Source organism: Stenella coeruleoalba, assembly GCF_951394435.1.
Source record: "Stenella coeruleoalba genome assembly, chromosome: X".
NCBI lineage: Eukaryota > Metazoa > Chordata > Mammalia > Artiodactyla > Delphinidae > Stenella > Stenella coeruleoalba.
This window is the reverse complement of record NC_137152.1, coordinates 122,971,039-123,115,217: the sequence shown is the minus strand read 5'-3', so window position 1 is coordinate 123,115,217 and position 144,179 is coordinate 122,971,039. Positions and strand designations below refer to the sequence as shown.

Sequence of the window (144,179 nt, the reverse complement as noted above, 5' to 3'; positions counted from 1 at the left end):
GACCCTGGGGACTAGAGAGAAGGTAGGGGGTTGGAGGACTGGGGAGAGGGGCGGGGCAGAGGAACGTGGGCAGGACTTTGAATTGGACTGAGTGGCGAAGGACTGGCTCCGACGAAGGGTTTAGAGGACTGGAAAGAGGGCTGGACTAGAGGAAGGGGAGGGGTGGGAGCTGTAGAACTGTTGAAGGGGGCAGGGCTAGAGGACTGGGGAGAGGGGAGGGGTTGGAGCGGTGCGGAGATGGCTGGTGCCGGAGGAATGGAGAAATTGGGCAGGGCAGTAGGACCAGAGGGTGCCAGGGCTGAGGCCTTGGAATACGGGCGGTGGATGACAGTGGGAGCCTCTGTATAGTAGTAACAAAAACTTAGAACATGAAATTAAACAATACCATTACGTTAGAATTAAAAAACATGAAATAGTTGGTAGTTATATAACGAAAAGTGCTAGATACTGTTAAAAATCCCAAATCGACAGAGAGAAATTAATGCCTGAAGAAATTGAGTGTTATACTGTGTTCATGATTTGGAATTACTGATTTTGTTAGGATGTCTTATGTCTATTTTCTCCAAATTTAACTATAGATTCAATGTAGTCCTAATCAGCATAGAAATTGATCAGTTGACTGTAATATTTTATGTAACTCAAAGAAAATGTGAATACCTGAAACAATCTTGAAAAATATGAATAAACATGGAAGACTAATACTACCTGATTTTGAGACCTACAGAAAACTATGATAATCAAGACAGTGTGTTATTGGACTAAGGATAGACCTTTGGATCAACAGAACAAAAAAGAAAAAATAGACCCACAAATATGCTGTCAGTTGGTTTTTGAGAAAAGTACCAAGACAATCCAAGGGAAAAGGAATTTGTTTATCCCAAATGTTGCAAGAACAGCTGGATAACTATATAGAAAAAGTAAACCTCTACCCCTACCTGTCACCAAACACAAAAATGTATGGGGCATGGGTTCAATCCCTGGTGGGACAACTAAGATCCCACATGCCACGTGGCGTGGCCAATATATATATATATATATATATATATATCAAAACCAAAGAAAAACATCAAAATGGGCAAAATAGTTGGACGCTTCACACACTAAAAGAGATGTTGGAATGGCCAATAAGTGTATGAAAAGTTGCTTAGTCATCAGGGAGAGGTAAATTAAACCACTATGTCATATTACTTACAAACCCACTAGAATGGCCAAAATTTAAAATACAGATTTTGGGCAAGAATTTGGAGCAGCAGAATTCTCATACACTGCTCGTGGAATAAAGTGGTACAGTAATTTTTGGACAACTTTTGGAAGTCTTAATTTTAGATAAACACCTACTCTGTGACCCAGCCATTCTACTCCTAGGTATCTACCCAAGAGATAGATCCATATTTATCCACAAAAAGATTCAAACAAGAATGTTTATTTGCTGTACAGTAGAAACTAACACAATATTATAAAGCAATTATACTCCAATAAAAATTTTAAAAAATAAAATCAAAGTTAGATTGTAAATCAACTATATTCCAATAGAAATTTTTTAAAAAATAAAAATTGAATTAAAAAAATAAAATAAAATCAAAGTTAGGAGTAATGTAAATAAAATGAATTTTAAAAGTTAAAAAAGAATGTTTATAGAGTTTGTATGTGTACATAAATTTAAATTTTAGTTTAAAAATAATGAGCATGAAGAAATATGTCTTCAGATAAAAACTGAGTTTACCACCAGCATAACTACATTAAATAAACTTCTAAAAGATGTACCTGAAGAAGAGGGGAATGATTCCGATGCAAGAAGAAATGGTGAACACAGAATTTGTGAACACATTGCTAAGTGTAAGCAAAATCGTTTCTCTCTAACACTTTTAATTTGGGGGGCTAACAAAATGGGACAGGACTAAAACATTGGGTCACTATAGTCCATAAGTTGGGAGGGAATGCCCTTGTAGTTTAAAAGTGTTCTGAGGTCCTTGTGTTATCTGAGAGAGGAGATTAAGATATTTTTTAACATCTTTATTGGAGTATAATTGCTTTACAATGGTGTGTTAGTTTCTGCTTTATAACAAAGTGCATCAGCTATACATATACATATATCCCCATATCCCCTCCCTCTTGCGTCTCCCTCCCACCCTCCCTATCCCACCCCTCTAGGTGGTCACAAAGCACCGAGCTGATCTCCCTGTGCTATGTGGCTGCTTCCCACTAGCTATCTATTTTACGTTTGGTAGTGTATATATGTCCATGCCACTCTCTCACTTCGTCCCAGCTTACACTTCCCCCTCCCTGTGTCCTCAAGTCCATTCTCTACATCTGTGTCTTTATTCCCGTCCTGCCCCTAGGTTCTTCAGAACCAATTCTTTTTTTTTAGATTCTATATATATGTGTTAGCAAACGGTATTTGTTTTTCTTTTTCTGACTGACTTCACTCTGTATGACAGACTCTAGGTCCATCCACCTCTCTACAAATAACTCAATTTCATTTCTTTTTATGGCTCAGTAATATTCCATTGTGTATATGTGCCACATCTTCTTTATCCCTTCATCTGTCTATGGACACTCAGGTTGCTTCCATGTCCTGGCTATTGTAAATAGTGCTGCAATGAACAATGTGGTACATGTCTCTTTTTGAATTATGGTTTTCTCAGGGTATATGCCCACTAGTGGGGTTGCTGGGTCATATGGTAGCTCTATTTTTAGTTTTTTAAGGAACCTCCATACTGTTCTCCATAGTGACTTTATCAATTTACATTCCCACCAACAGTGCAGGAGTGTTCCCTTTTCTCCACACCCTCTCCAGCATTTATTGTTTCTAGATTTTTTGATAATGGCCATTCTGACCCGTGTGAGGTGATACTTCATTGTAGTTTTGATTTGCATTTCTCTAATGATTAGTGATGTTGATCAGGAGATTAAGATATTAAGTTTAGTTTTTGATAATTTTGCAGGATAAAGTTTCAAGGCTAACTATTAAAACAAGAGAAAGAGTGCATCACCTCAAAAACACTAAATGAAGAATCTCAAGAGTACTGAATGCGAAAATGGATGTTTATTTTACTTGGAAGAAGTGGATGATTCAATCAGCCTGTAGAGAGATCGTCATTTGTTTTCACCTCTGATTTGGAATCTTTTCGCTTTGGTACCTCATGGATTCTGTCTGTGTGAAAGAAAGACACATGTGTATATCTTTCATTATTTCCACATATTTTTCCTTGTGGTTATGAAATAAATTACAAATAGTTTTACACAAGACTTTGGTCAGTCTTCTCATTATCTAATACTCGAAGCTTTGTCAGGCCTCCTAAAACAAACATTCAGGAACCAGGGGGCCCCAAGTGCATGGACTGAAGGCAGAAACCTTGTAAAGACTCTTCTAGAAAACAACACTCTGAGCAATGAACACCTGGATCATGACACTTCCCCACACGCTTCAGCTACACCTCATCCATGTTGCCACTGCTTGCTTCCACTTCTGTGCTCAAGCTGTTTCCTCTGCCTCTAATGTCAAACTTCTATCATCTACACACCCACTAGTTGAAATTCTCCCTATCATTTGATACACAATGCCCTGAAACCTTTTATCCCTGAATTAATTGTTCCCTCCTTTGACCTCCCATAGTGCTTTGGCTTTCCTATCTGTTTATATGCTTGTCTGTAAAATCATTTCCCCTCTGGGTTGACTGGCTATCCATTTTTAAATATTAGCATTCAACTTAGGTATCACTTCCTTAGGAAAGCTGTGCCTGCAACCTCCAGACTGAGCTACCCACCTCTCCAGCACTGATCTCAGTTGCGTTTGCTGAATGAATGAATAAAAGGCTTGCTGACTAGGTATCAGAACCCAGTTGATGTTTAACAGCACAGGTTTGTAGAGGATTGGCTTTATACAGTTCTGTGTCTCTTTACAATGCTGAAAATGTTAGAATTCTTTTTTCTTCTATGAGACACCAACAATGCACAAAAGATTATAAAACTCTGTTCTAACATGTGACTGCACATGCCTACCAAGTACCTAAGTAACAACAGGTCAAACATACGTTATTTCTTGTGGATGGAGCAGCAGGCTTGCTGTCCTTAAGCCTGGTTGGGTATAAATCCTGGGTTGAGGTGCCATTAGGGAAGGAGCTCCAATTGGAGTTGGAACCTATGAATTCAAATGCAAAAGAAAACAAAATAAAAACTTAGTATTTTATTGCTCCCCTAAAACAATAGTACCAAGAAGACAAGTAACCACTCTAGAGCAAATATTACATTTAAAGAATGTCAACTGAAAAGATGCCAGCTGAGTAGTGGCAGACCCTGGAGATAAACGTGAATGACAAACTAGAATTTGAAGTATCAATATTTCACTCAGATGCTGCTGGAATATTCTGCATTCAGAGAAAATGAAATATCACTAGTTTACAAACCAACTGCTTTGCAGTTTATGAAGAAGTAACAGCAACTGGCACTGAAGAAGCTGTTGAAAAACCTCCAAAGAAGAAAACAAAAAAGATGACCCAGAGCCATATGAAGTGGAAGGGATATGGTAATATGGGGGTTACTCGTGACTGAGATAAGAACAACGGTGAGCAGGCAGAATCCTTACTGGAAGAGTTTCAAGAGAGAATGAGAGGAAAAAATACAACAAACTAGTGAATATAACAAAAAAGAAGCAAACTCACAGATATAGAGAACAAACTAGTGGTTACCAGTGGGGAGAGGGAAGGGGGAGGGGCAAGAGAGGGGTAGGGGAATAAGAGATACAAACTACTATGTATAAAATAAATTAGCTACAGGGATGTATTGAACAGCACAGGGAATATGCTGTGTATTCACAGCATATTCACAGAATATCCAATATTTTATAATAACTTTAAATAGAGTATAGTCTTTAAAAATTGTGACTCACTATATTGTACACCTGTAACTTGTATAATATTGTACATCAACTGTACTTCAATTTTAAAAAAAACTTCAAAAATCATTCAAAGACAAATATCATATGATATCACTTATATGTGGAATCTTAAAAAAATGATACAAATGAAGTTACCTACAAAACAGAAATAGACTCACAGACATCGAAAACAAACTTATAGTTACCGAAGGGTAAAGGCCAGGAGGAGGGATAAATTGGGAGATTGGGATTGACATATACACACTACTATATATAAAATAGATAACTAATAAGAGCCTACTGTATAGCACAGGGAACTCTACTCAGTACTCCATAATGGCCTATACAGGAGAAGAATCTAAAAAAGAGTGGTTATATGTATATGTATGACTGATTCACTTTGCTGTACATCTGAAACTAACACAACATTGTAAATCAACTATACTACAGTAAAAAAAATTTTTTTAAACTTCAAAAAAAACAGGGAATGAGAGGAACAGAAGTAGTTACATAGCCTATAGAGAACTATTTTAAGGAATTTTTCAGTAAAGGGATAAAATATACTACTAAATGGTAGTATATTCATATGTGAAATACCACTGAGCCATTCTAATTAATGTATTAATTATGTACCAATCTAGACAGATCTCAAAAACATAAATATAAAATAATACCAATTATAATCAATTTTTAAAAATCATTTAGAAGAGTACTATGTACTTTTCCTTAGTAAAAGTATGAAAATGTTCTAGAAGGCCAGACATAAAATTCACAGTCATTGTCTCTGGAGTGGCAGAGAGTGACTGGGACTAGGGATGACCCAAGGAGACTTTGGTCTTATTTGTAAAATTTCATTAAAAAATTATCTGGAAAAATTATGAAAAAATGTTAACATTTAGTAATTCAGAATGTTGAAGCAAGGACGTTTGTTATCCTCTATACTTTCCCATATTTTAAACGTTTTTCCAAATTGACACCAACAGCAAAAGCATGAGTGAATTGGTGGTGAGGCTAAAGGACTTCAGAGTTTCCATTACTCATATTACATCACGTGAAATTTATACGACGCACTGAGGCTATAAAAACGAGAACTGGTGATTGCAAACAATTTTTAACTAAGTAAAGAAAATTTATAAATCATGAAAACATTGCCAAATAGGCAGAACAGAAATAACAGACTTAACTAAAATGAGTTAGAAAAAGGTTGGATAAAAAGCCAGAAAAATTCCAGAGAGTATTCTACCTGTATTAAAATTTCCTCCCATTGGAAGCCTTGAACAATGAGAACAAATTCAGTCTTATAAAAGTCCACTTCTTTTTTTACATCCTTAAAGCAGAGTGGAAGTGATCCCAAACAGCAGAATGGCAAACAAAACAAAACAAAATGAAACAGCAAAATCCTTGCAGAAAGGGAAGAAAAACAGAAGCAAACAGTAGCTCATTACTCTTGGAATAAACCAATAATGTAAACTAAACTAAATTATAATTGAATTTCTATTATGTGTATATTGATTATTCCTATTTTGGATCATCTATTAATTCTGGAACAGCTTTCCCTTAACTATTCCACTTTCACAATCCCTTCTCCTCCCCATTTCTAGGGTTCCTTTCTCTATTCCTCACAAAGCCTTCGCTATATTATTTCTCAGAGGGCTACTGTTTCTTTTTCCAATGCAAGAAAAGGATGTGGGTGGATTACCTTCCATTTAAAATGATCCCTATCATGTTTTATTCTATTAGTGCAAACCATGGGGAGTTCTACGTATATCTCCCACCCTTGAGATCTTAAAACTGTTTTTTTGTTGCCATTCTATACATAGGCACTTGCTGTGAAGTCACTGGATAGGCCACTGGTGTGGAACCTTGAAGAAAAGTGTCACTTACTATATAGCACATTTTCTACTACTATTTAATAAGAAACGTTATAAGATACAGAATACTTTCTGCTATATATTAAATATTGAGAATTAATATAGTGAACCATTTACAGCTGGGACAATGATCTTTCCTTGAACATGACAGATACAGGAGGTTTCAGGACTTCCAACCGAAGAGAAATATGAACTTAGCTAAGCAAGAAAGAGTTATGACTTTGTTTTTATGCTACATAAATAAAATAATAACATTAATAGACAAAATGAAAAAAAGAAAAATTTCAACCACAATCTCACTACCTCCAACAAATAAAACTTTAATTTTTCAATTTTCATTCCCAGTCTTTGGTTATGGTATTTTCCACGTGTGGGATAATGTGAAAAATGAAGATAATTTGGCTTCATCGCAATAGATGAACAGAAGAGTAATACATTTAGTGCTGTAGGTGTAACATCAAATTATGTCTGGCTCTCAACCCTGATTTAGTCTCTTTGCCTATATAGGTCAGAACGTTAATCCTTGTCTTAGTCTCTTTATTTACTACTAGGTAATATAACATGAGAGACAAGTGGCCTTTGACTTTAGACATTTGATGCCAGAGTGTTTAGTGACTGCCCAGAAGGACTTGAAAAAAGAGGCAGAAATACATCTTTAATATCAATGTTTCTGATATTTTCCAAAGTTTTCTTATATCCTAGCTCCCAATTCTGCTATTTAAAAATTCTTCTTTTTTTTTTTTTTTTTTTTTTTTGTGGTATGCGGGCCTCTCACTGTTGTGGCCTCTCCCGTTGCGGAGCACAGGCTCCGACGCGCAGGCTCAGCGGCCAAGGCTCACGGGCCCAGCCGCTCCACGGCATGTGGGATCTTCCCGGACCGGGGCATGAACCCGTGTCCCCTGCATCGGCAGGCGGACTCTCAACCACTGCGCCACCAGGGAAGCCCCTAAAAATTCTTCATTCTTGTTATATATCATTTGAGCCAAAATTGATAACTAGCTCATGAATAATTTCTATTCTTGATGATTGTGCCCTATTACCAGGCACTTACCATTAAGCCTTGATATTCAAAGTCTGGTCCTTGGACCGAATTATCAACATCAGCTGGGAGCTTTCCGGAAATGCAAAATCTCAATCTCCATCCCAGACCTGTTTCATTTTAACAACACCCCAAGGGGAGACATATGCAGGTTAAAGCTCAAGAATAAGAAAGTGTAGCAAGGGTTTAAAAAGTTCTATCAAGAGAGAAGTATGCCCAGCATGTTCACAATTCCCCCAGCGCATCTTCATTGTTGTTAGGGGGGATGCTTATTCTCCTTGCCTTCCTATTTTCATATCCTTCTCTGAGCACGGAGGGGATTTAATTTAATGGTCTATGTTTCACATACTAGTGGGTGGGAGTACTGTGACACAAAATCACTGGCATCATTACCATCATCACCATCATCATATTTCTAACTAATATTTATTGAGTACTTACTGTGACCTAGGCAGTATTCTAAGCAGTTTACCTCATAAATCCATAAGAAAAAGACAAATAACCAAACCAAAAATAGGTGAAAGCTTGAACAGACATTTCACAAAAAAAGAAAACTTACTGGTTAATAAATATATCAAAAGATACTCAACCAGGTTATGAATTAGACAGATACCAAAAGGAAAACATACCATGATACCATTAAACACCAGCAAGAATGGCACATTTTACATTATACTATTTATATTTTAATTTTAGGTAGGTATTCATATTTATATATTAATGGAAAATATACATTACTATTATTTTATATTAATAATAAATAATTTAAATTAATACAATAATGTCAAGTGTTGATGACATTGATAACACTCTTATTCCACTGGTGGGCATATACACTGTTACAGCCATTTTTGAAAACAGCTTAAAATTACCCAGTAAACCTAAACCCTATGGCCAAGCAGTTACACTCCTAGGCAGATCCCCTGGAGAAACTCTTGCACATATGTACCAAGAGATAGTCAAAAGAATATACATAGCAACCTTGTTAATAATAGCAAACACCTTGAAACAACATACATGTACATGTCCAACATAAATGTCCATACAATGAAATATTATACAATGGTAAGGATGAATGAATTATACCTGCACACACTAACACAAATGAATCTTACCAACATAATACTGATTGAAAGAAGCAGGTCACAAAAGAATATGCACAGTATAATTCCATTTATAAAGTTCAAAATTGGAAAAACCAACAACACAAAAGAGGACTGAGGTGACTATATAAAAGTGAATAGAAATAAGCAAAAAGAGAAATCTCAGTGAACAGAAGAGAACATTAAATATCTAATTATTAGTCTCAGAGTGATATAAAACCATACTATATTTATGAAAATGGACAGGAAGTTACAGAAAAAGCAGATAATGAGAATGTATTCTTAGATATTAAAAGCATAACTCATTAAATAAAATGTTTAACCGAAGGGTTGAATAATAGGAGTAGCTGCTTGATATGTTCAGTTGGATATGTTCACTTCATGAAAATTCAATAAAATTTACCAAAGCAGAAACAAGCAAACAAACAAACAAAAACACCACACACTCTCAATGGATGGGATAAATGGCAAATTACACAGAGATGGAGAGAATCTGTAAATTAGAATACAAATTTGGAGAAAGTAGCCAGAATGAAGCACATAGAGATAAGGAGATGGGAAATGTGAGAGAGGTGTTAAGAGACAGACCTAGAAACATCAAGGTAAAAGTAGTTAGAAAAAGACAAAATTTTAAATGCAATAAAACAATTCAGATTAACCGCTCTTTTAGTTTTCTACTGAGGTGTCAGCAGGGCTGCATTCCTTCTGGAGGCTCCAGGAGAAAATCAGTTTAATTGCACTTTCCTTGACTTCTGACCCCCTCACTCTATCTTTAAAGGCAGCAACATGGCATTGCTCTGACCTTACTTCCATCATCACGTCTTTCCCTGACTCTTTTGCCTCCATTTTCTACTTTTATGAACACCTGTGATTATATTGGGTCCACTTGGATAATTCACACTAATCTCCCACTTTTAAGGTAATCTGATTAACAACACTAATTCCATCTACAAACTTAATTCCCCTTTGCCATGTAACCAAACATAATCACAGGTTCTGTGGATTAGGATATGGAAATCTTTGGGGGGGACATTATTCTGTCTACCATACCTATAAAGGTACAGTAAAATAATTAGACTGAAAGCTGACTTGTCAGTGGTGGTGGTAGAAGCCTGAAGAAAGTAGAGTGATATCTTTAGAATACTAAAAGAAAATAACTGTCAAACTAGAAGGGAATACCCAGACAAACAAAACTGAGCTGGCCACCAATTCAGTCTTATTAAAGGAAATGTTAAAGATGTACTTCAGGTGGTCGCCTACAGAAGGTCTAACATGTAATAAGAAATTATGAGAAAGAAAGTGGCAAATAATGTAGTTAAATCTAAACAAACACTGACTCTGTAAAACAGTAAAACTTCTGATTATTTTGTGGTAATTAAAAAAACAAGATATTGACTCATGAAGAAATAGAAAATCTGAATAATAAATCTATAACTAGTAAGGAGATTGAATCACTAATCAAAAACCTCCCAACAAAGAAAAGCCTCAGACCAGATGCCTTCACTGGTGAATTCTACTGAACATTAAAAGAAGAATTAACACTAATTCTTCTCAAACTCTTCCAAAATTTGAAAAGGAGGGAACATTACCGAACTCATTCTATGAGGCCAGCATTACCCTGATACCAAAGCCAAAGACAATACAAAAAATAAAACTATAGACCAATATCCCTTATGAATACTGAGGCAAAAATCCTCAACAAAATACTAGCAAAACAAATTCAGCAGCACATGAAAAGGATTATATACCATGAACAAGTGGGATTTATTCCTGGAATGCTAGGGTAGTTCAACATATGAAAATCAGTGTATCAATAATATGCACCATAAATAGAATGAAGGGAAAAAATAAAATATCAATTGATGCAGAAAAGCATTTAATAAAACTCAACACCGTTCCATGATAAAAGCACTCAATAAACTAGGAATAGAAGGGAACTTCCTCAACATAATAAAGATTATATATGAAAAGACCACAGCTAACATCATGCTCAAGGGTGAAAGCCTGAAAGCTTTCCCCCTAAGATCAGGAACATAACAAGAATGCCCACTTCCACCAATTCTATTCAAAGTATAGCTAGAGCTAAAAAAGAAATCAAAGGCATCAAATTGGAAAGGAATAAGTAAAATTATCTATTTTTGCAGATGACATGATCTTATATTTAGAAACCCGAAAGATTCCACAAAAAAACTGTTAGCACTCATGAATGAATTCAGCAAAGTTACAGGATACAATATCAACACAAAAAAAATCAATCACATTTCTATACACCAGCAATGAACAATCCAAAGAGAAATTAAGAAAACAATTCCACTTACAATGGCAACAAAAGAAATAAAATACTTGGAATAAATTTAGCCAAGGAGGCAAAAGACTTATACACTGACAACTACAACATATTGCTGAAAATAAATTAAAGAAGAAGACCTAAGCAAGTGGAGAGATAGCCCATGTCCATGGATTGGAAGACTTAGTATTGTTAATTTGACCATACTACCCAAAGTGATCTACAGATTCAATCATATCAAAATCCCAATGAATTTGTTTTTAGAAATAGAAAAACCCATCCTAAAATTCATACAGAATCTCAAGGGGCCCTAACTAGCCAAAATAATCTTGAAAAATAAGAACAAAGTTGGAAGACTCATACTTCCTGAATTCAAAAGTTATTACAAAGCTACAGTAATCAAAACAGTGTGGTACTGGCATAAGGACAGACATATAGATCAATGAAATAGAAGAGAGAGCCCAGAAAAAAACCCTTCACATACATAGTCAATTGATTTTTTACAAGGGTGCCAAGATCATTCAATGGGGAAAGAACAGTCTTTTCAACAAATGATGCTGGATATTAATGATGCTGGGACAACTGGATATCCACATGCAAAAGTATGAAGTTGAACCCTTACCTCACAATATATACAAAAATTCAGTCAAAATTGATCAAAGACCTAAACTCAAGAGCTAAAGCTGTAAAAATAGAAGAAAACATAGGGGAAAATCTTCATGACATTGCATTTGGTAATGAATTCTTGGATATGATACCCAAAGTATGGACAACAAAAGAAAAAATAGATATATTGGACTTCAGCGAAATTTTAAAAATTTTGTGCATCAAAGGACACTATCAATGGAGTAAAAAGACAACCCAGAGAATGGGAGAAAATATTTGCTAAGCATGTATCTGATAAGGGATTAATATCCAAAACATATAAAGAGCTTGTACAACTCAACAACAAAACAAACAACCCCATTCAAAAATGGCCAAAGGTTTTGAATAGACATTTCTTCAAAGATGATATACAAATGCAAATAAGCACATGAAAAGATGCTCAACATCACTAATCATTAGAATAAGACTCTACTTCATACCCATCAGGATGGCTATTATAAGTAAAAAAGAAATCCAGAAAATAATAAGTGTTGGTGAGGTTGTTGGGAAGTTGGAACCCTCATGCATTTCTGGTGGGACTATAAAATGGTTTAGCCACTGTGGTAAACAGTATTGTGATTCCTCAAAGAAATAAATATAGAATTACCATATGATGCAGCGATTCTACCTCTGGGTATATGCCCAAAGAATTGAAAGCAGAGGAGACTCAAACAGATATTTGTACTCCAATGTTCATAGAAGCATTATTCACATCAGCCAAAAGCTGGAAACAATCCAAATGTCCATCAATGGATGAATGGATAAACAAAACATGGTAAATATGTATGATGGAATATCATTCAGCCTTAAAAAGTAATGAAATTCTGGGGGCTTCCCTGGTGGCGCAGTGGTTGAGAATCTGCCTGCTAGTGCAGGGGACGCGGGTTCGAGCCCTGGCCTGGGAGGATCCCACATGCCGCGGAACAACTAGGCCCGTGAGTCGCAACTACTGAGCCTGCACAGACGTCTGGAGCCTGTGCTCCACAACAAGAGAGGCCGCAATAGTGAGAGGCCTGCGCACCGCGATGAAGAGTGGCCCCCGCTTGCCACAACTAGAGAAAGCCCTCGCACAGAAACGAAGACCCAACACAGCAAAAATAAATTAATTAATTAATAAACAACTTTGAAAAAAAAAGTAATGAAATTCTGATAAATGCTACAACATGGATGAATCCTGAAGACACTATGCTAAGTGAAATAAGCTAGACACAAAAGGACAGATGATGTATGATTCCACTTGTATGAGGCAAATTCATAGAGACAGAAAATAGAAAAGTGGTAACCAGGGTGGGATGAATGGAAAGTTATTTTTTAATGGGTAGAGTTTCTGTTTGAGATGATGAAAAGGCTCTGAACCTACAAAATGCTGATGGATACACAACATTTTGAACGCATTTAATGTCACTGAATTGTACACTTCCAACAGGATGATAACTTTTCTGTTATGAATATTTTACCACAATAGCATATGAACTCAGCAGGGAGTATGATCAGGGTTAAAGTCTTCTGAAGTCCTTTTGTTGTTTCAGAGGAAAATATTGATTAACTTTAGACCTTGGTAATTTAACTATGTATGTTGTAGTCTCTAGAGTATAACTTCAAAGGGAAAAGGGAAAAAATGAAAGGAGGAAAAAAAAGAATTTAATCATGGCAAAAGAAGGCAAAAAATAAGAGAGAAAAAAGAAAAATAAGAGAAAAACAGCTTATATTAGAAACATCCAAATATATCCATAATCACATAAAAACACATTAACTAAACTCAGGTTAAAAGACAAGGATTGGATTCTACTTCCAGTTAAAACTGAGTAAGAACAGAAAATCTTCCTCTCTCACTGAACACCTAACTCTAAAACCTGGATAGGATGCACGGTCGGCTATCCGAAAACTCTGAAAAGTAAGTATCAGCAGGTAGATCAGGAAAGAACACCAGAATTCAAAGTACCAGTGAATCTGTAATTTTTCCCTTCCAGCATCATGCACACTGGACTCAAATCAGCCTGAAACCTGGAAGAGATCACTGTTGTGCAGATGAGAAAAAACTCCAGAAGTTCTCTAGCTCTGGCTTGAGTAGCTATAAAGAGAACTCCTAAAGCTCAGACAAAGTCAGAAAAAGCCCTCAGTGGTTTTTCTTTTTCTCCTTTTCCTGCAGCAGTGGCTATGGTGGCAGCAAGGGAAAACTGCAAGAGCCAAATATATGAGGGAGAGGAACTTTCTTCTCCATTAGGTGGAGCTGTGGCTTCATGAAGGGAGGGACAAAAAATGTGTTTTAATTCTCTCTGTCCTACCACTACTTGGAAGCTTGACTTGTTTCAATCACAGAAATGTATGGCGTTTTTGGCCAGATGAAAGAGAATGGGAGCCCCAAGAAACTGGAAAATACTGGAGAGACAGCAGAGATACAGAGGCTCGGGGAAGCTGGTTGTGGACCTCTGGGTTCATCCGCCCCCTCCCCCCACCTGTACACGGGTAGATGGGATCTTAATGAGCATATACCAAAGACTTTGATTACTAAGCCCCTGGAGAGACCACAGCCCAGGTCCCATGATGACCACTAAGAGCAGAGCAAAGACTGTAGAAACTGAGCTGATACTGGGACCACGGGCCAGAGAAGCGGGCTTGAAGTTGTAGCTTAAACTTAACCAGGTCAAGTGTCTGCTACAGCACAGATATCAACATGCTCCATAATTTAACAAGACCTGGCGTCTTTTAAATTAACGGTCAAAATGTCCAAATGGCACATGAAGAACCATGAAAATCTCAACTTCCATGGAAAAAAGCCATCAACAGACACCAATGATGAGATGACACAGATGTGGGAATTATCTGACAAAGACTTTAAAGTGGTTATTAGACAGATGCCTGAATGAGTCATCACGAACACTCTTGAAACAAGAGTTAAAATAGAAAGCTTCAGCCAAGAAATAGAAGATACAGACTCCATATCAGAAGGTAGATGACAAAGGAAAGATTCAGTGAACCTTAAGATAGACTAATACATCCCTCCAAACCCTTTCTAGGTTCTTAGTCAGCTATGTCCTCAAATCTACTGCAGCAACATAGCCGCACGTCTCCTCAGTACATTTCAAAATTATTTCTTCCCAAATCCTATCAGAATTCTCATTCCTAAATGCACCTCTGCTGCATATCAGGAAAGCAAAGTCACTACGTACTCAAGAGTTAATGTGCAGTTTGTTATATCATTGGACCAATGAAGTTTCGAAGCAAAATCATACAAAAAATAGCAGAAGTGCACATCGTTTAAGTCCTTGGGGCCAGATGTGCTTTGGAATTCGGAATGATTTGTATTTTAGAAAGCTAATTTAGAATTTACACATAGAAGATACTAGCGAACACCCCAGGGGGACTGAAATAGCACCCTGTAATGAAACACACTAATATTTCTGCAGCAAAATGCAAATGCAACATTCGTGTATGAATAGTTACACTTAGTAGGATAAATAATGACTATAGCCTCATTATAGTTCAAGTAAAGTTCTGCAGCCAAAAGAGTTTGTTGCAAACTTAACAAAAAAACTTGCTTTCCAGAGCTTTTTGAATTTTATGTTTGCAGATAATTTATTGGGGACCCATATTTCAACTTTCAACCTGTCAGCAACTCTTATCAACTCTATCTGCAGATCTCTCTCTCGAAACTCTTGCTTTAGATCTACTGTCAACATTCTAGCATTCTAGACCAGAGCAGTCTAGATCTCTTGCCTGGATGACTTGAAGAGACTTCTAATTGACTTCCCCAATTTGTGTCTTATTTCCTTACTAACCATCTTCCACACTCCTCCCGGACTAATCTTTCAAAAACGTAAAAGTGATCGTGTTATAGGTTTGGCTCCCCGCTGCTTATAAGACAAAGCCGAAACTCCTATACAAGTTCCTACAGGATCTGACCTCTCTTTAAGCTCGAGATTTCTCTCTTGCTGCACCCATCATACATTACACGATAGCCATGTTAAACTACTTCGAGTTCCCTGAATAACCCACCAAGTTTCCATCTGCCAACCAGTTCTTGTCAATTCACCTCATCTCCTTTTTTACCTCATGTTCAGCTTCTTTATAAAAGTAACCAACACACCCTCTAAAGTATTCATTCCACTTGGAATATTCAGTTCCTCTATTTGATGACATGTCTGTCTACCGTTGATCTGTCAGCCCAGTGCCTAAATACCTAATAGGTGTTCAATAAATGTGGAGCAAAATGGTGGAACTCTGTAGTTCTCTCCCCACCACAGGATCGACCCTTGCACAAATAGGGGAACAGTTAGTTAGCTTAACATGTCTACAACAAATGTTAGCACAATATATTAAAAGTGATTAAAAGAGAACATTTCTTGGTCTACCTACTTCTCTAATACAAATGTATATGTTATATGTATATATCAAAAAGGAAAACACGTAATAATACATCACAAACGTTACCATGTGGGAAACTGGAGGAATAGAAATTGGGCTCCAGATGGTTGATACGCAGGTACAGCTATTCAACTGCCAGTTCATTCCACCAGTCATTTCCATCTCTGAGGATTGACACCCCTTCACGTCCGATCTAAAATGAGATGTATAAACCAGCCCATTTGGGGAAATGACAAATCTACCATTTAAACATCTCGTCAGGATATAGCCTTTGAGACAATGTTTATGGCTATCAACAGGTAAAATATAATAGGAAGGAATCACAAGAAAAGATTATAAAAAGACCACTGGCTATTTTCTATATTAAGTTATCATTACAAAACTAAATATTTCAGCTTACTTTTTATAGATAATGCCAAATTTAAATTTCCCACTAACAAAGTTTGAGAGTTCATAGAAGGAATTCAATAGTAGCAGTTGCCCATTTAAAAAAGTGACTTGAACAAATACGTTTAATTCTAAACTATTTTAATAGTTTATATATAGAAAGGAAAAAAACCTAGTATTCCCCATGGTGGTGGGTCAAAGGGCACTAGAGTAAGAAACAGAAGTATTGCATTCTGAGGTTCACCAGGCTATTAGCTAGCTGTGTAACCTTGACTAAATAACTTAACCTCTTTCCTTATTTGTAAAATTGGGATAAACTATGCTTCATAGAATTAGAGTTATTAAGAGAATAAATAATACAAGATGCGTAATATTTTGTATAAATAAGAAAACAACTAGAAACAAAAGGAAACAGACTCTCATTGAACATTTATTCTTACTAGGCTCTGTTAGGCGCTTTCACAATCTTAAATATCATTTAACTTTCATAACAACTATGTGAAGTAGGCATTATAAATTCTCATTTTATGGATGAGGAAACAGACTCAGAGACGGGAAGTATCTTGCTCAAGGTCTTACAGTTAATTAGTGGCAGGACTAGGAGTCTATATTCTATGCCAGTGGTTAAGATTATTATCCCTGTTTTCTACATCTGTTTCAACTCCTCTACCAAATTATGTAATAATCTATTCCACATACACTTTAGTTTTAATTCTAAGAAATGGTTCTTGTATCTAAAAGCTCATATTTATTCTGTATTCATCATTTGACTTATTGAAATTTAGTTTTTATCCACGTGATGCACAGTTTAAAAAGTCAACCAGTGCTAAAAGATCTAAAACCCAAAATACCAGTCACCGCTTCCCCTTCGCAAAAGTAGCCACACTTTTCCTTATGGTATTTAATTCCATAATCCCAAAGAATCTCTGTATCTCAATTTTCACATATGTGAAATGTGGATTCATTGCATTCATTCAACAAACATCCATTCAATATCTACTAGATGCCAGGCACCATCCTTGGTGCTTGGAATATATAAAACAGATGAAACTATTTGCTTTCATGGAGCGTGTGATCTAGTGGAAATAATAACTTTCTCAAGTAGAAAGACTGAGTTATTATGTGTAAAATACTTAGAATGAACAGTATGTCTCAGAGTGAACAATAAATGTTAGCACCAAATAACATGTCATTTTGAGTTTTTCCAGGAAACATCTCCCCTGGAGCTCTACATCCTTCGGTTCCATTCTAACTGGCTGCTGTACAAGTAAATATAACTTCCATTGTTCTTACACTGCAAATTCCCTCCACCTCTCACTTAAGTGGAGTACTCTGTTTCCCTGAATCCCATGTGCTCCTCTTTCTTAGTTTACTTCTCTGTTTTGTTGGAGCACACCTTGTAGGATCTTCCTAAGCAAAGGTGCATGGCAGGTAATTTTTTTTAAGATTTTGGGTGTCTGGAAACTCTATCCCTTGTATTTCCTCGAGAGCTTGTCTCAGTACAGAATTCCATCCATGTAGCAGCTCAGGCCAAAAACCTAAGCACCATCCCTTGGTCCCGCTTTTCTCCTCACCTCTGACAGCAACTGCTATCAACTCTGCCCCAGAACATGTGCCAGGTGCATCCACTTCCATTATGCCCAACCTCTACTACTACCATGCCAGACGGGGCGTTTCAGATGGCACACTCAAAAAGAAAAGGAACACTCTGTACAGGTAGTGGAATTTTCTAATATATTCCTGGATTTTATTTGTGAATATTTTATTTAGAATTCTGACATCTATAATGAATATATGAGCCTAGTCAGCACTTTCTTCTATCTTTACTGGGCTTTCATATTAAGGTCATGTCACTTCATACACTGAATTGGAGATCTTCCTTTTTTTCTACATAGCCTGGAATTGAAATTTCCTATTCTTTAAGGATAGATAAAGCTCTACTCTATGTGGCAATTGGTCTATGCATGTTTCTGTTTCTTCTTGGATGAATTTTGTCATTATATTTTGCTTGGAAATCATCAATTTCCTTTAGATTTTCAAATATGTTGTTACCAAACAGCTGCACAAAGTATTCACTTATAGTTACTTTAATCTCTCCTACATCTGTGGTTACGTCAGCTCTCTTATTCCTCATGTTGTATACTTTTACATTCTTTTTCGGTTGAATCAGAGGACCTCATTTTATTGGACTTTAAAGAAATAAGTTCCAAATTTATTTTTCTTTGCAATTTTATTAATTTAAGCTTTTATCTTCATAAATTTTATCTTCCTAATATATTTTTATTAACTTATATCTATCTTCTTAAGACAAAACTAAATTCTTGTTAATTTATCTTTTTTAACAATGATGAAACTTTTTCTGTTCAGCTTTCACAGTGCCCCATTAGCTTTGGTATGAAGTTCTCTTTTTCATTACCTTTAGATAGTTAACTTTCCTTTTGATTTCCTCTTTGGCAAAAGGATGATATTTTTGAATTTATAAGTAGTTAAGATTTTCATGGTCAACTTTTCATTAAGTAGTTATAATTTTATTGGATTATGAGAGAATGTAGCCCATAAAATTGTTTAGGAGTTTTTACAGGTTTTCTTTGTGATTGCTTTGAAGAAAATGAACATTCTGTGTGTGTGTGTGTACACTTAGGTTTATTATTTATTTATTATGTATTATTTAAATTCCTCTGTGTCCTTTCTTGTTTTGTCTACTAAATTTGTCCAACGATGAAAGAGGTGGTTTGAAACTGCCCATTTTAACTGTACTTTTCTCAAGTTCTCCATGCATTTCTAATAGTTTTCACTTTATGTATTCACCTTTGTGCATAAACTGTTAAGACTGTTGTATCTCCCCCTAAATAGTGTCTTATTCTGTTCACTGCTTTTAACCTTACATTCTACATTATTTGTCGTTAATATTGCTTCGGCCTTCCTTTGGTTTCCACTTGCCTGGGTTTTTTTTGTTTGTTTTGGGTTTTTTTTGGCTGAAAATGTAGGGAAGCACTCACTGAAGTAACATTGATTACCTTACGATGCTGAGGCACTCCAACTGGTAGTTTCATTGTCTTTGTTTAATAAAATAAAAAATTATTACTCATTTAATACAGTTTATATCATAAAGTAAGAAAAGAACCAAGAATACAAAGAACTATGAGGAATGCCAACATTTAAGATGTGCTTAGAAAAACATCCTTCAGATGAACCATGAAGGGTTAAACCTACGTTAAAAATAACTCTTTTCAGGTATGAGTCTCATCCGTCCCTTCCTCTAACATGTATTTATTGGCTGTCTTTTTTAAATAATAAAAAACTTACCTGTTGACTGGGCTTTCTCCAAAGTCAAGATCTGTTTTGTAAAACAAACACAAATTTTACATTATTTTTATATAAATACTTTTTCTTAAAATGCATTTAAAAAATATATATCTCAAATATTAAATTAAAAATAGATGCTTACTTCTTACAGGGCTAACCAGCGAGCCATCCAGGTTGTTTGCTATAACACTTCCATTTTGCTGTCTGGCTGCAATACACTTGGGGACTTGTGAAGGCAATGCCAGTTGTAACATATCACATAGAGGAAACAATCTGAAAATAAGAGACAGAATCAGATGAAAACCTAAACCAAATTTCTATCAATACAGTAATTATATATATATATATATATATATATATATATATATATATATATATATACACACACACACATATGTACCTTCCCATTACAAAGCAACAGGACTTCAATTTATTAGGTTAATTGGTATAAATAAGGTCGTTTAAAATGATTAATTAAATAAATTTTAATTGAGCACTTGTGTGCTAGACACTGTACTAGGTGCTAAAGATACAGTTGTGAACAAAGAAGATAAAAATCTCTGCCTTCATTTAGCTTACGTTCTATTGGAGACAGAAGATAAGCAAGACAAATAAAGTACATAATATGTTAGATCGTGATACGTGCTAAGGAAAAAATATCAGGGAAAGGATTATGATATGCTGGTGGGAGAGTGGGCACTTAAATGCTAGACAGGAAAGGCTCACTGAGAAGGGAACTTTTAAGTAAAGAGCTGAAGCATGTAAAGGACTGAACTGTGTGGATCCAGCAGAAGGAACAGCATGCACAAAGGTCCTGAGGAAAGAGTGTGCTTGGTGTGTTTGAAGAACACGGAGGAGGCCATGGAGGGGTTCGTAAGGAATTGTAAAGACCTTGGTCCGCCCAACTGTTTTACTCTTCCAGCTCCAGCCTTTTCTCTAGTACTCTCCTCTCCTGGCACCCGTCCTCTAGCTCAGTCCTCTGTCCCACCCACCTTCCTCATTCCTTCACATTGGTCCTAGTCACATTCTTCCTAGAAGAAATGAGTTGCTATTTGCCATTAACTGAGGTGGGGAAAACCATGGATAAAGCAGGTCTGGGGTCAAGTATCAAAAGCTTAGTTTTGGACACACTGAGTTTTGGAACCCTACTAGACATTCAAGTGCTACCACGGAATAGACACTTGGATATACGACCCTTGAGTTCAGGAGGTATGGCTGGAGCTGGAGATAATAATTTGGGAGTTCTTATCATGTAAATGGTATTTCAGGCCATGAGCTTGGATGAGGTCATCTAGGAAATGCGTGCATATAGATAAAGAAGAGAAATGAGGACGAATCCGTGGGAAACAGTCTAAAAAGTAGCCAAGAGTTAGATAAGAAGAAAACCAAGATGCAAACTGAAGAAAGCATGTCAAAGAAGAGGGAGTGATGAACCATGTCCAGTAAGATGAAGACTGATGAAATTATCGTCGGATTTGCAACCTAGAGGTCACTGGTGACTTTGACTAAAGCAAACGGGAAATGTTAGCACACCTTTCTTAGTAACTGTAAGAACAAGCAGAGAAAATAATCAATGAAGATATAGAGGATTTGAGCAACAGAATTAAAAACCTCAAAAGGATACAGTTTTCAATGGCACATGAAACTTCTACCAAAAAAAAAAAAAAGGTTATATGCTAGGCCATGAAGCAAGTATCAACAAATTCCAAAGGACTGAAATACAGAGAAGGTTCTCTGACACAGTGCAAGTAAGCACTATGTCAACAACAAAATTCAATAACAAAAGAAAAAGATAATTAGAAGGCCCCCATATACATGAAATTTTAAAAATACACTTCTAAGCAATACATGGGTCAGGTCCTGTTCTAAGCACTCTACATTTCTATTGACTCATTTATCCTGACAGCAACCTTCTGAGGATAAGCAAGCGGAGGCACAGAGAGGTTAAGTGATCTACCCAAAGTCACACAGTCCATGAATGGTAGAGTGAAAATTAAAGTCAAGTATTCTGGTTCCATGGCCAGTATTTTTAAATCACAGTGATTGAAGATAAAAAGTGGTTTCAGCTGCCCACAGGATTCTTCAACACAACTGGCTCAAGCAGTGACTGTTAGGCAACCTAGGCTAAGTCCTCAGGACAGCATGTGCAGACATCACCAGAAGCCAGTTTTGGGCTGTTGGGAACCAAGCCCAGAGGCCTTTATAACACCATAATAGTACTTCCCCTCCTCCCCCTCTACCCTACTTGGGATTCACATTCACATCAGACTGAATCCACAGCATGTCAACCACTACATTTAACCTTATAATGATTCCCAAACCATAGGGCCTCAGAAAAACAGTCCTTTTGGAAATGAAGCAAATGTACAGTTTTTGCTATACATACTGTTTTAAACAAAGGACTTATGTTCATCATAGTTTTGGTCAAACTCACCCATCGAAAATGCAGAAAGTGTGTCCATTGAGAAAATATGCACAAAAGAAAAAAACATTTTTTTTTTTTTTTTTTTGCGGTACGCGGGCCTCTCACTGTTGTGGCCTCTCCCGTTGCGGAGCACAGGCTCCGGACGCGCAGGCTCCGCGGCCATGGCTCACGGGCCCGGCCGCTCCACGGCATGTGGGATCTTCCCGGACCGGGGCACGAACCCACATCCCCTGCATCGGCAGGCGGACTCTCAACCACTGCGCCACCAGGGAAGCCCCAGAAAAAAACATTTAAAATAGATAAAGTTTAAGTCTTCAAGTTAAATTAAGAGCAAACAAATTCTAAGACATATAACCCTATGATAGTATAGCTCATTATTACAGGGATTTTCGTCTAGCATAGAGGGTCAAGTAACATCACTGAAGCAAAATCAACCATTAAAAAACAGAATATGGCTGATTTTGAGCAGTTGCACGCCAGGAAATGTATAACAGCCAGCTCCCCAGGAAAAGGCCTGTTTTATACTGTTTGTCCATTTTTGTGGTATACAGACTTCCATCATAGCCAATTTCAAGTTGCCAATGTGTCATCAACCAGCTTTCAAATTTCCTGACTAAGAGGCAAACTAACCTTAGGAGCTTACCAAGGACTTCCCTGGTAAGCACGACAAGGTCTGTACACAGACATTACTCCGGATTTATGTATGTCTTATTTTTTTTTTGTAAAATTTATCTTTTAAGTAGTAATTATTTGCACATTTTATTCATTTCTCAGATATCCTTCCAGAAGTATTCTTTAAGAAATGACATAAACATATATATTCTTTCTTTTTGTTTTGAAAAAGAAACAGTGGTAGCATAGTATGCACTGTCTCCCACCATCTAACAACACACGCTGGAGACCATTCCATTCTGCTACATTAAAACAAGACTCTCATGAAGAGTCATTTTGTTATTACAATGTTGTAATGTTCAATATGTCATTTCACAACTATGAATACATATATGGGATAAATTCCTAGAAATGAAGTTGCTGGGTCAAAGACTGCTTTAGGAAGAGGCAGCAGACATAGTAGGTGGTTAGGAAATGTAAGAATTAAAGGTTCTAATCCTGCCCTCAATTAGCACATACAATAGTGTTATATTAGCTTCAAGCCAAGCTCTGCTTGCTGAAGCTTTCACAACTGGACAATTTGGGATGGAGGGAATCAATGCATGCTGCACACTGAAGAGATCACAAGAAAGATGAATAGAGTCACATATATCCTACCCAGCTGAGCCTGCATTTCTTTCATTCCCTCATCTATCCATCCACCTATCAATCTATCCATCTATATACTATATACTATATACTATATACTAACTACACATCCATCTATGATAAAGAGATAATTAAGAAATAGTCAACAGGGCTTCCCTGGTGGTACAGTGGTTAAGAATCCGCCTGCCAATGCAGGGGACACGGGTTCAAGCCCTGGTCCGGGAAGATCCCACATGCTGCAGAGCAACTAAGTCCGTGCGCCACAGCTACTGAGCCTGCGCTCTGGAGCCCGTGTGCCACAACTACTGAAGCCCATGTGCCACAACTACTGAGCCCACGTGCCACAACTACTGAAGCCCACGCACCTAGAGCCCATACAGCCCAACAAGAGAAGCCACCACAATGAGAAGCCCGGGCACCGCAACGAAGGCCCAACGCAGCCAAAAATAAATAAAATAAATAAATTTATTTAAAAAAAGAAATAGTTAACAGACTTGGCTAGTAGAGATTGATCATATAACTCAATTACAATCAACATAACCGTAAAAAGTGGAGTGAACGAATAATACATGACCCTTATAGAAATTTCCACAATACTGAAAAGTACAAACAGAAAACTGAAATCAACCATAATTCTTCCACTCAGAAATAGCTAATGTGAACATTTAGTTTATATTATTCAATTTGTGTACGTGTGCACATATAGAGGAGTACGTGTATGTGGGTATGTGTATATGGATGCATACACACACATTCATCTTGAATGTTACCACGCACGACAGTTATCCTCACTAGGGCAGTCCCTAAGGGAAGAAATCAAATTCTTCAAAGAGGGGTTATTCAAGTGCCAACTTCTGACTTTGAGAATCACTCAGTATAACAAAAGATGTTCCTTTGGGAAGCAGACCATGCTGTGAAGCGTATGGAATCCCACAAAAGACTGAAATACTCTATCCCATATTATCATTTAAAATGGCTGTATAGGCTTCCCTGGTGGCGCAGTGGTTGAGAGTCCGCCTGCCGATGCAGGGGACACGGGTTTGTGCCCCGGTCCGGGAAGATCCCACATGCCGCGGAGCGGCTGGGCCCGTGGGCCATGGCCGCTGGGCCTGCGCGTCCGGAGCCTGTGCTCCGCAGTGGGAGAGGCCATAGCAGTGACAGGCCCGCGTACCGCAAAAAAAAAAAACAAAAAATGGTTGTATAGCATTCCACCATATTCAAAGCCCGTAATTTATTCAGTCACTGTGATGTTGCTAAAATGAGAGAAATTATTTAGATGAAAGCAGAATTAACCTATATTAAGACATTTATCAACTTACCTATAAGCGGGTAAAACGTCAATTTTCTCTTCCAAAGAAGCTAAATGCTGTTTTAGTGCTTCAAGTAAACTGCAGGGTACCTAAAAATAAAGTTATTAGGAAAAAAGTTGTTTTTTGATGATAGATAGTTCTTAGCAAATTCATACTCTCCTATATCATAAAAAGACTTTGAAAAATATTAAGACACCTGTATAGCAAATGATTAAGGCTAAATAATTGCTAGAAGTAAATTCATTATTAAAAGTAGCATCTTGGTATCAAATCACATTTTCAAACTATACTTTTACATACATTTTTAAAAAAACAATAAAAGAGCATCTTAAAATGATCAATGGGCTGCTAAAATATGTATTTCCTTTGGAGAAGACATGGGGCTTAAAATCATTCATTACTTACGGTTCCTTCATGAGTCACCAGATTACTGAATAAATTTAAGTAAAACATTAAGCCTACTGGGGAAGAGGGAGAGAGAATCTCACTCACGGTCTCTGATCTCTCCTGAAATGTCACCTCCTCAACTGGGATTTCCTTGGCTATCCTAGATAAAATAGTACCTACCAACAGTCTCTTTACCCTCACTAAGTTTTCTTTTTCTTCATGGCAATTATCTTCCCTGAGATTATAGGTTTCTTTCCGTGTATGTTTATTATCCGTCTCCTTGCAATAAAATATAAAACTCCACGAAGACAGAGATTTTGTCTGTTTTGTTCACTGTAGACTGGAGCTTCCCAGGTCATGAAGCCTGCAACTAGGTTGTTTGTTTTTGCTTGTGGCTCCAGTCTACAGGTCTGGCAGAGGAGAGGTATCAAATAATCAAACAGATAAATGTAAAATGAAAGTTGTGAAAAGTACTGTGAAAGAGAGGTGCATGATAGGTAGTGTTTAAGTAAGTGAATGTGACCAAGTCAGGGACGTCAGAGAAGTAAGCACTCCTGAACAAAGTAACAACTGAGCTGAGAGCTGAAGGATATCCAGGAGAAAAGTAGGATACTAGGAGAGGAATGAGCATGGCAGGAGGGCATATGGCACAGGCCACGAGTAAAGGTGAACCATGTTGCTAAGGGGAGCGTGGAGGAGATGAAGCTGGGAGGGATTCGACGATGCAAGACCTTAAAATCAACGCAATGTTGTGGAGTTTGGACTTTAACTTGAGAATACCGGATGACTTTGAAGTGAGGAGTGATCTGTATTTTGGCAGTTCTCAGATCAGCATTCTGGTTGCATTGCGTAAAAGAAACAGCAGGGGGCAGATATATGGGGAAGCGAAAGGATCCGAGTTGAAGCTAGGATGATGGTGTGGTGGCAAAGACGGACACAGATGCTGCTGAGCTAGCAGCTGGAGAAGGGTTTAATGAAGGAACTGTTCACAGAGGTGTGGACAGGGCTGAGGGACCATTCTGAGAGGAAAAGGGAGCGCTATGAATGACAATAATGGCACAAGAGGCATACACACTCAGAGGAGCCTGGATACCACTCAGTGCAGACGGGCTGCCGGGCTGAGGCATCCAAGCAGACATCTGCTCAGAGGGATTTCCTGCTGGACCACATATGAGGACCAGGAGAAGATCTCCCTAGGGACGCCTCTTGACCATGTGGGCACCCTGAACACAGAGGAATTGGAGAATCTGTTCCTTGCCAGAGCTCACAGGCCCCTCAGCAGCAGGGAGACCAGGAAGTCTGGAGTCCAGAGTGAGCTTCAAAGGTTCAAACATACTAGACGGGAAAGAGGGGTGGAGGGACCCCAAGATGATCAGGGGACTCCCAGCATCACCAGGGCAAACACACAGAGCATTTTTCGTTCATTCATTCAGTCACTCAATAAATATATAACAAAATAATAAATGAATAGAAGTTGTCACTACTTGCACAATGCTGGTTGGCAACATTCTCTTTCATCCCATGTGCTTTCAGCTAATTCACCGACAGCTATAAATCTGTGGCAATGCTGTCGCCCGTGATTAGCAGAACCCCGCTCAGAACGACCGAAAACTTAAAAGGCCCCCAAACGGTGCTTCCCAGCGAAAGGGCAGGCGTGAGGCTGTCAGAGCTCTTTCGTGAGGCACACAGTGGCCCTCCGCCCACCCAAACTGCGGCTATGCTAAGGCGAAGCTGGTACCCAGCAGGGTGGAACCATCTGGTAGGTCCCCGAGTTTGTGCCCCTGGAGCTCTGATGAGGGGTGTGGCCCAGAGACGTAGGTTTGAACGGCTCTGGTGAAAAATAAACGTGCATCGAATGGCAGACAGAGCAGACGCTGCTATGCGAGTTTCTGGGAGTCGCGCTCAACACGAACGGCAGGCGACGGTGGAAAGAAGAGGCATAGACACAGGCAGACACACCAGACAGCCACTTGCAGAAGGAAGCCCTGTGAGCCCTAGACAGTGTTGAAACTAAGGAGGAAGGACAAGCCCAGGAAAGGAGGGAGACGCCCCTTCAGAAGACACAAGGGTTTGGCCGAGCCTGAAAATGGTGAGCCGGCACCTAACAGTTTAGCAGCTCTTGCTTCACATAAAGATTGTTGCAAGCGCGAGAGAAACTGGCCAAGCGACAGTCAGATGTCCCCTAGAGCTCCGGCCACAGGTGCTGAGCACTGAAGGAGGCCAAGGCCAAGATGCCAAGCCCAGGTCAACTGATGCTCCTCTGGGCCCCCATGACAGCCAAGCTGTGGTTCTCAGCACAGGAACCCTTCCCAGCTTCACCACCTCAAGGAAGTGAGGTCTCTTTTGCTGGAACTCAGGGGCTAGGAGTGTACCTCATTCATTATAGCTCCTTCTTCCTGGTAGGGGTCAGGCCTGTGTCTGTGAATGAATGTTGATTGAAACCCACCAATGACAGTGCCTTTGAGCAATGAAATTCCATCTTCTCCCCTACTAATCCAGATAGTCTCATTTTCTCTCGGCCTGGTTATCTGAATTCTCATTCAGGAAGCTGTGTGTTATTTCATCCAACAATGGTTCCTGTTGTGGACCACTGTGTGGGGTTCAATGTCTGTGCACAAAATAGGTCCCTTTCATACCTATCTGTACGTGAAAGAATGCTTGTGAGGACACATTTCTTTCCTTGAAATATATTTTTTAACATCTTTATTGGAGTATAATTGCTTTACAATGGTGTGTTAGTTTCTGCTTTATAACAAAGTGAATCAGTTATACATATACATATATCCCCATTTCTCTTCCCTCTTGCGTCTCCCTCCCTCCCACCCTCCCTATCCCACCCCTCTAGGTGGTCACAAAGCACCGAGCTGATCTCCCTGTGCTATGCGGCTGCTTCCCACTAGCTATCTATTTTACGTTTGGTAGTGTATATATGTCCATGCCTCTCTCTCGCTTTGTCACAGCTTACTCTTCCCCCTCCCCATATCCTCAAGTCCATTCTCTAGTAGGTCTGTGTCTTTATTCCTGTCTTACCCCTAGGTTCTTCATGACTTTTTTTTCTTAAATTCCATATATATGTGTTAGCATACGGTATTTGTCTTTCTCTTTCTGACTTACTTCACTCTGTATGACAGACTCTAGGTCTATCCACCTCATTACAAATAGCTCAATTTCGTTTCTTTTTATGGCTGAGTAATTCCTCCCAAGTTTGATTGGTCTCAGCACTACCACCACTAGCCGTCTACAGCCATTATTAGGTCTGCAATTTACAAGTGGCTCATGCAGCTCAACATTAAAAAAACAAACACCCCAATCCAAAAATGGGCAGAAGACCTAAACAGACATTCTCCAAAGAAGATATACAGATTGCCAACAAACATGAAAGAATGCTCAACATCATTAATCATTAGAGAAATGCAAATCAAAACTACAGTGAGATATCATCTCACACCAGTCAGAATGGCCATCACCAAAAAATATACAAACAATAAATGCTGGAGAGGGTGTGGAGAAAAGGGAACCCTCTTGCAGTGCTGGTGGGAATGTAAATTGATACAGCCACTATGGAGAACAGTATGGACGTTCCTTAAAAAACTAAAAATAGAACTACCATACGACCCAGCAATCCCACTACTGGGCATATACCCTGAGAAAACCATAATTCAAAAAGTCATGTACCACAATGTTCATTGACGCTCTGTTCACAATAGCCGGGACACGGAAGCAACTGAACTGTCCATCAACAGATGAATGGATAAAGAAGATGTGGAAAAAAGAAAAAAAAAGAAGATGTGGCACATATATACAATGGAATATTACTCAGCCATAAAAAGGGACGAAACTGAGTTATTTGTCGTGAGGTGGATGGACCTTGAGACTCTCATACAGAGTGAAGTAAGTCAGAAAGAGAAAACCAAATACCGTATGCTAACACATATATATGGAATCTTAAAAAAAAATGGTCATGAAGAACCTAGGGGCAAGATGGGAATAAAGATGTAGTCCTTGAAAGATTTTTGACAAGACATCAGACAGAAACTCTCTCCTTCTCTGCCACCAAACCCAAGATTTATTTGCAGCTGCAACTACCTTCTCCTCCCAACCTCCTCTACCCTCTCATCTGAGGCCACTGCTGGATGCACCGTGTTCTGGATCCCAAATCCTCTCAATTTCCTCCCCCCACAACATCACCCTCTCTCTCTTTACGGACTTCTCCCCACGCCCACCTGACTACTCCCCATTCCTCCAGTCCCAACCAAGGCAGGTCTGCCACACCACAGTCAGGCACTGGGAAAGAGTAAAAGCCCTGACTCATGGGATGGGGAGATCCAGGGGGATGGCTGTAAACGTCCTGAGTCTCCCCTGTTGGAGACGATATGGAGACCTCTACTCCACCCACCTTCCTACCATCCAGTCAAAACAGTAAAAATAAACAAGATCACCTCCTAGGAAGATGGCAGCAATCAGTGCCAATCTTAAAGATAAAAAGGATGCAGGGGTGATGGTCCCCACCCTATCTCCATATAATTCACCAGTATGGCCCCCAAACCAGTCAGGCCCTGGAGAGTGACATACTACAGCATAATCAATCAAGTAGTAACCCAACTGCAGCCACTATAGTTTCTTTGGTAGAGGTGGGTTAATGTAGTCTCAGGAACATGGTATGTGGCTAACAGTCTGGTGAACGTTCTGCTTTCCGTTGCCATCTAAAGTGTGGATCAGTAAGAGTTTGTAGGCACGTGGAATGGGCAATGCTATACATTTATACTCTGACCCAGGCTGTGTTAACTCTCTCAACCCATATGTCAGAATATGGTCAGAAGAAGTCTAGACCATCTGGTCACCCCTCATAAATCACATTGATCCACTTCTGTTCATGATCTTCATGCTAAATGGATCAGGTGAACAGGGAGGTGCCAGTACAGTGGAGACCTTGGAAAGTTATATGCACTCCAGAGGATAGGAGGTAAACCCTACAAACATTCAGGAGCCTTCTGTAACAGTAAAATTTTTAGGGTTTCAGTGGCCAGGGATCTACCAGAAAATCCCACTGAAAACAGAAGACAAACGGTTGCACCTTGCACATCTCATCCCAAAAAAGGAAACACGACCATTGGTAGATCTCTTTGGGTTCTGGATACCAAGGAAGACTGCTTTGGCCCATATTCCAAGTGATCTAAAGTGGCCTGCCATATTAGTTTGGGCCCAGAGCAGGTCCAGGCTGGGCCAGCAACCCCTGCTGCTCAAGCCCTATGATACACCTGGGATGGAGTGCAGGCTGCCAGACCCTCGCTTAATCCTCACCTGCTGCATGGCCACCTCTGCCTCACATCACACCCACTGGGGAAAGAAAAAGCCTAAGTTCATTTGATTCCCACAACTCTGCCTTGAGGTAGACAATATTATCACACCCACTCTGCATTTGCATAGACGAGGGATGGAAAATGGAAATGAGTTGCTTGAGATTACACACCTGAAAGGTAGGCAAGGTGGCCTCAAGCCTAAGTTCATTATTCCCAATAGTCTGCTGTTTCCACCAATCAGTTCTGTCCATTTAAAAGGCATGCTGGCATATCATCACCTTATCTTTGATAAAGGAGGCAAGAAGAAACAATGGAGAAAAGACAGCCTCTTCAATAAGTGGTGCTGGGAAAACTGGACAGCTACATGTAATAGTATGAAATTAGAGCACTCCCTAACACCATACACAAAAATAAACTCAAAATGGATTAAAGACCTAAATGTAAGGCCAGACACTATCAAACTCTTAGAGGAAAACACAGGCAGAACAATCTGTGACATAAATCACAGCAAGATCCTTTTTGACCAACCTTCTAGAGAAATGGAAATAAAAACAAAAATAAACAAATGGGACCTAATGAAACTTAAAAGCTTTTGCACAGCAAAGGAAACCATAAACATGACGAAAAGACAACCCTCAGAATGGGAGAAAATATTTGCAAATGAAGCAACTGACAAAGGACTAATCTCAAAAATTTACAAGCAGCTCATGCAGCTCAATATCCAAAAAACAAACAACCCAATCCAAAAATGGGCAGAAGACCTAAATAGACATTTCTCCAAAGAAGATACACAGATTGCCAACAAACACGTGAAAGAATGCTCAACATCATTAATCATTAGAGAAATGCAAATCAAAACTACAATGCAATATCATCTCACACTGGTCAGAATGGCCATCATCAAAAAATCTAGAAACAATAAATGTTGGAGAGGGTGTGGAGAAAAGAGAACCCTCATACACTGTTGGTGGGAATGTAAATTGATACAGCCACTATGGAGAACAGTATGGACGTTCCTTAAAAAACTACAAATAGAACTACCATACAATCCAGCAATCCCACTACTGGGCATATACCCTGAGAAAACCATAATTCAGAAAGAGTCATGTACCACAATGTTCATTGCAGCTCTATTCACAATAGCTAGGACATGGAAGCAACCTAAGTGTCCATGAACAGATGAATGGTAAAGAAGATGTGGCACATAGATACAATGGAATATTACTCAGCCATAAAAAGAAATGAAATTGAGTTATTTGTAGTGAGGTGGATGGACCCAGAGTGAAGTAAGTCAGAAAGAGAAAAACAAATACCGTATGCTAACACATATATAGAGAATCTAAAAAAAATAAAAGAAAGGTCATGAAGAACCGAGGGGCAAGACGGGAATACGATGCAGACCTACTAGAGAATGGACTTGAGGACACGGGGAGTGGGAAGGGTAAGCTGGGACAAAGTGAGAGAGTGGCATGGACATATATACACTACCAAGCGTAAAACAGATAGCTAGTGGGAAGCAGCCACATAGCATAGGGAGATCAGCTCGGTGCTTTGTGACCAGCTAGACGGGTGGGATAGGGAGGGTGGGAGGGAGGGAGACGCGAGAGGGAAGAGATATGGGGATATATGTATATGTATAACTGATTCACTTTGTTATAAAGCAGAAACTAACACACCATTGTAAAGCAATTATACTCCAATAAAAATATTTTTAAAAAAATAAAAGATAAAAATAAAAAGCATGCTGGAGTTGTTAGACTATGAGTCGCCACTTAGCTCTCAGAGGGGAATGCCCTCTTTTACGAGACCTACAGCTCACAGACCTGTTCAGAAGACACAAGCCTATGTCTATATAAGTATAAATATAAATGTTACTCTTGGGAAAATGAAAATACACATGTAAGTATATGGAAAATGATTGAGTCTCAGATCACGATTAATATAATAAACACAACATAAAAACAGAAAGTCACTTAGGGACTTCCCTGGTGGCACAGTGGTTAAAGAATCTGCCTGCCAATGCAGGGGACACAGGTTCGAGCTCTGGTCCAGGAAGATCCCACATGCCGCAGAGCAACTAAGCCCGTGCACCACAACTACTGAGCCTGTGCTCTAGAGCCCGTGAGCCACAACTATTTAGCCCGCGCACCATAACTACTGAAGCCCACAGATTAGAGCCTGTGCTCCACAACAAGAGAAGCCACCGCGATGAGAAGCCCACACACCGCAACGTCGAGTAGCCCCTGCTCGCCGCAACTAGAGAAAGCCCGTGCACAGCGACGGAGACCCAACGCAGCCAAAAATCAATTAATTAATTAAATAAAAAAGTCACTTAAACACAGATGAGAGATATACTGACCTGATTAATATATGGAATGTCATTCTGGTCAATTCCAACTTGCTGAAATCACAAAAAAAGGGGAAAAAAGAAAACATTACAGCCAGGAGTGTTAACAAAGAAAAGTAAGTGTGAGACCAATTTGTACACTAAAGAGAAAATACTCCAAGAGCATGAATGCCTTGCTGGGCTGGTACACACCCTTATCAAGAAAAACATCAGGCTAACGTATACCTTGCACACTTAAGCATAAACTTATATTTGTTCTTAGGATAAAATTAAAAAAGAAAGGACTCACCAGATGTTGAACCTTTGCTGTTTTGGGAAGAGCTAATCTGCATTTTGGATATCATACAAATGTGTTCTAATTTTTCAAGTAGTCAGAATCAGCTATTAGGGCAAACATGCAGCTCGCCTCATATATTTCCTTCTCTCACTGATCACAGACCTGTTCTACCTATTATCCGGTGTCTTAAAAGACTCATGTCATATATCTTTTGGCCTGGTTTTAGAGTTGTTTCTGGTGGGAGGGTAAGCTTGGTATCAGTTATCCTCACGGCCACAAACAGAAATCCTTGTAAGATTGTTTTTGACCACAAGCGCATTGGAAGGTACATTTGAAGTACCTAATTCTAGCTTCTAGCTGTACTGTTTACAAAATAGTTTAAACTACCAATTTCTGTGTGTTTGTGTGGCATGGTGGTGGGTAGATGTATAGTTATACAGGATACTAAACTAATACAGAAAACAGCACAAAAGCCTCGTATACAAATAGATTTCTGTACCTCTGCAACTTTCAGGAACTGTACAAATTTGGTCATTCTTCCAAGGAAGTTGATGTAAATATCCAAACTTTCCTTGCATTGGTTCTTCCTCATGTAAAAATACTTGCCTAAAAATAGAAAAATAAATTACAACAAAGGAGCTAATATCGTAGCAATTCCAAGTTTCACTCCATTCTGATGATTCTGTGTTAAGTTGATTATGGATATGATTTTAACTTGTTGAAAACAACTACAGTTTTAATCCAGTTATTTTCTGCTTTAAGAAGCAACAACACTGCTCATATAAGTATAATCAACAGATTTTTATAGAGGAACTACTGCATGCTGAACAGTGGTGTTGGTAATATGTATGGCATTTAATAGTGTACACATATAATTTAGATAGTTTAATTTCTACAACTTCTAGTCTGGAATCTTTTTGATTAACATCAAGCTCTGACGGTCTCTGATGGAGGGGGCTGTGTTTTCTACCCTTTATAACTCTACAAATGTATTAGGCACTTCTTCAGTATACGAAATACCTCAAATTCTCATCAACGAAGTTTGGAGAACCCTTCCTATGAAATGAATCACTCATTAGGGCTAAATGATGACTGAAATTTCCTGAAAAGCCTAAGAAACATACGCTTGTATATGATCAAAGCAATTACTTATATTATAGGCTATATCTTAGGAAAGTCAGAACTGTATTATCTGACCTTGGTGGAGTGGGACTTAGTGTGTAACGTATAAATATGGCAACCCATGTTGATTTCCTGATAAGTTTCCCAGAAATATCAGTTAGCACTTGTATACAAACTGAAAACTTCTGTGGCTGATTAGCCAATTATTTTTAAGCAAAAAAGGAATATGATGTCTCATTATTTAAAAATACATATGACCCTGCAAGGATCTTCTATTTTGAAGCTAAAACACATATGAGTCTAAATGTAGAGATAAAAGATTTTTACAAATAAATTATTTTTACCAGTTTATTTTTTAAAAGTAATGCCTATTCTTTAGCTTACCTAGCAGATTAAGGATCCCCTCATTATAGGCTGCAAAGAGGCGAAGAGCATCCTTAAAGAGGAGCATGAAAGCAGCATATATTATACCATTAGTTATTTCGTCAGGATTTGCCTGGAAATTAAATAAAAGAGTAATCAATTACCACCACAATTTTAAAAACTTCCCTCTCCCACCTACAGGTAAACAATGCTGTTTACCAATATTTTTCAAAGGGATTTATAAGGCTCTTACATTAACATTAAGCAGAGCAGTGAACTGAGTCTGAATAACTGGAAGAGTGTTCAGCAGCTCTCTACTGTTCATAGTTCTCATCACACCATTCGTCCTGTGAAACATAAAAGAAACTCATAGCAGCAGTAATAATAATTGAGTTTGAGAAGCACTGTGACATTGGCATCTTGAAATAAAGCTGTGTTTTTGACAAACGACATACCAGAGCACATATGTATTTCAGTACTTCTTGCTTACAAACCAATGATATTTACCTACCCTCTCTTGGCTTTGCTGATGTCACATGCAATCAGTCTGTATGCGAGTGACTTTTCATTCAAGTACCTGCTATATCGTCTGATGAAGGATGACATAGTATAGCCTAAAAATGAAATATTTTTATTATTTCCAGTTTCACCAATGTTAACCATTTACCATATATGTGAATAAATGCAAAGAGTTACCATTTTACATTCACCCATATAACTCAACAATATCTTTGAAGCACAAAGACTAGAATGGCTTATTAATCATCTGGTACAACATTCCTCAAACTTTCTGTTAAAGATTATTTTTTATTTCCTCAAAGTCTTGATATCACCTCATGATGTAGTATTGATGGGGACATTATTGAACAGGGGAAATAACTGAACTTTATTAGTTCCTTTCACATTTCCAAGGAAACTACTGTAAATTCTTAGCATTTTCCTGACACTCCCTATCCCATTGGTACCATCCCTCCCCCACCCTCCTTCCACTCAACAAATGACCTTGACTCTACTTAATAGACAAAATGGAGAGAGACAGGCCATGATAGAAACTCAGCTCCTCACTAGTCAACCTCCAAACATGCCTCGATTCATTTATTCAATTCATTTTTTCATTCAACAATTGTTCAGCGCTTCCTATGATCTGGGCACTGTCCTAGATGCTGGAGGTTCAGTAGTGAACAAAACAGACAAAAATCCAGGCCTTCATAGATCTTACACTCTCAGTGGTGATTGATAGACAAACAAAAGAAAAGGAAAACACAGAGATGGTTAGGTGCTGAGAAGTGGAAAGAATAAAACTCAGGCAGAGAAAGGAGACTGACCCAGGAAAGCCTCACTCAGTAAAGGCTTGCATATTGTGTTATTCTCAGTAACTACTCAAATATGTGTTGTATGAATGAATTTAGAAATTATTTTCCATCATAAAATGTACACATCACATCATTCATAATTCAGAACGATTTTTCTTTAACCACGGATGGTTTTCAGAACATTTCCCTCCTTGCCACAAAGAAATATTTCCATCAAAGAATCATCTTACCTTCTGTGACACTTTTATCCAGGAAGTTGTATAAAGTGAACAAAGAGTTTCTAGATGCAAGATGTTGGATAAATCGCTACGAAACAAATGTGCCAAATTCTAAAATTAGTTTCTGTCCACAAAGAGAGTTCACTCATGATTTTGTCATTGTGAATGCATACTTAACATAATTCCATCATACAGCTTCCATCTATTTCAGGAGCATTGATTAAGGCGAGCACCATCACAGCCTGGGCTAGCCAGCTTAAGGATACGCAATGCTGCCTAGTCTGCTTATATACCCACTGAATAAATGAGCGGTTAAACATGAAAGCTAATGTGAATACACACTTTTCACCCATGACTTGCTATCTAGCCATTTCTCCCTTTTTGAATTTTGAGGAATTTGAAATACAGTTGACCCTTGAACAACTCGGGGGTTAGGGGCGCCAACCCACCATGCAGTTGAAAATCCACATATAATTTATAGTCAGCTCTCTGTAGATGCTGTACCTCTGTAACCATGATTCCACGTCCATGATTCAACCAACCACAGATACTGTAGTGCTATAGTATTTGCTATGGAAAAAAGCCACATACAAGTGACCCGTGCAGTTCAAACCCATGATGTTCAAGGGTCAACTGTAATTATAGAATTATTTTAATAATTGATGTTAAATTACTTAATAATTAATAGAAAAATAAAACAATAATCTGGTACATCTGTGTACCCCACTACCCATAAATGACAACTGCTAACTTTTGGACATATCTACTTCAAGTCTATTTTTAAAATAAGAGGAATAAAGTCTTACAGGTAAAGTTAAAAGTGCCCTTTGCCCCATCCCCAAGTTCAATTTCCTTCTCCTACCTGGAATTAACCATTATCATAATTTTAATGTATTACCTTTACAGCCTATTTTCTTTATAGCTTCATATATATTTGCTCTGTGGACAAATATTAACTGTGAATTTTAAAAATTTATATAAATGATATTGGACTCTACTAGCATTGTTTTTGAGATCTAGCCTTGTTGGTATACATCCTATTAGTATTTCATTGTATAAACACACTTCATTTTAGTTATCTGTTGCCCACTGATGGAAATTCAGGTGATTTCCAACTTTTAATTATTATAAACATGCTATGAGAAGTGTATGCTGGGTCACTGGGCATTTTCAATTTTATTAAACATGTCTCAAAGCACTCCTCTCCAACCCTTCACTCAGCATCAGACACAGAAGTCCACAGAGTTGTTCATAGTATTCCTTTATCATCCTCTTAATATCTGTGGAATCTGTTGTGATGTTACTTCTCTCATTCCTGATATGGAAACGTATGGATGGCATCCACAGGGTATGTGAGTTCCCATTTCCTCAGGGTCCCAGCTCTTGATACTGTCACGCATTTTATTTATTTTATAAACTTATTTATTTTATTTTATTTTATTTTGGCTGTGTTGGGTCTCCGTTGCTATGCGCAGGCTTTCTCTAGTCGTGGCGAGCAGGGGATACTCTTTGTTGCAGCGCGCGGGCTTCTCATTGCAGTGGCTTCTCTTGCTGTGGAGCACGGGCTCTAGGCACGCGAGCTTCAGCAGCTGTGGTGCATGGGCTCAGTAGTTGTGGCGCACAGACTCTAGAGTGTGTGGCGCACGGGCTTATTTGCTCCGCGGCATGTGGGATCTTCCCAGACCAGGGCTCGAGCCCGTGTCCCCTGCATTGGCAGGCGGATTCTTAACCACTGTGCCACCAGGGGAGTCCTGTCACACATTTTAAATTGTGCTTATCTGAGTATGTTTTCAGATGGTTATCAGCCACTCTGGTTTCCTTTTCTATGTACTGTCTGTTCATTTCTTTTGCTCATTATTCCAGTGTACTGCTTTTTTCTTACTGATAATGTAGTCCAAATATCAATCTTTTGTCTGTAGTATATGTGCTGCAAACATCTTATTGCAACTTTATGGTGTCTTCCCTACTCAAATGTCATAAGCAGGGCTTCCCTGGTGGCGCAGTGGTTGAGAATCTGCCTGCTAATGCAGGGGACACAGGTTCGAGCCCTGGTCTGGGAGGATCCCACATGCTGCAGAGCAACTAGGCCCATGAGCCACAACTACTGAGCCTGTGCGTCTGGAGCCCGTGCTCCGCAACAAGAGGCCACGACAGTGAGAGGCCCATGCACTGCGATGAAGAGTGGTCCCCGCTTGCCACAACTAGAGAAAGCCCTCGCAGAGAAACGAAGACCCAACACAGCAAAAATAAATAATAAAATTAATTAATAAACTCCTACTCCCAACATCTTCTTTAAAAAATAAAATGTCATAAGCATATTCTCCTACATTTTCTTCAATTTTAAATTTAGATTTTTGCATTTATAGATATTTCATTCATGTGGAATTTATTTTTATATGGAGTAATATAAAGATCTCATTCTATTTTTTCCATAGGGATGTTATTTGTACCAAAAGGCTTTATTTTAAATTGCATACTTTCCCCCACGTTTTTAGTGCCAGCAAGCTCCCATATAAGTACAGTTCTACTTCTGATCTATTACATTCCCTTTATATATATATGTTTATTTTTACCAATACCATACTGTGTAATCACTGTTGCTTCTTAATAAGTTTCAAACCGCAATCAATTTCTAAATCTTATTTTTTTAATGCAAAGGTTACTGAGACAAAAGTTAATTTAAAGTAGAAAATAATAAGTAATTTAATGTTGTAGAACATTTCAGTTGTTCTGTAAAACACAAAAAGTGTGTGTGGGGAGAGCTCTTGAGGTGATGCTGTAATAACTCTGCTTTACTTTACCTGGTAAAGTAAAGCAGTTATGCAGCAATACATTTTTGAGGGTTTTCTCTTTTTTTGGTCTAAATCATCTAAAGAATTGAGAGAAATAGCCACTCTATTATCCACTTTATTATCCAGTGGTTAAAATAATATACTTTAAATACGATTGCAAAGATATATTCATAAGTAAGAATGGAAAAATTTGTTTTTTAATATCTACCGCTACGTACTTCCCCCACTTGTCACTAATGAAAGCAAAAGAGGTAGGATAAAAACCGATAACCATCTTTAAAATAAAAGAGAGCATCAGTTTTCTCCATTTAAAACAAATGTAGTAAGTCCTTGACAAACTAAGCATATTCAGCAACTGTGTACTGAAAGTCCTTTGTCATAAAAGTAAGGAAATGACTAGCCTTTGAATAGATGCCATGCTCACCTCATTTCCATGCACCATAAGGTGATGCACAGTAATCAGGGCTTTGAACACCACCACCCAGCTGCTGCTCCCAGTTTTCTCATAAAGAATATCAGCCAGATGTTTCACACTCCTATTTGTTCCATTTATGTACTGGATTAGAGCTAAATTAGAGACAGTGACGAGCATTAAAATACAGACTGAGAAATAACTTTCAAAACCAAAATTGGTAACTTTAACTTAAATACAGATGCAATCAAATCTCAGAGAAGTGACAAAGGGAATAATCCAAAACATTTTCTTCATTACGAGTACTACAATTTGTACTGACATGTTACATGATATTTAATGCCGTCCTAAGGTACATGAGGAACTGGTAAAGAGTTAGATGCTTGGAGTTAAAGAGGCCAGTGGTTGTGTTCCAGACTCAATCAAAGGCCCCCCGCCACCCCCCCCCCGAAGTACACTGCGGGGGTCGTGGTGGGGGAGGGGCGTGGGGGAGGGGCGTGGGGGCGTGGGGGAGGGGCGTGGGGGAGGGGCTGGGAGGCCGCAAGCCGCAGCCGTTAGAGGTGCGGAGACGGCGCCGTACCGGGGCCTACTCACCTGCCAGGTGTTTCGGCCCGGGCTCGGAGGGCTCGTCGGTGGTCGCTCTGAGGGCAGCCTTGGATGCGGACGACCCCATGCGTGCGTCGCCAGCCGCCAGCTACGAGGGTAATGGCCACGAAGGCTGGCCCCTCCTCTTCTGGGCCGGCGGACTGATCCGGGACCAGCACGGCGAACGACTAAATGGGCGCGCGACGTAACGGAAGAAAGGCCTGGCCCCGCAGGTGGTGTTCGCCAGGCAACTCTGTCCTCGTGCCGCCTGACGCACGCCTGCATAATTATGAGGTGAGACGTGACGTCACAAGGCGCCGGGGCCGGAGAAGCGGGTTCAGGGGACAGGATCCCACGTGGGACGGAGCATCTGGGGGGCGGGGCGCTAACGCAGACCCTTGGCATGGTAGACGCTCAGTAAGAAAATAACCACTATTGAATGAATATCATGAGAAAGAGGGACATGTTGGGGACTCCAGGTGAAAGATCTCGAGATCTTCAGGTCTTGGGAAGTCAAGCGGTCCTGTGATAGTGCTTTGGAAATCCTTGACGTGGCCTCGTTAGGGAGGCTTCCGTCACGTGTGATGGGAACTGTATGCTGCCCGAGTCCATGTCCTGCAACCCTTCACCCAGCATCACATACCGAAGTCCATAGACTTGTTCATACTATTCCTTTTATCCCTGGAATCTGCAGTGACGTTACTTCTCTCTTTCCTGGTACTGTTAATGTATGTCTTCTCTCTCTCTCTCTTTTTTTTTTCTTGGTATATCTGGCTAGACAGTTATCAATTTTATTGATCCTCTCAAAGAACCACCTTTTGCTTTCACTGATTTTCTCTATATTCTCTTTTCTATGTCACTGATTTCTGCTCGTATTTATCTATATTATTCCATTGCTTCTACTTGCTTGCAGTTTATTTTGCTCTTCACTTTCTGGTTTCTTAAGGACATTAGCTTAACTTATTTAAGATTCTTCTTTTATAATATAGGACTTTAGAGTTAAGTACTGCTTTTGTTGTTGTCAAAGAACATGTTTCTTATTATTTAAATCTTTTAAATTTTGTTGAGATTTATTTTATAGAACAGAATATATGCTCTAAAAGGTAAATCTTCTGTGTACCCTTGAAAACCACATATTTTTCTACTGTTCGATGCAGTGTTCCATTACATGTGTATTACTGTTATTAATATTGTATCACCAGTGACTGAGACTCTGTTCATTTGCATTTTTTTCTTTTTCTTTTTTTTTTTTTTGCGGTACGCGGGCCTCTCACTGTTGTGGCCTCTTCCATTGAGGAGCACAGGCTCCGGATGCGCCGGCTCAGCGGCCATGGCTCACGGGCCCAGCCGCTCCACGGCATGTGGGATCTTCCCGGACTGGGGCACGAACCCGTGTCCCCTGCATCGGCAGGCGGACTCTCAACCACTGCGCCACCAGGGAAGCCCCATTTGCATTTTTAACAGCCTTTTTCCCCCCTGCACTTTACGTTGCAGACTTTCTTTTGCTATGTCGTCAAGTTCACTGATCTTTTCTTTTGCAGATTATCTTCTCTTAATCCCATTTAGGACAGTTTGCATTTTCAGTAAGGTATTTTTCATCTCTAGAATTTCCATTTGACTCTTTTTATCTTTCAATGCTCTCCTCATTATGTTCACATTTTCCTTTAAACCCTTGAGGATATCATAATAACTATCAAGAATATATGCTTATCAACCAATTCCTTCTGGCTCTGTTTCTATTGACTTATTTTTCTCTTTGGTATCAGTAACATTTTTCTGCTTCTTCCTGTGTAATTTTGTATAGATGTCAAATATTCTTAATTCACTGAGTGCTGTATGTTTATGTATTACTTTAAAGAACGTTGAAGTTGGTTTAGAAAGGCACACACATTACTTTGATATCACTTCTGTCCTTTCAGAGCATGTTTTCTCAAGTAGCTTTGTTGGTATTTAATTCACATATCATTCCATTCACCCATTTAGTCTACAAGTTGGTAGTTTTTAGTGTATTCAGAGTTGTATGACCAGCACCAAGATCAATTTACAACATTTTCACCACCTTAAAAAGAAACCCCACACTCATTAGCCATCACTCTTCATTTCCACCTAAACCTCCCATCCCTAGTCAATCACTATTCTACTTTATGTCTCTGAAGATTTTCCTATTCTGAACATTTCATATAAAAGGACTCAGTCAATATGTGGACTTTGGGGACTGGGCTCCTTCACTTAGCATAATATATGACAGCTTCATTCATGTTGTAGCATGAATCAGTACTTCATTTCTTATTATGGCCAAATAATATTCCATTGTGTGGATATACTACAGTTTATTTGTTCATTCATGAACACGTGGGCTGTTTCCCTTTTTGAACTATTGTGAATACTGCTTCACATGCAAGTATTTCTTTCAATACCTGTTTTCACTTCTTTTAGGTACATACCTAAGCGTGGAATTGCATGTTCATATGGAAATTCTGTGTTGAACTTTGTAAGGAACTACTAAACTATTTTCCATAGTGGCTGAACCATTTTACAACCCCACCAGCAGTGTATGAGGGTACCAATTTCTACACATCCTTGCCAATATTTGTTTTCCATTTGTTTGATTATAGCCATCTGAGTGGGTTGGAAGTGGTATCTCTTTGTGGTTTTCATTTACATTTCCCTGATGACTAATGACTTAGAAGAATTTTTTCATGTGCTTATTGGCAATTTGTGTATCTCCTTTGGAGAAATGTCTATTCTGATCCTTTGCTAATTTTTTGATTGAGTTTATCTTTTTCTTCAGCTTTACTGAGATATGATTAACAAATAAAAATTGTATATATTTAGGTTGTACAACAAGATGTTTTCTTTTTTTTAAAGACACATTTTTATTTATTATTATTTTAAAATTTTATTTATTTTTGGCTGCGTTGGGTCTTCATTGCTGCACGTGGGCTTTCTCTAGTTGTGGCGAGTGGGGGCTACTCTTCATTGCAGTGTGCTGGCTTCTCATTGCGGTGGTTTCTCTTGTTGCGGAGCACAGGCTCTAGGCACGTGGGCTTCAGTAGTTGCAGCATGCGGACTCAGTAGTTGCAGCAAGCGGGCTCTAGGGCACTCAGGCTTCAGTAGTTGTGGCACACGGGCTTAGTTGCTCCACGGCATGTGGGATCTTCCCGGACCAGTGCTCGAGCCCGTGTCCCCTGCATTAGCAGGTGCATTCTTAACCACTGCGCCACCAGAGAAGTCCCAACATGATGTTTTCTTTTAAGGTGTACAAGATGAGGATTTAATATATGTATACATTGTGAAATGATCACCACAGTCAACACATCCATCACCTCCATACTTAAAATATTTTCTGTGGTTAGAACACTTGAGATCTATTATTTTAGCAAATTTCAAGTGTACAGTATTATTAATTGTGTTCACAATGCTGTATATTAGATCACTAGAACTCATTCATCTTTTTTTTAAATGAATTCATCTTATAACTGAAAATTTGTACCCTTTGACCAACTTCTCCCCATTTCCCCCACCCCCCAGCCCCCGGCAAACATCATTCTACTTTCTGGTTAAATAAGTTCAACATTTTCAGATTTCACATATAAGTGAGATCATACATTATTTGTCCTTCTGTGCTTGGCTTATTTCACTTAGTTAGCATAATATCCTTGAGGTATATCCATGTTGTCACAAATGGCAGAATTTCCTTCTTTTTAATGGCTGTATTTTATATATATATAAAATATATTATATATATATATATGTACACACACATTTTCTTTATTCATCTGTCAATGGAATTTAGATTGTTTCCATATCTTGACTGTTGTGAATATTGCTGCAATAAAAATGGGAATGCATATATCTTTGAGATCCTGACTTCATTTCTACGGGTATATACCCAAAAGTTGGATTGCTGGATCATATGGTAGTTCTATTTTTAATTTTTTGAAGAAACTTCATACTTTTTTACATAATGGCTGTACCAGTTTATATTCCCATCAACACTGCACGAGGGTGCCCTTTTGTCCACATCCTTGCTGACACTTGTTATTTGTTGTCTTTTTGATAATAGCCATCCTGACAGGTGTGAGGTGATAATCTTATTGTGGTTTTGATTTGCATTTCCTTGATGATTTGCAATGTTGAGCATCTCTTTATGTGCCTGTAGGTCATATGTATATCTTCTTTGGAAAAATGTTTATTCAGGTCTCAGGCCTATTCTTAAATTAGGTTGTTTGTGGGTTTTTTTGCTATTGTTGTATAAGTTCCTTATATATTTGGGGTACTAAACTCTTAGCAGATATATGGTATACAAATACCTTCTCACATTCTGTGGGTTGACTTTTCATTTTGGTGATGATTTCCATTGCAGTATAGCTTTTTAGTTTGATGTAGTCCCACTTGTTTATTTTTGCTATTGTTGCTTTTGCTTTTGGTGTCAAGTCTAAAAAGTCATTGCCCAGGTGGATGTCAAGGAGCATCCACCTAGGTTTAATTCTAGGAGTTTTATGCTTTCAGGTTTTACATTTAAGTATTTAATTCATTTGAGTTAATTTTTGTGTATGGTGTAAGACAGTGGTCCAGTATCATTCATTTGCATGTAGATATCTAGTTTTCTCAACACCACCTGTGGAAAAGACTATCCTTTCCCCATTGTGCATTCTTGGCTCCCTTGTCAAATATTAGTTGACTGTGTATGTGTGGGTTTATTCCTGTACTCTATTCTACTCCATTGGTCTGTGTGTCTGTTTTTATGCCAGTGCCATAGTGTTTTGATTACTGTGGAATTGTAATATCATTTGAAATCAGGAAGCCCCCAGCTTTGTTCTTGCTCAGGATTACTTTGGCCATTTGGGGTCTTTTGTGGTTCCACATGATTTTTAGGATTGTTTTCTTCTATTTCTGTGGAAAATGCCATTGCAATTTTGATGGGGATTGAATTAAATCTGTACATCACTTTAGGTATTATGATCATTTTAACAACATTCATTCTTCCAATCCATGAACACAGGGTATGATATAATTCTTTTTTTTTTGGCCGCAAAACTTGGCTTGCAGGATCTTAGTTCCCCCATCAGGGATTGAACCCGGGCCCTCAGCAGTGAAAGTGCAGAGTCCTGTCCACAGGACCGCCAGGGAATTCCTCATGGATACAGGATATGTTTCAAATTATTTGTGTCTTCTTAAAATTCTTTCATCAATATCTTATAGTTTTCAGTGTACAAGATCTTTCATCTCCTTGGCTAAATTTACTCCTAAGTATTTTTTTGATGCTATAGTATATGTGAATGTCTTCTTAATTTCTTTTTCAGATAGTCCATTAGTATATAGAAATACAGCTGAGAGAGGTTCAAGATGGCGGAGTAGAAGGACATGTTCTCACTCCCTCTTTTTTTTTTAGGGTGATTTATATGTTTGTTTGTTGTTTTTTAACATCTTTATTAGAGTATAATTGCGGTACAATGGTATGTTAGTTTCTGCTTTATAACAAAGTGAATCAGTTATACATATACATATGTTCCCATATCTCTTCCCTCTTGCGTCTCCCTCCCTACCACCCTCCCTATCCCACCCCTCTAGGTGGTCACAAAGCACCGAGCTGATCTCCCTGTGCTATGCGGCTGCTTCCCACTAGCTATCTATTTTACATTTGGTAGTGTATATATGTCCATGCCACTCTCTCACTTCGTCCCAGCTTACCCTTCCCCCTCCCCATATCCTCAAATCCATTCTCTAGTAGATCTGTGTCTTTATTCCCACCTTGCCCCTAGGTTCTTCATGACCTTTTTTTTCCTTATAGTCCATATATATGTCTTAGCATACGGTATTTGTTTTTCTCTTTCTGACTTACTTCACTCTGTATGACAGACTCTAGGTCCATCCACCTCACTACAAATAACTCGATTTCATTTAGTTTTATGGCTGAGTAATATTCCATTGTATCTATGTGCCACATCTTCTTTATCCATTCATCGGATGATGGACACTTAGGTTGCTTCCATGTCCTAGCTATTGTAAATAGAGCTGCAATGAACATTGTGGTACATGACTCTTTTTGAATTATGGTTTTCTCACGGTATATGCCCAGTAGTGGGATTGCTGGGTCATATGGTAGTTCTATTTTTAGTTTTATAAGGAACCTCCATACTGTTCTCCATAGTGGCTGTACCAATTCACATTCCCACCAGCAGTGCAAGAGGGTTCCCTTTTCTCCACACCCTCTCCAGCATTTATTGTTTCTAGATTTTTTGATGATGGCCACTCTGACCAGTGTGAGATGATATCGCATTGTAGTTTTGATTTGCATTTCTCTAATGATTAATGATGTTGAGCATTCTTTCATGTGTTTGTTGGCAATCTGTATATCTTCTTTGAAGAAATGTCTATTTAGGTCTTCCGCCCATTTTTGGATTGGGTTGTTTGTTTTTTTGTTATTAAGCTGCATGAGCTGCTTATAAATTTTGGAGATTAATCCTTTGTCAGTTGCTTCATTTGCAAATATTTTCTCCCATTCTGAGGGTTGTCTTTTGGTCTTGTTCATGGTTTCCTTTGCTGTGCAAAATCTTTTAAGTTTCATTAGGTCCCATTTGTTTATTTTTGTTTTTATTTCCATTTCTCTAGGAGGTGGGTCAAAAAGGATCTTGCTGTGATTTATGTCATAGAGTGTTCTGCCTAGGTTTTCCTCTAAGAGTTTGATAGTGTCTGGCCTTACATTTAGGTCTTTAATCCATTTTGAGTTTATCTTTGTGTATGGTGTTAGGGAGTGTTCTAATTTCATTCTCTTACATGTAGCTGTCCAGTTTTCCCAGCACCACTTATTGAAGAGGCTGTCTTTTCTCCACTGTATATTCTTGCCTCCTTTATCAAAGATAAGGTGACCATATGTGCGTGGGTTTATCTCTGGGCTTTCTATCCTGTTCTGTTGATCTATATTTCTGTTTTTGTGCCAGTACCATACTGTCTTGATGACTGTAGCTTTGTAGTATAGTGTGAAGTTAGGGAGCCTGATTCCTCCAGCTCTGTTTTTCTTTCTCAAGATTGCTTTGGCTATTCGGGGTCTTTTGTGTTTCAATACAAATTGTGAAATTTTTTGTTCTAGTTCTGTGAAAAATGCCAGTGGTAGTTTGATAGGGATTGCATTGAATCTGTAGATTGCTTTGGGTAGTAGAATCATTTTCACAATGTTGATTCTTCCAATCGAAGAACATGGTATTTCTCTCCATCTATTTGTATCATCTTTAATGTCTTTCATCAGTGTCTTATAATTTTCTGCATACAGGTCTTTTGTCTCCTTAGGTAGGCTTCTTCCTAGATATTTTTTTGTTGTTGTTGCAATGGTAAATGGGAGTGTTATCTTAATTTCACTTCCAGATTTTTCATCATTAGTGTATAGGAATGCCAGAGATTTCTGTGCATTAATTTTGTATCCTGCTACTCTACCAAGTTCATTGATTCACTCTAGTAGTTTTCTGGTAGCATCTTTAGGATTCTCTATGTATAGTATCATGTCATCTGCAAACAGTGACAGCTTTACTTCTTTTCCGATTTGGATTCCTTTTATTTCTTTTTCTTCTCTGATTGCTGTGGCTAAGACTTCCAAAACTATCTTGAATAATAGTGGTGAGAGTGGGCAACCTTGTCTTGTTCCTGATCTTAGTGGAAATGCTTTCAGTTTTTCACCATTGAGGATGATGTTGGCTGTGGGTTTGTCATATATGGTCTTTATTATGTTGAGGAAAGTTCCCTCCATGCCTACTTTCTGCAGGGTTTTTATCATAAATGGGTGTTGAATTTTGTCAAAAGCTTTTTCTGCATTTATTGAGATGATCATACGGTTTTTCTCCTTCAATTTGTTAATATGGTGCATCACGTTGATTGATTTGCGTATATTGAAGAATTCTTGCATTCCTGGAATAAACCCCACTTGATCATGGTGTATGATCCTTTTAATGTGCTGTTGGATTCTGTTTGCTAGTATTTTGTTGAGGATTTTTGCATCTATGTTCATCAGTGATATTGGCCTGTAGTTTTCTTTCTTTGTCTCACTCCCTCTTTTGAGAACACCAGAATCACAACTAACTGCTGAACTGTCATCAACAGGAAGACACCAAGCTCACCCAGAAAGATACTCCACATGCAAAGATAAAGGAGAAGCCACAATGAGATGGTAGGAGGGGCGCTATCATAATAAAATCAAATCACATAACTGCTAAGTGGGTGACTCACAAACTGGAGAACACTTATACCACAGACGTCCACCCACTGGAGTGGAGGTTCTGAGCCTCACGTCAGGCATCCCAACCTGGGGGTCTGGCAATGGGAGGAGGAATTCCTAGATAATCAGACATTGAAGGCTAGCGGGATTTGATTGCAGGACTTTGGCAGTACTGGGGGAAACAGAGATCCACTCCTGGAGGGCACACACAAAGTAGTGTGTGCATTGGGACACAGGGGAAGGAGCAGTGATCCCATAGGAGACTGATCAGACCTACCTGCTAGTGTTGGAGGGTCTCCTGCAGAGGCAGGGGGCAGCTGTCGCTCGCCAAGGGATAAGGACACTGGCAGCAGAAGTTCTGGGAGGTACTCCTTGGCATGAGCCCTCCCAGCGTCCGCCATTAGCCCCACCAAAGAGCCCAGGTAGGCTCCAGGCTTGGATCGCCTCAGGCCAAACAACCAACAGGGAGGGAACACAGCCCCACCCATCAGCAGAGAAGCAGATGAAGGTTTTACTGAGCTCTGCCCACCAGAGCAACAGCCGGCTCTACCCACCACAAGTCCCTCCCATCAGGAAACTTCCACAAGCCTCTTAGATAGCCTCATCCACCACAGGGCACACAGCAGAAGCAAGAAGAACTATAATCCTGCAGCCTGGGGAACAAAAACCACATTCACAGAAAAAGAGACAAGATGAAATGGCAGAGGACTATGTACCAGGTGAAGGAACAAGATAAAACCACAGAAAAACAACTGAATGAAATGGAGATAGGCAATCTTCCAGTAAAAGAATTCAGAATAATGATAGTGAAGGTGATCCAGGACCTCGGAAAGAGAATGGAGGCAAACATCGAGAAGATGAAAGAAATGTTTAACAAAGATCTAGAAGAATTAAAGAACAAACAAACAGAGATGAACAATACAATAACTGAAAGGAAAACTACACTAGAAGGAATCAATAGCAGAATAACTGAGGCAGAAGAACGGATAAGTGACCTGGAAGACAGAATGCTGGAATTCACTGCTGTGGAACAGAATAAAGAAAAAAGAATGAAAAGAAATGTATACAGCCTAAGAGACCTCTGGGACAACATTAAACGCAACAACATTCACATTATAGGGGTCCCAGAAGGAGAATAGAGAGAGAAAGAACCCGAGAAAATATTTGAAGAGATTATAGTTGAAAACTTCCCTAACATGGGAAAGGAAATACCCACACAAGTCCAGGAAGCGCAGAGAGTCCATACAGGATAAGCCCAAGGAGAAACACGCCAAGACACATAGTAATCAAATTGGCAAAAATTAAAGACAAAGAAAAATTAGTGAAAGCAGCAAGGGAAAAGTGACAACTAACATACAAGGGAACTCCCATAAGGTTAACAGCTGATTTCTCAGCAGAAACTCTACAAGCCAGAAGGAAGTGGCATGATATACTTAAAGTGATGAAAGGGAAGAACCTACAACCAAGATTACTCTACACAGCAAGGATCTCATTCAGATTTGATGGAGAAATCAAAAGCTTTACAAACAAGCAAAAGCTAAGAGAATTCAGCACCACCAAACCAGCTCTACAACAAATGCTAAAGGAACTTCTCTAAGTGGGAAACAAAAGAGAAGAAAAGGACCTACAAAAACAAACCCATAACATTAAGAAAATGGTAATAGGAACTTACATATCGATAATTACCTTAAACATGAATGGATTAAAATCTCCAACCAAAAGACACAGGCTTGCTGAATGGATATAAAAACAAGGCCCATGTATATGCTGTCTACAAGAAACCCACTTCAGACCTAGGGACAAATACAGACTGAAAGTGAGGGGATGGAAAAAGATATTCCATGCAAATGGAAATCAAAAGAAAGCTGGAGTAGCTATACACATATCAGATAAAATAGACTTTAAAATAAAGAATGTTACAAGAGACAAGGAAGGACACTACGTAATAATCAAAGGATCAATCCAAGAGGAAGCTATAACAATTATAAATATATATGCACCCAACATAGGAGCACCTCAGTACATAAGGCAACTGCTAACAGCTATAGAAGAGGAAATCGACAGTAACACAATAATAGTGGGGGACTTTAACACCTCACTTACACCAATGGACAGAGCATTCAAACAGAAAATTAATAAGGAAACAGAAGCTTTAAATGACATGATAGACCAGATAGATTTGATTGATATTTATAGGACATTCCATTCCAAAACAGCAGATTACACTTTCTTCTCAAGTGCTCATGGACCATTCTCCAGGATAGATCACATCTTGCGTCACAAATCAAGCCTCAGTAAATTTAAGAAAGTTGAAATCATATCAAGCATCTTTTCTGACCACAATGCTATGAGATTAGAAATCAGTTAAAGGGGAAAAACGTAAAAAACCCAAGCACATGGAGGCTAAACAATACGTTACTAAACAACGAAGAGACCACTGAAGAAATCAAAGAAGAAATCAAAAAATACCTAGAGACAAATGACAATGAAAACACAATGATCCAAAACCTATGGGATGCAGCAAAAGCAGTTCTAAGAGGGAAGTTTATAGCTCTACAAGCCTACCTCAAGAAACAAGAAAAATCTCAAATAAACAATCTAACATTACACCTAAAAGAACTAAAGAAAGAAGAATAAACAAAACCCAAAGTTAGCAGAAGGAAAGAAATCATGAAGATCAGAGCAGAAATAAATGAAATAGAAACAAAGAAAACAGTAGCAAAGATCAATAAAACTAAAAGCTGGTTCTTTGAGGAGATAAGCAAAATTGATAAACCATTAGCCAGACTCATTAAGAAAAAGAGGGAGAGGACTCAAATCAATAAAATTAGAAATGAAAAAAGGACAAGTTACAACGGACACCGCAGAAATACAAAGCATCCTAAGAGACTACTACAAGCAACTCTATGCCAATAAAATGGACAACCTGGAAGAAATGGACAAATTCTTAGAAGGGTAAAACCTTCCAAGACTGAACCAGGAAGAAATAGAAAATATGAACAGACTAATCACAAGTAATGAAATTGAAACTGTGATTAAAAATCTTCCAACAAACAAAAGTCCAGGACCAGATGGCTTCACAGGTGAATTCTATCAAACATTTAGAGAAGATCTAATACCCATCCTTCTCAAACTCTTCCAAAAATTGCAGAGGAAGGAAAACTCCCAAACTCATTCTATGAGGCCACCATCACCCTGATACCAAAACCAGACAAAGATACTACAAAAAAAGAAAATTACGGTCCAATATAACTGGTGAATGTAGATGCAAAAATCCTCAACAAATACAAGCAAACAGAATCCAACAACACATCAAAAGGATCATACACCATGATCAAGTGGGATTTATCCCAGGGATGCAAGGATTCTTCAATATAGGCAAATCAATCAATGTGATACACCATATTAACAAATTTTAGAATAAAAACCATATGATCATCTCAATAGATGCAGAAAAAGCTTTTGACAAAATTCAACACCCATTTATGATAAAAACTCTCCAGAAAGTGGGCACAGAGGGAACCTACTTCAACATAATAAAGGCCATATACGACAAACCCACAGCAAACATCATTCTCAATGGTGAAAAACTGAAAGCATTTCCTCTAAGATCAGGAACAAGACAAGGATGTCCACTCTCACCACTATTATTGAACATAGTTTTGGAAGTCCTAGCCACGGCAATCAAGGAAGGAAAAGAAAGGAATACAAATCGGAAAAGAAGAAGTAAAAGTATCAGTGTTTGAAGCTGACATGATACTATACATAGCGAATCCTAAAGATGCCACCAGAAAACTACTAGAGCTAATCAATGAATTTGGTAAAGTAGCAGGATACAAAATCAATGCAAAGAAATCTCTTGCATTCCTATATACTAATGATGAAAAATCTGAAAGAGAAATTAAGGAAACACTCCCATTTACCATTACAACAAAAAGAATAAAATACCCAGGAATAAACACACCTAGGGAGATAAAAGACCTGTATGCAGAAAACTATAAGACACTGATGAAAGAAATTAAAGATGATACCAACAGATGGAGAGATATACCATGTTCTTGGATTGGAAGAATCAGTATTGTGAAAGTGACTGTACTACTCAAAGCAATCTACAGATTCATGCAATCTCTATCAAATTACCAATGTCATTTTTTACAGAGCTAGAACAAAAAATCTTAAAATATGTATGGAAGCACAAAAGACCCCGAATTGCCAAAGCAGTCTTAAGGGAAGAAAAACAGAGCTGGAGGAATCAGACTCCCTGACTTCAGACTATACTACAAAGCTACAGTAATTGAGACAATATGGTACTGGCACAAACACAGAAATATAGATCAATGGAACAGGATAGAAAGCCCAGAGATAAACCCACGCACCTATGGTCCACTAATCTAGGATAAAGGAGGCAAGGATATACAATGGAGAAAAGACAGTCTTTTCAATAAGTGGTGCTGGGAAAACTGGACAGCTACATGTAAAGAAATGAAATTAGAACACTCCTTAACACCATAGACAAAAATAAACTCAAAATGGATTAGAGACCTAAATGTAAGACCAGGCACTATAAATCTCTTAGAGGAAAACATAGGAAGAACACTGACATAAATCACAGCAAGATTTTTTTTTTTTTTTTGTAGTACGCAGGCCTCTCACTGTTGTGGCCTCTCCTGTTGCGGAGCACAGGCTCCAGGCGCGCAGGCTCAGCGGCCATGGCTCATGGGCCCAGCCGCTCTGCGGCATGCGGGATCTTCCCGGACCGGGGCACGAACCTGTATCCCCTGCATCGGCAGGCAGACTCTCAACCACTGCGCCATCAGGGAAGCCCAGCAAGATATTTTTTGATCCACCTCCTAGAGTAACAGAAATAAAAACAAAAACAAACAAATTGGACCTAATGAAATTTAAAAGCTTTGCAGAGCAAAGGAAACCATAAACAAGACGAAAAGACAACCCTCAGAATGGGTGAAAATATTTGTAAATGAAGCAACTGACAAAGGATTAATCTCCAAAATATATAAACAGCTCATGCAGCTCAATATTAAAAAAACAAACAGCCCAATCCAAAAATGGGCAGACGACCTAAATAGACATTTCTCCAAAGAAGACATACAGATGGCCAGGAAGCACATGAAAAGCTGCTCAGCATCACTAATTATTAGAGAAATGCAAATCAAAACTACAATGAGGCATCACCTCACACCAGTTAGAATGGGCATCATCAGAAAATCTACAAACAACAAATGCTGGAGAGGGTGTGGAGAAAAGGGAACCCTCTTGCACAGTTGGTGGAAATGTGAATTGGTACAGCCACTATGGAGAACAGTATGGAGCTTCCTTAAAAAACTAAAAATAGAACTACCATATGACCCAGCAATCCCACTACTGGGCATATACCCAGGGAAAACCATAATTCAAAAAGACACATGCACCCCAGTGTTCATTGCAGCACTGTTTACAATAGCCAGGTCATGGAAGCAACCTAAATGCCCATCGACAGACGAATGGATAAAGAAGATGTGGTACATATATACAATGGAGTATTACTTGGCCATAAAAAGGAACGAAAATGGGTCATTTGTAGAGACGTGGATGGATCTAGAGACTGTCATACAGAGTGAAGGAAGTCAGAAAGAGAAAAACAAATATCGTATATTAACGCATATATGTGGAACCTAGAAAAATGGTACAGATGAACTGGTTTGCAGGGCAGAAATCCAGACACAGATGTAGAGAACAAACGTATGGAAACCAAGGGGGGAAAGCCGCGGGGGGTGGGGGTGGGGATGGTGGTGTGATGAATTAGGCGATTGGGATTGACATGTATACACTGATGTGTATAAAATTGATGACTAGTAAGAACCTGCTGTAAAAAAAAATAAAATTCAAAAAAAAATTTTTAAAAACTTCAAAAAGTAGGCTTCCCTGGTGGCGCAGTGGTTGAGAGTCCGCCTGCTGATGCAGGGGACACGGGTTCATGCCCTGGTCCGGAAAGAGCCCACATGCCACGGAGTGGCTGGGCCCGTGAGCCATGGCCACTGAGCCTGCGCGTCCGGAGCCTGTGCTCTGCAATGGGAGAGGCCACAACAGTGAGAGGCCCGTGTACTGCCAAAAAAGAAAATAAAAATAAAAACTAAATAAAAATTCAAAAAGTAATAGAAAGAAAAAAAAGAAGACAGCAACCAAACCAAAAAATAAATTACCAATGATAACAAGCACTAAACACTATACTTAAAAAACAAAACAAAACAAATGGACAGGCAGAAACCTAGGACAAATGGTAAAAGCTAAGCTAAAAGCAAAGCTATACAGACAAAATCACACACAGAAGCATACACATACACACTCACAAAAAGTGAAAAAGGGGAAAAAATTGTATCGTTGTTCCCAAAGTCCACCGCCTCAATTTTGGGATGATTCGTTGTCTATTCAGGTATTCCACAGATGCAGGTACGTCAAGTTGATTGTGGAGCTTTAATCCGCTGCTCCTGAGGCTGCTGGGAGAGATTCCCCTTTCTCTTCTTTGTTCGCACAGCTCCCGGGGCTCAGCTTTGGATTTGGCCCCGCCTCTGCGTGTAGGTCGCATGAGGGCATCTGTTCTTCGCTCAGACAGGACGGGGTTAAAGGAGCCGCTGATTCGGGGGCTCTGGCTCACTCAGGCCAGGGGGAGGGAGGGGTACAGATGCGGGGCGAGCCTGCGGCGGCAGAGGCCGGCGTGACGTTGCACCAGGCTGAGGCGCGCCGTGCGTTCTCTCGGGGAAGTCGTCCCTGGATCCCGGGACCCTGGCAGTGGCGGGCTGCACAGGCTCCCGGGAAGGGGGTGTGGAGAGTGACCTGTGCTCGCACACAGGCTTCTTGGTGGCGGCAGCAGCAGCCTTAGCGTCTCGTGCTCGTCTCTGGGGTCTGTGCTGATCGCCGTGGTTCACGCCCATCTTGGGCTCATTTAGGCGGTGTTCTGAATCCCCTCTCCTCCCACACCCCGAAACAATGGCCTCTTCGGCAGTTCCAGACTTTTTCCCGGACTGCCTCCCGGCCAGCTGTGGCACACGATCCCCTTCAGGTTGTGTTCACGCAGCCAACCCCAGTCCTCTCCCTGGGATCCGACCTCCAAAGCCCGAGCCTCAGCTCCCAGCCCCGCCCCACCCCGGCAGGTGAGCAGACGAGCCTCTCAGGCTGGTGAGTGCTGGTCGGCCCTGATCCTCTGTGCGGGAATCTCTTTACTTTGCCCTCCGCACCCCTGTTGCTGTGCTCTCCTCCGTGGCTCCGAAGTTCCTCCCCCTCCGCCACCCACAGTCTCTGCCCGCGAAGGGGCTTCCTAGTGTGTGGAAACTTTTCCTCCTTCACAGCTCCCTCCCAGAGGTGCAGGTCCCGTCCCTATTCTTTTGTCTCTGTTTTTCCTTTTCTCTTTTGCCTTACCCAGGTACGTGGGGAGATTCTTGCCTTTTGGGAGGTCTGAGTTCTTCTGCCAGCATTTAGTAGATGTTCTGTAGGGTTTGTTCCACATTTAGCTGTATTTCTGACGTATTTGTGGGGAGGAAGGTGATCTCCACGTCTTACTCTTCTGCCATCTTGAAGCTCCTCCCCTTTTCATGTTTATAAGTAATTTCTCTGACACTGACAAACCTAGCTTCCACTTTCCTCAATACATTTACTTATTTGCTCCATCAGTTGACTTACTTGTTTAATGTACCTGATTGCTGGCCGCACAACAGTTTCCACTAGATATCCCCCACCAAGGCACTCATGCAGTAATCCCAGCCCTGCTTCCTCAGCCACCAGGTACTTTGACACTTCCATGTACCTGCCTCCTCTCCCCACATCCTATTTTACAGATTACAACTCGAATTATCAGGTTAGAAAAAGAATTTCAAATTGCCATAACTCTGTCAATGTAAATAGCTTAGAAGGGACATGTGCAGAAGGTTTGTCTGTAAAAATATTCAAATCATTTTATTCCCCCTCAGATTTTATCACTCTTTTCTTATTACACAAAATACGTACCATACCTCCTAGTTCCTTATTTAATACTTACAACTTTTTATTTTGCAATGATTATAGATTAACAGGAAGTTGCAAAAATAGTACAGGGAGTCCCATGTGCCCTTCACCCAGTTTCCTCCAGTGGTAAGATCTTACACATAACTATTGTACATCTTCAAAACCAACATATTGACAATGGTAGAATACTGCTAACTAGACTATAGACCTTATTTGGTTTCACCAAATTTTACATGCATTCATTTGTGGGTGTGTGTAGGCCTATGTAGTTTTAGCACAGATATAGATTCATGTAATAAACACCACAATCAAGATACAGAACTGTTCCATCAGCACAAAGGAATTCATTGTGTTATCCCTTTATAGTCACCCATATCCCATACCCCCTCCAGTCCCTATCCCTGTCAACCATGAATCTGTTCTTCACTTCTGTAATTTTGTCATTTCAAGAATTCATACAAATGCAGTCATACAGTATGTGAGCTTTTAAGACTGGCTGTTTTTCATTCATCATTATACCCTTGAGGTCCATCCAAGTCGTGTGTATCAACAGTCTGTTCCTTTTCATTGCAGAGTAGTATTGCATGGTGTGGTTTAACCACACACGCAACTGCAGGTCATCTGGGTTGTTTCCAGTTTGGGGCTATTACAAATGATACTGCCAAGAATGTCTGTATAGAAGTTTCTGTGCCAAAATAGGTTTCATTTCTTTGGGATAAATGTCCAGGACAACAATTGCTGGGTAATAAAGTACATGTATGTTTAACTCTATTAGAAATTTTTAAACTCTTCTTTTCAGAGTGGCTTACATTTTACATTCTGTTCAGCAATGTATGAGACATCCAGTTTGTATGCTCAACAGCATCTGGTATTTTCACTGTTTTTTCTTTAGCCATTCTGATAAGTATGTAGTTATAATTCACTGTGGTTTTAATTTGCATTCCCTGATGACTAATGAAGTTCAATATCTTTTCCTGTGCTTGCTTGCCTTCGATACACCCTCTTTAGTGCTATGTCTATTCATGTCTTCTGCTCATTTTCTAATTGGATTGTTTGTTTTTTACTCTTGACTTTATTCTAGATAAATGGTTTGCAAGTAATTTCTCTCAATAACTTCCTCCTCTTAAATTTTTGACAGAGCAAAAGTTTTTCATTTTGATGCAGTCCAATATACAGTATCAGCTTTTTCCTTTCACAATTGTGCTTCTGGGATGAAGGCCAAGAAGAACCTGTTGCCTAGCCCATGATCCTAAAGATCTTTCTATGATTTTTTTTCCTGAAAGTTTTACATCTTACATCTAAGTTCATGATACATTTTCGATTAATTTTTGTATAATGTATGCAGTTTAGGTCAAAATTCATTTTGCCAACTGCACCAGCATCATTTGTTGAAAAGACTATCCTTCCTCCACTGAATTGCTTTTGTACCTTTGTCAAAATCAGTTGCGCATATACCACACTGTCTTGATTACTGTAGGTTTATAGTAAGTCTTGAAGTCAGGTAATGTGAGTCTTCCAAATTTTTCTTCTTCAAAATTGATTTGGCTTAATTAATTTTACACCTGGATATTTTCATCCTTCCTACAGGGAAAGAAAAGAATAGAGAAGAACTGTGGCTGTGGGAAATTAGGGAAAATACAACATTTACACTACATATGCCCTAGGGGAGTTCATGAACATTTCTGGGTTCCACTCCCAGAGTTGAAGTTTGGCCTCCAAATGATTATGGTGCATGTAGTTCTGGACTGTACTTTGAAATTTGAAAAACAATAATTTAGGGAGAAACAAGAAGAAAAAACAAAAACAAAACCAACCCTTTGTCACTGTTGTTGGGATTGGGGCTTTCTTTGTTTTCTTTCTTTCTAACTCCTCCAATTCCCACTTTAATTTCTGGTCTGCAGTAGGCTTAGCTCTTTTCTGAAGACACACTTAGCATTTGTGGTTACACATGGTAAGAAGCTTGCAACAGAACTTTTTAAAGCATTATTTTTGTTACATCCTAAGTCCTGAATGTTTCTGGAAAAACACATTTATATTATACTGGAAATTCTTAGGGAAATAGGATCTGCTCAGTAGGAATTTGCTTCAGAGCCAAATATGCTAGAACTCATGTTTTTGGTTACAAAGAGCACCCACATAGATTCAACCTTTGCTAGGTATCTCAGAATACCTATTTTAGAGATCAAGAAGGAAGACATAAGACATATGCCTCTCAATGGGGGTAAAGAATAGAGGTGGGGTGCTGATGAGTCACCTTCACTTCATCCCACTAACCCTTGTGTACTTATTTGTCCAACATCAGCATCATAACTACAAAACTGAACATGAAATACTTATCCCTTTAGCTTATTCTAGAGACAAAATAAACACTTGAAATATGCTCCCCAGACATTTTATTACAGGATATCCTTGCCAATGTAACTTGCATAGCCTTTAAAAAAAACTTTCATATTCTACTTAAATCACCCTGCATATGCTCTTTGTAGGCCGGTTCCAGGTAGGAGGGTTCATTAGGCCCTAATGAAACTTTTAGGAAGACATCTTATGTTTGTTTATCGTATGCATAAAACGCACCCATGGGGATATAAAAGGATCTGCTCCATCGTCTGCCTACACATCTCCTGTATATGAATTTTCAGACCATGTTTAATACACAAATTGGAAAACAAAAGTTTTTTACCCCATTTTGTCTCCTGCTTTATTCTAAAGAAGAAAGTTCTTGCATAAGCTCTTCCTTTTCTTGTTGCAACTCCTGCAAATGCTGTTGGTTTTGCTCCAGTCTGTCCTCCAGCCACTGCAGTAGAGGCCCGCTGACTGCCGACATCTGACTGCACAGGTTCTTGGTAAACACTTCAATAGGAAAAACAGAGATAACAATCCACCACCAGTAGCGCCCAACAATGATTACAGAAAGAGGGGGAAGGAGGAGAACACAGAAAAAGTGCAGAAGTAGAACTGGCAGACAACTTTGTATGGGCAGCCAGGGGAAAGGCAGGAGAGCTGAGCAAAGAGGATACCTATTCGGAGGCCATCCTGAACATCCCTGGATCCATAAGCCAGACGGAAGCCTTGCTATGCAGAGAGCAGAAAGATATCCAGCTTTTTACTTCCATAGCAAAAGGGTAAGAGCTACAGAAGAGTCTCTTTCCCCAGCTCTCAGACCTTCTCACTGTGAATGAACATAGCTTCCCAGTGAGCTAGAACTCTGTCTTCTGCAACTTAATTTTTCACGAGTTCAGAAAGAAAATTGCTTACCAAGTGTTACATACATTGAAGAATACATTAATGCAACTCACCTGAAAGCTTCTCTTTTAAAATGAGGAAAAAGCAGAGAGATGAAGGGAGTGATCACCTTTCACGTCTTCCTAGGAATGTTCAGCTTCACGGTAAGACGGAGATTCTGTGGCCCTCTTTTTAAAACAAATTCTGCCTAATGGAAATATCTTTTTCTCTCTTATGATACATGACTTATTAAAATGACCACTGTAGAATTGTGAAGTATACCTTCCAAGATATATGTATATGTGTGTGAACCTGTGTGCATATGTATATATACTTTTGAATAAAAATGGTTCTGATGAACCTAGGGGCAGGACAGGAATAAAGACACAGGTGTAGAGAGTGGACTTGAGGACACGGGGAGAGGGAAGGGTAAGCTGGGACGAAGAGAGAGAGTGGCATGGACATATATACACTACCAAATGTAAAACAGATAGCTAGTGGGAAGCAGCCACATAGCACAGGGAGATCAGCTCGGTGCTTTGTGACCACCTAGAGGGGTGGGATAGGGAGGGCGGGAGGGAGAAGCAAGAGGGAAGAGATATGGGGATATATGTATATATATAGCTGATTCACTTTGTTATACAGCAGAAACTAACACAACATTTGTAAAGCAGTTATACTCAGTAAAGATGTTAAAAAAATTTTTTTTTTGAAAAACAGATTTGGGGGCCCCACTTTCACATCACTGAATTACAAACTCTCTTAAGACAGGCCTTGGAATCTGTGGGGTTTTTTTTTGTTATTATCGACCTCAGAGTGCTATATATATATATAATTTTTAAATAAATTTATTTATTTATTTTTGGCTGTGTTGGGTCTTCGTTTCTGTGTGAGGGCTTTCTCTAGTTGCGGCGAGCAGGGGCCGCTCTTCATCGCGGTGTGCGGGCCTCTCACTGTCGCGGCCTCTCTTATTGTGGAGCACAGGCTCCAGACGCGCAGGCTCAGTAGTTGTGGCTCACGGGCCCAGTTGCTCCACGGCATGTGGGATCTTCCCAGACCAGGGGTCGAACCCGTGTCCGCTACACTGGCAGGCAGATTCTCAACCACTGCGCCACCAGGGAAGCCCAATTTTTTTTAAATAAAGTTAAAAAAACTGTATGATTTTGGATGTTACTTTTACCTCACATAACAATAAGCCATAGACACCTTCCTGTGTTGATAAAGATCTACCTTTCCTTCTTAACAGCTGTACAGTATTCATCAGAATGGATGTACCAATTTAATAAGTCTTCTATTGATGGACCTTTCAGTGGCATCCAATTTTTTGCTATTATAAAGACTGCGATTAATATCCCTTTATTTTTGCACACTTTTCCTACAAATTTTTTAAGGATACATTTTTCGAAGTGGAATTGCTAGATTCAAGTTCACATATATTTAAAAATTATACCTCCAGGAACAGTATATGGGAGTGGTCACTTCCCTCACATCCTCATCTAATTCTCTGTCAATTTAATCTTTGTTGAAAGAAAAGGAGAAAACCTGATGACTTTATCTTAATCCATACTTCTTTTATATATTATTATGAACAATTTGATTTTTCTGTAGGGCTCTATAAAAGTCTTTAATTCTTAGTCAGTCTTTTGTGACTTCCTTATATTTTCCTCCTGTATTTTTTTTAACTTTTAATGAGCTTTATTGAGGTATAATTTACAGACAATAAATGACCCCACTTTAAGGGTACAGTTCAGTGAGTTTTGACAAATGCATACCCCTTTTAACCACCCTCCAGTCAAGATACAGGCCATTTCCATCAGCCCAGAGGCCCTTCTGGGTTCCCTCTGCAGCCAGTGCCCCTTCACCTTGGGCCACAGCAGCTACTGACCCATTTGCTGTCACCATAGGTTAGTTTAGCCTACTCTTAAATTCCATATAAATGGCACTATAGAGTATGTAGCACTGTGTGTGATGCCTCTTTCAGTTGGCATAATGAGATTCATCCAGGTTGTTCATGTATCAGTAGTGTGTTCTTTCCATTGCTGAGCAATACCTTGTTGTATGGATGGATCACACTTTGTTTATCCATTCACCCACTGACAGACAATTGGGTGTTCCCACTTTCTGGCTATTGTGAATAATGCTGCTACAAACATTCCTATACAAGTTTTTGTTTGAACACCTGTTTTCAACTCTTTGGGGTATATGCCTAGGAGAGGAACTGGTGGGACATTTGGTAGTTGTAATTGTCAATCTCTTTCCAAAGTGGTTGTACTGTATTTAATAGTAGAAGTTTAAATATATCTGGAATTTATTTTTTGTGTAGGGCATTAAGTAGGAATTTATTTTTTTCCCATATGGAAATAGAAGTATAAACTAAGAAACAAATGAACTGTCCCAACACTATTTAGTGAACAATCCATCCTTTTTAAGATTGATTTGAAGTGACATCTTTCTTAGATATAAATTCTTAAATATGTATACATGGGCTGTATTCAGTTCTACTGATTTATCTGTCCATGTTTGAATTATCAATATATATTTTTTAATTGCTGTGGCTTTAGAGTATGGCTACATATCATATATTACCTTATATTATTAACTCTTTGCCATGTTTTACCTCCAGATAAAAATGATGGGACAGATAAACCAAGCCAGCTCTGTCTTTTTCTCTCAAAGTACTTGCCTATAATACTTGGAAGCCTCCTTTTCTTCCTTCCTAGTGACTTTGCCAGAATGGCCTGGGAGTCAGGGTTAGTCAGAAGGTGTGGATGGGTAGGTGTGTATGTTGGGAAAAGTGATTTAGTGTGTATATTGTATTGAGCAGAAATCCTTGGCCTTGTATAGGAATTCCTTATATATTTATTTACATGAAAAGATCTCCCTCATGCGCTCCCCTTTATGTCTGTCTGTCTGTCTAGCCATCTCTTTCAACTCCCACTACAATAGGCTGGTACTGATATGCTGGAAACCGGCTCACAAGAGCCAACTGTTGAAATTTCAGGAAGTTTGCAAACTGGTTACGGCCATGTTAGTTGTTTGAAATCAGCCACAGTAGGCGTGTTACACTATGGAAACTTGCAGACAAATCGGGGCCCTCCCTGTCTTCCTGAGAACTGGTGTTAAATGTGTCCAGTCATGTATAGTATTCAGTGGTCCACAGGATTCAATAGAAAAGTTGGGAGCAGGATTAGTGAATGGCAAAGCTCTTGGGAAAGAAAACTCATGGGTAATTTGTACTCATCACTTCAGTCACTTCAACTAAATTTGCTTCTGTCATGTGAGTATTTCACTGCCTGTACTCGAGAAAAAAAATCTTACCTGAGCCATTATGGATCTTGGTTACTGAGTCCAGATGTGTAAGGCTAAAGGGATAAAATAGTTTAGGTTAGTAGCAAAGCAGCAGTTCATCTAATCCGTTTGGCAGTGGTCTGCTACAGACCTCTGCCAACCAGATTAGATAAATATGTATCATTGAACTTCCCATTATTGTTCCATTTTTCATGATTTGGGGGGATATAATTTTATTCAGAACGTTGAGATAATTCAAAGAAATAATTTTGAAATTATTGTCTCTCGCTGAAGCCTTCCTATAGTACACAGTACTTGGCAACAGGGCTACTAAGATGTTATTTTTAACAACTAAAAAAAGTGTCTTTGCCCCAGAAGGATCCAAAGTGCACCAGGAGAGAAACAAGTGTTAAAGAGATTGTTATCATACAGGGTGAGACATGTGATGACTTTCTCACAGAGAGCTGAAAGGAAAGGGGGCTCACAGCTTGAGCTGCTGAAGATGAAAGGACAGGAGAGGAGAACAGGGACCAGGCCCGAGAACTGGGAAGAGGAGCAGCGAGGCTCTCTACCTGTGGATCCTCCTATACGCATCCTGCTCCTCTTGGCACAGGATCTTGGGCAGCTCAACTGCTGACTCAAGGCACACTTTCCCAATGGTTACATGAGGTACAATATGAATTGGAATTTCAATTCTCTCATACCTGTAAGACAGTCAGTTCAGGTCAGTTTTTGTTTGTTTGTTTCCAGCTTTACTGAGGTATAATTGACAAATAGGAATTAAACGTATATATTTAAGGTGCACAAATTGATATTACGATATATATACACATTCAGAAATGATCACCACACTCAAGCTAATTAACATATCCATCACCTCACATAATTACCATTTTTTGTGGCGATTTAAGATCTACCTTTTTAACAAATTTCAAGTACAAAATCACCAAGTTGTACATCAAAGTGCCACAACTCATTTATCCTAAAACTTTGTACCCTTAGACCAGGGGTCCCCAACCCCCAGGCCGCGGACCAGTACCGATCTGTGGAGGAGGAGGTGAGTGGTGGACGAGCGAAGGAAGCTTCATCTGCCACTCCCCGTTGCTCCCCAATGCTCACATTCCCGCCTGAACCATCCCCCCTCCGTCCACACCTGTGGCAAAACTGTCTTCCATGAAACCGGTTCCTGGTGCCAAAAAGCTTGGGGACCACTGCCTTAGACCAATACTTCCTCATTCTCCCCTCTAGCCCCCGTGCCACAGCACCACCATTCTACTCTCTGGGTCTATTAGTTTGACTCTTAGATTCCACATATAAGTGAGAGCACACATTGCATTATTTGTCTTTCTCGGACTTATTTCACTCAGCATAATGTCCAGGTTGATCCATGTTTTTGCAAATGGTATGTATATATACATACGTATACACATACCACATTTTCTTTATCCATTTATCCACGGACAGACATTTAGGTTTTCATTCCTTGTGAATAACAAGGAATGTGATGAACATGGGAGCACAGATACCATTTTGAGACACTGATTTCATTTCCTTTGGATATATGCCAAGAAGTTGGTAAGTTTTTAATACTGACTTGTCATAATCAGAAGTTTTCTATAGTTTTAATAGAAATTTGGGGACACAGTATGCTTCAAAGATTAAATATTCCTGTTACTTATTTAGTAACTCAACTCCAAAGGGGACAGAGTTCAAACTGAGCTCATGTGGGGAGCAAATTGGAAGTACATACATTTGCAGAGCCAATATTCTCATAGAAAATCTGAGGCCACTTTGTAAACTTAACAGAAGCCTTGGGGGTGCAAGGTCCTTATGCTCATTCCCCAGACAAGGGAAATAGCTAATTAATACTGTTTTCAGTCAAAAAGTTGCCAGTGAGGTTGAACACATTAATCACAAAGCCTGGGGAAGAGGAAATGTAGACTCTTCAGTGACTCCATCAGATTCATTATGTGGAAGGGATTACTCATATAAATACTCACTTGTTCTAACTCACTGTTCACCAGTGGCCCTCACTTCCCATTTTCTCCCCTGGAGGGAAATAGGTAAGTAATTTACAAATACTTCCATTTTCATGCTAGAGTGAGGTCAACCAATCTACCTCTAAATACTTCTCACCCCAAATCCACCTAACAGTGGGTTCAGTGGAGCAACCAGGTTGAGGGTCCCTGGCACTGTGTGACCTCATTGGCACATGGTGGTATATCAGCATAAGATCTAGCTCCCTCCGCTCTCTTTCCCACCCAGCAGAATGCGTCTGGCCCCCTCACCACTTCTATTCAAAATAATATTAGAAGTCCTGGCCAAAGAAATTAGGCAAGTAAAACAAAGGCATCTAAATTGGAAAGGATGAAGTAAAATTATCTGTTTGCAGATGACTTAATCTTATAGATAGAAAACCCAAAATACTCCTCCAACCCCCCCAAAACCGATTAGAATAAATTCAGCAAGGTTGCAGGTGTCATCAGGGCCCCACATCTGAAAGCTCTACAGGGGAAATCGTGCCTTGCCACTTGCAGATTCTCGTGGCTTGCGGAGATTCTTTGCTTGTGGCAGCATAACTCCTATCTCTGTCTCCATCTGTGTATTTGCGAGGTGATCAAGTAATGAGGTTGGAGCCCTCATGAATGGGATCTTTATAAAAGTGTCTTTATAAAAGAGGGTATATTTCTGTAATCTTTCTTCTGTTCTATTGAACTCTGATCCTTTCACCAGTACCACCTGTCTTGATCATTATAGCTTAATAGCAACTCAGTATCTGGTAATGTGATTCCTCCCAATTTATTCTTGTTTCCCCAGATCTTTTTTTTTTTTTTTTTTTTTGCGGTACGCGGGCCTCTCACTGTTGTGGCCTCTCCCATTGTGGAGCACAGGCTCCGGACGCGCAGGCCCAGCGGCCACGGTTCACGGGCCCAGACGCTCCGCGGCATGTGGGATCCTCCCGGACCGGGGCACGAACCCGTGTCCCCTGCATCAGCAGGCGGACTCTCAACCACTGCACCACCAGGGAAGCCCTCCCCAGATCTTTTTGGCTATTAAGGTTCTTTTGCCCTTTCATAAAATTTTAGAATCTAGTCCCTCAAAAAATTCTGCTGGGAATTCGATTGCTATTACATCTATAGATTTGGGGACAGTTGACATATTTGCTACTCTGACCTAATCCATGAACATGACATGTCTCTCCATTTATTTACTTATTTTTTATTTCTTATTTATTTTATTTTACATTTTTGGGTGCACCGGCCCTTCACTGCTGCGTGTGGCCTTTCTCTAGTTGTGACAAGCAGGGGCTATGCTTTGCTGCCGTGCGTGGGCTTCTCATTGCAGTGGCTTCTCTTGTTGTGGAGCACAGGCTCTAGGCGTGCGGGCTTCAGTAGTTGTGGCTCATGGGCTCTAGAGTGCAGGCTCAGTAGTTGTGGCGCACGGGTTTAGTTGCTCTGTGGCATGAGGGATCTTCCTGGACCACGGATCAAACCTGTGTCCCCTGCATTGGCAGGTGGATTCTTAACCACTGCGCCACCAGGGAAGCCCCTCTCCATTTATTTAGATCTTTGATTTTATTCATGAGTTCTGAATTATTCAACATACAAATCCTGTATGTGTTCCTTCTATTTGCACACAACATGATTGTCTATATGAGGTTAGCAAGGTCATAAAGTACAAGATTAACACAGATACACAAATCAGTTCTGTTTCTATATTCCAGCAATGAACATTTGTAAATGAAAGCTTTTTAAAAATGCCACTCAAAATAGCTCCCCCCCAAATGAAGTACATTTAGGTTGTTTCCACATCTTGGCTATTGTGAATAATGCTGTAATAAACACGGGTGTGCAAATCTCTTTGAGATCCTGTTCTCAATTCTGTTGGATATACATAGAGATTGCTGGATCATATGGTAATTTTAGTTTTAATTTTCTGAGGAACCTCCGTATTGTTTTCCATACAGACTACACCATTTTACATTCCCAGGGCACAAGGGTTCCAACTTCTTCACATGCTTACCAAACATTTGTTCTTTTCTGTGTTTTTGATAATGGCCATCCTAGTGGGTGTGAATTGATATCTCACTGTGGTTTTGATTTGCATATTTTTAATGATTAGTGATGTTGAGCATCTTCTCATGTTTGCTGGCCATTTGTGTATCTTCTTTGGAGAAATGTCTGCTAAAGTCCTTTGCCCATTTTTAAATTGGGTTATTTTGTTGTTGAGTTGTAGGAATTCTCTTTATATTCTGGCTATTAACCCCTTATCAGATATATAATGGGCAAATATTTTCTCCCATGATGTAGGCTGCCTTTTCACTCTGTTAATTATTTCCTTTGATGATCAAAAAGTTTTTAAGTTTAATGTAGTGCATTTGTCTATTTTTGCTTTTGTTGCCTGTGCTTTTGGTGTAATATCCGAGAAGTCATTGCCAAATTCGATCTCATGAGCTTTTCCATTTTCTTCTGTGACTTTTACAGTTTTAGGTCTTACATTTAGGTTTTTATTCCACTTTGAGTTAGTTTTTGTATATTGTGTAAGGTAAGGGCCCAACTTTATTCTTTTGCATGTGACTATCCAGTTTTCCCAGCATCATTTATTGAAGAGAATGTCCTTTCCCCATCAATTGTTTTGGAACCTTGGGCAAAGATCATTTGACTACATACGTCAGAGTTTAATTTGGGACTCATTCTGCTCCACTGGTTTTAATATCCGCTTTGTTTGTTTTTTTTTTTTTTTGCGTTATGCGGGCCTCTCACTGCTGTGGCCTCTCCCGTTGCAGAGCACAGGCTCCAGACACGCAGGCTCAGCGGCCGTGGCTCACGGGCCCAGCCGCTCCATGGCATGTGGGATCCTCCCTGACCGGGGCACGAACCCGCGTCCCCTGCATCGGCAGGCGGACTCTCAACCACTGCGCCACCAGGGAAGCCCTAATATCCGTTTTTATGCTAGTACCACACTGTTTTGATTACTGTGGCTTTTTAGTAAGCTTTGAAATGAGGAAGTGTGAGACTTCCAATTTTGTTCTTCTTTTTCAAAATTGTTTTGGCTATTCAGGGTCCCTTGAGATTCCACATGAATTTTAGGATAGATTTTTCTATTTCTGTAGACAAACAAAACACAACGCTGTTGGGATTTTGATATGGACTGCATTAATTCTGTAAATCGCTTTGAGTAGTATTGACATCTTAACAATATTAAGTTATTCAGTCCATGTACATGGGATGTCTATTTATTTGTGTCTTCTTTTATTTCTTTCAGCAGCACTTTGCAGTTTTCATTGTACAAGTCTTTCACTTTTTGGCTAGGTTTATTCCTAAGTATTTTATTCATATTTATGCTATTGTAAATGGATTGTCCTCTTAATTTCCTTTTTGGATTGTTCATTGTTAGTGTGTACAAACACAACTGATTTTTTGGCACTGATTTAGTATCCTGCAACTTTGCTGAATTCATTTGTTCCAGTAGTTTTTTTAGTGGACTCTTTGGGGCTTTCTATGTATAAGATTATGTCATCTGTAAGCAGAGATAATTTTACTTCCTCCTTTCCAATTTAGATGCTTTTTATTTCTTTTTCTTGCCTAATTGCTTCCAGTTCCATGTTGAATGCCCATTTTTAAATTGAGTTGCTTGTCTTTTTATTGTTTAGCATAAGAGTTCTTTACATATTCTGGATGCTATACCATAATCAATTGGGAGAAGCCACAATGGGGGCTTCTGGAAGGATAGTAAGTTTCATTTCTTGATATGTGTTGCAGTTTCATAGATACATTTCACTTTGTGAAAATTCATGGAGGTGGTGATCTGTGTTGAGGTTGTGTGGGTATGTTTATGAAAGCTGATTGAGCTGGACACGTAATTAGTGTGCTCTTCTGTATGTGTGTTATACTTCAACTGAAAAGCTAAAATCAACAAACCAAACTAAGGAAATGAAGAAGCTCTAGAGTTTGCTAGAACTCACAGGTCAGAATACTAGTTTTGAAGTTTATAGCTGAAGGAATATTCAACAATTATTTATTGAGCACCAGGGATACAGTGATAAAAGGGAAGCATTTGTTTCAAGAATCTTACAATGTTAATAGAGAGACAAAATATTAAAATATACTGTTACAAGTATTATGACAAAGGAAATATAGGATTCTATTTAGTTCCCAGAAGGAGTACTAACTGGGTTGGTATTGGAGGTTGAGGGGTATCAGAGAAGAATTCCTCAAGTTGAGCTTAGTCTTCAAAAACGAGTGTTAGCCAGGCAATGGCTGGAGAAACAGGCCAGCTATGAAGGGCTTCAGGTTTGGTTTCTGTTTCTTTTATGGATGTTATGGAGCAGGGCCATTTTGGAAAAGCTACAGCATAGATACCAGATAGAAGGGAAGGAAGACAGGAACACAATGGATGGGTGAAATGGAAACCAAAATTAAACGACTTTTTAAAAAATAATGAAAGTGAAAAGACTGCTACTATCCTAGCATCTATGAAATATAAAGCAGAGATCAGCAGAAATTCATAGCCTTAAGCACTTATATCAATAAAAATGAAAGACAAAAAATATATTAAATAAATTCCAAACTCCAAATGCTAAGATAAAGCACAAGAAAATAACCAAAATAAAACATAAGGAAGGAAATAATGAAAGATAAAATAAAAATTAATGAGAGTGGGAGTAGGAAAAAACAATCAAATTAATAAAAATGATTGTCTTGGGGGAAATTAACAAAATACACTACTAGCTAACATAATCAAGGCGGGAAAGGGACAAAGCACAAATATACAAAATACGAAATGACTAGGGGGAGATAACTGTGGAAATAGAAGAGATTTAAAATACCATAAGAGACTCTCTGGCAGATAGATCTCTATGCAAATAAATTCGAAAACGAGACAAAATGGATAATTTCTTAAGAAAATACAGTTTACCAAAATTGACCTCATTAGGAAAAAAAGCATAAATAGATCAATTACCATAAAAGAAACAGAGGAGTACATCAAGGAACTATCCCCTGCCCCCCAAATAAAAGGCCCTATTGCTTTCATAGAGGAATTGTCAAAGAATACATTGTCCCCAATGTTACATACATTGTACCAGAGCCTAGAAAATGAACGAAAACTTCAAACAACTCTTATGAATCAAGTATAATATGGAAACCTAAACCTGATAAAAACAATACCAAAAAATTCCAAAAAGTTATCACTTATGACTGTTGATGCCAACGTACTAAATAAAATATTAGCAAAAATAGCCCAATATCATATTAAGAAAACCCAGTAGGATGTTTTTCCAGGAAGGCAAGCTTGGTTCAATAGTTGGAAATCTATTAATATAATACATCATATTAATAGATCTAAAGAAAAAATTATGTTCATAGGTCCTGAAAAATTAACAAAATTCAACAGTCATTCCTGATTAAACACAGAACAAAAGAGGTAATTATGGATTTATGGATATTTTCTTAATAGGAAAAAGTATGTATACCTTAGTCCTGAATACAACCTTAATAGTGAAATGCTACAGGAATTTCACAAGGATCAGAAACAAAGTTAAGACTGCCTACTATTTTCCACTGTTATTTAAATATAAAGGAGATACTAGGCAATGCACTTACACATAAGAAATCAATTAGAGGCACAGGAACTGGAGAAGTAAAACTATTTCTATTTATGGATAAGACATAATATTTATCTGGAAAGCACTAGAGAATCAAAGGTAAAATTAATGCAAGGAATAAAATCATTCTGGAAGGTAAAAACGTTAATACAGATATAATAGCCTGCAAATATACAAACAATAAAAAGAGTCACAATGGAAAAAAAAAAACCATTCAAAATGCAAACAAAGAATCCCAGGTGCAGCAAAGTTTGAGAACCACTGTGTTAGAACACACAACCTCCTTCCCTGTCAGGCCTTCCAACATGCTGTTTCCTCTGCCTGAGGTTTCCCCCTATTTTTACTTGACTAATTTCTACTCACCCCTCAGAAGCCAGCTTAAGAATGCTTTCTTCAGCAAAGACTTCCCTGATTACCTTACAGCACTTATCACAGCTGCAACGAATTAGTTGTGTAATTAACTTTTAAATTTATTTTCCCTTATTCTTTTTTCCAGCTTTTTTGAGATATAATTGACATATAAATTGTGTAAGTTTAAGGTGTACAACGTGTTGATTTGATACTTACATATAGCAAAATGATTGCTACCATAGTAATAGCTAAGCCTCCATCAGGTCACATAATTTCCACTTTTTTTGTGGTGAGAACATTAAAGATCTCTCTTTTGTAAGTCCTGACACTCAGGCCTCATCCTTTACCCCATTATAAAAATCACCACCTCTGGAGGAGGGACCCACACAGAATAATTTCACTGCCCTAAAAATTCTCTAAGCTCTGCCTATTCATCCCTCCCTCCTGTCAAACCCCTGGGAACCACTGATCCTTTTACTGTCTTTCCTTTTACAGCATGTCATTTTGTTGGAATCATACACTAGATAGCCTTTTCAGATTGGCTAGGTATAGCTTTTAAACTGCTTAAGTGATTCCAATATTCAGCCAAGTTTGAGAATGAATGGTCTAACTCACGTTTCTTCCTCCACATCTTCCAATCTACTCAGGTCAAACCTTCCCTAACTTTTGGTGACAAAATATTCCCTAGAGTTGCAGAAGTAAAGCTTATTAGCCATTCTTTGGAAAGAAAAAATAAGGTCAGGTACATGAGTTTTCTAACAGTAAAAGAAAGCTTCTGATTAGCAAAGTGCTTTCTGGCTACATGTGAAACATCAAAGAGACTTGTAGTTCCATTACTCCCTAAGTCACAGACTTTCAAGGGGGAGAAGGTGAGAACTCTGCTAGCTCTAACAAGCTAGTTTGTTTACTTTCCTGTGACACTCATTTATATGGCTTATTCTTTCAAAATTGTGAGATAGGTTTTAGAGAAATTATGTCATAAAAAGATGGCTATTGTAAACATTCAGTTGATTCAAACATTGTATTAGTTATATAAATGATTTGATAATGAGCTTGCTCTGCTTTCTGCAAGATAATTTTTATCCAAATTTATAAAATTCTCTCATTGTGAATATGATGTTAAAGGACCAATCACATTATTCTCTTCCCATTTGTACAGAATTTTAAGAAATGAAGTGATTTTGAATTTTAAAAAAGGAAGGTAAAATAGGAATAAACCTAAACAAAACATGCACAAAATCTGTATGAGAAAAACTTAACACTTTCTTGAAAGACACAAAAGTAGACTACAGCAAATGGAAAGACATCCAGTGTTCTTAAAAGGGATGATGCAAACATCATAAAGATTAATTATAAATTAATTTATAAATTTAACACAATCACAATAACAATACCAAAAAGTTTTTGCTGGAGCTAGCCAAGTTGACAGTAAAGTTCACATGGAAAACTAAACATGTAAGAATAGGGAAACACAGAGAACGAAAACTTAATGAGGACTGGCTGTAGCAGACAGTAAAACATACAATAATTATGTGCCGGTACACAAATAGACAGCCAGACAGAATAGAAAGTCTAGAAATTGATCTAAACAAATAGGGAATTATTGAATGTGATAAAAGGAAGCATCTAAAATAACCGGGGTAAAGAATAGCTTTTTAGTAAGTGGTTTTGGGACAGGTGGATAGCCATTTAGAAAGACATAAAATCAGATCCACATCTCATGATACACAAAATAAACCCTAAACTATATAGTTCTGACTTTTGACTTTTAGAACCATGTTGATATTTCACATACCCCAAAGGGAAAAAAATGTATGGGTTTAAAAAATTCTAAAATGGAAAATAACCAGGAAAAAGCCCTCTCTTTCAAAAGAATAATAATAACCACAGGGAAGCGGTGGAGGGCAAAAAGACAAAACTCAAGTAACTTTTGAACACATCTGAGTATGTACTCTCAGGAAGAAGACATAAAGAACTTCAAACAAATTTCGATCTTCAGTTAGTAGGTTAGTACTCAGTTCAGGCTGCTACAACAAAAATACCAGAGACTGGGTGGCTTCAACAACAGGATCTTATTTCTCATAGTCCTGGAGGCTAGGAAGTGCAAGATCAAGGTGCCAGCTGATTTGGTTTTTGGTAAAGGCACTCTTTCTGGTTTGCAGATACCTTCTTGCTGTGTCCACACATGGTGGAGAGAGCGATCATCTCTTGTGTCTCTTCTTAAAAGGGCAGTAATCCCATTCATGAGGGCTCCACCCTCATGACCTAATTATCTTCCAAATGCTCCACCTCCAAATACCATCACATTAGGGATTAGGGCTTCTATACAACATATGAATTTTGGGGTAGGTGGGGGGCCACAGACATTGAGTCCACAGCAGTTTGTATAGGTTAGCAATTCTGAAACTACTTTCCGTATATTCTAGGATTGAGCAATAAGTTAACATATTATGGATAGCAGGAACAAAGTTTCTCTAGGTCAGAGAAGAGAGTTGTAAGTATGGAAAGGGAGAATACTAGAATGAACCCTAAGATGTGGGAAAGGATTGGAGTTATTGGTTTGAACTCATGGGGTGTGTGTGTGTGTGTACATGAATATGCACACATACATACTTCTTCCTAGCTCTATCTACTGAGAGAGTCTAGAAGCAATGACACTCTAAGAGTAACGAGTATACCTAGCACCCAGACCTTGGTTTCTAAATAGCATTGTTAACTTAAAAGAACCACAGTACAGGCTAAGATGGAGGGATGGGGACCAGACTTACCCCCTTCTTGAAACAACTAAAAAAGTGTAAAAAGAAGAATAAAAAAGTGAAACAATGACCCACAAGACCTTGGAAAACAGGCAGTGAAGGACAGTGAAACCTGGGAGATGAGAAGCAAGATGAGTCTCAGCTTACTACATGAAGAAAGTTTCCAGGCTGCAGCAAAGGAAGGGGAACCCCATCTAGAGCTTGAAGGTCTCCTTGAGTTGAGAAGAGAGAGCTGAGGCTCTGGGAGAGCCAAGGAGGCTTGAATTTGCAGGGAAAAGGACTGTGGAGGAGAAAGCAGCAAAGAGAATTCCAGAGATCTTTAGAGGGTCACCTTCAAGTGTTCAGTTGAGTAGTGATCAGGGCACATATGTGAGGAAACTACATAAGGCCAGGGGAACAATAACCCAGAAGGATTAAAGGGAACTATCCTCAAAGTATATCCAGGGCCAGTAATACTGCCTGTCCCCAAAAGCCTTAATGGGAAATCTCATAATTCAGAAGACAACAGAGTACTAAAAAGGGTCTAGCCTCAGGACTAGAGAAAATGAACCTTACGTTAAAGACTGCATTGTTTTTGCCTAATAAAGCTTAAAAGCAAGACCCAAAAGGATCAAACTATTTCTATTAACAGTATCTCAAAGCAAAGCTCAAGAATATTTTTAGGAATATAAATATATCTAACACCCAATAAGGTAAAATTCAAAATGTCTGCATTCAATCAAAAGTTGCCAGGCACGCAAAGCAGCAGAAAAATCCAACCCATAATGAGGAGAGAAAATCAAATGAAATTGACCCAGAAATGATGCATATCTAGCAACAGTAATTAGCAGACACATACGTTAAAACAGATATTATAACTATTCTATATTTTCAAGAAGCTAGAGCAAAGATTAACATGTTAAGTAGAGACAGAAAGAAATAAAGACCCAAGTCAGACTTCTGGAAATGAAAATTACAACACATGAGATAAAAAGTACACTGGATAGGGTTAACAGAAAATTAAACATTACAGAAAAAAGATCAGTGAACTTGAAGACATAGCAGTTGAGACTCTACAAAATAAATCACAGATTTATTTTCTATCAAAAAAATGATTAAAAGCAATGAACCATGAGACAATATCAAGTAGCCAAATGTATGTGTAATTGGACTATTCAAAGAAGAGGAGTAGAACAGAAAACATTTTGTAGAAATAATGGCTTAGATTTTTCTAAAATTTTCTAAATTTTTGATGAAATTTTCCTAAATTTGATGAAAAATGTAAATCCACAGGTCTAAGAAGCTCAATGAAACCCAAGCACAGGACACATGAAAACAATTACACCATGGTACACTATAATCAAATAGATTTAAACCAGTGATAAAGAGAATCTTAAAAGAAATCAGGAATTATTAAAGAAATGCAAATCAAAACTACAATGAGGTATCACCTCACACCAGTTAGAATGGGCATCATCAAAAAATCTACAAACAACAAATGCTGGAGAGGGTGTGGAGAAAAGGGAACCTTCTTGCACTGTTGGTGGGAATGTAAATTGATACAGCCACTATGGAGAACAGTATGGAGCTTCCTTAAAAAACTAAAAATAGAACTACCCTACAACCCAGCAATCCCACTACTGGGTATATACCCAGAGAAAACCATAATTCAAAAAGACACATGCACCCCAATGTTCATTGCAGCACTGTTTACAATAGCCAGGTCATGGAAGCAACCTAAATGTCCATCCACAGACGAATGGATAAAGAAGATGTGGTGGTACATATATACAATGGAATATTACTCAGCCATAAAAAGGAAAGAAATTGGGTCACTTGTAGGGACGTGGATGGACCTGGAGACTGTCATACAGAGTGAAATCAGAAAGAGAGAACAAATATTGTATATTAATGAATATTTGTGGAATCTACAAAAATAGTACTGATGAACCGGTTTCCAAGGCAGAAACAGAGACACAGATATAGAAAACAAAAGTATGGACACCAAAGGGGGAAAGGGGGGTGTGGGATGAATTGGGAGATTGGGATTAACATATATACACTAATATGTATAAAATAGATGAGAATCTGCTGTATAGCACAGGGAACTCCATTGTACAGTAGAAACTAACACAACATTGTAAAACAACTATACCCCAATTAAAAAAAGAAATCAGGAAAAGAAGACAAATTAAGTAGACAGGAAAAAGGTAAAGATGATAGTCACTTTCTTGTTGGACAGTGGAGAAATCTTTATAGTTCTGAAAGAAAAAAAAGTCAACCTACAGTTCTTTACCCATCGAAAACGTGTTTTAAAACTGGAGTTGAAGTAAAGACGCTTTTCAGACATATAAAAGTTGAAAGACTATATTGCCAGAAGACTTTCATTATCAGAAATATTAAATGACATTCTTCAAGAAGGAAGAAAATGATGCCAGATGGAAACAAAGAAATGAAGAGCACTGGAAACTGGGTAAATACAGACATTTTTTCCTTAATTTAAGTTGCTTGGAAAGATAATCAACTATTTAAAGTAAAACTAATAACAACATACTATGGGTTTATAGCATACATACAAGTAAAATGTAAGACAGTATTAGCACAAAAACCAGGAGGAGAGAAATGGAAGTACCGTGGTGCAAGGTTCTTAATACTGCATGTGAACTAGTATAATATTACTTCAAGGCAAACTGTGATAAGTAAAAACATACATACATACATACATATATATATATACACACACACACACACACACACACACACACACCAGTGCTTTTCAACCAGGTGTGATTACACCCTTCAGGGAACATTTGGCACTGTCTGGAGACATTTTTGACTGTCACAACTAAGGAAGCGCTACTGGCATCTAGTGGGTGGAGGCCACAGATGCTGCTTAATATCCTACAATGCACAGGACTTCTCCTTGCTACTACAGTTGTCTGGCCTATGATGTCAATAGTGACAATGTCACAATAGTGACAACCCTACTAAAGTAATATAACAAAAGATTATCGCTAATAAACCTACAAAGGAGGTAAAATTAAATCATAAAAATCACTCAATCCAAAAGAAGGCATAAGAAAGAGGAAAAAGTGAACAGAAATTAGATGAGACAAATATAGAAAACGAATAGACAATAGAAGCAAGATGGTAGATTTTAAACCTAACCTCATTAATAATCACATTAAATGTAAAGGATCCAAATATGTCAATTAAATGGCAGAGATTGTCAGATTGGATAATTCCTAGACCCAACTATATGCTAACTACAAAAATCACACTTTAAATTTAAAGACACAAATAAGTTAAAAGATACAACATGCTAACAAAACTCAAAAGAGAGTAAGTGTGGTTATACTAATATCAAAGTTAATTTCAGAGAGAAGAATATTAACAGAGATGAAGATAATTTCCTAATGATAAAAAGGTTAATTCATAAAAAATACATAGGGCTTCCCTGGTGGCGCAGTGATTGAGAGTCCGCCTGCCGATGCAGGGGACACCAGGGTTTGTGCCCTGGTCTGGGAAGATCCCACATGCCACGGAGCGGCTGGGCCCGTGAGCCATGGCCGCTGAGCCTGCGCATCCGGAGCCTGTGCTCCGCAACGGGAGAGGCCACGACAGTGAGAGGCCCGTGTACCGCAAAAAAAAAAAAAAAAAAAACCATAAAAAAGACATAACAGTCCTAAACATGTAGGCACACAATAACAGAGCTTCAGAAGCTATAAATAAAAAACTGATAGAATCATGAGGAAAATAGACAAATCTACAATTATAGAGATGTCAATACCCTTCCTTCAAAAATTGATAGAACAGTGCACACAAATGCCAGTAAAAGTAAAGACTTGAACTACATTATAAAACATCTTGATTTATATGAGTCTCCTTATTCCTAGTCATTGATTTTTTTCAAGGTTCAGGCCAGTGATCTTGTAGAATGTGCCACATTTTGGATTTGAATATTTTATTATTACACCCAGGTCTGGCAAGAATACTACATAGGTATTGTTGTACCTAGGTTTGTTGTATACATGAAGTTTTAAAAACTCATTCTTATAGAAAAATTATTAGTAAAAACAAACAAAAATATAAAGCATGAGATTAAAAAAAGAAACATTCTAGCTTGGTTTAAAATAAAATTTCCACTATTTTCTTTTTCCTTGTGCCTAAGAAATGAGCACAATGTTCACATTTGCACCTGTATATTTGCTGGCATTCTGTCACCTGTGTATGTGTTGTATTTTAACAACAACAACAAAAATGTCTTAAGGGCAAAGCTTTTCTCTTCCTTTATTTTTCACAAAATGTGTATTCCAGTCTGCTAAGTCTTCTTATTACCACAGAGTAAATTATATTTAAAGAATGAGCTGGGGAGGGAAAAATCTGTACTGGAAATATTTAAGGGATGAATTGGAAGGGAAAAAAATCAGTATTGAAGAGAGAAGGGCAATTACTATCTTAGGCAGCCTTCTGAGTAATTAGTGCTATACAATCTCAGACTGCATACCAGCTGTTAAGTTGAGTAAATGTCTTTATTTTTATTGGTTTTGCCCTTTATATCTCTAAATGAGAAACAATAAAGAGATTTTGATTAACTTAAAAAAAACTTAACCTAATTGATATTTCTAAGCATACTCTACCCAACAGCAAAATACATATCTTTTTCAGGTGTACACAGAAAAGTTACCTATATAGACCACATTCTGGGTCATAAAACATTCTCAATGTATGGCATGGGGAACACAATCAATAATATTATAATAACTTTGTATGGTGACAGATGGTAACTTGACTTATCGTGGTGATTGTTTTGTAAGGTATAGAATTATTGAATCACTGTGTTGTGCACCTGGAACTAACATAGTATTGTAGGTCAATTATACTTCAATTTTAAAAATTAGGACTTCCCTGGTGGCACAGTGGTTAACAACCCGCCTGCCAATGCAGGGGACACGGGTTCGAGCCCTGGTCCGGGAAGACCCCACATGCTGCAGAGCAACTAAGCCCAGGTGCCACAACTACTGAGCCTGTGCTCTAGAGCCCGTAAGCTGCAACTACTGAGCCCACGTGCCACAACTACTGAAGCCCGCATGCCTAGAGCCCATGCTCTGCAACAACAGAGGCCACCGCAATGAGAAGCCCACGCACCGCAACAAAGAGTAGCCCCCACTCACTGCAACTAGAGAAAGCCTGTGTGCAGCAAGGAAGACCCAGTGTGGCCAAAAATAAGTAAAGAAATTTATATAAAAATTAAATAAACAAAATATAATTAAACAAAACGTTTTAAATAATTTTAGTAGGATTCAAGTCACAAAAAGTATTTTTTCTGACCACAATGGAATTAAATTAAACATCAATAACAGAAAAATATCATGAAAACCCCAAGTATTTAGAAACTAAATAACATACTTTTAAATACTTGTGGATCAATGAAGAAGTCAAAAGAAAAATTAGAAAGTATTTTGAACTTAATAAAAATGAAAGCATACCAAAATTTGTGGGATACAACTAAAACAGTACGTAGAGAAGGAAATTTATAGCGCTCAACATTTATATGAAAAGATAGGCCTCAAATAATGGATCTCAGCTTCCATCCACCTTTTAAAAAACTAGAAAAAGAAGACTGAAGGAAGTTCAAAGTAAGCAAAAGGAAGGAAATAACACAGATCAGAGTTGACATAAATGGAAAAAGAGAGAAAATGAGTGAAACCAAAGATGATTCTTTGAGATATGCAGTAAAACTGTTACACCTCTAGCCAGACTTATCAGAAGAGACACAAATTACCAATATAGAAATGAGAAAGAAGATGCAAATTACCAACATAGGAGTCAGAGATGACATTACTATAGATTTTACATATAATAAAGGATAAAATATTATGAACAACTTTATGCCAGTATATTCAACTACTTAGATAAAATGAATAAGTACCTTAAAAGACACAAATTACCAAAGCTCACTCAAGAAGAAATAGATAACATGAATAGCCCTATATCTATTAAATAAATAAAAAGGTTCCCACAAAGAAGCCTCCAGGCCCAGAAAGCTTGAACGGTGAATTCTACCAAATACTTAAGGAAGAAAGAATATCAATTCTACCCAAACTCTCCCATTAAATTGAAAAGAAGGCTATACTATCTAACTCATTTTCTGAAGCCTGCATTTCTCTGACACCAAAGCCATAGAAAGACTTTCCAAAATTGAAAACCACAAACTAATATCCCTTGTGTATACAGATGCAAAAATTCTTAATAAATTTTTAGCAAATCAAATCCAGCAATACATAAAATGGATAATTCATCATTATTCATGGGGTTTATTCCAGGAATGCAAGGTTGGTTTAGCAATCAAAAAATCAGTGTAATTCATCAATATTAACAGACTGAAAAAGAAAAAAAAACTATATGATCATCTAAATAGATTTTTATAGAATAAGCATTTGATAAAATACAACATCTATGACTGATGAAATAGAAAACTCTCAGCAAACTAGGAATAGAAGGAAACTTCCTCAAACTGATGAGAGAACCTATGAAAAACCTTCAGGTAACATCATACTTAATGGTGAAAAATTGAATGATATCTCCAAAGATCAAGAACAAGCCTACCGTGACTGCTCTCACTGTCATTAAACTGTATTCAACAGCTTATTAGAGGTTCCAATGAATGTGGTAAGGTGACAAAAATAAACATAAGCATCCAGATTGGAAAGAAAGAAGTAAAACTGCCTCTATTTACAGATGATGACCTATGTAGGTAATCCAATGGACTCTTCAAAAAAACTACTAAAATTAACAAGTGAATCTATCAAAGTTGTAGGATACAAACTCAATATATAAAAATCAAATGTATTTTTATATAGCAGCAATGAACAATAGGAAAATGAAATTAAAACAATAGAACAGTAGGATAAACGTATGAAATGTGTAGGGATAAGTCTGACAAAAGATATGCAAGACCCGTATACTGAAAACTACAAAAAATTGTTGAGAGAATTAAAGACCTAAATAAATGGAGAGATATACCATGTTCATGGACTGGAAGACTCAATATTTTTAAGATGTCAATTCTCCCCAAAATGATCAATAGAGTCAATATAATCCCAATAAAAAATCCCAGCAGGCTGTTTTGGAAAACAGCCCCTGGTAATTTCTTAAAAAGTTAAATATACACCTACCATATGATTCAGCCAGTCTGCTCCTAGGTATTTCTCCAAGGGAAGAGAGAGCATATATCCAATACAAAGACTTGTACACAAATGTTCAAAGCAGCTTTATTTGTAGTAGACAAAAACTGCAAGTAACTCAAATGTCTATCAACAGGTGAATGGATAAAAAAATTGTGGTAATAATTATATCATTTAATACTACTCTGTAATAAAAATAATGATACATGCTATAATTTGGATGAATCTCAAAATAATTCTGTTGTTTGAAAGGTAACAAAGAGTACATATTCTATATATATATATGTATATATATACATATATATTTCTAGAAAATGCAGAGTAATCTATATTGACAGCAGGTCAGGGGTTAAGGAAGGGATATGAAGTGGCAAGGGGGAGGAATTACAAAGGGGCACAAAGAAAACTTGAGGGGTGAAGGATATGTTCATTATCTTGATTGTGGTGATGGTGTATATAGGTGTGTATTTGTCAAAACTTATCAAATTGTATACTTTAAACATGTAGTTTATTGTATGTCAATTATACCTCAATAGAACTGTTAAAAAAAGTAAGGGAACCAGGGATCCTTGAAGAAATGCTGAATCCAGGGCTGAATGCAGGAAAGGAGGAGATGAAGCTGAAACATATTCTTGTGCCAGAAAATCAGGTAGTACTCAAAAAATGATGGGAACATGTCAATAGAACATGGGAGGGGCTTCCACTGTGTGTGCCTACTACGTGTCTCAAAGTAGCTAATGACAATAATGGGTTAGAACATATGGGCAAAATAAGAATCCAGGTGTCCACACTAATATAAATAAATGAATGAAAAAATAAACAAATGGGAAGAAGGAAAAGCCCTTCCCTGGAATAGAATGCTAACTAGTAAATGTAGACGGAATGATGGAATTAGACCATTGCCTTTGATAACCATCTTAATAATAAATAATTAGGAAAGGATCATTGATGAATGCTAAAACTCCCCAGAAGATACTTACTAATTTCAAAGGAAAAAATTTATAGTGGAAAACCTCATAGACACTTCCTTAAGGGCATGGTCAAAGTTGCAATCACATATGAAGGGACAAATTGATATCATGTGCCTCCTAAAACAAATCACTGAGAAGAACACAACATCACTTTTGTGGTGTTATTGCCAAAGTATATAATCTCCATATAATTATGATAAAACATAAACAAATCCAAAACGAGGGACATTTTTCCAAAATAACTGGCCTGCAGTCTTCAAAAATATTAAGGTCACAAAAGACACAGGAACTGTTTCCAATCAAAGGAGACTAAAAAGTCATGACAATTATGTGCAATGTGTGAACCTGGTCTGCATCCTGGACCAGGATAAGGGTTTTTTTGTTTTGTTTTTTCGTACGGTAAGGGATGTTATTAGGAAAACTGATGAAATTAGAATACCATCTATGGATCAGATACAGTATTATACGAATTTTAATTTCCTGATATTATTTTATTATTGTCATGTAAGAGAATGTCCTTGTTCTTTAGGAAATATCCACTGAAGGGACATCATTTGTGTAACTTATCCTCAAATGGTTCAGGAAAAATTATTCAGAAATATGATAAAATTCTGACATTTGGGGGATCTGGGTGAAGGGTACACAGGAATCCTTTGTACTATTCTTGCAACTTTTCTGTAAATCTGAAATTATTTCAAAACAATGTTGTAAAACATTAAGAGTATTATCTAAAAGAATCAAAACAGTAAGGACAATGTCTAAAATTGAAAAAACAGGTAATGGAAAACTCAATCAGAGTAACAAATGGAAGGAGAGGTAAAAAGAATTAAACAGAAAGTATGGCACAAAGAAAGCAGAAAAAAATAATGGCAGGAATACTGCCACATATACCAGCAATGATAATAAAATGAATGCATTACACTCACCTATTAATAGACAGATGTTCTGATTGTTTAAAACCAAGTAACTCAAGATCTTGCTATATTCTATTTAAAAGAGACATACCTGAAACAAAATAACTGAGGAAGGTTGAGAATAAAGGGATGGAGAAAGTTATAACAGGAAAATGATATTAACAAGAACTACAACATGCAACAAACAGGGAGTGGCAGAAGTTGCTAGCTGTCCTAATCCAAATGTCCTTGGTAACAATGCCAATTTTTAGCAGACAGAGCTATCTGACAGGCCTCCCTGGAAGCTTAGGTGTGGCCACTTGACTAAATTCTGCCAATGAGATGAAAATTGAATTGTTTTCTGGGGCTTTCTGGGAAGGTCACTTATTAGAAATTGGCAGAGCTGGGACCAGCCCATTTTTGCCCTCCTACCTTTCCTCTTCCTTCTGGCCCTCAATGGAGATGTGCTGGCTGGAGCTCCAGAAGTCTCGTGGACCATGAGGGGACCTTAGGATGGAAACCATACACCGAGATGGTGAAGCAGAAGATAGGAGCCTGGGTCCCTGATAGTATCGCAGAGCCCTTGAATACCTATCTCCAGACTTCTTCTACCCAAGAAAAAATCTTTCTTCTTTAAACTAATTTTATTTATTATTTTTTCCTAATATATGTAGTTGAACCTAATCCAAACAGGAATAGTAACATGCTTTACAAAGAAAGAATTCAAGGCATGTATAAATATATGCATAAATAAATGGGACAAAGAGGGCTACTTCATATTTTATGAAGGAAAAATATACCAGGACAATATAAAAGTTATGGACCTTTATACATTCTTTATGCACTAACAATACAGCTTCAAAATATATAAGGCTAACCCTGACTAAAATATAGGAAATAGACAAATTTAGTTATGATGGGAGGTTTATACATATCTCTCTCAATGAGGAAGGATATAAGGATCAGTATAACACAACTTAACAAGCTTATTCTAACAAGGCTATAAGGGACTTTTACTCAAGAGACAATATACATATTTTTCAATTCATATGAAAAAGTTACAAAAATTGACCATGTTTGAAGTCAGGGGTCAGCAACCTTTTTAATGGAAAGGCCAAACAGTATATGTTTTAAGCTGTATGGGCCACAGAGTCTCTATTACAGCCACTCAGCTTTGCAGTTGTAGCTGGAAAGCAGTCATAGGTAGTATGTAAACAAATGGGTGTGGCTGTGTTCCAATAAAACTTGATTTCCAAAATAGGCACCAGGCCCATGTAGCCTACAAGCTGTAGTTTGTGGATCCCCGTTCTAGGTAACAGAGGAAGTATCAAAAAATTTCCATAAAGCTGATATCACACAGGCCACAATTACCATAATGCAGTGTTAAAAATGAACATAATAGCAAAAAATATCCCCCCCAACCTGGCCCAGATCTACACATCTGGACGTTTTAAATGCATTTCTAAATAACTCTTGAGTTGAAGAGAAAATAAAAACAGAAAACACAAATGAGTTAGAACTTAAAAAAAAACACTGGAACTACTATACAACAAAACCTATGTAATGGAGCCAAAGTGAGGAAGAAAATATATGGCCTTAAATGTATTTGTTAGAAAGCAAGGGAGACAGAAAGTAAATTAGTTTTCATCTCAAGAATTTAGAATAAGGATAACAATAAGAAGAACAATGCAGCAATAATAAAACATACAGAAAATACAATGAAGAAATTAATAAAGGGAAAAGCAGACTATTTTTAAAAAAGAAAGCAAAGAAATTGAGTTGATCAAGAGAACCTAAAGTGGGTCCTTTGAAAAGACCAACAAAATAGACAAGCCTCTGGAAAGAGAATCAAGAAAAAAGAGAAAAAACAAGTAAACAGCATTAGCAATGGAAAAGGGGACATACTTAAAGAGAGATCACACAATCATCCACTCAAGAAATATTTACTGAATGGCTACTATGTGGCAGGCCATGACACAGTCCCCACAGTCATAGAGACAACAATATAGTGGAGAGACCATAAATAATGAATGAAAAATTAAATTACATTAGTGATAAATGCTACAAAGAAAATAAAACATTTAAAAAATAAAACTACATATTTCCTCAAGTCAAAAAAAAAATGGAAAACTTAGATGAAACCGACAATTTTCTAGGAAATATAAATTACCATAATTGACTCAAGGAGAAGTAGAAAACCTGAAAAAAAACAGAAACCAAAGAAGAGATTTAAATACTGATGAAAGATCTACACCCTCAGAAGGCATGAGGCCAAGATGGTTAAGGAAGAGAAACTCCAGTCTGATATAGCCTGTCCCAGAGCATACAACTAGTACAATAATAAAATAAAACATAGCTAAAATATAGCTAAGAGAGGAATTTTCTTAAACAGATAAAGAATATCTGTCAAAAATCTACAATAAACATCACTTATTGGTGAATTATTAAAAACTGTCTCTCTGAACTTGGGAGTAAAAAAGGATGCCTAATATCATCCCTGAAAGTCCTAGCAAATTTAGTAAGGCAATAAAAGAAAAGGCATGCAGATTAAAAAGGAAGAAATAAAATTGTGATTATTCAAAAATGACCTGACTGTGTTTGTAGAAGATTATAAAAACCCACACACTATTAGAATTAATAAGTAAATTAGCAAGGTCACTGGGCATAAGACCAACATAAACAAATCCATTTAATTCATATATACTAGCAAAAAATAGGAAATGAACTTTAAAAAATTAGTCCATTTATAATAGCTTTACAGTATTTTTAAAATAAAGATGAAATAACTAGGAAAAAATCCAACAAGAGGTACAAGGTCTCTATACTGAAAATTATAACATATTACTGAGAGAAATTAAAGACCCACACAAAAGGAGGGCTATAACATGCTCATGGAGTGGAAGACCTCACTTAAAAAATGTCATTTTTCCCTGAATTGAGCTATAGACTTAAAGCAATCCAAATCAAAACCCCAGCAGGTCTTTTTCCTGTGGATACTGAGAAGACAAATTCTGCAATTTATGTAGAAATGCAAAGGGCTAAGAATAGCTAAGGCAACATTTGAGAATTACACAGCTGGAGGACTCATGTATTGGGTTGGCCAAAAAGTTCCTTCCATTTTTAAAGTTAAAAATAAAAGACACATTTTTCATTTTCACCAAGAACTTTATTGAACAACGTGTTCACCATTTTGTTCCACTAACTTCTGCCATTTTTCAGGCAACTTCATAACTCCATCTTCCCAAAACTTTTTATCTTTTTGAGCGAAGAACTGTTCCAGGTGCCTTTTACAGTCTTCCAGGGAACTGAAATTTTTTCCATTAAGAGAATTTTTGTAAAGACTGAAACAAATGGAAATCCAAAGGTGCAATGTCTGGTGAATACGGCAGATGAATCAGAACTTCCCAGCCAAGCTGTAATAGTTTTTGCCTGGTCATCAGAGAAACATGTGGTCTTGCATTACCCTGATGGAAGATTATGCATTTTCTGTTTAATAATTCTGGACACTTTACCTCGAGTGCTGCTTTCAGTGGTCTAATTGGGAGCAGTACTTGTTGGAATTAATCGTTTTGTTTTCCAGAAGGAGCTCATAATAGAGGACTCCCTTCCAATCCCACCATATACACAACATCACCTTCTTTGGATGAAGACCGGCCTTTGGTGTGGTTGATGGTGGTTCATTTCGCTTGCCCCACGATCTTTTCCATTCCACATTATTGTACAGTATCCACTTTTCATCACCCATCACAATTTGTTTTAAAAACGGAACATTTTCATTACGTTTCAGTAGAGAATCGCATGTGGAAATATGGTCAAGGTTTTTTCTGCTTAACTTATGTGGAACCCAAACATCAAAGCGATTCACATGACCAAACTGGTGCAAATGATTTTCAACACTTGATTTGGACATTTTGAGTATGCTGGCTGTCTACTGCATGGGTGTAACATTGACTGTTCTCAATTAATGTCTCGATTTGATGGCTATCAACTTCAACTGGTCTACCCGACAGTGGAGCATCATCCAGTGAGAAATCTCCAGCAGGAAACTTCGCAAACCACTTTTGACACGTTTGATCAGTCACAGCACCTTCTCCATACACTGCACAAATCTTTTTTTGCATTTCAATTGCATTTTTACCTTTCTTGAAATAGTAAAGCATAATATGCTGAAAATATTGCTTCTTTCTTCCATCTTCAATATTAAAATGGCTACACAAAAATTCACCAATTTTGATAAATTTTTTTAATGCATGCTGATATGACAGCTGTCACAATGCAATCTAACAAAATTGTTTCGAATGAAGTTAAAGACAACTAAACGCTACTAGAGCCATCTTATGGAAAAAAACCGAATGAACGTTTTGGCCAACCCAATATTACCACAATATCAATACTACAATATTGATATTGTAGCTGTTGTAAAGCTACAATATCAAGACAGTGTAGTACTGGTACAAGGATAGACAACAAACCAAGGATAGACCAAGTAAAGAATCCAGAAACATCAACACATAAACAAATGCCTGATTGATGACAAAAAATGGTCTTTTCTATGAACGATTCTGACTCAATGGACATCCATGTGAAAAAGAAAATGAATCTTGACCCCCTGCTTCAGACCATACACAAAAATCAAATCCAGGTGTATTATAGATATAAATGTGAAAGGTAAAATAATGAAACTTTTAGGTAAAAAGGAGAACGTCTGAATGAGCTTCGGGTAGGAAAAATTTTCTTAAACAGAACGGAAAGAGCTCCAAAATGGGAAAAAATTATACATATTAAAATTAAGAACTGGTATCAAATATTTGCAAACCATATATCTAATAGAGTTAATATCCAAAATACATAGGGAACTCCTAAACAGAAATAGAGTCACAGATGTAGGAAACAAACTTATGGTTACCAGGGGGGAAAGGGGGGAGGGATAAATTGGGAGATTGGGATTGACATATACACATGATGCTACTTATATGATGAATCTAAAATAGTCAAACTCAAAGAAGCAGACCATACGATAGTGGTTGCCAGTGGGTGTGGGTAGGGGAAAGAGGAGTAGTTATTCAATGGGCATACAGTATTGTGCATTTCAAAATTTGCTGAGGGTAGATCTCACATTGTCTTCTTACCACAAAAACAAAATTATATGAAACAAAACAAAGACAACACAAGGAAACTCTGGAGGTGTTGGATATGTCTATTACCTTGATTGTGGTGATGTCAGCCCTATGCCTGATTTATATGTAGGTTCTAGATCCTATGTAACCCAATAAAGGCAGAAGAAAAATTCAAAAGCAGAGTGCAGATAAAACAAGGATAAGGCTCTGGAATTCAAACAGTGCTTCTAGTGAGGACTTTGGTAATCTTGTCCATGACTTCTTAAGTTAAATAGATTCGGGATTTGACATTCTTAAAAGGGGACACAGAATGAGCACTGGCCTTGCTCTTGCCCAGCCACGTGGTCTTGGATGAGCCCCTTTATTTCTACAGACTCAAGTTTCTGAAGGACACTCAATGACCTTTTAAAGTACTTTAGGCTGTAATGACTGAGAATTCAATTATTCTCTTTTCTTGCATTCTGACAGCATTTTTCCTTTACAAGATCAGCACCATTTATTGAGAATGCAATGAGAAACACAGCCTAAAACTTGTAGAACACGGAGAATAAGTTTCCAGCTAAAAATAGATTTTTTCAGGTCTCTAATCTTCACCATGTTACAAAAATAAATTTGTTCTTCATACTTAAAATGTTTCCCCTACAGCATTCTGGAGGTCAGAGAAAAGCAGTGCTCTGTACTTCAATTAACAGTAATCACCAATCATCCATAAAGAATAATATCATCAACAAGAACAGATAGTTACCTAGAGGAATTAATAAGCAGTTGTAGACACTTTCAAAAATGAGAACACGAGATGCAGTATCCCACTTTTGCAGTTCCCGTATTTGCTTTTCATCTAGTGAAACAGCTACTGTTTTTTTCTCTTCCTGAAAAATGGAGACTGAAAAAACAAAGAGGCTTTCACATCCTAATTCTGCTTCTGTTACCTTTTATTTATGTTTGAGCTCTCATCTTGCATGTAATTTTTTTTCAGATTTACTGAGGTATAATTGACAAATGAAAATTGTATATAATTAAGGTGTACTACTTAATGTTTTGATATATATTGTGAAATAATCACCACAATCAAACTAATATATCCATCCCCTCACACAGTTACCGTTTTTGGTGGGGAGGGGCACGGTGGTGAGAACACTTAAGATTTACCCTCTTAGCAAATTTCAAGTACACAATACAGTATTGTTAACTACAGTCACACTGTTGTATATTAGACGTCTAGAACTTACTCATCCTGAATAACTGAAACTTTAACCATCATCTCCCCATTTCTCCCTCCCCTCAGCCCCTGGCAACCACCATTCTACTTTCTGGTTCTATGTGTTTGATTACTTTAGATTCCTCATATAAGTGGAATCATGCAGTATTTATCCTTCTGTGACTGGCTTATTTCACTCCAGGTTAACCCATGTTGTCGCAAATGGTAGGATTTCCTTCTTTTGGGGGCTGAATATTCCACTGTGTGTTCGTTTGTGTGTGTTTGCACACATCCCTGATGACTGATGATGTTGAGTACCTTTTCATATACCTGTTGGCCATCTGTATGTGTTTTTTTTTTTTTGAGAAATGTCTATTCAGGTCCTTTGCCCACTTCTTAATAGAGTTATTTGAGTTTTTTGTTACTGAGTTCCTTGTATATTTTAGATATTCACTCCTTATCAGATACACGGTTTGCAAATATTTTCTCCCATTCCATAGGCTGCCTGTTTACTCTGTTGACGTTTCCTTCGCTGTGCAGAAGCTTTTTATTTATTTTTGGCTGCGTTGGGTCTTCCTTGCTGTGCGCAGGCTTTCTCTAGTTGCAGTGAGCAGGGGCTACTCTTCGTTGCAGTGCATGGGCTTCTCATTGCAGTGGCTTCTCTTGTTGCAGAGCACAGGCTCTAGGTGCGCGGGCTTCAGTAGTTGTGGCACATGGGCTCCAGAGCACAGGCTCAGTAGTTGTGGTGCATGGGCCTAGTTGCTCCGCGGCATGTGGGATCTTCCCAGACCAGGGCTTGAACCCGTGTCCCCTGCATTGGCAGGCGGATTCTTAACCACTGTGCCATGAGGGAAGTCCCAGAGCTTTTTAGTTTGATGCAATCCTACTTGTCTATGTTTGCTTTTCTTGCCATATCAAATAAAAATTCATTGCCAAAACCAGTGCCAAAAAGCTTTTTCCCTATGTTGTCTTCTAGGAGTTTTATGGGTTTAGATCTTACATTTAAGTCTTTAATCCATTTTGAGTTGACTTTTTGTATATGGTGTGAGTAAAAGGTCCAATTTCATTTTTCTTGAAGTGGATACAAAGTCCCCCCAAAATCATTTCTTGGTTTTATTGTGTATTCTTGGCACTCTTGTCAAAGATCAGTTGACCATGGGTGTATGGGTTCATTTCTGTTCCATTGATCTATGTGTCTGTTTCTTGTGCCAATACCATGATGTTTTGAATACTGTAGCTTTGTAATATCATTTGAAATCAGGAAATGTGATGCCTCCATCTTCATTCTTCTTCCTCAGGATTGCTTTGGCTATTTGGGGTCTTTTGTGATCCCATATGAATTTTAGGAGTTTTTCTTATTTCTGTAAAAAAATAATGCCATTGACATTTTGATAGGGAATGCATTGACTCTTTAGATCACTTTAACAACATTTTAACAATATTAATTCTTTTAATCCATGAACACAAGATGTCTTTCCATTTATCTGTGTCCTCTTTAATTTCATTCATGAATGTTTTTATAATTTTCAGTGGGTATATATGTCTTTGACTTTACTCATAAGCATTTTATTATTTTTGTTGCTATTGTGAACAGGATTGCTTTCTTAATTTCCTTTTTGGATAGTTCATTGTTTGTGTATAGAAACAAGACTAATTTTTGTACGTTGATTTTGTATTCTTCAACTTTACCAAATTTATTAGTTCTAACAGCTTTTTTGTTGAGTCTTTAGGGTTATCTGCACATATTATCATGTCATCTGCAAGCAGAGATAAATTTTACTTCTGATTTGGATGGCTTTTATTTATTTTCCTTGACTAACTGCTCTGGCTAAGATTTCCAGTATTATGTTGAATAGAAGTGGAAAGAGTGGGTATCTTTGCCTTGTACTGGATCTTGGAGGGAAAGCTTTCATTTTTCCCCCCACTGATTATGATGTTAGCTGTGGACTTTTCATATATGGCCTTTATTGCATGGAGGTAAGTTCCTCCTATACCTGTTTCGTTGAGAGTTTTTACAGTGCTTTCTCTGCATCAATTGAGATGATCATGTGGTTTTTATCTTTCATTCTATTAATGTGGTGTATCATATTGATTGATTTGCATATGTTGAAACATCCTTATATCCCAGGGATAAATCCCAGTTGTTCATGGTGTATAATCCTTTCAATGTGCTGTGGAATTCAGTTTGCTAGTATTTTATTAAAGATTTTTGCATTTCTGTTCATTAGGGATATTGGCCTGTAGTACTCTTTTCTTGTGGTATCCTTGTAAGGCTTTCATATCAGAGTGATGCTGGCCTCATAAAATGAGTTTGGAAGTGCTCCCTCTTCTGTGTTTTGGAAGCGCCTAACAAGGATTGGTATTAATTTTTCTCTGAGTGGTAGAATTCATCCATGCAGCCATGTGGTCCTGGACTTTTCCTCCTAGTCCATCTTGCATATGTCGCCCTTCATATAATTTATAGTTTATGCCAGTAGTTACTTCCCTCCTGGATATATCACAAAGATGAATGGGTGTTGTTTTAAAGTCATTTTTCATTATTATCTTTCTGCATGGTGGGAGGTTGGCCTTATCTGTAAATACACAATACCTATAAGCTTTGGAAATGTTGTTGCATTTAGGGAAGGGGGGATTTTGCGCAATTGGAATATTTTTTAATTATCTAATGCCTCGCAACATCCGTAAGATACTGGAAACATTCTACTTTTATCCCTTTTGAAAAAGACAGGAGTACAAACTTCAAAAAGAATGTTTATTAATACAAGGTGTATAATTGATTATATATATGTTATTGCACTAATCCCCCAAAGTATAACCCGTCATTATAAGGAATTAAATGTTAAAGTATCTCCCTCACAGTATTGTGTGATTTTCAGTTGTTCTCAACTGAAAAAAAAAATTAGCCAAATGCTCATTTACTCTTTCAATTACCTATTCATTCATTCAATTAATGTTTATTCTGTGCCTATGTTATATTTTCTGTTTCTGTCCAGGTTGCCCCTTTCATGAGTTCCTAGGTCCCTTAAATTTCCTATTAAGGGACCTAGGATGTTTATTCTTTGTACTTTCACAATGTTTATTCTTTGTACTTTCTGGCTGAATCTTACATTACAGTCTTTACTACTCAATACATTTGAAATTCTCTTATGAATAGGGACTGCGGGTTTTACTTCTTTGAGTTCTCTCTACCACTTCCTGTATGAAAGATGCTGCTCTCAATATCCTTTAAGTATCTTTCTTAGTAAACAGAAGCTAATTTTTAGCTGGTAGGTTGCCTGTAAGCTAAAATATTTCTTAGTATCTCTTGCAGCTAGTTGTTACCATATAATTGCTAGCCAATAAGACATTTATGAAAAGGTTATATGTACAACCAGGGAGATTCCTTAAAAGGAAGGTTTTGGGTTTTTTAAACTTCCTTCCATTTGCTGTTTAGAAAATCATTTTATGTCTGAAATTTTAACATCCATCTTGGACTATTTGGAGACCCTGTAAATGGAGCAATAAGATATAAGATACCTATTTCCCTAATAACAGCCATTTACTGTCTACCCATTTACTATTTTTCCATGATGAAGAATTAAACTTTAACTTTGCTGAAGGCATTATTTTTAGAGTTTTTGCTTGGTTCTCAACCAAGTGTAATTTTAACTAATACAACCTAATAAATTGTTATACACATGTTATGGACCTAAATAAAAACATCCTGATTATTTGACTTTAATTTTGGGGCTATGAACATAGGGTTTAATCCACGGACTATATCCATGTATAATACGGATGCTATTCATATAATAATAACATGCTAGAACTAAAAAAAAAATATGAAAAGGTTTTCAACTTTATTAGTGGTCAACAAAATGGAAATTAAAGTCACAATGCAATACTACTACACACTTACCAGAATGGCAAAAATGAACAAGGCAGACATTATTAAGTATTGGCAAGGATGTGGAGTGAGAGGCAGTAAAGACACTTTAGGAAAATTGTTGGCATTATCTATTAAAGCTGAACATATATACATACGTATTCCACCCCCAGGTATGTATCCAACAAATGTACATATGTTCACAACAACAAGAATATTCATAGCAGCACAATTTGTAAAAGCCTTTTAAAAACTGAAATTATCTCTTAATAGTAGAATGAATAAACAAACTGTGGTATATTCAGACAATGGAATACTATACAGCAATGAGAATTTCTAAACTATTGCTTCATGTAACCACACGGATGAACCTCACAAACATAATACTGATTGAAAGAAACTAGACCCAAAAGAGTACACACTATATGGCTCCATTTATATATGGTTCAAAAATAGGTGAAAGTAACTGATAGTGCTAGACATCAAGATAGTGGCAAATCAGGATTCCAACCAAAGCATCTGGCTACAGAGCCATGTTCTTAATTATTATGCTACATTTTCTTTCCGAAAAAGAGAAAAAAATCCAACTCATTTTATAACTTAATAAAATAATCCTGATACCAAAACTAGACAAGAGGAGCCCAAGACAAGAAGAACACTTTAGAGTAATCTCACTTATGAACATAGATGTAACAATCTTAGGCCAAATTTTAGCAACTAGAATCTACTTTGTATTAAAAGAAGAATAATACATCGTGGCAAAGTAGGGTTTATCTGAGGAATGAAACATTAGTTCACTGTTTTAAAAGCTTTCAATGTTGGAAACTTTTAAAACAATGAAACAACCACATTATCATCTCAGAAAATGACAAACAGGCATTTGATAAAACTTGAGACACTCATGATTAAAAACTCTCAGTAAACTAGAATTAGAAACTTCCTTAACTTAATAAAGGAATAGAGGGTGTCTACCACAAAATCATAACAAACTCATACTTAATGATGGACAGAAGTATTCCCATTAGAGTCAGAAAGAATGGTATTTGCCACCCAACTCTGCTATTCAACTTTTATAGGTCCATACCAATGAAATAAGAATGCTCCTGAAAAAAAGGATACACACACACACACACACAAATATTGGAAAGAGTCAAACCTGTCATTTGCAGATGATATGATCATCTACCTAGAAAAAAACAACATAACCCACTGACTCTACTGTTACTATTTAGAGTGTTCAGCACTATGAACAGAAGAACAAAAACTATGAATCTAATGAGAAATACTATAGTAAATATCTGTTGGTTTTGCTGCCATGTATTCTGTCCTCCTTCTGGAAATAGTACCTCTGAAAGTAGGATTACCAAAACCCTTTCTCCCTCGAGGTGAGGCACTGACCTTGGATTCACTTTCTAGTTTGGTTGCCCTGGAAACCTGATGAAGGTGGATGGTCACCTGTGGGATGGGCGGGCCTGCTTCCGAAACAATGTCCCTGGAGGTACCCTGAGCCTGGTCTGGGAGGGCTGGGACTGCACATCAACACCTGCTGGGAGTCACAGCTCGGGGTCCCTGAGTGCAGTGGGCCTGTCATTCCTGGGCCCTGACCCTGGCTGGGACCGAGGCTACACACAGGGAACAAAGACAGAGTGGTCCCTAATTTGGGACATGGGGCTTCTAAGCCATAGTGGCTCCTGTTCTCCCCCATCCCCCCCCATATGCTCTCATTTCTTCATACCTGAGCTGTTAATGGGGGCAGAGACGAGCCCTAGACAGCTGAGAATGCTTGCTGATGCCAGTCTTCTGGCAGGCTGGGTTTCTTGTTCTGCAGTCTGCAAAGTTGAATACTTATGGGTGCCAGGATGGCCTATTTGGGTTTTGTGAGTGTGAACCATCTAGCTGAACCTGCTGATTGAGCAGAGTGGATGTGGCAATATGCCAGTTTTTACTGTGAAGAAAATGTCAATATATTTCTGAAAAAGATAAAACGACATGAATGTAGGGAGGGACATACACCAAGTTCATGGATGGAAAGACCCAATGCTGTACAGGTGTAAGTTCCTCCCTAAATTAGTCTATAAATTCAAAGCAATCCTAATATATAATTGCTGACTACGAGATACTTTTGAGGAAGTAGAATGGCCTGTGTGGGGAGTAAGTGCCCTACCAAGTCCAAATTCTGGAATAGGTTGCATTTACTGAGTCTTCCCCTTTGCCATACATTATCCTAAGTGCTTTATTTCCATTAATTCATCTTATCCTCACAATAACTCTAAGAGATGAGCAGTGAATTAATATCTCCATTTTACATATAAGGAAACTGACGTAGAGAGAGCTTGAGTTATTTGCCCAAAGTCACATACCTAGTTAAAGGTAGTCTCAGGACTCAAACCAGGCTACCTGGCTCAAAGCCCCATGCTCTCAGGCTCTGTATACACTGCCTTTCTGTTTCTATGCTAAAAAGCCCTAGTAACTAAAGTATGGTATTAGCAAAGGAACAAACAGATCAAGGGAATGAAGGAGAAAACAGAAATGGGCTCATGTATATATAAAGAAACTTAATATATGATCAAAGTGGCCTTTCAAACAAATGGGTGTGCAGGCAACTGCTCAAAAAGTGGTGCAGGGACAACTAGTGATCCAGTTGGGATAAAATGAAGTTAAACTCCAACTGCAAGGAGTTAACACCATAAGTTCCAGATGACCTAAGTTTCTAAATGCAAAAACCAAAATTATAAAAGAAGAAAGTACATAAAACTATTATTTATGGTCTTGAGGAAATGAAAGGTCTTTGAAAGAAGAAAGGCAAAGGCATAAAATGAAAGATAACATTGATATATTGCTTTAAAGCTTTTGTCTGACATATGACACAATAAACTAAGTCAGCCTGGGACTAAATATTTGCAACATACCAGACAAAAGATGAAATTTCCAGAACATACAAAGAAATTATGCAAATCAGCAGGAAAAAAAGACAAATAACTCTATAGAAAATAAAGCAAAGAATATGAATGGGCAATTCAGGACTGACAGACATGAGGAGATGGGCACCCTCACTAAAACCACTTTACTGGCTGGCATACTGTTGTTCATCTGTCAGATTGATAAAAATTAATGTTTGACATTGAAAATGGCCCTCTACACCAACTCTGTGACTTCAAGCAAGCCTCTTAACCTCTGAGCTCCAGTTTCCACATTAGTAAAAGGGTTGTTAGGAAAATTAAATGAGAGGATGCACATCAAGTACCTGACAGTTTCCACTAGCATGACTTTTATCAGATGTCTTCCCAGGTTTTTCTCCTTCAACTGGTTGATGTAAAGAATTATATTACATTCTGAATTACATTTAAACTTCCTGAAGCTGAATGAACTTTATATTTCTGGATTAAACTGAATTTGTTCATTGTATATTATCCCCTAATACAGTTATATTTGATTTGTTGATATTTCAAATTTTTGTATCTATAGCTGAGATTGGTCAATAGTTTTCTTATTCTTTGCTATCTCTATCCAGGTTTTGGTGTTAAAATTATTTTAGCTATTTAAAAAATTGAGGAGCTTATAACCTTTTTGTATAGTCTGGAAAAATGTATAAATTGAATTAGAGCCACCCATCCTTCAAAGGTTAGAATTCAGCTGTAAAGCCATGTAAACTCGCTATCTTTTAAAATCATGGATCCTTAATCACCGTTTTCAGTCTCTGCTTTGATAACTGCACTGAATAAGTTTTCTATTCTTAATTTTGACATATCTTCCTAAGAAATCAACCATTTCCTTTAGATTCTCAAATTATTTGTTACAGAGGTCATGTACTAATGACTTATGACTTAATTTTTTTTTACTTTTGTCATACAAACTGACTTATGGAGTACAGTCCAATGAATTTTACATGTACAGATTCCTGTAACTACTTTAATGAGGATACATAATTTTCCATCACCCACCCTAAAAAACTCCCTCATGCTGTCCCTTTATACTCACACCCTTCCCCTAATCCATAAGCCCTAGCAACCACTGACCTGATCTCTATTCCTATAATTTTGTCTTTCTGAGACTATCATATAAAAGCAGTCATACAGCATATAGCCTTTTGAGACTGACTTCTTTCACTCAGACTCTGAAATCAAAAGTTCATTCCTTTTTATTGCTGAGTAGTTCTCCAATGTATGGCTGTCTTAGAGTTTGGTAATCAATTCACTTATTGAAGGAATCTGGGTTGTTTCCAATATGTGGCAATTCTGTGTGTGTGTGTCTGTATAAACATATACAAACAGGGTTAGTGTGAAATTAGTGTTCAATTCTCTTTGGAGTAAGACTGCTGGATCACATATTAAGTGTATGTTTAACTTTATACAAAACTGTCAAATGGTTTTCTAAAGTGACTGTACCATTGTGCATTTCCACCAGCATCATGAGAGTTCCAGTCTTCATCCCTGCCAGCATTTGGTACTGTTAGTATGCTTTCTTTTAGTGACTCTAATAGGTCTGTAGGGGTATCTCACTGCAGTTTCAATTTTCACTTCCCTATTAGCTAGTGATATTCAGCATCTTTTTATGTGCTTATTTTCCATTCTTTTTTTTAAATAAGTAAATAAATATTTATTTTTAAAAAACAGGTGCAAGGAAGTAGTCTGATAAAGAAGAGCTAGAGACCTTAAATCCTACAGAAGTAAATTTTGCCAAGCAGATAATACTTACAGAAAATGCAGAAAATCAATGATAATAGTAATTGCTGTCTATTAGTTCCAGTCTTCTGTTTAATTCCACTCACCATTTTGCCCTTACTCCATAAAGGTAAAAAATATGTAGTACCCATGACATAATACAGGTTCTTAACTAATTTGGAATTACAATCTTTGCCTTAATGCATATTTCATTTAAAAAATTTTAAGATATTTATTTTCTTTGTTACCTCATATACAATTATTTTTATTATATTAAGGAGATATAGATTCTCCTGAATTCACGAGTATTGAAAAAGTAACAAATAATACAGTGAAGTGAAAAACCCCCATAATCTCATCTCACTTATTTTTCCAGATTTTTATATGCCAATATAAGCTCTCTTTTCTTTACACAAATATTTACTTATTTTAATGTTATTCTATAATCTGCTTTCTAAAATCTTAACAATAGATCAGGAGCACTTATCAATGTAAAAATACTGACTACTTAATATTCCATTATATGGATATTCCATACTTTATGTAGCCACTACAATTTAGCTTGTTTCCAATTTAAGCTATTATATCAATTTAACTATTAGTACCCCAGTATACACAATTTTGTGAATTTGTCTAAGTAAATTCTTCTTTCTTAACATCTTTATTGGAGTATAATTGCTTTACAATGGTGTGTTAGTTTCTGCTTTATAACAAAGTGAATCAGTTTACATATACATATGTTCCCATATCTCTTCCCTCTTGCATCTCCCTCCCTCCCGCCCTCCCTATCCCACCCCACTAGGTAGTCACAAAGCACCAAGCTGATCTCCCTGTGCTATGCAGCTGCTTCCCACTAGCTATCTATTCTATGTTTGTTAGTGTATATATGTCCATGCCACTCTCTCACTTTGTAACAGCCTACACTTCCCCCTCCCCACATCCTCAAGTCCCTTCTCTAGAAGATCTGCATCTTCATTCCCGTCTTACTCCTAGGTTCTTCATGACAGTTTTTTTTCTTAGATTCCATTTATATGTGTTAGCATACGGTATTTGTCTTCCTCTTTCTGACTTACTTCACTCTGTATGACAGACTCTAGGTCCATCCACCTCACTACAAATAACTCAATTCCGTTTCTTTTTATGGCTGAGTAATATTCCCTTGTATATGTGCCATATATTCCATTGTATATGTGCCACATCTTCTTTATCCATTCATCCGATGATGGACACTTAGGTTGGTTCCATCTCCTGGCTATTGTAAATAGAGCTGCAGTGAACGTTTTGGTACATGACTCTTTTTGAATTATGGTTTTCTCAGGGTATATGCCCAGTAGTGGGATTGCTGGGTCATATGGTAGTTCTATTTTTAGTTTTTTAAGGAACCTCCATACTGTTCTCCATATTGGATGTATCAATTTACATTCAAACCAACATTGCAAGAGGGTTCCCTTTTCTCCACACCCCCTCCAGCATTTATTGTTTCTAGATTTTTTGATGATGGCCATTCTAACCGCTGTGAGATGACATCTCATTGTACTTTTTCTTTGCATTTCTCTAATGATTAATGATGTTGAGCATTCTTTCATGTGTTTGATGGCAATCTGTATATCTTCTTTGGAGAAATGTCTATTTAGGTCTTCTGCCCAGTTTTTGGATTGGGTTGTTTGTTGTTTTGATATTGAGCTGCATGAGCTGCTTGTCAATTTTGGAGATTAATCCTTTGTCAGTTGCTCCACTTGCAAATATTTTCTCCCATTCTGAGGGTTGTCTTTGGTCTTGTTTATGGTCTCCTTTGCTGTGCAAAAGCTTTGAAGTTTCATTAGGTCCCATTTGTTTATTTTTGTTTTTATTTCCATTTCTCTAGGAGGTGGGTCAAAAAGGATCTTGCTGTGATTTATGTCATAGAGTGCTCTGCCTAGGTTTTCCTCTAAGAGTTTGATAGTTTCTGGCCTTACATTTAGGTCTTTAATCCATTTTGAGCTTATTTTTGTGTATGGTGTTAGGGAGTGAGCTAATCTCATACTTTTACATGTACCTGGCCAGTTTTTCCAGCACCACTTATTGAAGAGGCAGTCTTTCCTCCACTGTATATTCTTGCCTCCGTTATCAAAGATAAGGTGACCATATGTGCGTGGGTTTATCTCTGGGCTTTCTATCCTGTTCAATTGATCTATCTTTCTGTTTTTGTGCCACTACCATACGGTCTTGATTACTGTAGCTTTGTAGTATAGTCTGAAGTCAGGGAGCCTGATTCTTCCAGCTCTGTTTTTTGTTCTCAAGATCGCTTTGGCTATTCGGGGTCTTCTGCGTTTCCATACACATTGTGAAATTTTTTGTTCTAGTTCTGTGAAAAATGCCAGTGGTAGTTTCATAGGGATTGCATTGAATCTGTAGATTGCTTTGAGTAGTAGAGTCATTTTTGCAATGTTGATTCTTCCAATCCAAGAACATGGTATATCTCTCCATCTATTTGTATAATCCTTAATTTCTTTCATCAGTGTCTTATAATGTTCTGCATACAGGTGTTTTGTCTCCTTAGGTAGGTTTATTCCTAGATATTTTATTCTTTATGTTGCAATGGTAAATGGGAGTGTTTTCATAATTTCACTTTCAGATTTTTCATCATTAGTGTATAGGAATGCCAGAGATGTCTGTGCATTAATTTTGTATCCTGCTACTTTACCAAATTCATTGATTAGCTCTAGTAGTTTTCTGGTAGCATCTTTAGGATTCTCTATGTATAGTATCATGTCATCTGCAAACAGTGACAGCTTTACTTCTTCTTTTCCGATTTGGATTCCTTTTATTTCCTTTTCTTCTCTGATTGCTGTGGCTAAAACTTCCAAAACTATGTTGAATAAGAGTGGTGAGAGTGGGCAACCTTGTCTTGTTCCTGATCTTAGTGGAAATGCTTTCAGTTTTTCACCATTGAGGACGATGTTGGCTGTGGGTTTGTCATATACAGCCTTTATTATGTTGAGGAAAGTTCCCTCTATGCCTACTTTCTGAAGGGTTTTTATCATAAATCGGTGTTGAATTTTGTCGAACGCTTTCTCTGCATCTATTGAGATGATCATATGGTTTTTCTCCTTCAGTTTGTTAATATGGTGTATCACGTTGATTGATTTGCGTATATTGAAGAATCCTTGCATTCCTGGACTAAACCCCACTTGATCATGGTGTATGATCCTTTTAATGTGCTGTTGGATTCTGTTTGCTAGTATTTTGTTGAGGATTTTTGCATCTATGTTCATCAGTGATATTGACCTGAAGTTTTCTTTCTTTGCGACAACTTTGTCTGGTTTTGGTATCAGGGTGATGGTGGCCTCATAGAATGAGTTTGGGAGTGTTCCTCCCCCTGCTATATTTTGGAAGAGTTTGAGAAGGAAATGTGTTAGCTCTTCTCTAAATGTTTGATAGAATTCGCCTGTGAAGCCATCTGGTCCTGGGCTTTTTTTTGTTGGAAGATTTTTAATCACAGTTTCAATTTCAGTGATTGTGATTGGTCTGTTCATATTTTCTATTTCTTCCTGATTCAGTCTTGGCAGCTTGTGCATTTCTACGAATTTGTCCATTTCTTCCATATTGTCCATTTTATTGGCATAGAGTTGCTTGTAGTAACCTCTCATGATCTTTTGTATTTCTGCAGTGTCAGTTGTTACTTCTCCTTTTTCATTTCTAATTCTATTGATTTTTCTCCCTTTTTTTCTTGATGAGTCTGGCTAATGGTTTATTAATTTTGTTTATCTTCTCAAAGAACCAGCTTTGGGCTTCCCTGGGGGCGCAGTGGTTGAGAGTTCGCCTGCCAATGCAGGGAACACGGGTTCGTGCCCCGGTTCGGGAAGATCCCGCATGCTGCGGAGCGGCTGGGCCCGTGAGCCATGGCCGCTGAGCCTGAGCGTCCAGAGCCTGTGCTCCGCGGCGGGAGAGGACACAACAGTGAGAGGCTCGCATACCGAAAAAAAAAAAAAGGAACCAGCTTTTAGTTTTCTTGATCTTTGGTATCGTTTCCTTCATTTCTTTTTCATTTATTTCTGATCTGATCTTTATGATTTCTTTCCTTCTGCTAACTTTGGGGGTTTTCTTATTCTTCTTTCTCTAATTGCTTTAGGTGCAAGGTTCGGTTGTTTATTTGAGATGTTTCCTGTTTCTTAAGGTAGGATTGTATTGCTATAAACTTCCCTCTTAGAACTGCTTTTGCTGCATCCCATAGGTTTTGGGTCGTTGTGTCTCCATTGTCATTTGTTTCTAGGTGTTTTTTGATTTCCTCTTTGATTTCTTCAGTGATCACTTCGTTATTAAGTAGTGTATTGTTTAGCCTCCATGTGTTTGTATTGTTTACAGATCTTTTCCTGTAATTGATATCTAGTCTCATAGTGTTGTGGTCGGAAAAGATACTTGATACAATTTCAATTTTCTTAAATTTACCAAGGCTTGATTTGTGACCCAAGATATCTATCCTGGAGAATGTTCCATGAGCACTTGAGAAAAATGTGTATTCTGTTGTTTTTGGATGGAATGTCCTATAAATATCAATTAAGTCTATCTTGTTTAATGTATCATTTAAAGCTTGTGTTTCCTTATTTATTTTCATTTTGGATAATCTCTCCATTGGTGAAAGTGGGGTGTTAAAATCCCCTACTATGAATGTGTTACTGTCGATCTCCCCTTTTATAGCTGTTAGTATTTGCCTTATGTATTGAAGTGCTCCTATGTTGGGTGCATATTTACAACTGTTATATCTTCTTCTTGGATCGATCCCTTCATCATTATGTAGTGTCCTTCTTTGTCTCTTGTAATAGTCTTTATTTTAAAGTCTATTTTGTCTGATATGAGAATCGCTACTCCAGCTTTCTTTTGATTTCCATTTGCATGGAATATTTTTCCACCCCCTCACTTTCAGTCTGTATGTGTCCCTAGGTCTGAAATGGGTCTCTTGTAGACAGCATATATATGAGTCTTGATTTTGTATCCATTCAGCCAGTCTGTGTCTTTTGGTGGGAGCATTTAATCCATTTACATTTAAGGTAATTAACAATATGTACGTTCCTATTCCCATTTTCTTAATTGTTTTGGGTTTGTTATTGTAGGTTTTTTCCTTCTCTTGTGTTTCTTGCCTAGAGAAGTTCCTTTAGCATTTGTTGTAAAGCTGGTTTGGTGGTGCTGAACTCTCTCAGCTTTTGCTTGTCTGTAAAGGTTTTAATTTCTCCATCAAATCTGAATGAGATCCTTGCTGGGTAGAGTAATCTTGGTTGTAAGTTTTTCTCTTTCATCACGTTAAATATGTCCTGCCACTCCCTTCTGGCTTGCAGAGTTTCTGCTCAAAGATCAGCTGTTAACCTTATGGGGATTCCCTTGTGTGGTATTTGTTGTTTTTTCCTTGCTGCTTTTAATATCTTTTCTTTGTATTTAATTTTTGATAGTTTGATTAATATGTGTCTTGGCATGTTACTCCTTGGATTTATCCTCTATGGGACTCTCTGTGCTTCCTGGACTTGATTAACTATTTCCTTTCCCATATTAGGGAAGTTTTCAACTATAATCTCTTCAAATATTTTCTAAGTCCCTGTCTTTTTCTCTTCTTCTTCTGCGACCCCTATAATTCGAATGTTGGTGTGTTTAATGTTGTCCCAGAGGTCTCTGAGACTGTCCTCAGTTTTTTTCATTCTTTTTTCTGTATTCTGCTCTGCAGTAGTTATTTCCACTATTTTATCTTCCAGGTCACTTATCTGTTCTTCTGCCTCAGTTATTCTGCTATTGAGTCCTTCTAGAGTATTTTTTATTTCATTTATTGTGTTGTTCATCGTTGCTTGTTTCCTCTTTAGTTCCTCTAGGTCCTTGTTAAATGTTTCTTGCATTTTCTCTATTCTATTTCCAAGATTTAGGATCATCTTTACTATCATTATTCTGAATTCTTTTTCAGGTAGACTGCCTATTTCCTCTTCATTTGTTAGGTCTGGTGGGTTTTTACCTTGCTCCTTCATTTACTGTGTGTTTTTCTGTCTTCTCATTTTGCTTATCTTACTGTGCTTGGGGTCTCCTTTTTGCAGGCTGCAGGTTCATAGTTCCCGTTGTTTTTGGTGTCTGTTCCCAGTGGCTACGGTTGGTTTAGTCGGTTGTGTAGGCTTCCTGGTGGAGGGGACTAGTGCCTGTGTTCTGGTGGATGAGGCTGGTACTTGTCTTTCTGGTGGGCAGGTCCACGTCTGGTGGTGTGTTCTGGGGTGTCTGTGGCCTTATTATGATTTTAGGCAGCCTCTCTGCTAATGGATGGGGTTGTGTTCCTGTCTTGCTAGTTGTTTGGCATAGGGTGTCCAGCACTGTAGCTTGCTGGTCGTTGAGTGAAGCTGGGTCTTGGTGTTGAGATGGAGATCTCTGGGATATTTTCGCCATTTGATATTACGTGGAGCTGGGAGGTCTCTTGTGGACCAGTGTCCTGAAGTTGGCTCTCCCACCTCAGAGGCACAGCACTGACTCCTGGCTGGAGCACCAAGAGCCTTTCATCCACATGGCTTTTGGGAGGTCTGAGGTCTTCTTCCAGCGATCAGTGGGTGTTCTATAGGAGCAGTTCCACGTGTAGATGTATTTCTGATGTATCTGTGGGGAGGAAGGTGATGTCCGCGTCTTACTCTTCTGCCATCTTCCCCTAATTAAAAATCTATTTGCCATTCTTACATACTTGTTGGTGAAGCATATGCTCATGTCTTTTGCCCATTTTTAATTGGGTTGTATACTTTTTTATTGTTGAGTTTTGAGAGTTGTTTGTATATTATAGATACAAGTCTATTTTCAGACATTTGATTTGAAATATTTTCACTCACACTGTAGCTAGTCTTTTCATTTTCTTAAGTTTCTTTCACTCAGTAAATTGTTTAATTTTGATGAAGTCTTGTTATCAAATGTCTTTTATGGAAAATGCTTTTTAGAATTTGTATTGGAGTATAGTTGATTTACAATGTTGTATTAGTTTCTGCTGTACAATAAAGTGAGTCAATTATACACATACATATATCCATTCTTCTTTAGATTCTTTTCCCATATAGGTCATTACAGACTATTGAGTAGAAGTCCCTGTGCTATACAGTAGGTCCTTATTAGTTATCTATTTTTTCATATATATATATATTAGTCTGTATATGTCAATCCCAATCTCCCAATTTATCCCTCCCATCCCCCTTTCCCCACCGGTAACCATAAGTTTGTTTTCTATGTCTGTGACTCTATTTCTGTGTTGTAAATAAGTTACTGGAAAAATGCTTTTGGTTCCAAGAATAAGAACTGGTTGGCAAGCCCAATATCATACAGATTTTCTACCTTTTCCTCTAAGACTTTTCACACTCTTATTTCTATTTGGACCTATGATCCCTCTTAATGTTTTTTTTTGGTATGAGGTTTAGAACGACGTTTATATTGTATATGGTAGTGTAACTGTTAGACTATTCCTCCAAATTTTATTCTTCCTTTTCAAAATTGTTTAAGGTATTCAAGTTCCTTTGCCTTTTCATATAAATTTTAGAATCAGTTTGTCTGTATCTACAAAAAAAGTCTTGCTGAAATTTTGATTGCTGTTGCTCTAAACCCATAGATTAATTTGAGGAGAACTGAAATTTTTACTATGTTGAGTCTTCCAATCCATAAACATGGCATGTCTTTCCATTTAATTAGGTTTTCTTTGATTTCTTTCATCAATGTTCTGTGGTTTTCAGCATATAGATTTGATAGATTTTGATAAATTTACACCTGTTTCATTTTTTGTAGTACTGTGTTAAAATGTTGTTTCCAATTTTCTATTGCTGGCATTTAGAAATATTGCTTTTTTAAAAAAATCTTTATTGGAGTATAATTGCTTTACAATGTTGTGTTAGTTTCTGCTGTATAACAAAGTGAATCAGCTTTATTTATACATATATCCCCATATCCCCTCCCTCTTGCGTTTCCCTCCCACCCTCCCTATCCCACCCCTCTACGTGGTCACAAAGGACCAAGCTGATCTCCCTGTGCTATGCGGCTGCTTCTCACTAGCTATCTATTTTACATTTAGTAGTGTACATATGTCCATACTACTCTCTCCCTTCGTCCCAGCTTACCCTTCCCCCTCCCCATGTCCTCAAGTCCATTCTCTACATCTGCATCTTTATTCCTGTCCTGCCCCTAGGTTCTTCAGAACCTTTTTTTTTTAGATTCCATATATATGTGTTAGCATACGGTATTTGGTTTTCTCTTTCTGACTTACTTCACTCTGTATGACAGACTCTAGGTCCATCCACTTCACTACAAATAACTCAGTTTGGTTTCTTTTTATGGCTCAGTAATATTCCATTGTGTATATGTGCCACATCTTCTTTATCCATTCATCTGTCAATGGACACTTAGGTTGCTTCCATGTCCTGGCTATTGTAAATAGTCCTACAATGAACATTGTGGTACATGACTCTTTTTGAATTATGGTTTTCTTGGGGTATATGCCCACTAGTAGGATTGCTGGATCGTATGGTAGTTCTATTTTTAGTTTTTTAAGGAACCTCCATACTGTTCTCCATCAAGACAATATGGTACTGGCACAAAAACAGAAATATAGATCAATAGAACAGGATAGAAAGCCCAGAGATAAACCCACACACATATGGTCACCTTATCTTTGATAAAGGAGGCAAGAATATACAATGGAGAAAAGACAGCCTCTTCCATAAGTGGTGCTGGGAAAACTGGAGAGCTACATGTAAAAGAATGAAATTAGAACACTCCCTAACACCACACACAAAAATAAACTCAAAATGGATTAAAGACCTAAATGTAAGGCCAGACACTATAAAACTCTTAGAGGAAAAAACATAGGCAGAACACTCTATGACATAAATCTCAGCAAGATCCTTTTTGACCCACCTCCTAGAGAAATGGAAATAAAAACAAAAATAAACAAATGGGACCTAATGAAACTTCAAAGCTTTTGCACAGCAAAGGAGACCATAAACAAGACCAAAGGACAACCCTTAGAATGGGAGAAAATATTTGCAAGCGAAGCAACTGACAAAGGATTAATCTCCAAAACTGACAAGCAGTTCATGCAGCTCAATATCAAAAAAACAACCAACCCAATCCAAAAATGAGCAGAAGACCTAAATAGACATTTCTCCAAAGAAGATATACAGATTGCCAACAAACACGTGAAAGGATGCTCAACATCACTATCATTAGAGAAATGCAAATCAAAACTACAATCAGGTATCATCTCACACGGGTCAGAATGGCCATCATCAAAAAATCTACAAGCAAGAAATATTGCTTTTTTGTGTTGACATTGCATCCTGTGACATCACTTAACTCACTTATTAGTTCTAGGAATTTCTTTATAGATTCTTTGGGATTTTCTGTGCAGATAACCATGTCTTATGCAAATGAGGATTAGTTTTTTTCCAGTCTATATGCCTTTTATTTCTTGCTTTATTGAACTAAGACTTCCAGCACAAAGTTAGAAGTGGGGAGAGGGGACTTTTCAGCACCAAGCTCTACTTCTAAGGACTTCTTTTTCAGGTAAAATTCAGAGAACGTAAAATTCACCACTTTAACCATTTTACAGTGTGTGATTCAGGGACTTGTACATTCACAATGTTGTGCAACCATTACTGTTACCTAATACTGTAATATTTTCATCACCCCAAAAAGAAAGCCCATACCTATTAAGCAGTCGCTTCCTGTTATGGTCTGAATTGTGTCTCCCCCCAAATGCGTATGTTGAAACCCTAAGCCCCAGTACCTCAGAATGTGACTGTATTTGGAGACAGGGCCTTTGAAGAGGTGATTAAAGTAAAATGAGGCTGTTAAGGTTGGACGCAAATCCAATCTGACTGGTGCCCTTATAAGAAGGAGAAATTTGGACATGCAAAATGACCCCAGGGATGCACATGTAGAGAGGAAAGTCCATGTGAGGACACAGTGAGAAGGCAGCCATCTGCAAGCCAGGAAGAGGTCTCAGAAGAAACCAAATCTGCCAGCACCTTGATCTTAGACTTACTGCATCCAGAACTGTGAGTAGATAAATTTCTGTTGTTTAAGCCACTTGGTGGTATTTTTTATGGCAGCCCTAGCAAACTAATATACTCCCAGTTTACCTCTCTCCTCTAATTTTTGTCTCTACAGACTTGTCTATCCTGGACATTTCATACCACATGTGGCCTTTTGCATCAGGCTTCTTTCACTTAGCATGTATTCAGGATTACAGCAGTTATCAGTACTTCATTTCCCTTTATGACAGAAAATTCCATTGTATGGCTACATACACTACATCTTGTTTATTCACTTATCAGCTGATGGTCATTTGGGTTAGTTCTGCTCTTTGTCTATTTATGGACAATGCTGGTATGAATATTCAAGTACACGTTTTTGTTTGAACACCTGTTTTCAACTGTCTCTGCTACATACCTAGGAGTGGAATTGCTAGGTCATATGGTCATTCAATGTATGCATTTCTGAGGAATCACCAAACTTTTTCACAGCATCTGAACCATTCTAGATTCCCCCCTACAATGGGTCAAGGTTCGTTTTCTCCACATCCTCAGCAACACGTTATTTTCCTTTAAAAAAAAAAAAAGTACAGCCATCCTAGTTGGTGAGAACAGTATCTCATTACGGTTTTATTTGCATTTCCCTAAAGACTACTGATGTTGGGCAGCTGTTTTTGTGTTTATTGGCCATTTGTGTATCTTCCTTGGAGAAATGTCTACTCAAGTCTTTTGCCCATTTTTAAAAATTGAGGTGAAATTCACATAAAATATAATTAACCATTTTAACTAGGGAACAATTCAGTAGAACTTAGTACATTTACAATGTTGTAGGACCACAACCCCTATCTAGTTCTAAAACATTTTCATCACCCCAAAGTAAAACCCCGTATCAATTAAAGCAGCTGCTCCCCATCCTGCTCCCCATTTCTGGCCAAACCATGCCAACCACCAATCTGCTTTCTGTCTCTATTCTAGATACTTCATATAAATGAAATCATACAATATGTGACCTGTTTTTTTGTTTGGCTTCTTTTACTTAGCATAATGTTTTCAAGATTCCTCCACATCATAGTATGTTTCAGTACCTCATTCGTTTTTTATGAGTGATAGTCCAATTCAATGGATATACTAAATTTTGTTTATCCATTCATCAGTTGATGGACATTTGGGTTGTTTCCAACTCTTGGCTACTGTGAACAGTGCTGCTACGAATATTCATGTACAAGTGTTTGAGTACCTGTTTTCAATTCTTTTTGGTATATACCTAGGAATAGAGTTGCTAGGTCATATGAATTCTCATATGAAAAACCTCCCCCCAAAAAACTGTTTTCCACAGCAGTCTCACCATTTTACATTCCCCACCAACAATGTCTGTAGGTTCCAATTTCTCCACATCTTTGTCAACACTTGTTATTCTCCATTTTTAAAATTATGGTCAGCTCAGTGAATATAAGGTGGTATCTTGTTAGTTTTGATTTGCATTTTCCAAATGACTAATGATGTTGAGCATCTTTTCGTGTGCTTGTTGGCCTTTTGTACATCTTCTTTGGAGAAATGTCTATTCAAGTACTGTGCCCATTTTTAAATTGAGTTGTCATTTAGTTGCTGAGCTGCAAGAGATCCTTATATATTCTGGATACTAGACCCATTCAGATATTAAGATTTGCATATATTTTCTCCTAGTCTGTAGGTTGTCCTTGCACTTTCTTGGTAATGTCTTTTGATGCAGAAAAGATTTTAGTGTCTGGTTTTTTTTTAAATAAATTTATTTATTTATTTTTGGCTGTGTTGGGTCTTTGTTGCTGCGCACGGGCTTTCTCTAGCTGCAGCAAGTGGGGGCTACTCTTCGTTGTGGTGTGCAGGCTTCTCATTGCGGTGGCTTCTCTTGTTGTGGAGCATGGGCTCTAGGTGCATGGGCTTCAGGAGCTGTGGCTCGCGGGCTCTAGAGCACAGGCTCAGTGGTTGTGGCTCACGGGCCCAGTTGCTCCGCGGCATGTGGGATCTTCTCGGACCAGTGCTTGAACCTGTGTCCCCACATTGGCAGGTGGATTCTTAACCACTGAGCCCCCAGGGAAGCCCAAAAGATTTTAGTTTTCATGAAATCCAATTTATCTGCTTTCTTTTGTTATTCATGCTTTTGGTGTCATATCTAAGATTCCATTACCAAATCCAACATCATGAAGATTTACCCCTATGTTTTCTTATAAGCATTTTATAGTTTTAGCTCTTCTATTTAGGTCATTGATCTATTTTGAGTTAATTTTTATATATAGTGTATGTGGATAACCAGTTGTCCCAGCACCACTTGTTGAACAGACTCTTCTTTCCTCATTGAACGACCTCAGCACCCTTGTTGAAAATCAGTTGGCCACAGATATGCAGGTTTATTTGTGGACTCTCAATTTTATTCCATTGGTCTCTGTGTCTCTGCTTATGCCAGGTCCACAAAGTTTTGGTTAGTGAAGCTTTGTAGTAAGTTCTGAAATCTGGAAGTGTGATTCCTCCAACTTTATTCTTCTTTCTCGATATTATTTTCACTATTCAGGGCACCTTGCAATTCCTTATGAATTTTAGGATCATCTTTTCCATTTTTGTAAAAAGGGCCATTGGAATTTTAATACAGATTTTATTGAATCTTTGGGAAGTACTGTCATCTTAACAATATTGGGTCTTCCAATCCATGAGCAAGGGATATCTTTTGATTTATTTAGGTGTTTTTTCTTTCACCAATGTATTCTAGTTTTAACTTTACAAGTCTTTCCCATTCTTGGTTAAATTTTTTCCTAGGTATTTTATTATTTTGTATGCTGTCGTAATTGGATTTTTTAGTTTTATTTTTTACATTGTTCATTGCTGGTGTGTAGAAATACACACTGATTTTGTGCACTGATTTTGAACACTGCAACCTTGCTGAACTCATTTATCAACTCTAGTAGCTTTGGGGGCTTTCTTTCAGATTGTCTATATATAGGAACACATGATCTGCAAATACATAGTTTTACTTCTTACTTTCCAATTTGGATGCCTTTTATTTCTTTTTTTGCCTAATTGTTTTGGCTAGAACTACCAATAACATTGAATAACAGTGGTGAAAGTGGGCATCCTTGTCTTGTTCCTCATCTTATGGGAGAAAGCTTTTCACCATTGCGTAAAATGTTAGCTGTGGGTTTTCATAAAAGCCCAAAAATGTTGAGGAATGTTCCCTAGATTCCTAGTTTTCTGAGTGTTTTTATTATGGAAGGATGTTGAAATTTTGCTTTTTGTGCATCAGTCGTGGGTTTTTTCCTTCATTCTATTAATGTGGAATATTAATCAATTGATTTTCTTATGTTGAACCTCACTTCTATGCCAGGGATAAATCCCACTTGATCATAGTGTATAATCCTTTTAATGTGCTATTGGATTCAGTATGGAAGGATTTTGTTGAGGATTTTTGCATCTGTATTCATAGTGAATATCACTTTGTAATATTTTTTTTTGGTGATATCTTTGTCTGGCTTTGGTATCAGGGTAATACTGGCCTCAAAGATGAGTTAGAAGTGCTCCATTCTCTTCTATTTTTGGAGAGTTTGAGAAGGATTAGTGTTAATCCTTCTGTAAATGTGTGGCAGAATTAACCAGTGTAGTCATCTGGTCTTGGAGTTTTCTTTGTTGAGAAGTTTTTGCATACTGATTCAATCTATTTAATTTTTATAGGTCTGTTCAGGTTTTCTATTTCTTTTTGAGCCAGTTTTGGCAATTTGTGTGTTTCTAGGAATTTGTCCACTTCATTTAGGTTATCTAACAATTGTTTGGTTTTACCTTATAATCATTTTTATTTCTGTAAAGTTGGTAGTAATGTCCCTACTTTTAATTCAGATTTTAGTTATTTGGTTCTTCTCTCATCTTTTTGTCAGTCTAGCTAGACATGTCAATTTTGTTGATCTTTTCAAAGAACTAACTTTTGGTTTCTTTGATTCTATTGTTTCTGTATTCCCTATTTTGTTTGTCTTCACTCTATTATTTCCTTCCTTCTAACTGCTTTGAATTTAGTTTGCATTTCTTTTTCTAGTTCCTTAAAGCGTAGAGTTAGAAATACCTTAAATACTGATTTGAGGTATTTCTTTTTTAAAGTAGGCATGTATAGCTATAAATTCCCCTCTGAGCACTGCTTTTGCTGCATCCCATAAATCTTGGTATGTTGTGTTTTCATTGTCATTAGTCTCAAAGTATTTTCTAATTTATCTTGTGATTTCTTCTTTCTCTTAAACACTGGCTGTTTAAAAGCATGTTTTTTAATTTCCACATATTTGTGAATTTTCCAGATTTCTTTCTGTAACTGATTTCAGATTCCATTCCATTTTTGTAGAAGATGCTTTGTATGATTCCAGTCTTCAAAAATTGAGACCTGTTTTGTGAAGTAACATGTGGTTTATCCTAGAGAATGTTTTATGTGCACTTGGGAAGGAAGTGTATTCAGCTATTGTTGGGTGGAGAATTCTGTATGTGTCTATTAGGTATAGTTTGTTTATAGTGTTGTTCAAGTCTTCTGTTTCATTATTTTTTTTCTAATTGTTCTATCCTTTAAGGAAAGTGAAGTGTTGAAGTCTCCCACTAGTATTGTTGAACTGCCTACCTCTCCCTTCAGTTCTGTCAATTTTTGTGTGATATATTTTGGGGTCCTTTTGTTAGGTGCATATATGTTTATAATTGCTATGTCTTATATCATTTTTTGTTCAATTCTTCCTTACCGCCTTTTGTATTAGAAAGACATTTTCTAGTACACTGTTTTGCTTCCTTCCTTTCTCTCTCTCTACTATATATCTCTACTTTCTTAATGGTTTCCCTGGAATTACAATTAACACTTTAGTTCAAATTAGCTCCTCAGACTGGGTGAATTGACATTATCCAGTCTGAGGAGCAGAAAGAAAGAAAGAATGAAGAAAAATAAAGAGCCTGAGACCTGTGGGACATCTTAAAACGCTCTAAGTGTACTCATAATAGGAGTCCCAGTAGAGGATGAGATAGAGAAAGGGGCAGAAAATGTATACAAATCACCTATCTTGAAGTTTGGTGATTCTTTCTTTCGTCTTCTCAAACCTGCTGTTGAACCTACCTAGTGAATTTTTCACTTCCCTTATTGTACTTCTCAGTTCTAGAATTCCTATTTGGTTCCTTTTTATAATTTCTCTCTTTATTGATATTTTCTATTAGGTATTCTCTATCATTCTCATGGTTTTCTTTAGTTCTTTGTATATCATTTCCTTTAGCTTTTTGAAAATATTTTAAATAGCTGATTGAAAGTCTTTGTCTAGTAAGCCCAACATCTTGGCTTCCTCCAGGAATGTTTTTATTAATTTATTTTTCCTGCTTTCAGCCCATAATTTGTTTCTGTGAATGCCTTTTTTGTTGTTGCTGAAAACTGGACATTTTGAATATTTTAACTATGGAAATCGTATTCCACCCCCTCCCCAGGGTTTATTGTTGCCGCTTGTTTTATCTGATTTTGTTTGTGTGTTTAGTGACTTTCCTGAACTAATTTTTTATAGTCTATATTCTTTGTTATATGTGGCCACTGAGGTCTTTGTCTTGTTAGCTTAGTAGCCATCTAGTGACTTGACAGAGATTTACTTAAATGCTGCGATTCTGGTGTTTTTTTTTTCTGGATTTAGTATTTGCCAGGTTGCTATAAAATATTGATTAGTTTCTAGAGTTCCAATAAAGTTGATTCTGACAGTTTTTGCCAGCTATTCACTGCTTTTGTGGAGGACTTTTTTTTTTTTGCAGTACGCGGGCCTCTCACTGTTGTGGCCTCTCCCGTTGCGGAACACAGGCTCCGGACGCGCAGGCTCAGCGGCCATGGCTCACGGGCCCAGCCGCTCCGCGGCATGTGGGATCTTCCCGGACCAGGGCACGAACCTGCGTCCCCTGCATCGGCAGGTGGACTCTCAACCACTGCGCCACCAGGGAAGCCCTGTGGAGGACTTTTGAAGTTTCCTACTCTGCCATTTTTGTTGATGTCACTCTCTCTTTTGTCACTTTCTCTCTTGATGTCACTTTTTCAATTTTAATGTTCTGAGGGGGAAAATGTCAATTTAGAATTCTTTATCCATTAGGGTTATTAATGAAGAATAAAAACATTTTCAGGCAAGCACAGATGCAGAAGGTTTAGCTCAAATGCACACCTTTCTTAGGAAGTTACTAGACGGCCTTTAACAGCAAAATGACAGAGTGAACCAAGAAAAATGACATGAAATCCAGACAACAATGGATCCAACCCAGGAGAATAATGAAGGAAAGCCCCAAGACATCAGCTGAGACCTGATTAGCACAGGAAGATAGAAGGCTTTAGGGAGCGATCCTAGGAATCTGGAACTCAGGGAGGTGATAAAGTCAGAGAAATAAGGGAGAAAAAAGCCATTCAAAACCCCATGAAAAAGCAAAAAGCTATACAGGAAAGGAAATGGAATCATAATATACTACTTTATAGTGCTTGGTTGTACATGGAATAATATTTATATAATCATAACAATATAAACATTTTGTTTTCTATTCTTAGAATCAACTAGTACACAAAGCACAGAAAACACAATTGTGATTACAACATAGAACACAGGTTTTTGCAACTGTGAAAATATAAAGGTTTATGGTAAAACTGCAAGTAACACTAGGGAGCCAAGAGATGTCTATTGTCTGTTGTTGATAGAATAAATAAAGGGGCAAACTTTAAGATTAGAAAAGTAACAACAGAAGAACAAAAAGTAGTAATATAACTACATTGGGCAGAATGGAGATGGGGCGGTGTGAACTAAATCCTCATTTGTGAGACCAAGATAACATAATAAGAAGAATAATTAATATCTAAAATTAGTAAATCAAGAAAGAGTATCAAAAGTATATTATTTAGAGATATCAAGGTAAACAACAGAAGAACTAAAAACAAAATTGGGAGAAAGAAGTGGTTCCCCCTGAGGAGTGACAGTATTTCTCATAAATTCTGTGCCATCTGATATTTTTATGCACGTGCATCTATTACTTTGATGAAAAATTTAAAAATTAACACTTGTGTATGGTTCAACATTCCAAAGCTATGTAAAGGTACAATTAAGTCTCCACACCTCCTTCCTACTTCCTCTCTGCTGAGGTGACTGATGTTTCCTTCCAGATATTCTGTGTATTTCCAAGCAAGTACACTGGTATGTCATGAGTAGATTTCTCTTCCATATCCTTATATGAATGGTAGCATTCTATACAGACTGTTCTTGTACCTTGCCTTTTTTACTTAACAGTGTATCTTGGAGATATTTATGTAGCACTACTAAGCATCCTTATTTTTTTTGGTCACGCCATGCGGCATGTGGGATCTTAGTTCCCCGACCAGGGATTGAACCTGGGCCCGTCGCAGTGGAAGCACAGAGTCTTAACCACTGGACCGCCAGAGAATTCCCCTCATATTTTTAATAGCTGAATATTATTCCATCATTTAGATGCATCATAATTTATTTAATCAGTTCTGTACTGACAGACATCTGTTATTTTCCCCAATTCTTTGCTGTTTCAAACAATGCTATCATAATAAATTGACAAATATTATAAGAAAAAAATTTAAGGCATTCTTTGTTTCTGTCTCCCAATTAGATAATGAACTTGGCTTTCTCTCTGCCTCCTTGGTGCCTACCATGGTGCTTGGCATATAGTAGTTACTGTATTTGCTAATTTAGGTTGAATTGAACTTAAATGAGGAAACTAAGCTATGCAAACATTTAAATGAGATACTGTAATTCTAAAATCAAGTTTATGGCACAACAAAGACAAGAGCTTATACAAATCTATAAGACTCTGCACACTCAGCCTTTGTTTTACAATTCATCAGAGACAGGGAAAGTAACAGTGCAACTCAGTTTAGAATAATGCAGGAAAGGAAATGTGGGACAGTGCTGTGGTGATGTAACTGCAATGAACAGACTCCTTGCTTATATGATCCTAGCTTTCTAGATCCCTGATATCCAAGATGCTAAAGAGATTCTAATTCCTCACAGAGATGTTCACATGTATAAGCAAGACTATAGAATTCTTAGTGTCTTACTAATGAGAAAAATAAAATGAAATAAAACAATCAATTCCCTGGAATGGAGATTAACCCACCAATACATACATATATCTCTGTCATACTTACTCTGAGCTCTTTTGGGCCTGTATGGACTGAAAGCAAGTGTAGAGTACCCGTCCAGTCTAAAAAAAGAAAGAAAAAAGAAAAAAAGAAAGGTCACACAGAGGATTAATATTGAAAGAGTTATAGCAATTTAGTTGACTCTAACCTAAAACTCAAAGGCCCCTCTGGGACTGGAAGGTTAGAAGAGACTCCAAAGATAGACTATGTATAACTCAGTTCCTGTAAGAAGGATCAAATACTCAGTCAACGGCTTCCCTGGTGGCGCAGTGGTTGAGAGTCCGCCTGCCGATGCACGGGACACGGGTTCATGACCCGGTCTGGGAAGATCCCACATGCCACAGAGCGGCTGGGCCCGTGAGCCATGGCCGCTGAGCCTGTGCGTCCAGAGCCTGTGCTCCGCAACAGGAGAGGCCACAACAGTGAGAGGCCCGCGTACCGCAAAAAAAAAAAAAAAAAAAATACTCAGTCAACGTGAGATGGCCACAATCAAACATCCACTCATGTGACAGCAGAGAATTGCTCACAAACATGAGAACCAAGAAACTAAGAATGAGACCATTCAAACTCCTTTTTTGGAAGCTGACAAACTCATGCAACAACTATTTATAATGACAATAAATTTATGATGACAAAGCCAGAAGCATTTCAAATGAAGTATGAAGTTCAAGATAGTAAACTTTAATGTTTTCAGAAAAGAGTGATTTTATGAAGAATATTCATTATTAACATAGATTCTGAGAATATAACTAATGTACTAAACAAGAGGACTAAACTTGGTAAATGTACTAAACTTGGTAAATCGGCAAAATTCATACTTGCAGTGTTAAATTTTCTTTTTGTTTGAAGTGACACATAGTAAAACCTCTTGATCTGAACGTAAAATTCAAACAGAACAGCAAGACTAGCCATTGATTGAGCTGCTTAACTTCTCTGAGGTTCGGTTTGCTTATCCATAAAAATTGATAATAGTAATCCTCACAGGTGGTTGTCAGGGTTCGAGTATATTTATGTAAAACACCTAAAGAGTAAGTGCCATACAATACGTGATAAATGGTAGCACTTGTTACTGTTATTAGCCTCCACTCCTACCACCGTGGTCAAACATCCGTCATCTCTTTCCTAGATTACTACAGTTGCTTCCTAACTGGTTTCACGGACGCCATGGTCTCTGCACCCCCTCCCTCCCTGTCCCCCCAGCCCCACCCCCAGTTATCTTCCAGACCTCACTGTAGGATGACCACATGAGTTACCATGCAAAGAGTTACCATGGTACCATGTCCTGGTTACCATGTTACCAGGACACTTCCAAGAAGGAAAGGTGCTAACTGAATAGGAGACTGGGACAATGGGTGGAACTGGGACTGACAGAGGCAAGCTGGGACATGTAGTCATGTTCTGCCTCACTCTGCTGCAGCCACACTGACTTCCTCGATGTCCCCTAAACATGCCACACTCACCTCAGGGTCTTTTCACTGGCTATTTCCTCTGCCTGGAACGCTCTTCCCCCAAGAAATCCACAAGACTTGCTCCCTCACTTTCTTCAGGTCCTGACTCAATGACCCTCCTGATTGAAACCTTCCCTGGCCACCCTATTAAAATTGCAAAAAGATTTTTCTCTATTCTCTGTGTCTGTGTGTTTATACACACACGCATGCGCATGTGCACACACACACACACACATAGACACACACACACACACACACACACACACAATACCTTTGTATTTTTATCTTCTATGAAACAGGAAAATATAAGTCCTACAAAGCCTTGATCCATCATCTGGTACATGGCTTGTGTACGAACATCTGCAAATAAACAAAAATAAAAATCTGCTGTTAAACTGTATCTCCCAGACATGAAAATATAAAGATAACAGCAGCATACAATCCTCGCGGGATTCAGATTCTAAAGGCAGAACAGGGGTACATCCTAATGACAATATTATTGTCAAAGTATAAACATTTTACTAGGTTAGTGAAATACTACAGGAGTCGGCAATTAAATAATAAAATTTATTACTAATTCTAGGCTGCCTAGCCCACAACTAGCCCTGCTATGAAATGTAGCATAGAAAGAAAAAAATGGAAAGCCTATTATCCCCAAAACACCGATAATTTCTTCCAGGAGGACTCCAAAAGAAAGGAAGGCATTCGAAGGAGACAGCAGATTTCTTAGAATAAGCCTTTTGATGGACAGCTTCTAGGGAAGTGAATACATTAGACTTGATACTAAAGAATGGCAGTGTAGAACTATTACAGAGGAAACTATTGTATACAAGTGACTACAATAGAATTAAATACTACATTCCAGGGAACAGAAACAAAATCTCACTAAATGGTGATACAATTTTTGAAAAGGAAATCATAGACAAGCACCAAGTAACATTTGAAAGGATTAGCTAAAAGATTACCAAAAACTGAACAGAGGCAAAGTTTAAAGATATGAAGTACTCAGACCATTATTTATGGATACAAAAGATCTGGTATTACAACAAAACAGTGCACAGCATGGTTTGGTCCGGTGACTTATGCCCAGTTAGCTTGTTCTATATGTTCTTAAATATACTTCGCACTGGGACTTCTACCCAATATATTCCTAAGTAAAGAGTAGGGCCCAACAGTACCCAGCAAAGAGTATGGGAAAAATACTGGCTGAACCAGTTGGTGAAAATGAACAGCACTGTTTGAATGATCTCTGTACCTGCTATATGACCTTGGTAAAATTTTTAATACCTCTAAGCCTATTTCCTCATCAGTTAAATAAGGATAAACATCATCCGTACTTTTTCAGGGTTTTGTGTTTTAAAAGTTGCCAGATGTTTTTAGCACAACGCCTAGCACATCAGAGGTACTTCATAATAATTCATTACATTTCGTTCCATCCACAACCATTGTTGATGAACTGCTGAATCTGAAATGGATTAGTATCCATACTGTGCCACCCAAAGTGCTTCTGTCAAGATCACCCATGATGCATTTTTGGTTCTCAATTTACCCGATTGCTCCCTCTTTGAAACACTATCTTCACTTGGCCTCACATTCCCACTCTTCTCATCTCTGTCCTCTTAACTTCCTGGCTCTTCTTTTCCAGTCTCTTGCTGGATCCTTCCCATCTTTCCATCCTCGAAATATTGGCATGCCCAGGGCTCTGTCTTCAGCTATTTTCTCTTCTCCACCTACACGTACTCCCTGGGGGAGTTCATTTAGTTCCACGGCTTCAAATCTCATCTCTATACTGGCCACTCCCAACTCCTACTCAATAAACTCTAGTTCCAGCCTTCTACCCAAACTGCCGAATCATATATCCAATTGTGTACCTGACACTGAGACTTGGTTGTCTTAATACTGTGCTCCTCAAGGCAGTAGGTCCATGAACTATTTGTTACCCGTTCACAAGGAGACAAGAGCTTGAGCTGGAATGGAAATTAATGCTCTGCTTCCTTCATTGACAAAGTCTTAAGGAAAATGTAAGCTGAACTAAACAATATGCTAAGTTGACATAGATGATTTTTTTTTTTTTTTGGCCATGCCAAGCTGCTTGCAGGATCTCAGTTCCCTGACTAGGGATTGAACCCGGGCCACAGCAGTGAAGGCCCAGAATCCTAACCACTAGGCCACCAGGGGACTCCCGACAGAGGATTTATGTTTGGTGTAGGCTCCTTATCGAATTGGTCACAGACCAAAGCCAGGCTAGGTGAGCATCACTTGCCTACCAGACATTTGAAACTCAACATGTCCAAAAGCACACACTTGATTTCCTCCACAAAATCTGCTACTCCCAAAGCCACACTGGCTCTCCTGCTTTTCCTCAAATATTCCAGGCATGCTCCTCCTCAGGGCCTTTGCACTGCCTATTCCTCTCTGCCTGGGACGCTCTTCCACAAGATATTTGCACGGCCAACTCTCACTTCCTTCAGGTTTTTGCTCAACTGTTACCTTCTCCATGAGGCCTAATCACGTTACTTAAAATACAAACCCTATGCCCCTTACCCTGATTTACATTTTTCCCTGAGGTAACTTAATTACTTCCAAATTACCTCCTAAATGCCAAATCCAAAAGATACACTTTAGTCTAAATGAGGACCATCCAAGAGACCTTCTTGCAACTGTGCCAATTTTTCTTTCAGCATCAGACAGTCTGAAGAGACAAAAGAATCACACCTCCCGTTTCCTGGTGTAAAAGTAGAACAGTCTGAGCACCATATTCTTTCATTTACTCTTGACTCAAAATTTTCCTGAAACAGAAACCACAGACCCCAGTTCATAATAAAGGATTTTAAAAGAATGAGAGACTATACATACAAGTGTTTTTAGAATATGAGCCCTGAGATAGCCATCACATTACAATAAAATTTTGGTTCAGCCTTCACTTATTCTATCCCTGGTCCTAACAGAGCTTCCATCTATGTCAGTTTGCTAAAGAAGGGCATAGAAATGTATTGTAATATCAAAAAAAATTTGTTTGTAATGATTCTAAGGAGTATTGACATGTAACTTCTAGAAGAGAATGTTTGGGGAAATGTAATTTTTAAAAATGACTGGTTATAGAAAACTGCTTAATTAAAACTACAGCCTATATTTGTCATGGGAGGTTGATCTGACCCACCAACTTTGGTAATAAATTAACACACCATGACATCACCGTAGCAGTGCTTCCCTTCTTATAAAAGGATCAAGCAGATCTTATGATTAGGAACATAACTACAGGCACATGTCTCCTTTTACTACGCACTTACAAAGACAGGAAAGTTAATGTAAGAGTAACTGAAAAACAGTGCCAAGTCACATGCGATTTACAAAATAGGCTGTGCTTTTTAAATTGCTTCCCTTTTTCTTTTGCAAGCCACGTCCTATAGGTAAAATTTGGGTAAGATCGTTGCATGGGTATGACATAACTCAACTATGTATCTTTTTCCCCACCACCAAACCTATGCTTCCTCCTCCATTTCCTGTTTTCATAAATAGCATTCCCACTTAACCAGACAAAGCAGACGCTGGAGAATGCCAAGGCCCCTGATTCACAGAAACCTCCACTGAGATACTGACTCTGCCACTTATTAGCTGACTGGTTTTGCACAAAGTATTTCAGCTCGAACCTCAGCTTAGTTTCTTAGGAGCCACACACTCCTCGTGACTATTTGGGAAGTGTTTCAAGAAGTAGAGAGTGGTTGCAGTATCAAATGCTACAGACTTGGGAGACAGATACGGTTCAGACCTCAGCACTGCCACTTACTCAGCACATGGGAGCCTCTGTTTCCTCCTCACTGCCATGAGGGGGAAGGTCTCTAAGTCACGGGTTAGACGAGGAAACATTCATTTCCGCAAGTAAAGTTATTCTAGTTCTTTCAAAAGAGTCAGATAGAGACAAAAAGTGACCATGATTAGAGAAAAAGGGTAAAGATAAAGAGAAAGAAAACAGGGCTTCCCTGGTGGCGCAATTGTTAGGAATCTGCCTGCCACTGCAGGGGACACGGGTTCCAGCCTTTGTCTGGGAAGATCCCACATGCCGTGGAGCAACTAAGCCTGTGCACCACAACTACTGAGCCTGTGCTCTAGAGCCCATAAGCCACAAGTACTGAGCCCACAAGCCTCAACTACTGAAGCCCGCGCACCTAGAGCCCGTGCTCCACGAGAGAAGCCACCACAATGAAAAGCCTGCGCACTGCAATGAAGAGCAGCCCCCACTCGCCGCAACTAGAGAAAGCCCGCGCACAGCAACGAAGACCCAACACAGCCAAAAAAAAACAAAAAATGAGAGAGAGAGAAAACAATCTTGTTACATTATACTGATTAGAGGGCTGAGGAGGTAGGTTGACAGCCCCAAGAGCTAGGATGATATATGTGTCAAACAGAGATTGTAAACATCAGTTTTATAAATTTCACCCTTCACACCTTTGATTCTTCCAAATGGTAGTGTACTAGACAGTGATAGTCACAACCGGCAATTTTCAGTTATAGTTTATTTATTATTATTATCATTATTTTGGATACCAGCCAATTGTCAGGGTTTAGTCTTGATTTCCTGAATACTGTCAAAATGGAGTGCTAAAATTTTATCTCTATTAAAAATAATCAATATGACATAAATCAGTACCTTTAAAACAGCAAAATAAAAATAAGGACGTTTGCTTAAGGATACTTAAATTTTGATTTAAAATAACCACAGCCCACGTAATGGAGAAGGAAAAATGATATTCATTTCTAAGAACAAAAAACATTGCAATCCCATAATACTTACCGACATGTGAAGGCCAAACAGTTATATGGGGATGGGAATGATACCAGCCCACAACTCTCATGGGGCGGCCAGTTAGTTCAGCCAACCTGTGTGTCTGTCAAGGTATTTTCAACTTGTGGGAACACAATTTGTGATGCTAATAAAGGCTCAGAAAGCAACCTGAGGTTTAAAATAAACCTATCACAATTTAATGTCAACAAAAGAATGAAAAAAGGTCAATGCCCAGAATTTCCCAGACTTCCCTTCTAAAGCCAAAAGTATTTCTTTTTTTTTAAATAGAATCCATTTGGTTTCCATTATTGTATATAGTTATATGCTCTTAATCCAATTTAGCTAATATTTGATCACTCAAATACTTATCACTGTGCTATCTGAAAAGAAGCTTCTAAATTCTTTGGATGTCACATTATTAACTTGAGTAATCTTCTGTCCTCTAGCCCAACCTACCCTCACTCCTGAAAAAGTACAAAATTTAAAAAATTCATTTCATTTCTCTCTGGCAAGCTGCCAGTGTCAACAATAGCAAGTAGGGTGGTTTCAGAGACCAAATGAACAAAGACCCCCAGTTTAGTCTCCCCATTTGTCTAGAAATATCCTCCAAAAGAACATTTTCTCCTTTGTTCTGGAAATAAAAATTTACCGTAACTGTCTGAGGCTCTGACTTGAGATAAGAACTCGGTTGGAGATAAGAAGCTGTCCCCTTCTGTTGCTATTCACTATAAAGTGCTGGTTCATTTTCCTGTGAATTACTTGCATTGAAACCCAATAGTCCTATCTGTATAGCTAAGTGTAAGAATACTTTTTAGGGACTTCCCTGGCGGTTCAGTGGTTAGGACCCCACACTTCCACGGCAGGAGGCACAGGTTCCATCCCTGGTTGGGGAACTAAGACCCTATATGCTGCGTGGCACAGCCAACAACAACAACAAAAACTTTTTAAATATATATTTTTTTAATTTCAAATGCCAAGAGAAGTTACTTAACTTCCCTAAGCCCATTTCTTCAGCTAAGGCGAGGGAAAGGACCACCCGAAAGGATGGAAGGTCACTCTGCCCAGCACTCAAGCAGGACAGGGACTGGGGGCTGTCCCCACTGGCCAGAATGCAAATCTAACAATTTCAGGCGGCCTTGGGCAGGAGGCTCAGAAGGCCTCGGAAAAAATGACTCCTACACTGAAAGCTCCTCCGGTCCCACGCAGCAAATCTTCAAACAAGTAACAATAGGGTCTCACTGTCCCCGGTAACCTAACAGCATCCCAGAACAAAGCTAAAAAAATATGTCTAGGAATACAAAGATATCCAGCCCCCAGGGGAAAATCATAATCCTGGCATCCAATCTAAAATTACCAGGTGTGCAGAGAATTGGGAAAATCCAACCTATAGTGAGGAGACAGAGAACAGATTCATGGCTCCCATGGTTTGAGGTGTGCGGGGTGAGGGTGACTGTCCAGGGGAAGCTTGAGGCAGATCTTTACGGTAATGGAACAGCTCTGCACCTTGGCTGCTGTGGTGGTTTTATATATATCTCTCTACACGTATGACAAAATGGCATAGAACTACACACATTAATGTCAATTTCCTGGTTTCCATATTGAACCATAAGTTATGCAACATGTAACCTTTGGGGGAAACTGTGTAAAGGTACAGGGACCTTCCCATACTATTTTTGCAACTTTCCATGAATCTATAATTATTTCAAACTAAAGAGTTTAAAAAAAGATGCAAAAGGTACACATCGTAAGAGGAGATTGATATATATGATTATCTAAAAGTGCAACAAGAACAATTTGATTGGGAAAAAACACACACATACTGTGAAAAAGCTGACAAAAATCACTATCCTTATCACAAAAGGCTAGCTTTCTTAACATAAACTATAAATTATTAAGAAAAATATTTCCAAATCAATAGAAAAACGGGCAAAGGAAATAACCATATAATTCAGAGAAAAATACAAATGACTCCTAAAAATTAAAAGCTGATCAAATTTACTCACAAGAAAAATGCTAATTAAAACTGCAAGAAAGAAGATACAATTTTTTGCCAATCAGGTTGGCAACAACCAAAAACTTTGATTTACCAGGGCCTCGCAGCACAAAAGCAAAACTTTGATAACATACAATGTTTGGAAGGGTGTGGGGAAACAGATACTCTTGCACATGGCTAGAGGGTAAACTGGTCAAACTGCTACAGGCGCAAGTCCATATAACCTTTGCCCCGGCAATTTCACATCTAGGAATTGATTCTACAGATACACGCACACATTTGTGAAATGCAACGTCCAAGGTTATTTGCTGCAGCACTGTCAGTAAAAGACTGCAAATAACCTAAACATCTGCATGAGGACAGCACAGCCATCCAGGGCTGTATTATGTAGTCATAAGAATGAGACATCTCTATATAGTAATGTGGACAAATCTCTAGATACACTGTTAGGTAATGTCATAGCTACCATATGTATTAAATACTTTTTAAAAAAGAAAATATTCTTACATGTTTCCGTATGCACGGAATTCATCCATAAGGACACATGAAAACCTGATACCCCTGGTTATGTCCAGGGAAGGATGGTGGGGGAACTGGGGCACAGAGGCTAGAGAGAAATACTTACTTTGTATACTTTTTTGTACCTTTTAAAGTTTGTACCATGCATGTTTTCTACTTTTAAAAGTTACTTTTTAATTGACTACAAGATTAACTTAATCTGAAAGAATGATAAATTACTAAAACCGCTGATGCAAGTTTAATTTGTTACAGTTGAGGTATGGAGTCCAGATCATAGGAAGCAAATGTCCCAACTGATCGCTCTTTGGTTACATTTAACATGGAATATTGCATTCAGTTCTCAGCACTGCATTCTCTTTGAGAGGCAGCCTCAAAAGAGAATCTCCAAAGGAGAGAGACCAAGATAGTGAAAGGCCCAGAAGCTAAATGATATTACAAAAACTGTGGGGGCGGGGGTCGGGGTAGACGGGGCAGGGGGGAGTGGAGAGGAAGGAGACGGGGACTCCCCAGAGAGTTCACTGTCATCGTGTTGGACCCTGGGATCTTTTGGCATTTAAGAGCAGAAATGTTAGAAATGTCCAGTTCTTCCAATAAAAGCCACTCAAAAAGAGAAATGGAGAGAAATGCTGATTAACCAAGCAACTGGATCTAAGGGGTAAATATGAAAACTGGGAAAGAGTCACGAGGAAGAAAAGCTGTGAAATCGGCTTAAGCAGCAAACAGAGAAACCCGGAAGCCTCAAAGCACATAAAAGCTTCTCATCGACCAGCAAGGATATCTCTGCCTCTGTCGAGGCTGCAGACAGCTGCTCTGGAGAAATTTCCACTCGATCCTTCCTCTTATCAGAACGCCGCAAGATGATGACAGAATGAATGTGAACAATTCTGACGGTGTCAACCTAAAGGAAAATCCACAGAAACGTTTACTTCTGTCTCTCTCGAATAACATCTCTCCCTGCAATTACGGGACTGCATCGTATTACATTATCAGGTTAAAGTTTCCATCTTAGAAAACAGGCATTTTTTCTCATGAATAACGGAACGTTTCAAATAAAAGACATCCAACCTCAGTATATACATTTCAAAACAAAAATATAAAGGCTAACGTTTAGATCAAGGGAGGACTTTTGCAATGATCAACTAGCAGTCATTTGATTTCCAACTATGTGCAGGAATACAAGTCAGAGTGCTGACAGTCCAAGTGTTCAAAATGCTAGCATGTGGTTGCGCAGCAAGAATCATACATGAAACTACACTAAAGTAACGCAGTAAGTAAATGCTGCAGAGCCCAGAGGAAGGGAGTCTCTTAGATTGGAAACAAATCTTTACAGAAAAGGCAGACGAGAGTTATCTATTTCCTGATTGTCGTGTGTGTGTGTGTGTGTGTGTGTGTGTGTGTGTGTGCGCGCGCATGCACATGCACACATAGATAGAATTTCTGTAGATGCCAAACAGATGTGAATGACATGTCTGGGAGACAAATTGGCCAACTCATTTAGGTGGTACAGAACTTGAGGTGGAATGGCAGACAGCAAGGCTAAGAAAGAAGGTTAGCGTGAAAATATGCAAGGTCTCAAATGCCAAGCCACGATCTGCAGGATGACCTAGGAGGACGGACACTATTTCAGAGAGCTTGACCGGGAAGCACTGGACTAAGTGTATGTCAGAGATGGAAGAAACAGCCTTGAGATTCATTAAGAAGCAAGGATCCACGAGATTTGGTAGCTTATGGACCATGGGTGATACAGGACAGAAGCTGTCAAGGAGGACTCTGAAGTTTCAGGGTTGAAACTAGGTAGAGCAGAGGAGGCAGATCTAAGTTTAGAAAGGATCAAGAAGGAAGGAAGATGAGTGTGTTTTCAGATGAGCTCAACTGAGATGAGAGGATGTAAATAAAGGCAAGGAATAGCGTGGGGAGGGGGAGCAGAGGTCCAGGGTGAATCCAGGGGGATACCCATGGCATAGGATGGGGTACAATGAGAGGAGCCAGGAAGGAAGACAGCAGTCAAAACCAGAACAATGAAATCGTTCAAGAGTTTCAGGAGAAAAGGTGGGTATGGCATTGCCAGACGTTGCCCGGACAAGGGTGAAATCTGAGACAAGATTTTGAAGTAACCTATAGACCCACACTGTGCAACACAGCAGCCATGAGGCACGTGTGGCTACTGAGCTTCAAATGTGGTTCCCTTTCATGCCTTGTTTCACCTCATGAACTCTTTCACAGACTTTAAATGCCTTGCTCATCCTATAAAGAATGAATCATTCTACCCTCACATACAACTTTTCTTATAATACACACACGTGTCTGGCAGGCACAGAGTATACAATAAGGAAAATCAAAAGCAGACAGAAAGACACTCGACCTTCCAAGGAGCAACAAGACAAAGAGCTGACTTTTGAACAGAAACAATCAAAGCATAAAGAGAATGGGTGACATGTCAGAGTGCAAAAAGATCTGCCAACCAAGAACTCTATGAAGAGTTCTTTGAATGAGAACACATCCCTCAAAAATGAAAGTAAAATAAAGACGTTTTCACATGCAAAAAATTGAGAGATCATTATCAGCACAGAAAATACTAAAAAGAGAAAGGAAAATCCCAGATATGAAAGAAGGAATGAAGAACACTGTAAAGGGTAAAATATGTGAGTAAATACAAATGTAATGCTAACTGTACAAAACAGTAATAACAATGTCATGTGGGGGGACTTCCCTGGTGGTCCAGTGGTTAAGAATCTGCCTTCCAGTGCAGGGGAAGCAGGTTCGATCTCTGGTTGGGAAACTAAGATCCCACGTGCCGCAGGGCAACTAAGCCCGCGCACCACAACTACTGACCCTGCGCGCCACAACTAGACAGCCAGCATGCCGAAATGAAGAACTCATGTGCTGCAACTAAGGCCCGACGCAGCCAAAAATAAATAAATAAAAAGTCACTCTGCCCTTTAAAAAAGAAAACAAAAACACAAAAACCCCCAAAAAACAATGTCATGTGGGGCTTAAAATATCCAAATAATTAAAATGCATGAAAACAATAATCCAAAAGGTGGGAGGATGCAAATGAAATTTAAATGTTCTAAAGTTCTAGTACTATCAGTGAAATGGTAAAAATAGTAATCTGTATTAGACTAACAAATTAAGAATGCATATTGTAATATGTAGGATAACGACTAAAAGGAGAGTAAAAAATGTTATAACTGATTAATGGAGGATCAAAGGAGAATAATAAAATATACTGATGAGTCCAAAAGAAGTCAAGAAAGGAGAAAAAAACAAAACAGAGAAGTGGGTCAAATAGAAAGCAAAAATATGACAGCTATAACATATATATGTATATGTGTGGGGGGTATATACATATATAATTACATTAAATGTAATTGGACTAAATAGCCCAATTAAAAAGGTTATCAGATCGGATTTTTTAAACTATATGCTGCTAATAAGAGACACACTTGAAAATATTAGTACACAGAAAGGCTAAAAATAAAAGGATGGAAAAAGATATGGCATGCCAGCATTAACTAGAAGATAAGTTGCTGAACTCATGAAGTCTAATATCAAATTTGCAGGTACAAATTGACATAGAATTCAAGATGAGGACATGGACTCTTGAAAAATAAAATTACATCATTAAGACTGGGAATGTACTTTAGTAGGAGTTGAGGCCCAGCATGAATTTTCTCTTTCTCAGAGAAAGTTTCAGTGCCTAAGAGGAATGCGTAAAAGAAGTTCAGGATAGGGTGGTGAGACGAGCCCAGGAACAGATCATAAACAAAACGAAACAAGCATAAATAAAAGTCACAAAGGACTGATGGATGTCCCTGAAAGTCACAGGTAGCTGAAGGGTTTGAGGAACAGACTGGTATGGTCATAGTCACACTAGAAGTAAGATATTACAGCTGAGCTAGATTGGTCCCTATGCTTTTCCAGTCTTGGAATTAAGGTACTAAAGCCCAGTTCCTTTGGCTCTTCTGCCTTGGTACAGATCAAAGGTCAGCAAACTATGGCCTGCTTGGCCTCCCTCAGGGCAAATCTGGCCATGTTCATTCATTTACGTTCCAGTAGCTGCTGTTGCCCTACACTGGCAGAGCTGAGGAACCGCAGTAGAACCTGTATGGCCCGCGAAGCTCAACATTCACCATCTTGCCCTTTACAGAAAGCCTGTGCCCCCTGGCATGGCCCTCCATGGATCACAGGCAGGTAACACTAATTTCCTCCTGTAGGGCATGTGTGTTAATCATACAACATGTATTTATCAAGTATGTACTATATGTGAGGCACTACACGAGGGCCTGAGCATACAAAGATAAACAGGATACAGTAGTCACATCCAGGAAGACAGACAGGTAAACAGCTCTAAGACGACATATATGCACTGCAATAGATACGCTCAAGGAGCTAGCCTACAGGTCAGGACAGGTTCCTTCAAGGAGGCAGGCGGCACCTGGGCTGAACTGCAAGGAATAAGGAGTTAGCCAAGCAGACTTATGTTCTCAAAAGGTCACATCCTAAGTAGTCAGAAGAAAAGACTGGAGGTGAGACAGACTCACGGCAAGGAGACCAGTGGAGAGGCTGATGCAGTATTCCATAAAGGAAGAGATAAGGACCTCAACTAAGGTAGCAATTGTTGGGATGGTGCATTGGAAACAAATGGGAAAGCAATCTACATTAATGGTTCTGAATGGCAGGCAGTGGTTCCCAAACTTGGCTGCACTTTAGAATCACCTGGGGAGCTTTGTAAACTCCTGCCACACAGCTCTCACCAAAGACCAACTGAGTCAGTATCAGGATTTTGTAAAGATTACTGGGTGATTCCAAGGTGCAGCCAGGTACGGGAACTACTACAGCAGGAGGAATGCTGGAGGAGAGGGTTTGAGGAAGAGGAAAGGTTCAGTCTTGAACACGTTAAAGATACCTGTGTCTGGATAAACGTGGATGTCCAGAAGGCAGTGGAGTATGAAGTTCTGGAGCTTCGGGATAATTCATACTAACCATCACCTACTGGCCATTAACAACAAGTCAGAATGGCCAATGTCATGCGTCAGGCACTTGGAAAGTGCTTTTCGTGTATTAATTTAATTAACTCTCCCCATGACCCGGTGAGGTTGGTACTATTGTTATGCCCATTCTACAGATGAGTGTTTTACACACATTACCCAGATCCAACTCTCCCAACAATTCTATGAAACTGGTGGCTGTCATTTTCCCTGTTTTGCAGATAAAGAAAGCAAAGCTCACAGATGTTAAGTAACATGTCCTAAGTCACACAAGTATCAGAGAAAGCATTTGAAGACAGACCTGTCTAACCTCAATGTCTGCTGCAGGTAAAGCCATAGGGGAGGTAAGGCTGGCCAGGAAGACATTCTGGGAAGAGGAGGAGGTGAAGGCAGAAACTTGGAGAATCCCAATATTTGATGCATAGGCAGAGGAGGAAGATTCCATAAAGGATGAGAGAGAGAGGGGAGGAATGCTAGACACAGCAAAAACAAAACAAATAAAACACCCCGTGAGAGTTCAGAGTTCTGAGGACAAAGATTAAGTAAGATAAGCACCAAGGAATAATCCACTGATGGAGCGATGAGGAGGTGGCTGGAGAGGTAGAACTGCAAACTACAGGGTGGTCGCTTTCACTGGAGAAGGTAAATAAGGAACGATTGCAGCCTATTCTTTTAAGAGGTCTGACTATTAAAGGAAGGATACAAGAGCAGTTAACTACAGGAAGATACAGGATTGAGAAGTTATTTGTCTTTCCTTTCTGAAAATGACAGTAATTGAAGCACAGTTGTATCCTAAGGGAAAAAAGCCAGATGACAGGAATAGGTTGAAGACTCAGAAGAGAGACAAGATATTTGATAAGCAAGGTCTTTGAAGAAGCTGCAGCTCTGGATGGGAAGTGGACTTCTTTCCTTGATTTGGGAAGACTGTACATGGGGGTAATAATTAGATGTTAATTAGTTGTTGCCTGATAGCTTTTATCACCTCCATTGTCTGCTTGGTGGGAGAAGAGGACATAATTTATTTTTATTGTATTTTACAAAACCATTGGTCTGCAACAGGTTGGGAAAAAATTAACTGGTCCTACACCACAATTAGGTTGAGAAGCATTATACTCGACCATAAAAGCTCGAGCATGCCAGAAAAGGCAGGGCAGGGGGACTTCCCTGGTGGTCCAGTGGTTAAGGCTCCGCACTCCCGATGCAGGGGGCCCGGGTTCGATCCCTGGTCAGGGAACTAGGTCCCACATGCCGCAACTAAAGATCCCACACGCAGCAACGAAGATCATGCGTGCCACAACTAAGACCCGTGCAGCCAAATAAATAAATACATATTAAAGAAATAAAAAGGAAAGAAAAGGCAGGGCGGGAGTGCAGACAGGTTGCCTGTAAGCAGAGAGGGGTTGCCTGAGTAGATATTGGGACTTGGGATAAAAAGATAACAATGATGTGAACCAGATCTCAAGGATGTGAACCAGCAAGGTCTCAAGGAAGATGGGAGAAGGGCCAGAAATCCCGCAGAGGACAGCAAGGAGGAGAGCTGACAGTGGTTACTCAATCCTGATCAAGTAGTAATAATTTGCTAGAAAGAATAGAAAATTAGGTCCCATTCCTACTGAGTAGATTCTTCATCTGCTTTTCCTAGACAGAACACCCCACCCAGCCAAACGTGGGTCTGCATGAACTGGGTTAACCCTGGCTGAGATCATCAAACAGAATACAGAAATCCCTCCCCAAGTGCAAGTTTTCATCATGCAAAATTATAGCTATAGCACACGTACCTTTTCAGCAACTGTGCGCATATCAGTTCCAGTATATGTAAATTTGGGGTCACTCCTTTTGGGGATAAATTAGAAAAAAAGGGAACTGAGGTTTGGAATATAAAAAGGTATTAAAGCAAAGTAACAGGAATAGCAGTTTTTGCAATGAAACAGCAGAGACAAAGGAAGAGGAGGGAAAGTAAACTGAGGCTAGAGCTGTGCTCATATGTCTGTTAGAAGGACTCTGAGACATATGCTTAAGTGGCGAGTGCATAGTTTTCATGGGCAAAGCTAAAGTCCTATAATCCTGGGTATTAAGGAGGTGAGTTTGACAAGGAGAAACTGCTGTGCTCTGACGTTTAAATAAAGGTAGACCAAAGCTTTCACCGCCTCAAGCATTCAAGCCGCTGTGGATCTCTGAGATCACTGTAGGGTCCACCAGGGGGAGGCAGAAAGCCATTGACAATTTAGATAGAGAAATGGATTAATAGCGGGAAATGTCTCCTCATATGCACATCATCTGCCACAGAGAGCTTTCCCAGGTTCACTTATGATCTTGGCTCCCCCAAACATATTTTTCACATAGGATCATACATATCTCAACTGAAAATCCTCCTACTAGAAAGTAAGGTGGAAAGCAACTTTCAGGGTTGGGGTGGAATTGAAACTGTGTTCTTGAGGGAGCTCCACAGTCATAATGGTAACTTAAAATACAACCTGTACAAAACATTGCGAAAGTTGTGATAATTCTGAGTTAACAATGACAAAGAGATCAAAAGATAGGAGTAAAGAAATATAGTCTTACCTTGGGTCATCATTCAACTAGAGTGGGAAAGAGCAGAAAACATTATTGATCACATTAAGTGTATTAGATGTACATGGATGCAGATAATATGAAAATTAGGTTATGTGTTCCTGTACACCGGCATGAAAGACTGGAGAATTCTTACTTCGGATTGCCAACAAGTAAGCTCTATTTCCTCATCCTCTTTCACCCCTCTGCAATATTTAACGCAGTGGAAACTTGGGATTCTTGGAAACCCTCACCTGTCTTGGGTTATTTGGAACCGAACCCTCAAAATGATTCCTAGAGGGAAGAGCGGAGGCGAGGCTAGGGGCCCTAATCGTGGTCAGCTGCTTCCTGATACACTGATGTCCTCATTATAAAAGATCGGCTTTCTGATCTGACTTGCAGTTTTGGTCAATGGGGTTATAACTCCAGATCTAAAGAAAAGCCACAGCCTACAAGAAAAAGTGAGCCTTCCATCCCTCCCCCCCACTCCCCGAGGCTTAGGAGGATCGCTGGTGGCTTGCGGAAGGGTAAAGAAGCCTTAAGCGACGCGAGGAAACGGGGCCCAGGCAACAGGACCATCCAAAGGATACGTCCAAGGATCTGAGTCAGGAGTGCCTGTGGCCTCCGCAGCCCTGGGCGCTGGCAACACCCAACCAGGGGACACGGTGGGACTGCTCAGCAGGGTTCCGGCCGGGCTTACTGGATGACTTACCTCCCCTATGCACAGCCCCATCACCTCCTCCTTCTCTGTGCTCAGAGCGTGGTTGAGACAAACTAGGAAAGCATCCGACTCCAGATGAACCGCCTGCACCGCCTGCACCACCTGCACCGCCATCTTGATCTGGCCCTGCTCACGTCCGCCTCGGGCCCACTCGGGCCTGGCCAACCGGCTGCTCCGGCGCTTGGGTTCCGTGGGGGCGGGGCCTGGGGCGCGGGGCGGGGCGGGCGGGCGCGCGGGGGCGGAGCTTGGGACGCGGGGGCGGGGCCGGCCCGGCGGCACCTGGGAAACGCCCGCGCCGGTTGGGGCAGGCGTGGCCGTCGGGGCAGAGGGCGGTGGCCGGCCGCGGTCTGGACGTCGGGCCGGGCGCGGGGGGCGGCAGGGAGGCGGCGCTCTCGGGCCGCGGGCGGACGTGGTCTGTGAGGAGCGCCCGGACGGCTGGGCCGGCGCCTCCTGAGCGCCGGCGCCCATTTTGCCCGCCCGCCGAGAAGAGCCGTGCGCGGCCTACACGCTCCGGGGACCTCCCTCAGGCGGCATCGCCGCGCGCGCCGGCCTTTCGAGCCCAAGGGACGCTCTTTTGAAATTCGGTCCTGAGTTAAGGTTTTCTTTTATTTTGTTTTGTTTCCAAGTTAGGGGCCCTGAATTTGGGACCACTCTCTTTCCCTGGACCACTTCCGGTGGCCGGCCCGCGCCCCGTAACTTCGGTTCGGTGACCTCGGCCCGGAATGCCCCTCGGCTCGCCCCGGGCTCACGTCCCGATCCCGGCTTGAGTGGCCCGGGGTGGGTGACCTGAAGTTGTAGCCTCGCTGCTCTCGAGGCGGATAATTAGCCCAAGAAACACTATATTCATGTGAGTAACCTCTTGGCAGAAACAGTGTTATACTGTGTCTGAAAAAGTATCACTCCTAAGCTTGGCGGCTGCTACTTTCTCCAAAGGCTTTAGGTATTTATTTGTTCGATACAGGGAAGGGGAAAGGGGAACTGAAGTTTCTGTTCGAGGTCGGATGTATCGCAGATCGCAGCAGATATGCACAAGTTTCCTCAGCTCGCCTTGTCTCGGTGATATCAGACCTGGTGAAATTATATGTAAAAGTAATTTTCTTTTGAGGTGTGATAAACGTGCAATAGGGGACAGTACACATCTCCCACTCCCGAGGCTAGGAATTACACGCGGATTCTGGGAACGATTCAAAACCAAAGAAAAATCTATGCCGTGCTGCCGCCACAGCCAGTCAGTGCCTCTGTGGGTTTGATCTGCTTCTCTGTTCCATGTGTAGTTGGGAGACAGGCGGACAGGGCAGTACTGGAAAGGGAACATGCCCAGGGTGCTGCTGGAGGAGGTGTTGATGCTTTGCTCTTTTCTCCCAAGTCAGTTCCAACCCCGATCTCCCCACAAATAGGGCCCACGTCCAGTGGAACTATCTGGAACATCCATGCCAGCAACCTCCATTTTTACCTAATGTTTAAGAATCATATTGCACATCCTTCCATGATTAATTTTGATAATGATGAAGCTGGGGCGAAATTTCATGTGTGCAATTACACTGGACCCATCTAATTTTTCTCTTAAGCTTCAATTTTACAGCATATATTGTTTTCAATGGCTATTCGCGGCTAGTATGCCCTGCGCTGATGGTGCAAGTATGGCTGTTGTTATTTTTATGTTTTGTGATGGGACGTCTTGCGTTTATAAGCACTTTTAGGCAGCTTCGAGAAGAAAAACACCTTTTGTCTATGGTTGGTGTTAGTCAATCTCATATCCCACAATGATATTCTCTACCTTTTATAATGCTCATGGCTGCATTTTACAGCTCTAAAGTTTAATTGGAGTAGAAAAAAACTATTAACATTTATGGCAAGCTTATCATGTGCTAGACACTCTACTAAGCATTTGTATACCTTGTATGTGTAAACTGCCCCAATTGGAATCAGCCTCTGCAACTTCCTAGCTGTGTTACCTCATGCAAGTTAGCTAACTTCTCTGTGCCTTACTTCCCTCATCTTTAAGTGGGGGTAATAATAGTATCCATCTAATGGGTGACTGTGAAGATTAAAAGAGTCAATATATAAATAAACATGTAGGAAGTGCTAGGTAAGTGCTGACAGTTACAATTAATCTGTTCTTTAATTCTCATTTGACATCTTAGAAAACTGGAGTGTAGAGAGTGTAACTTATCCGAGGTCACAGAGCTAGTAAGTGGCAAAATCAGCATTCATACACAGGCCGGGCTGACTCCAGGGCTTGGTAACTTCACCCATTGTAAGTAGATGAGTTTATTAATTGACTTCAAATAAAGTAAGTGTATTCAACTGATTCATGTTTAAAAACTGTTCAAACACCTGGAAATTAAACCAAATTATACTTCTTTTAAAAGACAAAATGATTCATTCTGTAAATGAAAAATAATGGTTTTACTTGCATTACCTACCTAAGCAAGCCCTTCTGTGTGGTCTATCCTGCTTAAGACATAGTTCACAAACTGCCTTATTAAGAAATATTCTGTCTAGGCCAGTGTGGTCCCTGGCCGTGGCATCAAGGTAACCCCCACGGGGACAATCTTTTTTAGTGCATTCATGGGTAATAAAGGTATATAAACACTTCTCTTTTTTTTGGCCGCGCTGTGCGGCATGCAGGATCTTAGTTCCCCAACCAGGGATCGAACCTGTGCCCCCTGCATTGGGACCACGGAGTCTTAACCACTGGACCACCAGGGAATTCCCTATAAACACTTTTTTGAATCCATTTGAATTTGCAGCTGGTAGTATTACTTGAGTTGAGTGGAACAGGTTTATGTTCTGTGTTTTGTATTGCACATTGTACCTAAGTTTATCTCGAGGTTTTCAGAGATTCATCTTGGTTCAAGGGGTCCCGAATTTTGTGCACAACTGTCATATGGAGGAGAATGTTCTCTAGTCAAATAAATTTGGGGAATGTTAAAATAAAGTTTCTTTACTGCATACCTTGCCAGAGGTTTTACTGTACTTATGTTCTTTATGATTCTACAAGATTCCCAAACTTATTTGACCAAGGAAAAAGTTAGGGGCAAGTGTTCCAAGGATCACTTTTAGGGAAACTGTATTCCATTCATACAACCTGCGATTTTGTGGCTTTGATCTTAATCCCTCTCACTGAGCCTTGGCTTTTCTCTGCTGAGGCTCTTGATTCGTGCTCACAGGGCAGCTTCTCAGTCCCTTGATCACTGCAGTTGCCTTTCGCTGGGCCTTCACGCTGTCTCTGGTAGCGCATGCAAGTCCAGGGTTGTGTGCTGGCGTTTGTCCCAGGTTCATCCTGCTGATGCCCAGCATGTTGTCCTTCAGGTCACAGCAGCACACCACGCTGCCTTTCTTCTGAGAATATTTTGTAGTGACTCATAGGCCTCTTTGTAGTGATTCTTACTAACTCAGAGCATCCAATTTGTTTGCCCTCTATGCCAGTGGAATTATTTCCTTTTAATGTCGATGTAACCAGTAAAATTTTGCTTTTCATTCAAAACAGATTTAAATGTCAATGTGTCAACGTGTTAGTTGTTGCTAGGACCTATCTGTGAAGTTGAGATGGTGCTAAAACCTTTAACATTTGGTCTCCAGTTTGGGGGGGGCACGTGTTTCTTTTGTACTCAAAATTCAGACTTTAATATATTTTATTTTGACATTAGTATTTACTGGGTTTTGTTTTATCTCTCCTTTCCAAAATCTTGGGGAGAAAGAGAGGCAGAACAATTGTATCTGCTAAATGGAAAAAAATGGCTTTGAACAAAATAATGTATAGCTATATAACAGACCCAGAGGGTCACTCCCTACCCATGCTCATGTGGCCTTTGCCTCCCCTCTCTACTCAGCATACGTATCCATCCGCTCACAGGAACACTGTTTGACTAGTATTTGAGGCTTAGGGTGTCCAGTGCTGTATTATTCCTTCCGTTGAGGTGCTTATAACACTGTACTGGGGTGGGGGGGCGCGGACAGGACTTGTGAAATAAGCAGAGTAAAATGCGAAGCAATTTATAATTAGCGGCCAAATCTGAGTTTTAGTTTAGACATAAATGCTACAGTATTCATAAGAGGCAGGAAGTTTTCATCAAGAAGGCAGGCACCTGCCCTCTGTGGTAATAGTACTGAGATAGGCAGAGAGGCCCGGGGAGGAACATTAGGTGAGTGGAAAGTGAGAGCAAGGGTACGGCGCTAGACATGATGAACCTGGTATTGGGGGAAAGTTGGTCTCAAGTACAGTGGTAGTGGTGCTTGCTGGAAATGGTGACAGGTGGGATGCACCAACTGAAGAAGAGGAAGAAGTCCACGATAACACAAGTTTTGAGTCCGCAGGATCAGGAGAGGCTGTGTTGCCACTGCGAGAATCAGGATTTGGTTTAGGAGAAGGTGTTCCGCTTTAGGTGAGTTTGAAATGAGGGAGCCCTGTAAGACAAAAGCTACGATGGGCTCAGCGTCAGGTCCACGCAGGGTGCAATGGGCGAGGCAAGTGTGCTGCTCATCAACTATTCACCACAATCAGACCATTTCCTAAGTCTATAGAAGATAGTTTCCACGTACCTTTTAGGGAAGGCAAACCAGCAGTGTTAAGGAAAAACAACAACAACAAATCAGACTCAGATTGTTGTTCTTGAAAAGAAGGCTTGGTTCAGCTCAATTAGTTCTTCTTTCTGGCACCATTCTGTGTTCTGGCATCTCGTTTCCTCTTGACAATCTCATTTGAGGGTTTAACAACCTCCCAAGTTGTGCTGCAGTCCCTCTCTTACCTAAAGGCCGCCTAACGGGAATAGGAGGCCTCTGTTTTTTGGAGCAGATCCCCCAATGCCGTGTCTGCACTCTGTCCAACATAGACACCCAGTGAAAGCACGCTGCGACGCTGTAAGCTGGCTCCAAAAGGTTCATTCCTGTAAAATGCAGCTCAAGTTGTTGTGAGGCCCTGAATGAGACCCAGACCTGGGCAGAGGATCCTTATGGGGTCGGAGCTGAGTCTGCGTTATGGAAAGAGTTTGCCCAGAGGTGTGCTTCCTTTACACCTCCCAAAGGGCAGATGGGCTTTTCTGACCTTCTGACTTGGGAAAACAGAATTTAAACCCACGCGTCTATGGAAAAATGGGCTCCTGTGACATCCTGAAGCATTATTAAAGTGAAACAAGGACCTAGATGGGTGACTATCACTTGCTGTCTCTCAGCTCTGAATCATCATGATCCCCAGGGTCTGTCGCAACGATGCGACCATAAGTATTTTCCCTAAAATGAAAACTCCCTTCTGGAAATGCCTAGCCATTATAAGTAGCCTTTCTAAGCAAACTGATAAATAGGTCATTTGCCCTTAAAACAAACTTCTAATTTCAATTTAGAAAGCCATGCACATTACATGATTTGACCTTCACAGTCTTACCTTTTAAAATGGAAACTGCTTGGAAGGGGCTTTTACCTGGAGAATATGGCATGCATGTGTCTGTTATACTGCTTTCCTGCCCAAATAAGTGTGCCCTTATGCGCACTCCTGTGCATATTCCGTTGCTCACTGCATTTTGTCAGATGCTGCTTGCTGAATGCAAAGACTGTGAGACCACTGCCCGGCTTCCTGTAGCGCTAGGCCCACATTTCCACGGAACCCCTCACCTAGCAGAATTCTTGAGTGCTTCGCAGTCAGCAGCATCACCCAGGGTTCTGCCTGAGTGTCACTTCAGTGTCTGCCAGGGAGCTTCAGACATCCTCAGTTCTGTTTAGGCTGTGCAGATAGACATAGGTGAGGTTTGCTTCTAGTTGGTGGTTGCTAGTACCAGGTCACCTTGCTCATTGGTGAGTTCATTCCAACCCAAAAAGTCACACCTGTGTCCTGTGCGCGGGTGCTGCAGGCTTAGGTGGAGAAAAGCAGGGCTAGAATTGGAATCCAAAGCCCAGGATGGCAGGAGAGGATGTGGGGGCTCCACCCGATCACCTCTGGGTTCACCAAGAGGGTATCTACCGCGACGAACACCAGCGCACGTGGGTGGCCGTCCTGGAAGAGGTAACTGTTTACATTTTGTTTCTTTCTTTCTTGATTTTTGCTTTCAAGCAACTTGGTTTCTAACCAGTCTCAATATCCTGAAGTCTTTGGTTTTATTTTTGATCGTTTCTTTCCATTAGGAGACGAGTTTCCTAAGGGCACGAGTTCAGCAAGTTCAGGTTCCTTTAGGTGACGCAGCCAGGCCAAGTCACCTTCTCACCTCCCAGCTACCTCTCATGTGGCAACTCTACCCCGAGGAGCGCTACATGGATAACAACTCTCGCTTGTGGCAGATCCAGCATCATTTAATGGTACACATGTTGCTTAATAATTTTTCATTGTACTGGGACTCTTATAACAGAGTACTCTATAAACTTTTCTTTTTCTGACAGGTCAGGGGAGTACAGGAGCTGTTGCTTAAGCTTTTGCCTGATGATTAATCTGGTATGTATTTCTTTTTCTCCCCTGTCCCCACCCCCCTTCTTCTTTTTCACCCTATTCGATTGTGGTGATTTTAATGATCTTTTTTTTCCAGGTGCTGGGATTCTAGGAAGATATGCCCCTCTGTTCTGTTCAGTATATGGCAATCACGTCATCCACCACTGCAGTGCACCCACCTGTGGGCCTGTGGGGAGGGAGTGGGTTGAAAAACTGCTCAAGAACACAGAAGTTTAGGAAGGGTCATGAAGAACACCGAAAGTGGAACTGCAGAGAAAGGGTTATGCAGGCAGAAAGCAAGTCAACAAAAGCACTTAGTTAGGATACGTAACTTGAAATTGACTCCTTTGGAAATTGCCATAGAACCGTTAATGGACATCATCAGCTGGAACTGGGATCTGATGAATCCCACAAAAGTCAGCACCTGCTACAGAACAGATGCCCTGATCACCAAGGACTTGGTACTGATTTAGAGAGAAGAGAGCAGCTCCTAGCAGCATCAACATCTATTTGTCGCTTATTTGCCCTGCAGCAATTCACCTGCCTTTCCTTCTCCCATCCTGTAAATATCCTAGGTTTTGCTCCAGTGTTTCCCATCCCAGTACTGACCTAACTTGGATCTACTAAGAACTTAGGGGGCTCTGAGGAAAAAAAAAAAGGGGAGATCATTTGCATTAATGAAATTAGCTACAAAGGCTCCTGGGCCTTTTTCCTTTCTGAAATTGTGTCTTCAAATTTTTAGAAGTTGCTGATCAGAATCGTGGGCACTTAAATTTATTCTCTGGTTACAAATATTTTAAATAAGTTGGTTTCTGTAAGAACTCCAAAAAACGTTTTAGCTGCTTACCTAGCACCTTTCTCAGGAAGTAATAATAGCACCAAATATTGCTGATTCACTACCTGATGAAGATTATTTCCTGAGTTAAAATACTCATGGCAGTTTGTATACATTAAAAGAAGGGTTTTACTTTTTTAAAAATCTTGGGAATAATAGCTATCACGTGTTGAGTCCTTACTGCCTTCCAGGCACTGTTCTATGCACTTTATATACTGTATCACGTTTAATCCTTCCATCAATGCTTTCAGGTAGGTATGATCTCTATTTTACACACAAGTAATAAGGAAAAAGGCTCAAGGAGTTAAAGCATTTATCAAGAGTGGTTCTCTGAGTGACAGAGCCGGGCAGTGGGCCGACTTGTCAGGCTGCAGCGCCGGCTCCTCTAGCCCAATGTTGGTTTACAATAGTCAAGATGAGTTGAAGTCAAGGGGTTTTTTTCCCTATGTAAAGCTATTTATATCTTCCAAGCCAAATGGAATATTATAAAAATACAGTTAATTCATCCTATGAGCAGGAAGAATATTTTTTAGTGTAATTGTTTTCCAGCAATTGTAAGAGCATACTGCTTGTCTCAGAAGAAAATTCCATCGAGGGGCTTTAAAGTCTTTATGTATAAAAGACAAAATAAAAATCATTTTTCTTATTTTAGTTTTCTGGATATGCCGCAGAAGGATCCGTGCCAGAAACAAGCCTGTGAAATACAGAAATGTTTACAAGGTAGTATGTTAAGTGCTTTTCTATATTTTCAACTTTATCTGTGAACTAACCAGAGAACAATTGTTCTTTTTATCAGCAGACTATATTAACTCCTCTCAGAATGTAATATTTCTGTAATTAACTTATCCTAAAGATTTTCCTCACTGTGTCATCAAGGATGGCAGAAAGTAAAAAGTGGTGTGACCTAAGCTTGGGGTTTACAATCCCGGTTGTGCATTTAGAATCACCTGGAGGGCTTCAAACACTTGCCTAGCACAGTTAAATCAGACTCTGGGGGTGGGGTCTGGGCAGGAATCAGTCTAAAAAGCTAACCAGGTGATTTTCATGTGCAGCCAGAGTTGAGAATTACTAAGCTGAGCAAAGTCCTTTTTAAAAAAGACTAGTTTTAAGTGGGTTGGTTAGACTGCACTGTGGCTGACAGCTCACTTTTTAAAAGCAGTCAGGTTGGAAGGGATGGGGGTGAAAATACATTTGGAAGTCAGGCAACTAACTCTTGAAGGCAAAAGTAAATCAGCTAAAGCGTATTTGATGTAAGTGATTTGTCCATTTTGTTTTAAATAAGCCGATAAATTTGACCATATGCTAGGGGATTTTACTTTTTTTTTTTTTTTTTGCGGTACGCGGGCCTCTCACTGCTGTGGCCTCCTCCATTGCGGAGCACAGGCTCCGGACGCGCAGGCTCAGCGGCCATGGCTCACGGGCCTAGCTGCTCCGCGGCATGTGGGACCTTCCCAGACCAGGGCCTGAACCTGTGTCCCCTGCATCGGCAGGCGGACTCTCAACCACTGCGCCACCAGGGAAGCCCGGATTTTACTTTTTTAAATCAGCAAATGATTACTAGCAGAACAAACAGAAAAGGCTACAGGGCTATCTGAATTTGAAAGCTGACTTTTTGGATAATTTTTTCCCATTACTAAAGTAATAGATAGAGATGGATGCCCATGAAAATATAGAAAGGGAGGATGGAAAAATGTTCAGAGTTCACCCAAAGACTCACCACCAAAGAAAACCCTTGTTTGTATATTTCCTTTGACTTTTAACTTTCATTCTTGGACTTTTCATTTTATGGTGTAAGCAATCTTTTTAAAATCTTTTAATCTGAAATGTTAATGTACAATAATAATGCCATTTTATTCATCCTTTTCTTCCCTTCCTCCAAATTTAAGAAAAAGGAAGGGGAATTCCCTGGTGGTCCAGGGGTTAGGACTCAGCACTTTCACTGCCGTGGGCCCGGGTTCAAGCCCTGGTCAGGGAACTAAGATCCCGCAAGCCTCGAAGCGTGGCACCCCCGCCAAAAAGAAAAGAATGTTCTTCCCAATTTCTTCTCCCAAATAAATTCTTACCTGATTCTATCTGATTCTTACCTGATTTGAATTAGCAACATACAGCTAAAGGAGAACACAAATCAAGTTAGAACTGGATACACCCCCCTCACTACAATGTGGGTGGATTGAGCAAGAGGGGCCAAGAGTGAGCATTAAGTACTCCCTGGATGACAAGCTCAGCTGTAAGGGCTTTAATCCTTTCACCCATGAGGCCGACATACTGTGGCCCATGTTTATAGACAGGGAAATCAACACGGAAGCTATGTAACTTGTCTAGGGTCACAGAGCTATTAAGGGGCACAGTGATGGTTTGAACCCATTTGGTCTGGGTCCAAACCTGGACTTAGCCACCCAACCATACTCTCTTTCTAATCAGAATTGTCTTTCCTTATCCCAGGCTAACTCCCATACACCCCATTTTAGTACTGGGGGACTCATCACCTGCAGTTGACCTAGGACCTTTAGGTCAAGTCCTCGTTGACTTAGGGTCTATGTATAGCAGGGATCTGCAAATGTTTTATGTAAAGGACCAAACAGGAAATATTTTAGGATTTGGAAGTCAGGAGGTCTTTGGTGTGTGCGTGTGTGTGTGTGTGTGTGTGTGTGTGTTTCCAACCTTTTGCAAAACCCATTCTTAGCTCAGCCGTAAAAAAGAGTGGAATTCAACCCTGAGGCTGCAGTTTGCCAACCCCTAATGCACAGACTTGGTAGGGAAGGTCCAGCAACCACTTTAAACTGAGTGCAAAATAATGTGCATGGTTCCTGCATTTCTCTAATTCACCAAATTAACAAAAGGGGTTAGTGACCAAACACACACACACACACACACACACAAAAGGTTAAAAACCACTGCCCTGGAAAAAGGCATGTAAGGAATCAGCGTTAAAGAAAAGGAAATTATATGTAAAAATACCTTTCGACCACTTTGTACCTCATACTTCCTTATTAACCTGTTGATGGGTCTCTAAATCAGAAAGAATTCAGTGGACTTGGGTACATCCTCTTTCCTCCAGGTCTGTAGATACAATAAAGTGAAAAGGACTGGGAAGCTCAGATCTAAACCTCCCTGTGCCCTAGTCCTATGAGATCATGACTAGGGTCTGTCTATCTGTCTTTCAGCCAACAACTACATGGAATCTAAGTGTCAGGCTGTCATCCAAGAACTGCGTAAGTGTTGTGCTCGATATCCCAAGGGAAGATCTCTCGTCTGTTCAGGATTTGAGAAAGAAGAGGAAGAGAAGCTGACGCTGAAGCCCACATGACAGTAAAGTTCTGCTGAGAAGCAAACTGCTGCCCCACATTGCCACCACGCGGGTTTTATCTATCCTCCTGACTCTTTCTTCAGGCCAGGTAGCAGCAAATATCAAATGAAAAAGTCAACTATAAAAGTTAATATGCCATCTATGCAGAACAAATATAAATATATTAAACAAATAAGTAGAATGTGATAAAACTGAGCTGCTAAAATAAACCTTTTAAGTGAAACTTTTTGGTTTGGTATATGTGATATGTTGACTTATTGTTACCGAAGTCAGATTTGGCTGCTTGCCACTCAAAAGCCAATAGTGGAGAGGCAAGTGTCAGTGGAAGAGGTGCTTTAATCAGAAAACCTGGCATTCTGGGGAGAAGGTGGGTTTGTGTCCAGAGACCAACCCCAAAGATTCTGCTCAGCCGTGACAGTTTTTTTGGTTTTATTAAAAAATTTATTTATTTTTGGCTGCGTTGCGGCGAGCGGGGGCTACTCCTCGTTGCGGTGCGCGGGCTTCTCATTGCGGTGGCTTCTCTTGTTGCGGAGCACGGGCTCTAGGCACAGGGGCTCAGGAGTTGCGGCATGTGGGCTCAGTAGTTGTGGCTTGCAGACTCTATAGCACAGGCTCAGCAGTTGTGGCACATGGGCTTAGTTGCTCCGTGGCATGTGGGATCTTCCCCGACCAGGGCTCAAACCTGTGTCCCCTGCATTGGCAGGCAGATTCTTAACCACTGCCCCACCAGGGAAGCCCCACCATGACAGTTTTTAAAGGGAAAAAGGGGGTAAGAATCTCAGTGAATCGTCAAGGAAGGAGGTTGGATTCTGCATCATTCTCCTTTGCATGCAGACTGGCTGACTTTCTTCAGATGTTTTCTTGCCCATGTGATCTGCGTGCAGGATTGCTTAGGGGGGCTATTGGGGGTAGAGAGCTAACTACTTCTATCCAGGAAAAGAATCAACAGGTTAGACAAGGCATGGTGTGCATTCAGGAGAGTATAAGTCAGGAGTTAGGTTAAACTGCCTGGTGATCTCATTCCTATAACTAGGTTCTTTTAAGGTTACAGGGGAACAGAAATGGGCAAACAGGAAAGGGGTAAAAGAGCTGCTTTCATTATAACAAAATATATATTTGGTTTTTGTCTCCATTCCTGGCACTGTGGTCCTAAAACGCTTGGAATTTCCTAAGTGATAAGTG

At 39.0% G+C, this 144,179-nt stretch overlaps 4 protein-coding genes across 11 annotated transcripts; 2 read left to right on the top strand and 2 right to left on the bottom strand.

The window, feature by feature from the left end:
* Positions 1 to 3,032: 3,032 nt before the first annotated feature.
* LOC307180335 (phosphatidylinositol-binding clathrin assembly protein-like) lies at positions 3,033 to 40,202 on the bottom strand. The gene is made up of 14 exons (XM_079910536.1): positions 40,000 to 40,202; positions 39,418 to 39,560; positions 36,214 to 36,289; positions 35,182 to 35,284; positions 34,924 to 35,017; positions 34,692 to 34,803; positions 33,685 to 33,791; positions 32,921 to 32,962; positions 24,884 to 24,963; positions 20,022 to 20,152; positions 19,880 to 19,910; positions 16,253 to 16,379; positions 4,035 to 4,141; positions 3,033 to 3,154 (listed from the first exon to the last, which is right to left on the bottom strand). Exons 1-14 carry the CDS (start codon positions 40,076 to 40,078, stop codon positions 3,142 to 3,144), a joined length of 1,245 nt encoding a protein of 414 aa, XP_079766662.1. The 5' UTR covers positions 40,079 to 40,202; the 3' UTR covers positions 3,033 to 3,141.
* Positions 40,203 to 56,192: 15,990 nt separating this feature from the next.
* BRCC3 (BRCA1/BRCA2-containing complex subunit 3) lies at positions 56,193 to 132,626 on the bottom strand. 5 transcript variants are annotated; one of them, XM_079911783.1, is made up of 12 exons: positions 132,432 to 132,626; positions 131,732 to 131,748; positions 130,948 to 131,002; positions 124,957 to 125,076; positions 121,676 to 121,763; positions 117,155 to 117,243; positions 115,442 to 115,497; positions 82,880 to 82,954; positions 63,277 to 63,408; positions 62,735 to 62,778; positions 58,875 to 59,044; positions 56,193 to 57,775 (listed from the first exon to the last, which is right to left on the bottom strand). In XM_079911783.1, exons 1-11 carry the CDS (start codon positions 132,552 to 132,554, stop codon positions 58,893 to 58,895), a joined length of 951 nt encoding a protein of 316 aa, XP_079767909.1. In that variant the 5' UTR covers positions 132,555 to 132,626; the 3' UTR covers positions 56,193 to 57,775; positions 58,875 to 58,892. The 5 variants fall into 5 exon arrangements, with proteins under 5 accessions (XP_079767909.1, XP_079767912.1, XP_079767910.1 ...); XM_079911786.1 differs by lacking the exon at positions 82,880 to 82,954; XM_079911784.1 differs by lacking the exon at positions 130,948 to 131,002 and having other exon boundaries at positions 124,959 to 125,076.
* Positions 132,627 to 133,150: 524 nt separating this feature from the next.
* On the top strand, positions 133,151 to 143,188 carry CMC4 (C-X9-C motif containing 4). Of its 3 annotated transcripts, none has more exons than XM_079911330.1 (3): positions 133,151 to 133,287; positions 140,343 to 140,410; positions 142,855 to 143,188. In XM_079911330.1, exons 2-3 carry the CDS (start codon positions 140,353 to 140,355, stop codon positions 142,995 to 142,997), a joined length of 201 nt encoding a protein of 66 aa, XP_079767456.1. In that variant the 5' UTR covers positions 133,151 to 133,287; positions 140,343 to 140,352; the 3' UTR covers positions 142,998 to 143,188. The 3 variants fall into 3 exon arrangements, with proteins under 3 accessions (XP_079767456.1, XP_079767457.1, XP_079767455.1); XM_079911331.1 differs by lacking the exon at positions 133,151 to 133,287 and adding an exon at positions 138,974 to 139,417; XM_079911329.1 differs by lacking the exon at positions 133,151 to 133,287 and having other exon boundaries at positions 140,064 to 140,410.
* MTCP1 (mature T cell proliferation 1) lies at positions 133,219 to 139,071 on the top strand. 2 transcript variants are annotated; one of them, XM_079911328.1, is made up of 5 exons: positions 133,219 to 133,287; positions 138,287 to 138,438; positions 138,558 to 138,728; positions 138,810 to 138,861; positions 138,953 to 139,071. In XM_079911328.1, exons 2-4 carry the CDS (start codon positions 138,334 to 138,336, stop codon positions 138,855 to 138,857), a joined length of 324 nt encoding a protein of 107 aa, XP_079767454.1. In that variant the 5' UTR covers positions 133,219 to 133,287; positions 138,287 to 138,333; the 3' UTR covers positions 138,858 to 138,861; positions 138,953 to 139,071. The 2 variants fall into 2 exon arrangements, with proteins under 2 accessions (XP_079767454.1, XP_079767453.1); XM_079911327.1 differs by lacking the exon at positions 133,219 to 133,287 and having other exon boundaries at positions 136,702 to 138,438.
* Positions 143,189 to 144,179: the final 991 nt, after the last annotated feature.

Bases quoted from the DNA above. Each gene is read 5' to 3' on its own strand.
- LOC307180335 (XM_079910536.1), bottom strand. From the start codon at position 40,078: ATGGGGTCGTCCGCATCCAAGGCTGCCCTCAGAGCGACCACCGACGAG. The intron at 34,804-34,923 runs GTAAGAGCCTTA...TTTAATTTCCAG, and splicing joins CTGCTCTGCTTAATGTTAAT to GCAAATCCTGACGAAATAAC. The intron at 4,142-16,252 runs GTAACGTTTGTG...TTGAATTCATAG, and splicing joins TTCCTCCAGTTTCCCACATG to GTTCCAACTCCAATTGGAGC.
- BRCC3 (XM_079911783.1), bottom strand. From the start codon at position 132,554: ATGGCGGTGCAGGTGGTGCAGGCGGTGCAGGCGGTTCATCTGGAGTCG. The intron at 82,955-115,441 runs GTAAGTATGACA...TTCCATCCTAAG, and splicing joins CAGGCCCAAAAGAGCTCAGA to GTCCCCTCATGGTCCACGAG. The intron at 63,409-82,879 runs GTAGGAGGGCAA...ACTGTCTTACAG, and splicing joins GGCCAGAAGGAAGAGGAAAG to GTATGAGAGAATTGAAATTC.
- MTCP1 (XM_079911328.1), top strand. From the start codon at position 138,334: ATGGCAGGAGAGGATGTGGGGGCTCCACCCGATCACCTCTGGGTTCAC. The intron at 138,439-138,557 runs GTAACTGTTTAC...TCTTTCCATTAG, and splicing joins GGGTGGCCGTCCTGGAAGAG to GAGACGAGTTTCCTAAGGGC. The intron at 138,729-138,809 runs GTACACATGTTG...TTTTTCTGACAG, and splicing joins AGATCCAGCATCATTTAATG to GTCAGGGGAGTACAGGAGCT.
- CMC4 (XM_079911329.1), top strand. From the start codon at position 140,302: ATGTATAAAAGACAAAATAAAAATCATTTTTCTTATTTTAGTTTTCTG. The intron at 140,411-142,854 runs GTAGTATGTTAA...TCTGTCTTTCAG, and splicing joins AATACAGAAATGTTTACAAG to CCAACAACTACATGGAATCT.